This window comes from Nyctereutes procyonoides, unplaced genomic scaffold, assembly GCF_905146905.1.
Source record: "Nyctereutes procyonoides isolate TBG_1078 unplaced genomic scaffold, NYPRO_anot_genome, whole genome shotgun sequence".
Taxonomy (NCBI): Eukaryota; Metazoa; Chordata; class Mammalia; order Carnivora; family Canidae; genus Nyctereutes; species Nyctereutes procyonoides.
In genome coordinates this window covers 13,458,553-13,602,731 of record NW_026575044.1, presented here as the reverse complement: position 1 = coordinate 13,602,731, position 144,179 = coordinate 13,458,553, and the positions used below count along the sequence as shown (strand labels likewise).

Sequence of the window (144,179 nt, the reverse complement as noted above, 5' to 3'; positions counted from 1 at the left end):
ATTCAGTTAGAAGCATACAGATTTGGAGGATTGATTAAAGCTATCTTTATGCTCAGGTGACATGGCTTTGTACTTAGAAAATCCATGAGAAGCTGACAAAAAGAGGGAGGAAGAAGAAGAAGGAGGAGAAGGATCAGGAGGAAAAGAAAGAGGAGGAAGAGGAGTGTGAGAAGGAGTCCTAGATCTGATGAGTGATGATAGCAAGGTTGCAGGACACATGAGGTCACCACACAAAGTCATCTGTTCACACACCAGCAATGAAGAAAAGGAATTTGAATCTTAACACACAGTACTATTTGTACTGACACCCCAAAAATGACCTAAATCGGTAGAAATCTATCAAAATATGCACAGGACTTTATGAGGAAACTATATAACCAGAGGAGAACTAAATATATACAGAGATAATCCTTGTTCATGGAAATGAGACTCAATATTGTCCAGCTATAAGTTCTTCTCAACTTGATCCACAGATTCAGGGCAATTGCCATCTGAATCCCAGCAAATTATTTGGTAGATATGGAGAAATTGATTCTAAAATTTGTATGATGAGAAAAAGGCCCAGCATGGCCCACACCATACTGCAGAAGAAAGAAGGTGGACCACTGACACCACTGAGTGGCAATACCTATTAAAAACCTACAGTAATCCAGACAGTATGGTCTCAGTGAAAGAAGAGCCAATAGAGGGATGGACAGAATGGGAGTCCAGACATAGACCCACATGGAGACAGTCAACTGATCTTTGACAAAGGAGCAAAGGCAACACCATGGAAGAAAGACCGTCTCTCCAACAAATGGTGATGGAACAACCTGACATCTATGTGGGAAAAAAAAAAGAAAAAGAACCTAGACAGAGACCTTATACCCTTCACAAAAATTAAGTCAGTGAATCAATACCCTCCATATAAAATGAAGAATTATGAAACCCCACAAGACAACAGAGGAGAAATCCAGGTTTCCTTGGGTTCGGTGATGATATTTCAGAAAAGGCACCAAAGGCACAATTCATGAGAGAAAGATGAGATGATCTGGACTTCAGTAAAATGAAACACATGCTGTACAAAGGACAACATCACAAGAAGAAAAGACATGCCACATTCTGAGAGAAAATATCTGCAAAAGAAATATCTGCTGAAGAACTGTTATTTATCATACATAAAGAACTCTGAAGACTCAAGAAGAAGAAAAGAAAAACCCAATTAAAAAATAGGCCAAAGGCATTCACGGACACCTCACCAAAGAGGAAACTCAGATGGGACCTAAGTATCTGCAGAGATGCTCTCAAACATGTCTTCAGGGAAAAGTGAATTAAAGCAATGAGAAAGCATCGCACAATGGTTCGACTGACCAAAATCTGGACCACTGACAACACCCGACACTGGCAAGGAAATGCTACAACAGAAGTTCTCTGTCCCAGCTGCTGGGAATGCAAAATAGAGTGCTCACTTAGGAAGAGTTTCATGATTTCTTGCAAAATTAAACATATTGCTGCCATTCAATCCAGCAACCTCACTCCTTGGTAATAAAGCAAAGGACTGACACCTCGTTCGTACTAAAACCTACATGCAGATGTTTTTAGCAAGTTCATCCAAAATGGCCAAAATCTGGAAGTAACCAAGATGTCCTGCACGAGATGAATAAGTCAATAAACGGGTCCATCCAGACGGTGGACTATCACTCAGCACTAAAAGGAAACCAGCTATCAAGCCACGAAAAGACAGGCAGGAAACCGAAATGCATATTACTACATGAAAGAAGCTGATCTGAAAAGAATACATACAGTATGATGCGAACTAACACGACCTTCTGGAAAAGGTAACATTATGGAGATAGTAAAATCCTCTGTGTTTGCCAGGGCTTGGGGGAGGGATCATGAACAGGTGGACCGCAGGATGTGAGGGCCGAGAAAATATTCTGTATGGTTCTAGCATGGTAGATGCATGTCCTTGTATGTTTGTCCAAGCTCATAGATGAAACACCCCATGAGTGATGCTCACGGTAAACTATGGGCTCTGAGTGTGGTGACGTGGATGGAGGGTCATTAGCTGGGACAAATGCCCCCCTCCGCTGGCGGATGTTCAGAAGGGGGAAGGCTGCGCATGTGTGCGGGCACAGGGCGTGTGGGAGATCCTGTGCCTTCTGCTGGTGCTGCTGAGAAGCCACAACTGCTCTTAGAAAGTAAAGTCTGCTTCTTAAAGGGAGGCGCTGAGCACTGGGACAGATGTATGCAGCAGAGAAGGGGACATTGTGGACAGTGACGAAAGCACACCCTGATCAGCTCTGCACACAGCAAACCCTGGTTCCTCCGTAGTAGAGTCTGGATTGTTCCTGTGAACACGCCTGTCCATCTAATGGTTTTGCAAAACTGAGCTCAGAGAGCACATAGGTTTGCAGGTTCTCCCCGGGATCAGCGGATGTCGCACGTGCTCATCTGGGGACACATCCAGGTTTCCTCATCGCTCTTAACACTGATCTCCCTTCCTTCTTTAACCAGTTCCTGCCAATGGTCACTTGGACTGTTTCTCACCTCAAAACATGCTGCACCGAACTTAGGTGTGTGTGTATGACTGTTTGCTTGTAGTTTTCCAGAAGGATGAATTGCAGGGGCACAGGGTATGTCCATGACGAATTTTCAGGGGTACTGTCCCGTTTTCCCCAACTTGAATGACCTGAAGCTCCTCAGCAGTGTGAGAGAGCGCCCGCCCCTGACCCTTCACAACCCTCCCTGTGATTGACTATTTAACCTTGACCAGTCTATGTGACACTCATTAGTGGTCCTCATTTCCCTGCCTTCCTTATTAGCAAATTGAAAAATTCTCTGACGGGTGATGTGGCCACAGGTGTCTCTTCTCTGCTGCTTCCTGGTCTCCCCAGACGTATCCATTGGGTTGTTGGTCTTTTGCTCATGTTTGTCGGAGCTCCCGCTGCTCGGCGGCCGTGAGCTCTCGGCCTCCTCTATGTGCACGAATCCGGTGCTGCAACACGTCCCTTTCCTGTGTCCTCTCCCCAGTCCCCCATCCCGGCCTCGCAGGGCTCACAAGCCTGGGAGTTCAGGGCAGGATCCGGGGTAAGGATTGCGGGAAGGACGTCCGTCCGGGAGGAGGGCGTCTCGGGCTGAAGCCTCCCTGGCCCAGGTCACCGGTGGTGCTCAGCTGTGCAGGAGGAAGAGCGAGAGGGAAGCCGTGACTGTGCGGAACGCCCCGCTGAGGGAAGGTGGTGAGGCCGTGTGTGCAGGTGAGGCAGGGGGTTTGCAGGTCCACAGGGAGAGGGGTGCGTGGCAGCTTCCAGAAGAGGTGCTCTGTAGCCTGGAATATGAGGCTCTGACCACACAGCTCCTGGGGGCCTCAGAGGCTGCGCAGCGGACGCTAGAGTCGGGCCTGCCCCGCACGCAGGCGCCCCTGAGTGCAGTCGCCACCCAGGCCAGGCCCAGACATCCCAGCCTGCCGCCCGAAGGGTGCGATGGCTTGGACGGGGGGTCGCGCTCTCGGGAGGAAGCCGGAACTTTATGGAGAACTGGGAGTTGTCCCGAACACTGGACTGGGGGAACACGGGGACACCGCAGGCAGGAGGAGGCCGGGCCCCAGTGACCCCACAGTCTAAAGAAACTGTGGCGAGTCCTTCTGAACCCCGGACACCAGATTGGAGGATGGGAACCTCTCCCAGGCAGAGAGGTGGCTCTGCCTGTGTGGCTTCTTCCCCTCAAATAAAGATGCCTCGGCCTATGAGCTGTGCTCCCCAAGAAGCACCCCTAGCTGCAGTTCAGCTCCTGCCTTGGCACCCTGGGGACCCTGGGATTCCAGCTCCAACTGTGGCTCTGGTGTGCTTAGTTTCTAGAAGGCAGTCCCTCCAGGTGACCCTTAGGGAGTTGGAAGAGTTGTGTGCAGGGGCTTCCAGGGACGTTCTGCAGTCCTGGCATCTCCCCCAGCAGCTGTCTGCTGGCCTCAGGCCTAAGGAGGGGGCTTGACTCTCATGACTTGGAACATGTCACCAGCCTATGGAGACTGGGTAAATCTGGAAAACTTTGGGAATTCCATCTCCACGGTCTTGGAGGCCCCACTGACATCAGAAGAGTGTGGGAGCATCCCGGGAGGGCTGTTTCAAGGGTAACTTCCCCAGGTCTGGAGAAGATGCTGAATGGTATCCTGCACTGCACCCAACCCAGATTCCAGAAAAAGGTCAAGGAACTCTGACATGAAGCAGCGTATGGCAGCCAATGTCAGGAGCCTCTTCAAAGTAACCCAACTCTTACCTGGGGAAGAACCACCTGTCACCATGGACCTTACCCTTGACCATCTGCCCCCGGCGCTGCCTGTTGCCCATCAGTGTGTCATTACTGCTTTGAGTCCTTAACCCCATTTCTAAGGGAAAGGTCTCGTTCTCATGGGTCTCTTTCCTGCATTGTTTGGCAAATGAGCGCGTTTCTCTAGGAAGGTGTTCTTGAGCTCTCCTTAGATCCTCTGGAGGGTCCAAGGCCCCATGTAAGGTGTCAAGACCCTAAGCAGGCAGCAGGAGCCACCGAGGTCACTTGTTGCTCAGGCCGTGCAACCTGAAACACTTGCCCCCACTTTCAATCATGTGTAACACGAGCTTCATTGTCGGGAGCTCCTGCGAGAGGGAACACAGGGCACGTTATTTTCTCAGTGACAATAATTTTTAAAATTTAGGTTAGCCAACCTCAGACTCCTTTTTTTGAGGTAGACCCTACATCCAGTGTGGGGCTCACACACACCACCCCAGAGCAAGAATCGCATGAAACACTGACGGAGTCACCCAGGCCCCTGGACTCTCTCTATAAATTAGGTATGACTTGTGAGGACATAAAGCAGGCACCGATTCCTGTGGATTTGCATTTAACCCTGTGAGCAGCTTGATGAGGTCAGTCTCGTCAGTGACCACACTGGACTCAGCAGAAGGAGGCACAGGGAAGCTGGGTGACTTGCCCAGGGTCACAGAGCCCTCAGGGGAGGTCAGGAGGGGTCACGGCTCTGAGTGCTCAGGTGGGGACCAGGCAGGGGGGGATTCTTCAGGGTCCCCAGATCTTGGTCCCTCCTACCTGGTTGTCTCCTTCCAGTCCAGAGTGTCGCCTTCCAAGTGGGCTCCTCATCCCGGGCTCCTGGCTGCACCTTTATGTCTGTCCTGCCGCCCCCTGTCCACCTGTGACCCCTCCCAGTTACCCTGTCACTCCCCACCCGATCGGTCCCCTGGTAGTGTGGGAGGAAAGGGAGAGTCTCCGTGGCTCCGCTCCCCTGGCAGCACCTGCACCCCAGGCCTCCCTGAGCACCTCCCTGCCACCCCACCCCACCTCATGGCTGCCTTGAGCATGGGGCACCATTGCCACCTGGTGGCCGCCGACCCAACCGCCATGGAGAGGTCCTGCCAAGTAGGCCTGTGGCCCTGTCTTTGCTCCTGACTGAGGCCCAGGCAGCTGTGACCAGAGGAGGCTGCTCCAGGGGCGGGGGGATTCCTGCTCCGGAGTCTGCATGAGCGCCTCCAGGGGTGTCAGCAGCTGCCCTGCAAGGGCCCTGGGTTCACTGCAAATGAGAAAACAGGCTCCTTATGCATGAATGTTCCCCAGGAGTGACAGCCTGGTAGGAGGGATGGCGGAGGGAGGGAGCCCGAGGACTCCTTGCTGGGTCCAGGCCTCCCCTCACAGGCCTCCAGGGGGTCAGGGAGGTGGGACCCTCACATGGGGGAGGGGAGCCAGCAGGACAGAGGAGAGACAGCCCAGTCCCTCAAGGTCCCCATCCAGCTCCCTGATCCAGGGCCACAGTGTGGCCCCCCTGAATGTGGGGATGGTGGGTCACAGGGCTCTGAGGACAGGTGTCTGAACACCCGGGTGACAGCATGACTCAGCAGCTGCCAGGTCCTGGTCTGTCATCCTGAGAACAAGTCCAGAGGGTAGAGGGGAGCCCCAGGAAAGCCCACAGGAGGGAGACAGAGCCAGGCCATGCTGACCCAGGTTCAGGCCAGGAGAGTCTGGCCCCTGAGTGCCTGGAATGTGGGCAGATCCGGGTCAGAGGCCCCGTGAGCATCATGAAAACACACACCAGAAGCAGGACTATGATCTCCCTCTTCCCAGACTGTGGGTCTCTGACTGCCTGGAGGTGACGTCAGGGCCCTCCCCAGGAAATCCAGGCTCCTGAGCCCAAGGACAGACTTTCCATCCTGTGTCCTCAGGCTCCACACGGGCCTCCAGGCAGTGGGTGCTGATGCACATGTGCTGATGTGAGGCCGATTCTGCTTCCACAAGCTTTGAGGTGGAATTGGGACAATCCTCCTCTGGACACTCAGCTAGATGTGGGAACCTCACCGCACCCGGAACACCCTGGGATTCCTCCACAGGCATCACCAGAGATGAAGGGCCTCAGTCTCTGCCCAGACTTACGCTGTCAGGTGTTCTAGACTCCAGGCCCGGCTCAGGGGCCCTGCCTGCTGGGCTCTGCTCCTCGCATTCCCACCGCCCAGCTCCCAGATGTCCTGCCAGAGAAGGCCTCCTGCTCTTGCTACCCCTGGTTGACTCAGTGAGCACCAGTTTCCCTCCTGCCCAATTGGCCCAGACCCAGGACCTACTGCAGGCTGGAAGGGACCTCCAATCCTGGGTACCGGGCTCAGAGTTCAGCTTCATCTACTAAGTGGGCATTTCCCAGATTGGGGGGTGATTCAGATGCTAAGTTATCAGGAGCTCCATAGGGCCTTTGGCTGAAAAGCAAAAGAAGGAATGTGAATCCTATTGTCATACATGTGGTGAACACAGATTATCGCATGAACTACTGATTCCCATGGAGCCGGGACTGAGACTATTTCAGAAGGGATCTGGTCTGTAGCATTTCCATATTTATCTGAACTTTGCAGCCACCCCCTATATTGAGGAGGATCTCTCACATATGATGCTCCATGGATGCCATTGAGGGTCACTGAGGGTGTGTGGTTTCGGTGAGGTACAGCAGTTGAGCTGTGCTGGGTTCTCCCAATACGCTCTTGACCCCTTCTCCCTCTCCCCACAGGGCAGCTCATGGGCCATGGGCTCCTTTCCTAAAACCCTACCTGGTCACAGTAGCACAACCACACCCATTCACTGAGTGTGAGCTGTGAACCCATCAGCCCCCAACCTAGACCCTTCCCTATGGTAGAGTCAACCAACCCACAAACAATTCTTAAGCTCCTACTGTGTGTCAGCCCTACTTTGAGCTCCTACTGTGTACTAGCCCCTGTTCCTGGTGCTTACATACATGCCCTAATGCACCCAGCAAACTCTCTGCCTTCCCCACGGTATTAGGAGGGGAAAGGCAGTGCTCGGTAACCGCAGGAAGTGAGGTGAGTAGGGCTCTGGATGAGAGAGCAGGTTGGGGGGTTCAGGACCTGGGAGTGTGGTTCCCCGGTTACAACGGGAAGTCAGGACAGGCTTCATCAGGAAGCTGACTCCTGAAAAATTACTCGAAGGAGATGAGGAGTAGCCCCGGGCATTTGGGGTAATGGCTTAGCTGGCACAGGTGACAGCTCCTGTCATGGCCCTCAGGTGGGACCCTGCCTGGCCTGTCCAGGAGCAAGAGGTCCTGTGGCTGATGCACATGTGAGCCCAGGAGATACAGGTAGGAGACTGAGGTCAGAGAGGTAACAGGGAGCCAGTTCAGGTCCATCCTGACCTAGATCCCAGGTTGCCAGAGCCAGAAGGGCCTCAGCCTCTGTCCCATAACTTGCTGGACAGGTGAGAAAAATCAGGGGACAGGTGAGAAAAATCAGGGGACAGGTGTGAGATACGCCCTGGGGCCCCGGGATGGAACCTGGCCCCTGAACAGCCTCTCTCAGCCCTGACTGTGGCCGCAGCAGAGCTGTCCCGGGCCCGGGGCCGGGCCGTGCTGTCCTCCCTCCAAGTGTCCAGGAAACACCTGCTCCCTGAGGTGCAGGAAGGCGGGGCTGGGACCCCTGGCTGCGGGCGGCTGCCGCTGCTGCTCCGTCCACCAGGAGGCGCTGTCCACACAGTTTTGCACAAGGCCACTTACAGAGCTCAGGGATAGGGTCCAGTCTTCCTTCCAGCTGCCCGGGTGCTAACCCTTGAGCTTGGCGACCTGTGCTGGGCGAGAGGAAGTGTCCTCAGGCCTGGAACGACAGAGTGTCGAGACAAGAGTTTGCTGTTCAGCATTCTCTCTTTGGTGATGGTTTTAGCCACCCGGTGTCTGCAGCCGCTGCCGACTTGGACCATGAGGAACAAGCAACAGGACAAGCCCCTGTGCCCAGGATGGTGGAGTAGAAACGTGGAGAGCCTGGGAGCCCCGGGACCATGCTGAGCCCTCCGTGCAGCCCAGCCACCGCCATTGCCTGACTTCCTTTTAGAGGAGAAACTCACCTGCTTCGGCCTGCAGAGCCAAGCTGTAGCCTTGCTGCCCTCACACCTCCTCCTAACTTCTCAGACAACAAGGAAGAAGATTTATTCATAAAATCAAATGCTGGTTTAAAGAAGACACCGATCCAATGCAAAATTCTAATATCTGACCAAAGTTGACCTTCTCCATAATTGTTATTAGGAATGAGGAGCAAGGGGTGCCTCCATGGCTCAGCGGTTGAGCATCTGTCTTTGGCCCAGGGCGTGAACCTGGAGTCCTGGGATCGAGTCCCACATCAGGCTCCCTGAATGGAGCCTGCTTCTCTCTTTGCCTGGCTCTGATCTCTCTCTTTGTGTTGCTCATGACTAAATAAATAATATCTTAAAAAAAAAAGGAATGTGGAGCCCGGCATAATACAGATAAGAAAGAACATGAAAAATTATGGGGAAGTCTGAGACATTGGAGAAGTAGGAGACCTTAGTTTCCTCTGGTCCCAGGAATCCAGCGAGATCGCCATGAAATCATTCTGTACACTTGCAAAGTCAAATGGAGATCCAAGAAGAGAATAGCTGAAACTCTACAAATAGAAAAGTGACCACATTCTGCAAGGTAGGAGGCTCAGGGAAGGGAATCCGAGGTGCTACATGGGAAGCTAGACGTGAGGGGAGGGAGCCTCCTGCAGGGGCCCCAGGAGTGATGGAGCAGCAGAGGGAACATTGGAACATTTAGAATTCTGCTCAGGTGAGGGACATCCCTGCCTGAAAGGTGCTCAGGTGGCAAAGGGGGATGTGGGTGGGTGAATCCTGGGTGGGACATGTGGTCTCAGGATCCCCAGGGTCACAGGAAGACAGAGGTGCCTGAGTGCAGCAGAGTTCCCAGGCATTGGAGCCAGGAAGCTGGCTGCAATCAGCGAGTCCAAGACTGGGCTCTCAGCTTGGGGTGGTCATGAACCCTGAACTGGGGCACAGTCAGCATGACCTTGCTCTGAGCAGGGGCCCAGCATGCAGCAAACCTGCGAGAGCCTCCTTCCCCCCTCTGGAAGAACAGCACAGGCACCCACCTCAGGGTTCTGCAGGGTTTGGGGCTCCAAATGGGGTCACATTCATGACATAGAAATGCTGGGGGAGCATGTGGTGCAGAGGGGGACCAGGTAGACAGGAGTGATGGACTGCTTTTCCCTGAGGATGCACTGAGGAGCGTGGATCTGAGCTTTAGGCTCTGGGCCTGAGGACAGGGAGGCCACCATTTTCACTCTCATCCTCAAAGGGACCTGGAAAAGCTTTCAGAGAACAAAAGCCACCTGATGTATTCTGGGTGCTAAACCAGAAAAGCATGCAGCCAAGAATCCTTTATGAAGCTAGCATGTGATCCAAAATTGAAGGAGAGACAAAGAGTTTCCAGGACAAACAAACTATAAGAATTTATGATCACCAAACCAGCCCTACAAGGAATATGCAAATGAATCCTTTAAGCAAAAAGAGAGTCCAGAAGTAACATAGACCAGAAAGGAATAGAGATGATGTACAGAAACAGTGACTTTACAGGTGATACAATGGCACTAAATTCCTGTCTTTCCATAGTTCTTCTGAATATAAATGTATTAAATGCCTCCCCAAAAGACACTGGGTATCAGACTGCATTAACAAAAAGCAAGACCCATCCATATGCTGTCTGCAAGAGACTCATTTTAGACCCAAGGACACCTCCAGATTGATAGTGAGGGGTGGAAAACCATTTATCATGCTAATGGATGTCAGAAGAAAGCAGGGGTGGAGATCCTCATACCAGATAAATTAGATTTTAAACTGAAGACTGTAATAAGAGATGAGGAAGGACTATATCATAATTAAAGGATGCCCTACAAGAGGATCTAAACTTTATAAATATTTTTACCCCTCACATGGGAGCAACCAATTAAAACCAAAATTAAAGAAATAAATCCATAATAATACAATAAGTGAGCCCCACTCACTGCAACGGATAGAGTATCTAAGCAGAAGATCAACAAGGAGATAAGGGCTCTGATGACACACTGGGCCACATGGACTTCAAAGACATATTCAGAACATTTCACCCTAAAGCAACAGAGTACACATTCTTCTCTGATGCACATGGAACATTCTCCAGAATAGATGACAAATTAGGTCTCAATCAGTACCAAAAGTTTGGGATCTTTCCCAGCATATTTTCAGACCACAATGCTTTGAAACTGGAACTCAACCACAAGAGGACATTTGGAAGAATTCAAATATATGGAGACTAAAGAGCAACCTTCTAAAGAATGAATGGGTCACCACAGAATTAGGGAAGAATTACAAAATTCGTACCTACAAATGAAGACGAAAACACAACTGTTAAAAAAACCTGTGAGATGCAGCAAAGGCAGTCCTAAGAGGGCAGTGGGTAGTACTACAAACCATTCTCAAAAACAAGAAAGTCTCAAATACACAACCTAACCTTGCATCTAAAGGTGCTGCAGAAAGAACCCTAAATGAAGCCTAAACCAGCAGGAGAAGAGAAATGGTATATATTAGAGCAGAAATCAATGAAATAGAAACAAACAAACAGCAAAACAAATCAATGTACAAGGAGCTGGTTCTTTGAAAGTATTAGCAAGATTGGTAAACCCCTAGGCAGGCTTCTCTAAAAGAATAAGGAAAAGACTCACATAAATACAATCATGAATGAAAGAGGAGAGATCACCACCAAAACCAAAGCAATAGAAACAAGTTTAAGAATATATTATGAGCAACTATGTGCCAACACATTAGGCAACCTGGAAGAAATGGATGCACTCCTAGAGATGTATAAAATACCAAAACTGTAACAGGAAGAAAGAGAGAACCTGAACAGACCCATTGCTGGCAAGGAAATTGAAGCAGTCATCAAAAATCTCCCAACAAACAAGAGTCCAGGGACGGATGGCTTCCCAGGGGAATTCTACCAAATGTTGGAAGAAGAATTAATACCTATTCTTCTGAAGCTGTTTCAAAGAACAGAAATGGCAGGAAAATTTCCAAAACCTTTCATGAGGCCAGCTTCACTTTGATCCCAAAATCAGACAATGACCCCACCAAAAACGAGAAATACAGACCAATATTCATGATGAAAACGGATGCCAAAATTCTCCCCAAAATATTACTCAATAGGATCCCACAATACATTAAAAGATTTATTCACCACAGCTAAGCGGGATTTATTCCTGGGCTGCAAGGGTGGTTCATCAGCTGTGAAGCAATCAATAGGATACACTACATTAATAAAAGAAAGGACAAGAACCATATGATGCTCTCCATAGATGCGGAAAAAGCATTTGACAAAGTACAGCATCCTTTTTTGATTAAACCTTTTCACAATGCAGGGGGGGGAAGGAACATACCTCATTTTCATAAAAGCCATACATGAAAAGGACATAGTGAACATCATTCTCCACTGAAAGAAACAGAAATCTTTCCTCCTATGGCCCTGAGCACTGTGGTATGTTCACTGTCATCACTGCTGTTCGACCAGTACTAGAAGTCCTAACCTCAGCAATCAAACAACACAAAGAAATAAAAGGCATTTGAATTGGCAAAGAAGTCATATTCTCCAGCTTTGTAGATGACATGATACTCTATATGGAAAACCCAAAAGACTCCACCTCACATTGCTAGAACTCATACAAGAACTCAGCAAATTTGCAGGATATATAATCAACGCAAGAAATGCATTGCATTTCTGTACATTAACAATGAGACAGGAGAAAAAGAAATGAAAGAGTCTTTCCCATTTACAGTTGTGCTCCAAACCATAAGATACCTAGGAATAAACGAACCAAAGAGGCAAACTTTTCTGTACTCAAGAAAACTACAGAACACTCATGAAAAGAATTGAGGAAGCCACAAAGAAATGGAAAAGCATTCCATGCTCATGGATCGGAAGAACAAACATTGTTGAAATGTCCATGCTACCCAAAGCAATCTACACATTTAATGCAATCTCGATCAAAATACCATCAACTTATTTCACAGACTTGGAACAAATAATCCTAAAATTTGTGTGGAACCAAAAAAGGTCCAGAATAGCCAAAGGAGTGTTGAAAAAGTAAGCCAAATCTGGTGGCATCTCAATTCCAGACTTCAAGCTCTATGACAAAGTTGTAATTACCAAGAGAGTATGGCGCTGGCACAAAAACAGACGTGCACATCAATGGAACAGAATAGAGAACCCAGAAATGGACTCCCAACTCTATGATCGACTAAATCCTCAACAAAGCAAGAAGGACCACACAATGGATAAAAGACAGTCTCTTCAACAACAGTGCTGAAAATTGGACGGCCACATGCAGAAGAATGACACTGGACCATTTCTTCACACCATACACAAAAATAGATCAGATGGATGAAAGACCTAAATGTCAGAACAGAATCCATCAAAATCCTAGAGAACAGGCAGCACCTCTGCAAACTGGCCGCAGCAACTTCTTGCTAGACACGTCTCGAATGAGAAGGAAACAAAGGCAAAAATGAACTATTGCGACTTCATCAAGATAAACTGCTTTTGAACAGCAGAGGAAAGAGTCTGCAGAACCAAAAGACAACTGACAGAAAGTAGAAGATATATGCAAATGATATATGATATAAAGGCTGGTATCAAACATCTATAAAGAACTTATCAAGCTCAACACACAAAGCATAAAAAATCTAATCAAGAAAAGGGCAGAACATGTGAACAGCCATTTCTCCAAAGAAGATATACAAATTGGCAACAGACACATCAACCTCTCCCTATGACCCAGAAATTGCACTACTAGGTATTTACTCCAAGGAAACAAAGATATTGACCTGAAAGGGCATCTACACCCCAATGTGTATAGCAGCAATGTCCACAGTAGTCAAATGATGGAAAGAGCCCAGATGTCCATGGGAGGATGAATGGATAAAGAAGAGGTGGAGATACATATATATATATATATATATATATGAATATTACTCTGGCATAAAAATTAATACTTGTCATTTGCAATTATGAGGATGGAACTAGAGGGTATTACTCAGTGAAATAAGTCCATCAGAGAACGACAATTGTCATGTGATCTCACTCTTATGTGGAAGTTAAGAAACAAAACAGAAAATCACAGAGGAAGAGAGAAAAAAAGAAGTAGAAATCAAAGAAGGAGACATAGCATAAGAGACCTTTAATTAAAGGAACAAACTGTAGGTTTCCAGAGGGGAGGGTAGTGGGGGGATGGGGTCACTGGGTGATGGACCTTAAAGAGAGCACGTGAATGATGAGCACTGGGTGTTCTATAAGACGGATCACTGACCTCTACCTCTGAAACCAATAGTATATTAGGTGTTTTTAAATCAAATTTAAATTTAAAAAATTAATGTGAGGACAAATTATAAGAAAATAGTACATATGAATACACATTAATACATTTACAAAATGCCGGCAAAACAATGCCCTTCTGGAAAGTGATCAAGCTTCTCATAAAAGAGGTAGGAAACATGGATATACTTAGAAGAAATCAGGGAGGTGGCCAAAGATCTGTCGTCATTAAGGGCGCGAGGGGCACACGGTTGTGGGGTGAGCACTGCCAACTGGCCAAGGAAAATAACATCCCTGTGTTACAGACAGTGTTCCAGCGTAGAAAAAGGCAGAAGGACTCTCAGGTCATGAGTGTATATTTCAGCTTTAACACGCACATCAGACAAGGAGGGAGGAGGCCTGGAGTGTGAGATCCCCCGACCCCAGTGGTTATGGGTTTATCAGTGTGTTCGTGTAATGAGGACTCTAAAACCCCAGAAGGACAGGGTTAGGAGGTCTTCGGGGTGGGAGCACCCACAGGTGTTGGGGAGGGCTCACCTAGAGGGATGGCAACTCCGCACCCCTCCCCACATGCCTTGTCCCCGGCCCCTCTGCCCCCGGCTGCCCCTGACTTATACCCTGTATAACCGACCCGTAAGCTAGGAAGGACTCGGGGTCCCCATTGCCAGGTGAGCTTCCCCAGGAAATCAGCAGCCTGACAGGCCGCTCATAGGAACCTGTGAGGCACAGCCAGGTGCTCAGAGGCACAGACCAGAGCTGCCTGGCATCCGAGTGGAGGCACAGGTGGGGTGGCCTGAACCCTCCCCTGTGGGGTCTGACCAGAGCTGCAGGTAGACAGTGTCAGGACTGCCTCAGATCCTAGGACGCCCAGCTGGGGACCCGAAAATCACCAAGGGGCTCAGTGTGGGGGAACACCCCATCCAGGGTCAGCTGGGGTGTGGTGGGGGGTCTGTGGGCGATGGGGAAATGCGACAGTGCTTGTTCACCCAGCAGGCACCGTACCTGCCCTGACCCTCTTTCTCCTCTGCAGTCCTATCGCTAAATCACACTTCCTCGACATTTACCCATTTTATCTGAATTTTCAATATATTGTAAAAAGTATAGCAAAATCATTTTGTTTCTGTTCTTTTGTATTTGTGGTTATTTCCTCAGTTTTAATTTCATTTTTTGGGCACTTAGGATTTCGGGGCTGAGGGATGAAAGATTGCAGAGACCAGAACCTGCACTTGCCCAGGGGCCACCGAGGCAGGATTTCATCCTCCAGACAAAACCCCCTGATGCAGGAGACAGTAGGGTCCCCACAGCGATGTTGGGTGCTGAGCAGGGAACTGCATGATCAAAGAAGAGGCAGGTGGCCGGGGAGTCAGGACAAGGTGGGACTGAGGGAATTTCCAGAGACCAACAAGGTAGTGAAGGCGCAGGCAGGAGCTCCCCCAGCAGGCAGGTGACAGGTGCACCTGTGGGTCTGTCTCTCTCATATGAAGTAATTTATGAGGCGAGGACACACAGACTACAGAAGAGACTCTACTCTGAACAGGAATGAGTTCTAGCTCTCAGGAAAACTGAGAACAGCCACTAGAGGGAAGGTGGGGCCACAGTCCTTGTAGGATCCAGGCTCCTGGTATTCATGCTCCACGTGCAATTCTGGACACACGAAACATACAGGAGGAGGACCCAGTCCAATCCCATGAAAGGCTGGGGGAGAGCTTGCATTCTGGAGGTTTCTGCCAGCAATCCTGGGTCCTGCCTGGAGGACAGGGGCACACAGGGCTGCTTCCTCACAGACCCTTAAGGACCTACACTTTAATACAATGATGTGATGTAATAAACTTCGATTGTTTTGAAAAGCATCTTTTCATATTTTTAAAAATATTTATTTATTTATTTCAGGGAGTAGGAGAGAGAGCACAATAGGGGGAGGGGTGGAGGGAAGGGACAAGCAGACTCTCCTTGAGTGGGGAGCCCAGTGCGGGGCTCAATTCCAGATTCCTGAGATGATGACAGGAGACGATGTCAGTTGCTTAACCTAATGAACCACTGGGCACCTAATCCTTTTATTGATTAATTAATTATGATAGCCTCCAGACCAAACATGGACTTGAACCCCAACCCTGAGATCAAGGGTGAGGTGCTCTACAACTGAGCCAACTGAAAGTCCTAGAATTTATCCTTTGAAATAAACCACAGTACCTCAATTCAGTCAACTTTGATTTTTAATAAAAGTGAGTTCATCGTGGGGGCGCTTGGGTGGCTCAGTCGGTTAAGCAACTGCTTACAGCTCAGGTCATGATCCCAGGGTCCGGGGATGCAGCCCCCTGTGTTGGGCTCTCCCCTCAGGGGAAGTCTGCTTCTCCCTCTTCCTCACCCCCACATGCTTGTTCTCTCTCTCCCTCAAATAAATAAAATCTTTAAAATAATGAGTTAATCATGAAGCCAGCACTGTCATATTCTGCTTGACACCAAGTCGTGTTCCGGAAAGAGTCTCGCGTGTCAGTGTTGAAGGACAGAAAGGCCATCGAGCCCAGAGCCCGCGGGCCCAGCCACGCCTCTGTCCGCCCCCAGCTCGGGGCTCCGGGCTCCTGAGGGAGAAACACCACTGAGACTAAGGCCGCCCTGAGCGCGAGCAGCATTGGTGAGCAGCACCGGCGGCAGCTGAGAAGGGGAAGCAAGCAGAGGACAGATGCATCCTCACACACGCTCCATCTGTTCACTTTTGCAAACCAAGTCAGGAAGCAGGAACTTTACAGGCTCAGAGAGTCTCTGCAGGAGGAGAGTCGACCAGGACCCAGCGTCGGTCCATCCCACTGATGCCCTCGCACGTGGAGGTTCAGAAGGGAGCGACATGGCAGAGGGAGTGGAGGTGCCCGAGGCTCCTGGGTCCCCCCACTGCACCTGGATGGGGGCGCAGTGGAAGGACTGATCCGATCCACTGAGAGATTTATGGAGCCTCAGGTCTCATCCCCTGGGTTTGTCTGCATCGTGGAGCCATTGAGGTTCCCTTCCTGCAGCCCTCTAAGGTGGACGGTCAGGGCCGCAGCTCTTGGGGACCACGGGCTTTGGCCTTCCCGGGGACTCGGCTCCTCTCGTGTCCTCAAGCCTCTTTCCCCTCCCCCCGGGTGTGGGGCAAGTGAAGAGCCAGGCTGTGGCTGGGCCCCAGCTCCAGGGCACACGTGTGTCCCTGTCTGTCATCCGTTTTCCTCTTTCGCCACTGGCTGTTTTACTATTGTAAATGGCATTAAAAAAAAAAAAAAAAAACTTCTAAAAAGTTACTCTGCTCTGAGGAAGAGTGCACGGGTGGCTCGTCCCCAGGGAAGGTCTCTAGAGTAGGGGAGCAGGGGAAAGTCCTACTGAGACCCCAGGACATCCTTCCCGGAGGCAGGAGAAGGAGGGAGGCAGGTGTCAATCAACACAGCCTGTTAAAAGCTAACCGGTAGGACCCAGAAACTTCCACTTTTTCCTGAACAGTAGGAGGCTCTGGCATTTGCAGCAGGACAGGACAGAAGGGAGCTTTACCAGGACTCGGGACAGACAGCCGAGGGCTGGGGAGCCGCGCCCTGGAGCCCCAATCCCCAGGCTGGGTCCCGGCCCAGCGCTGCCAGCTGCGCGGCCTCCAGAGTCAGCCTCCAAGGCCTCCTTCTACTGACCCGACCCTGCGCACAAGACCCCCACGAAACGGCGTGTGCACGAGGCCCGGGAGGTCCCAGCCTGCACGAGGTCAGAGCAGTGCGGGCCACAGAGCAGCACTCAGCCCGCGCTGACCGCCGCGGAGGCATCGCGTCTCTGAATAGCTCTCGGCCCAGCCTGACCGCCGGCTGCTGTTCAGACTGTCCGGGTGGGAGGCTGTGAGTCACAGTGGTGCGTCTAGGGGGCGAGGGTCTGAAGGTAGTTTGCTGTCCTATAGATGAGGAGGAGAGCAGAGTCCATCCAGGGATGTCCGGGCTGAGGCTGAGCCGACCTGGAACATGTTGGTACCAATACATTGACTCAGTTTCCCTCTTGCTCTACCACTGTGTGTGTCTCATGGTGAACGTGTGCAGAACCACTTAGCATAGACACTAACTGATGCTTGGACCATCCAGTCCCTCACCAGAGCAGTCAGAGGAGGAAGAGGTGAGACCCGAGCCGCAGGCATCATGCTCCCAAGACAGGTGTCCCCAGAGGGCCGGATTCTCCTGCTCCTTCCAATTAAATCCTCATCATGGCCACGCCTGGCCTGCGGACCTCACTGTAGACAGTAGTGAGGGGTGTCTCCACTTCTAGACGTGCTGCACCCGTACCCTGGATTACAGACAGAGGTTCCCAGAGCAGCAGATGGACAGAGAGGCTCAGAGGGACCCCCACAGACCCAGTGCTGCTGACATGACCTCCCCTATCACCCAGCACAGCATGGGCCCTGAGGTGAATTTCGTAGCTAATACTGTGTTGTCCGGAAAGAGTTCCAGGGGTACAGTGGTTAGACCCTATGGATGACGGGGATTGACAAGAACACACGGGCACGGAGGGAAAGGGGGAAGACCCAGTTGCCCCCTCTTCCAGCCTCACCTGGTCCTTGCTGTATCCAGACTCCTGCTGGCTGAGCTCTGCATAGTGGATGCCACCATCAGGGTCCCTGTGCTCCTCCAGTGACCCTACACCTGTGTCATACACAGAAGGAGCTGGAGTCTGAGCCCTGGAAACATGTACCCTCCCCTCCATGACCCCAAGGCCATTGCTGTCCCCACCCCCATCTTGCAGGGACATCCCCTGAGCAGTAAAGGCAGGAGGAAGGGAGCCCAGGGTCCAGGGGAGGGAGGTGTGTGGGCCTGGGGAGGAGAAGTGCAACCTGCCTCTCCCAGGCTCCAGGCTCTTCTTCACTCGTGTCCTCCAGAGGAACAGTCCAGCTCCCAGGATCAGCAGCAGGACCACAACAGTCCCCAGGATGCTGGATAGTTGGGTGGCATCAGCCTGTCCCTGTGGATCTGCTTCCCTCCACAGAGAGATGGAGAAGGTTAAGGACCGAGAGAAGAACAGATGCCCATTGCCCAGCACGTGACCACATCTGGAGACACCTGCTCAGAAGCTGAGGAGGGAGCAGCATGGCAGGTGCTTTCACTCAACACTTCCTGAGCTCCTGCTTGGGGCCCGGGTGCTGAGAGGAAAAGGACATGGTGCCCACTACTGAGGATACCTCCACTACTGAGGAGGAGGGTGAGAACGTGCCCGAAGGAGCCAGCCAGAGCCATCCCAGGGCACAGGAGCTCCCAGCCTGTACACACGTGGTCAGGGAGGGCCTCCTGGAGGAGGTGATGGGAAACCTCATCCTGAGGGAGGAGTGCAGGGAGCAGCCAGGCAGGGTGGGTGCCACCTTCCAGGAAGGAGGACCATGAACAGGGAGGGGGGCACCTCGCCAGCCCTGGAGCTCCAGCACCCACTGGGACAGGTGGGAGGGGGACCAAGCAGGGAGGAGCCAGGTAGGAGGATGAGAGGGAGGCAGGGGCATCGTTCCAGAAGGTCCACTGGGTCCCTGAGCGATGAGCTCCCCTGGGATCGGGGATACTGAGGCAGCAGGGCCCCAGCTGCTCGTGGAGGAAGGGGGAGGGCCGAGGGGGCACACGGGTCACCAGGTAACTCATTCACTCAGGTAAACATGGACTGTGAGCAAGCAGCCCAGGGCTGAGCAGGGACAGGAATTCACAGGAGAAGCAGACGTGGCCGCTGCCGTCCAGGGCTTGGGGCTGCAGAGGAGGCTCATCCTGGCCCAGAGCCTCACTCTCAGTGTGGGGGTTCCTGGCGGCTCCTGAGAGGAGGCAGGTGTGAGGGCAGGACGGCAGCAGCTCCTGCGGGGCCTGAGCCCCTGAGGCCCAGACCCCGGGATCAAGCACTCTTCATGTTGGACCTGCCCCCAATGGCGGCCCCGGGGACTGCTCGGGTGTCAGGGCCCAGAGTCAGCTGGAGCCAAGGGGTCCCTGGACGGGAGTAGGGGGAGTGAGGATCCTGACCTGGAAGGGCTGAGGGCAGAGGGAGGAGCCTGACCAGAGGCTGGAGGCTGAGGACAGCAGGGCACATCTGGGACCCAGGCCAGCAGGTAGGGTGACCTGTGTCCGTGGGCCCACAATCGGGCAGAGGGGCCCTCGGCCCTCAATCCTGAAGGAGTCGCTGGCTCATATCCCGTCTGGTGGCACAGACCCCTGACAGCCCCCAACTCCCCTTCTGAAAACTACCCTGGACACAGGGAATGATGGATGAGGGTGGGCAGAGGTCCCTGCTGGGTGGTGCTGCCTGGACCAGCAGGGGTGAGGGGGGGGGGAGAGGAGCTCGGGAGGGACACCCAAGGACAGACCAGGTGGAAGTGCCTGCCAGACTCTGGATGGGGTGACCAGGTGGCAGGTGGTGCCATAAACAAGGGGACAGACCCACGAACCCTCACCCAGGGCTGTCTGAGCATCAGGAGGCCCTCCCCTCTGCAGGATGCACTCACCGTGGCCACAGATGTCCCCAAGGTCCAAGGTTGCAGTTTTCTGTTCCACCTGGTTTCTGAGCACACAGGTGAGGCTGGCGTTGGGCTGGCTCAGGGGCAGGCTCAGAGCCAGGGTCCAGGGGTTGGGGGCTGGTCGTGCGGCCTCTCGTTGTTCCAGCTCCCTGGGGAGTCCCCTGCTCACCCAGGACATGGTCAGGTCCTCCCTGGTTCCTGGGGTGTCACACTGCACGGTGACATTGCACCAGCCTGGGGTGATGGACAGATTCGTGGTCCTGATCTGGAGAAGGGGCAGGGGCTCTGCGGCAGGAAGGACAAGAGGACAGAGGGTCATGTGAGTGGAAAATGTCACACCTCAGGCTTTGTCCTGTGGAATCTCCCTGAAGCTCTCGCCTCCTCCCCCTCAGGATGGTGAAAGCATTTTATAGATGACACAGAAGTGACCAATTATACATCAGGTGCATAAGGATGGAGCCAGTGAGTTCAGCTCTATGTGACTTCTGTAGATTGAGAAAGACTAAAACTATCACGTGAAAAAATAAATGCTGGAGCCCACTGACCCACAGCTAATTAGTTAAAGAAAGCGAGGTGTCCCCTAGAAGAAAGAGAAGTCTAGGGCCTGATTATCAGGATCTAGAGCCTGCCTGTGCTTATGTTCAGATGACGCCCAAGCCCTGAAATTGGCCCTATGTTCCCACCATGAAAGACTGTTATGGGGGACTCCTTGGTGCCCCCTAGGAAAGACCACCCTCTGTGTGGTTGGAATACGCACTGAACTTTGGTTCCACCCATGAAGACAGGGGACAGGCTAACAGGCTAACACAGATCCTTAGAATCTGTCGGACCTGAGGCTGCCAAGGCCACTCTCTCTGGAGCAGACAGCTCCCTGGGCAGAGCGGGGTGCAGGGAGAGAGCAGGATGCTCCCTGAGATCCTGAGAAAGGACTGCCATGTGAACTCCTATATCCGTGGAGGTTTAGAGCTGGACCAGTGGAGTCTGTGAGTGAGCTGCTCGGGCTGAGGCTGAAAGGGGATCGGGGGAAAGGGTGGAGAACCACACGTGGGAGTCTGGATCCCACTTCATGACGAGTGACCCCAGCTATGCTGAAGTGCTGACCCTCAGAACCTGAAGGTGTCTTAGATTCCAAGTCAATGGTGGTCTGAGGCTGCTAACCAGCTGAGCCTACACCAGAGATGGTCTGGGTGTCTTGATGGGCCCCATGTGATCACAGGGTCCTCCCAAGTAGAAGGAGGCAGGAGAGGAGGTCCGAGGGACCCAGTGCCAGAGGCACTCATCCCAGCAGTGCTGGCTGTGAAGGTGGAGGAAAGGGCCAGGACCCAGGGAATGCAGGTGCCACCAGGAGGGGGGACAGGAAAAGAAATGGATTCTCCCCAGAGCCTCCAGAGACCAGCACAGCCCTGCCCACACCCGGACCTCAGGGCACAGGCTCTGGGGTCTGACTCCTGCCCAACAGCACAGTAGGACCCTCAGGTGGGGTTGTGTGAGCCCCTGAGGGGTCCTCTCCTGTCCCAGCAGCACAGACAGCTAAGGGACAGCCTGAGAACCCTGAGTCCTGTAGCAATAGTAGTGTTAAGGCAAAATCCCCACTCCCACCCCCACAGGGGTTCCCCTCCCGAAGCACCAAAGTGATTCCATCCCTGGGGTGACTCTCAGCTCTGCCTGCATTTGTGGTGAACACCCTGCATCTGATTCCAGGGGAGAAGAGAGAATCTGAAGGCTGGTGTCTGGGGGGAACCCTGTGAGCGGGCGCGGGGACCCTCCAGGGACAGAGGAAGGAGGTGAGCTCTGGGGCTGGGGGAGGGGCCTCCACGCACCATACACAGTCAGGTGGAAATCCTGGTCGTATTCTCTTCCTCTCGCGTAGAAGCCCCGAGCCCGGTACAGCCCAGTGTCCTCCACGGTCAGGTTGTTCATCGTCAGGGTCGTCATGTTGAGCACACGGACCCTCTTCTGGAACTTGTCCTGGAAGTTGACCCATTCTGGATCGCGTGCCCCAGGGGAGACCTGCAGCACGGCTGTGTACTTTGCCCGGAGAACATCCCCCAGGTCATCTTCTCCAGCTCGACTCCTGCAGGCAAGTCTGGGTTTCTGAGCACTTGAAACAACACAGAAGCTCCTTGCATCCCCTTGAGAGAAATGGGGTTTCCAGAATCCTCAACTCCAGAACCATGGGCTGCAGAACCCTGGGTGCCAGTGCTGCAGATGCCTAGGGCAGAGGGCACAGGAAATGAAGGTGGTTTTCCAGGAGGAATGAAGGAGAAAAGCCCAGAACCCATCTTGCCATGAAATCCCTCCCATGTGCTCCGTGACTCCTGGAAGGCAGGAGAGTGCATGAGTGTGAAGCGATGCTGGAATCACTCCAGTCCCAGGGCAGCGTCCCCTTCACCAGGTCACATGAACTTGCTCACCTGCAGGGTCCCGACCCCTCACAGGGAGAGGGTGAAATGCTTGGGACTCGGACCAACAGCTCTGACACATTTTCAGTCCCTACCGAGAGCATTTCTGCAGGAGGCAGCTCCTCACGGGGCTGCAGAGACCCCCTTCTGCCCACAGGCCCTGGAGCCCTCCCCTGGGGTGGGAGCCATAGCCAGTGAGCCCCCTCTGGGGAGCTGGGAGCAGCTAAGGGGGTGGACAGCCCTTAGGCATATTGGATCACACAGAGGTGGACTCCATCTCGCTGTCACCCTGTGTCCTGCTCGCTGGGACAAAGGCCTCTGCCATGTTAGAGGCTGCCCTAGGGAGAGGCCCACATGGGCAGGGGTGAGGGCCGCCTCTGGTAACAGGAGGCAGGAGTGAGGCCTCTCTCCAGAGACCATAGGAAGTGCACCCAGTCAGCTCATGCTCATGGGAGCCTGGAAACACCCCTCCCGGTGACCCTGACCCCTGAAGCTCCAGCCTGGACTTGAACTTCTGTCCCTGAACCTGATGACCAGCCGAGCCCCCCTAGATTATGACCTGCACCAGATGGAACCTGCATCTGCCCTGTGTCAAGGGGCCAAGGGAGGGCTGGTCCCACCCTAGCAGATGACAGCCACCAGAAGGGGAGACAGGAAAAGAAATGGAACAGAGACTCTGACGAAGCTGGTCCCTGTCCCACCCCCCCACCACTGGGCACGCCCACAGTCAGGCTGTGCTGGGCTGCCTTGCTGTCACACACACTCCAGGAGCTCAGGGTCTAAGGACCAGGGGTTTCACCCCACAGAGGGAGGAATCTGTCCCCCTGGGGGAGGCTCCATTCCCTGGGAGCTGCACCCTTGGGGCTCCAGCAGGAAAGGCAGACAGTGGATTCACCCCTGGGGTGTCTGCATCTGTCCAGGAGTAGCGGGGTCTCTGCTCCTGCTTGTTGGCCAGCACTCGTCCCCTGACCCAGCTAACTGCCAGGACCAGAGAAAGTGGGGTTGCTGGTGATCTTTGCGTGAGCTCTGCTGTGCCTGCCACCAGGACAGGGTGTCCCCAGCCAGACCCCAGGAGGCCTAGAATGTCCTTCCTCAGTCACACTCCTGCAGAGCCCTGAGCAGTGGGCTCCTGAGGGGCAGCAGGTCAGTCTCCAGGTTGGCACCTGCCCCAGGGCAGTTCCCAGGGACTCCTGAGCACAGAATGTCCCTCTCTGAGCCCCCAGTGTTGGTCAGAGGGGTAGTCCAGGGGCGCATGGAGAAAGAAGCTGGTGTTTACTAGGGAATCTGGGCAAGTCCTGACCTGCTCTGGCCAGGATCTTCATTGGGGGCCTATCGTGGCTCCCCTGTGACTCCGTCTTGAGCATGCCCTGTACCTCTGGGTCCCCATTATGGGGAGCAGTCAGACTCCTTCAGCAGGTGTTGGCACAGCCCACTGAGGAGCAGAGGCAGGGACAGCAGAGGGCCAGGGGATCGTCAGGGGGCCTGGGAGACATCACCCCTCCCTCCTTGGAGGGCTGAGGATGTGACCACAGAAAGTCCTGGGTCATGGTTCTGAAGGGCCCCAAACAGCGTCCCCGGGTATCAGCCCCTGTCAGGAGCAGGACTAGGACAGGACAGGAGGACGACACAGAGCAGAGGCCTCTGAGAAGCTCCAGGACAGTCCCAACCAGGAGGAGACACCCAGTCCCGGGACATCAGACCTGGAGGGGCTTCCAGGGGGCCTTTCCCCGGGGAGGGGCTCCCTCGGGGTGAACCTGTGCAGGTCACACAGGGTAGAGCAGACCTGGAGCTGGATTCCCCATCCCCAGCCCTGTTCTTCCCCACAGGGAGCTGCCTTGCACCCGTCCCCTCCCCTGCACCCTCCCCTGCCCTGCCCAGGGGCTTTTCTCTCCCACCTCTGCTGTCTGGTCAGCAGGAGCTGAGCAATTCTGGGGTCTCCCGGGAGAGAGGAGGTCAGCCCTCAGGCTCAGGGGAGGGGCTGCCCAGAACCTGGATGGGGAGCCTCAGCTTGAGGAAGCTGGAAGCCCACTCAGGACGGGAGGAGGCTCCAGAGCTCTCAGACCTGCAACATGTGCTGATCCCAGAGAGGACAGAGGCCGGGGGGCGGGGGGGGGCGGGTGGCTGTGCGCTCGAGGGTCAGAGGTCATTTCAGTAAGATGGAATTTAACTTTGAACAATCAGCATAAAATTTAGTCCATTTCTCCTTCTCTCCTTCCATTCTGCCTTCCTTTCTTCCATCTTCCTTCCTTCTTCTCTTTCTCTTTCTTTCTTTTAAACTTTCTTTATTCTCCAAACCAGACCTTTATGGAGGAAACTATGTAATTCCCTTATGTTTCCAGTTCAATAAAATGGAAAAGAAGAGAAACTCCACATATTGTTGACAGGAAGTTGACTCATTAAAAGGGTCTAAATGTGCTGCAAAACTCATTTTCTAAAGAGTCATCGCCCTGTGACAGAGGCCCAGTGATTTCAGAAATCCTCCATAACTTAGCGTTTTCTCCTTTGCTCTTACTTACTTTGTAACATAGAAGCAGATGATCAGATGAGGTAAGAACTGGAAAATCGCACTCTGGTTAGCACAGACCTTCTTTCAGTCCCCTTTTGGGGGCCCCCTCTGCTTCCCTCCTGACGCCCCAGGACACCCCCACCAGGAGCCCCTGTCCTCAGTCTCCTGTTCCAGGCACAGTCTCACATGCAGCAGGGGCACAGACCCCTTGAATTCTGGAGGCCGCCTTTCCTTCCTTTTCCAACAGAATGTCACCATAGTCAGGGGTCATGTTGCCCTAGGAGCCAGAGGACACCTGCTTTCTTCTCCAGCTCAGCCCTGGGCTCTGGGTCGGCCCTGCCCGGGCACAGCAGCTGCAGGGGCTGCCCGGCCCCCTGAGCATTGCAGGCCAGGGGGTGCCCGTCCCCACCCTGGGTCCCCCCAGCCCCCTCTTGGTCTCCTCCATCCCTCTCCCCAGGGGGCTGCGGGCTCCCCTGGCCTCACCCCTGCTGGGGGTTCTGTCCTGCAGCCAGGCAGCCAGGGTCAGGGATCCCAGCCTGGCCTCTGCCAGAAGCTCCTGTGTTCATTCCGCTCCCCCCGGGGCTGGAAACCAGACACACCGCGTGTGCTCCATATCACAGGGCTGCTTCCTCTGCTCCTCCCCAAGGACACCAGACAGCCCTGCAGCTCCTGCCTCCCTGCCCGCCCGGTGGTCCTCCCTCCCCGGGAGCCCCTGCCACTCACGGAGGAGGAGGCTGGTGAGTCCCAGGAGCCAGGAGGCCCCGCCCAGGTTGGGGTCCCCTGAGCAGGGGCCCATGGCAGGCTGCCTCCCTGCTGGATCCATTTGGGCCTACAGTGAGGCAGGGGAAGCATCTAGAACACAGAGGAAGAGAGGATGAAAACTTCACTCAAAGAAACTTAAGCTCTTCCGCACCCCTAGGGCGGAGCTAACTGTTAGCCCTGGGACCTCTCTGTCCAGTCGAGATTAGCCCATTCAGGTCTCTCCTGTTACCTCAGCTCCTGCAGTGGGATCAGGAGATCATTGCAGAGCAAATGTAGGAACAGCCCCCTCTAGGAGCCCCAGTGCAGGGGAGGCCCCAGCTCTGTGCTCACAAGCAGCCTGGTGGTCTCACCTCCCCAGTCTGTACTCCTAGGGCCCCTGACCTGTGTCCCTGGGCTCCCCAACAGCCTGCTCACCAGCACCAGCCGATGGCCAGGCACAGAGGCACATCCTAGAGCCAAGGACAGGGCGCCTCTCCTGCTTTGGGCCTGTCCTGTCTTTACACCATTTAAACAGTCAGATTTCCTTTCTGAGTTTCTATGAGCATCACTGCCGGGTGTCTAAGGAAGAAGCTGTGAGCACGAGAACCAAGCTCTCCTGAGAAGTGTCCACCACCCTCCACCCGCAGCCACTATGGGCGTGTCCCTCCTGTCTGCACCCTAGGGCCTGCTCTGTCCCTACGCACAGGGCACAGCCCCCCCAGGAGCAGCACCCCAGCCAGCACTTCCCTGGGAGGCTCTGCTCACCATGGGCCCACCTCCGACACAGGCAGGGGTGCAGAGGGATGGGCTCCTCTGGCCACAGGCTCAGCAGCCTCAGACCCCAGCCGCCTACTGGAGGATCAGGCACAGCCTCTTATTCCCAGATGGGTTCCCTGCAACCTCTGAGGACCCTGGTCTTCTGTGGACCTCAGGGGAGCAGCTCCATCACTAACCCACCCCGAGGCTCCCCTTAGCTGCTCAGACCCTCACATCCTAAGGGAGAATCCCAGGACTGTTTGGGGGACCATGCACTTTTGGTGTCAGCGTGTTGACTAACACCCATTTTACGGATGTGAGCCCTGAGCCCTGAGGGTTTGTCCCACCTGCCAGAGGTCACACAGTAGATACAGAGTCAGGGTCTGGACTCCTAACAAGGAAGTCTGAAAAATCCAGCCTTACAGCCCCTGTCCTGTCCCACCGAGTGGCTTCCTGCAAGTCCCCACATCCAGTCTGGGCTCCCCCGACCCGCTCTGATCCCCGTCAGACCAGAGAGCCCTCAGCCCTGTCCCCACTCCCACCCACTAATGGGAGATCCCTTCCCAGGGTGTCCCTGAGCCTTGTGGGTACAAACCCCTGGGATGGAGTCCAGACCTGGGCAGTTCAGTCCCTGGTCACTTCAGGCAGAGGGGCAGCAAGTGGCTCTGCCCCCGTCCCCGTCCCCACAGCCCTGGCCAAGCCCTCCTGGGTGAGGACTGTTTGCTTGTGGAAACCACAGCTTGGGGTGGGGAGGGGGCCCTGAGGGAGCCCCGAGGACCTACTGGCCAGGGACCCTGAGAATCAGCCAGCTACCATCCATGCTGGCCTAGCACAGGGACACTTACAACTCCAGATACTAATCCTGTGCAGCATGAGGGTTAATGTCACCAGGCCTCCATGTGTCTAGATCTCTCTGGGTCACAAGCACGTTTCCTGTGAGGGGCAGCGGGGCTCCTTTCACAGATGAGGGATGTCAGGGCCATTGAGGTGATCTGACGAGCCCACGTTCTGGGATGCTGGACACCTGAGCCAGGTCCAGGTCAGGCCTCTTAGGCCACTAGTCTTTCCTGACCAACGTCCCTGCAGACCTTGAGAAGCCACACTGAGGGGAAGGAGGCCAGGCCAGACCCAGGACAGCCTCTCATTCTCACACCCACAGGATAGCTTCTCATTCTCACACCCACAGGCAGAGGAAACAAGCCTGTGGTGAATCTCGCAGTCTCTGAGGTCCAGGGCGTCACTTTGCTGACCATAGGGGTCCCCTGCACTGGCTGAATCACACATGGGTCACACCTTCCCCCAACTCAGGGTGGGGGTTGCTCCTCCTACACTTAGGCTCTTCCAGAGGCTTCCTAACCTGCCTGGATACAGCTCCCTGGTGTCAGAGAGCTGAGGGACATGATCCAGAAGACATACACTGGGCAGCTTGGCTTTTGTGCTGACACTGGTTTACGACCAGAAATTCTCTGGAGGAGCAGGTGCCACAGTCCGCCCCCAGGGGAGCCCGGGCTCTAGGACCAGACACAGTGAGGCTGCGTCTCACCCTCCCACCCCTTCCCTGCGTGTCCCCTGGACACATGGCTGCACGCCCTGAGCCCCCGAGCTCTCCGCACAGTGGGGACATGGAGCTGCTTCAGGACTCGCTAGGGGAGTCACGGGGCCTGTGCGGGGCCAGCGCATCCCAGGGCCCAGGAGACTCCTATTTGACCCACAGTGCCCTTGGACGAGAGCCCTCCCGCCTCAGGAATCTGCTGGCTTCGCTACTAGACCAGGTTCCCAGGAGCCCCCTCCTGCCTCTCCATTTCCTACTGTTCCCTCAGAAACAGGCCTGACCTGGGGACAGGCAGCCCTGAGGGTAGAAACTCCCTCCCTCAGCCAGCTCCCCTCTGCCTTTCCCCACAGGAGCCTGAAGCTCTCGTCCAGGGAGGAGACATCAGGGTGAATCAGAACATCCTCCCCCACAGGGGTCTGACCTTCACCCACCAGAGAGAAAGGACATGAAACCCTGGAGTGAATGATCCCTGTGAGGCCATCGGATGGGTGGGGGTGGGGGAGAAATCAGAATGCACCTGCTGCCCAAGAGCATTAGAAGAAATAGGGGGCAATGGAGGGACGTGGGCATAATGAACACACACACCAGCAGCAGGACCACGACCTCCCTCCTCCCAGACTGTGGGTCTCTGACTGCCTGGGGGTGACATCAGGGGCCTCCCCAGGAAATCCAGGCCCCTGATCCCAAGGACAGACTTTCCATCCTGTGTCCTCAGGCTCCATACGGGCCTCCAGGCAGTGGGTGCAGATACACATGTGCTGATGTGAGGCCAATTCTGCTTCCACAAGCTTTGGGGTGGAATTGGGACAATCCTCCTCTGGACACTCAGCTAGATGTGGGAACCTCACCACACCCGGAACACCCTGGGATTCCTCCACAGGCATCACCAGAGATGAAGGGCCTTTGCCCAGTTGTTTCTTTGTCAGGTGTTCTAGACTCCAGGCCCGGCTCAGGGGCCCTGCCTGCTGGGCTGTGCTCCTCGGCCTCCCCCTGCCCAGCTCCCAGATGTCCTGCCAGAGAAGGCCTCCTGCTCCTGCCTCCCCTGCCCTAACCCAGTGAGCACCAGCTTCCCTCCTGCCCAACATGCCCAGTTCTGGGACCCACTGCAGGCTGGAAGGGACCTCCAATCCTGGGTACCGGGCTCAGAGTTCAGCTTCATCTTCTAAGTGGGCATTTCCCAGATTGGGGGGTGATTCAGATGCTAAGTTAGCAGGAGCTCCATAGGGCCTTTCGCTGAAAAACAAAAGAAGGAAAATGAATCGCCTGGTCATACAAGCTGTGAAAAGCAGAGTATAGCATTAAAGTGATGGTCCCCCTAGAGTATGGACTGTGAATATCTCAGAAGGGATCTTTTCTGTAGCATTTCCATGTTTATCTGATCTTTGCCCCCACCCCCTATATTGAGGAGATTCTCTCACAGCTGATGCTCCATGGATCCCACTGAGAATCACTGATGCAGGGAAATCAGGTGCCAGTGTGTGGACCAGCTGAGTGACAGCAGCCGATCTGGGCTAGGTTCTCCCCAGGAGCCCTCCACCCCTTCTTCCTCTCCCCACAGCTCATGGGCCACAGGTTCCTTTCCTAAAACCCTATGTGGTCACAGCAGCACAACTATATCCATGCAGTAAGAGTGAGCTGTTTAGGTGGACCCTTCAAGCCTCCAACCCAGACCCTTCCTGATGGTAGATGCATTCCTCCCACAAACAGGCCACGAGCTCCTCCTATGTGCCAGCCCTACTGTGTGCAGGCCTACTGTGAACTCCTACTATGTACCAGACCCTGCTCCCAGTGCTTACATACATGCACCAATGCACCCAGCAAACTCCCCTTGTATTAGGACGGGAAAGGCAGTGCACGGTAACCACAGTAAGTGAGGTGAGCAGGGCTCTGGAAGAGAGGGTGGGGGGTCAGGACCTGGGAGTGTGTTTCCAGGTTACATCAGGAGGTCAGGACAGGCTTTATCATGAAGTAGTGTGAGATATGCCCTGGGGCCCCGGGATGGAACCTGGCCCCTGAACAGCCTCTCTCAGCCCTGACTGTGGCTGCAGCAGAGCTGTCCCGGGCCCGGGGCCGGGCCGTGCTGTCCTCCCTCCAAGTGTCCAGGAAACACCTGCTCCCTGAGGTGCAGGAAGGCGGGGCTGGGACCCCTGGCTGCGGGCGGCTGCCGCTGCTGCTCCGTCCACCAGGGGGCGCTGCCGGCACAGCCTCCCCCGCAGGCCCGGCCCCTGCCCGGGGCTGTGGCTCCTGGGAGCCCCGGACCCGGCGCCCTGCCTGCAGCCCCGCCCATGGGCGCGGCCCCTCCCAGCCTCGCTGCCGGCTCCCGGGGTGTCTCTGTGGCCTGGGCCCCGGCAAGAGCCCTGAGGGCGGCCAGCCTGGTTTGCAGGGTCTGCAGGGAGGCGGGAGGAAGGCCCCCGAGGGCGGCCTGGGCAGGTGCAGTGTGCAGTCACCGTGTCTGCCTCCCTCCCTGGGGCTGGCCCCTGCCTGTCCCTCTTGTGTTTGCTGCTCTGGGTCCCCGGGGGCTCATTTGGAAGCGCGAACTGGGCAGGGAGGTGGGGTGAGGGCAGAGCACAAGCAGGGAGGAGAGGGGGTGACTGGCCGCCCTCCCCCCACCAGAGCCACTGGGAAAGGAGACCGTGCCCCACCCCCACCCCCACCCCAGGGTTTGTCCCTCTCCAACAGCAACGGCCCAGGGAGGGGAAACTGAGGCAGCAGAGCTCAGGCCGGCTACCAGTCACCCTCCTTTCCTGCCCCTCATTCCGGGGTGTCTCAGGATGGCACCCGATGCAGAACGCCCACCTACCCGCTCTGCTCTAGGGACACATGGGGGTTCTCAGGAGGCTGGAGGGTGGGGCTGCCACACACCCCTTATCAGCTCCCTGGGCCCTGGCCACACCCGCCTGGCACCCAGAGCCTGATGGGAGGGCAGAGGCAGCCCACAGAGCCCCCACACCCTACTGGTCAGCAGAGGGCAGGGTCAGGGGGGTGGGGTCAGCATGAGGTCTCTCCCGCCAGAGCCCCTGCACCTCATGTTAGCTCCTGCCCCACAGCAGACCTTGCTTCCTGGCCTCTGAGGCCTCACCCCCAGACCTGAGAGTAGAGGTCCGTGGGAGTCCCCTGCTGACCAGGGAAACAGGTCCTGGCCTGAACTTTGGTCTGGCTGAGTCCCCGGCCTGAGGCCAAGAATCAGGTTTCCCTGTCCATGCAGACTTCCTGCTGGTGTGGGCTGGGGAAATCCCAGAAGCAGAACTGCCCCGGCCCCCCAGGACTCACAGGCCACCTGGTCAGGGGAAAGGGAGCTGCTGTCTGCCCCTGAGGGCAGAGCAGAGGGGTTTGGGGCAGAGGATGGGGCTGAGGTGCACCAGGGAGGTGGAGGTGCAAGGCTGGAGAGGACCCTGGGAGATACCCGGGGACAGGCGAGGGCCAGCAGCCCAGGAGGGAGAGAGGTGGCCTCCTCCAGGCCTTCACTTCATGGACACCAGGTGGACATGGCTCTCGGTCGGCTCAGGGGAGAGGGTCAGAGCTTGGGTGGGTGGGAGCCCAGAGATGATGCTGCTTGCCCCAGAGGAAGAGATGGGAGGAAGGGATCTTGATGGGCTAAGGGGAAGGCGCAGACAGCTGGCAAGCTGGCATCACCCCGCCCCCCCCCTCCACTGGGAGGTGACCAACCCTCCTCCCCAACAGTCTGCCTGGTGGAGAGTCCGGGAAGGGAGGATGGAGGCAGTGGGAGCGCAGGGTGTCCTCCAGGCAGAAAGCAAAGCCCCCGCAGGGAGACAAGGCAGCTGAGCTGGAAGGGTGCATTACAATGGTTATTCTTGTCCTGTTTCCCTGGAGATCTTGTTCTGGGCCCCCTCAAGACAGCTGTGATGGTCCCTTCCCCCCAACTCCTGCAGTTGGGCTAGGGGATCATGCCCAGCACCCCAGCCACAGGCAGGAAGCCTCATCTTTCCTCAAAGATGATCACCCCCTGATTCCCTCCTCCTCCTTTGCAGCCCACTGTCCCCTCCTGGCCAAAGCTGAGCATCCTCCTCCCCTTCCTCCTCCTCCTCCTCCTGCCCCTCTTTCTCCAGGAAGGACTCCTAGACTGACCCTCCCCACCTCCTGGCCAGAGCTCCTCATCCTCACAGTGACCAGACTCCCTTTCCTTTTCTGGGCGTTGACAGGTGACTGTACACGTGTTCTAAGCACTGTGGTTTCCTGGGTGTGTCTCAGGCCTCTCCTGTAGGGGCAGTTCCAGGGCAGGGTCCTTGAGGCCAAGTCACCAGCCAGTCCTCAGGCTTGGGGTAGGGAGCCATCAGCGGGTTTTCACAGCCCAGAATCCTAAGTGAATGGCCCTTGTCTCTCCATCACCACCTGCCTCAACCTGACCTTTGTGTCTCCCCGCCCCCCACTTTCCTCTCCACCCAACCGGTCAGCTTCTCCCACCTTACTGTTCTGTGCCAACAGCCCTGCCCTCCTCCCCCCCCCCCCGCCCCCCTGCCCAGACCCAGGTCCCAGGAGTGGAGTCGTCTCTGACTCTCCTCTGACACTGGGATACAGGTTCACACGAAGCCCTGTCCTGCTCCGGGGCTGCAACCCCAGGCACCTTCATTTCAGGTAAACAGCACCTTCTGGAACCTGGCTGAAGTCGGGCACTGCTTCCCCCACGATAAGTAAGACACAGGCAGTTGCCCTGGAGGGAGTCACCGCAGGGCAGGTCCCACCGCACCAAGTAAGATCCTGGAAGCACAGAGCTGTGCAATCAGACTGCTGCGTGTTCACCTGGGGCCCCAGGAAGGCAGTCTGGACTGACTGTATTTTCTCTTCATGGAAGAGATGAAGCTCTGACTCAAGGTGGTGACTGCCCGGGGGGCCAGGGACTGGTCACTCAACCTCTGAGACTTCCATCCATGACAGTGTGGGAATGACAATTGTCTTGCAGAGTTTTGGGAGGGCCAATCATAACAATAGGTAACAATAGGTAACATTTATTAGGTCTCTTTAAGTACCAAGCCCCGTTTTAAGTGTTTTATATGTATTATGTAATTTTATCCTTGCACCTTCTATGAGGTACATGACATTCTTATTTTCAAGTGGAAAAACTGAAGTTGTGGCAGTTATGAAGATTGCCCAAGCTAGTCTCGCCAACCAGTTTGGATCCTGGCTTTGATGTAAGACAGTGCTTCATAATCCAATCCATTCAACTTTATCTTCAAAATAATTGTAGGAATAGATGATATTTTTTGAGCATTTCTGTGTGCCAGACTCTATGCTGATTGCTTTTCTTCCATTTAACCTTTAACACTGTTCTAAGTAGGAAGATTCTATTCTAAGATATTATGAGAAAATTGGAAGCCAGAAGGTTAAGTAATGCCAAGATCCTACAGCTAGTTTTCTACAGATCTAAACTTAAACCCGAGTCTATCCAAAAAGGATCCCACCTAGCCCATTGCTTAGGTTTATAGAAGGCTCAAGTTTGGGAGAAAAGACAGATTTCACAGGTACCAGAAGCTCCTTTCCTGTCCCCATCTCAGCTCAGCTTTGAGAACAGGGCACACAAAGGGCTCCAAACTGGGGTAAGAAGAGGAAGTCACCACTTCACAAGGTCACTCACCAGAGGATAGGGGCATCAGGCACAGCAGCAGGAAGAACACTGGAGTTTCCTCTTGTGTGTTGGCAGCAGATTTACCTTGGATTCTCCGTGTTTCTGCCTCTTCAGAGCCCCACACCAGGATCTTGGTTTGGGTTGGTGGGTGGAGAAGTTGTGAATGATTGGAAGGGAAGACTGTCACCAATGGCACTACCAGGCTCTCCCCCTTGCCACCTTTTCCCTAGCTGTGGCTGTGGAGCACAACATTGGGAGAAACCATGGTCTTGCCAGCTAATGATACCAGAGACCAGAGTTCAGGGCTTCCAAGTTTAAAGGGAAAATCTGGAACCATAAGAATCTGGAGAGATTGAGATCTGAATTCAGAAAGGAAAGTCTCTAACATCTCTGGCTGGCAGCTAGAGTATATACATGAGAGGGAGACCCTAGCGACCTGATGAAAAGACAGGTACATGATAGAGAGAGACCTATTATGGACAGATAGGGCCATGCAGAACCAGAGCTGGGTGTCTTTTGTTCCTTTCTGAATTTAATTCCCTAATGGTGTGCAGCTTGATGGCAAAATGCTGAAGCCAGACAGGCTTGAAATGTTAAAGAAGAGTCCAAATCTGGCAGAGCCACTGGCAAAGATAGGGGAATGCCTAGAAACAAGGAAACAGTTGAGAGGATGAGGCCACCTCTGTTCAAATCCTGACTAGCTGCCAATTTTGCAGACTCAGGTAAGTCCTATAGGCTAGAAAAGTAGCAGTGATAAGTCATAAGAGCAGATATTGGGCAGCTACATACTGCAGCTACATACTGCAGGGATCATATTTCCAGTTTCAATTTAAGCATATCTATTGCCTACTAGAAGAGCAATCATCTTCAGAAGAATATGACAACATCCAGAAATGCTATGACATATTATTTACAATGATTAGGTTTTTTCCCCCCAAAATACAACACATGTAAAGAAACAGTAAAGTGTGATACATATTCAGGGAAAAAAGGCAATCTATAAAAACTGCTCTCAAAGGGGCTCAGATGTTGGATTAGGCAGAGAAAAAATTTAAATGAGGTAATATAAATATATTTGAAGAATAGAAGGCAAATATGCTATCAATGAATGAACACACGTAGTATCTCAATAGATAAATAGAAATTGTAAAAATAAAAGAATTAAGGTGGCATTCTGGAATTCAGAAGTACAATAACTGAAATTAAAAATATTTGTTTGATTTGTTCATAACTATATTAGGTACCACAAGAGAGAGAATTCATTAACTCTAAGATATATCAATAAAGATTGCTCATGTTGAATGAAAGTGAGAATGAACATTGAATAGCTGAATAGAGCCTCAAAGACCTATGGCACAAATGAATAAATTTAACATATGTGTAATTGGAATACCAGAAAAAGAAGGACAAAAAGGCAGTAAATATATTTGAAAAAATAAAAAGAAAGACTCAAGCTTGTCTGAAATTTGATGGAAAACATTAATTTTCAAACCCAGGAAGCTCCAAGAAGATAGCCCCTAGTTATATTAGAGTTGAACTGCTGAGAACTCGGGTAAAGAAAGGTGTGGCTAGCAGCCATGAGAAAATAGCATTTACCTACAAGGGATCAATGATGATGGCTAACTTTTCATCAGAAATTATACACACATTAAGACATTGGAATGATTATTTGAGGTACTGTAGGGAAAAAATGTCAATTGAAATCTGATAAATTTGTTATCTAATAAAGAACTCCTTCAAAAACAAAGAGCTAAAGACATTTTCAGATAAACAAGAACAGAGAAATTTTATGCTAGCATATCTTCACAAGTAATTACAGAGACTCCTTCAGTCTGAGGGGAAATGACTCAGGAGGATGCCTCAGATCAGCAGGAAGAACCAAAGACATTGGAAATGCTAAAAATATAAATAAATACAGAAGACTATAGATAATTTTGGTTTTCTTCTCTTAGATTTTTAAAAAAATACATGATTATTTAAAGCAAAAATCATAACACTGTCTTGGAGACTCTGATACATCGTTCCCAGAAATAAATAGAACAATTAGACACTAAAAAATCAGTAAGAATATAGGTGATCTAATTGGCAAAGCCAATTTCTTTCTTTCTTTCTTTCTTTTTTTTTTTTTAAAGCCAACTTCTTTAACCTAACTGACATTTATGGAACATGACATCCAACTGCAACAGAGCACATAGCCTCCAAGGCACATATAAAATGCTCATCAAGATAGACTATATTCTCAGCCATAAAACAAACTGCAATAGTTTTTGAAGTATTGAAATATTACAGAAATGTTTTTTGACTACAACAAAATTAAGTTAGAAGTAAAAGAATGCAAAACATCTTTTTAATATCTGGAAATTAAACAACACACTTTAAAATGATATATGGGTCAAAGAAGAAATCACCAAGAGAGTTAGAAAATATTTTTGAAGTAAGTAACAATAAAAACACAATATATTAAATTTTAAAATGAAAAATTTTGGAATGTAGCTAAAACAATAGAACATTACATGCTGATTTAAGAAAGTAAGAAAGTGCTCAATGATCTAAGCTATCATCTTAACAAGTTAGAAAAACAAGACCAAACTGGATCCATCCAAAGTAAGCAAAATACAGAAATCCATACATAAAAGACCAGAAGTCAATGAAAGAGAATGCAGAGAAAAAAATCCATGAAATCAAACACTGATTCTTTAAAAATGTACTAAAAACTGTTCAACATCCAGCTAAATAATAAAGCAAAAATGGAGAGAGGACACAAATACTTACATCAAAAGAGAGAGCATTACTACAGATACAACACACATCAAAGTAACAATAAGAAAATATCACAACCAATTTTATCAATAAATTTGATGATGGGTGATATAGACAAGTTCCTTGAAAGATACGAATTAATAAAGCTCACTGAGGAAAAAATCGATAATTTGAGTAGCCCTATATCTGTTAAAGAAACTGAATATATGGTTAAAAATCTTCAACAAAGAAAATTCTAGGCTCTTATGGTCCTTGGGGGAAGTCCACCCAACATGAACAGCAGAAGTAACCACCAATTCTGCAAAAGTGCCTTCAGAAAATAGAAGAGGAAACATTTTCTAACTAATTTTATAAGGCTTGCATTAATCAGATACCAAACAACGACAATACAAGAAAATAAAGTAACTGACTAGTATTCCCCGTGAACAAAGACACAAACTTCCTTATTAAAATATTAGCAAATTGGGTCCTTCAAGATATGAAAAGGATACTGCAACCTGACCAAGTGGGGGTCATGCCAGGAATTCAGAGCTGGCTGAACACTCTAAACTGTACAGCGTAGCTCACCATGTTACCCTTGACCATCTCAGTAAACCCAGAAAAAGCATTTGACAAAATTCAACACTATGATATAAACTCCCAGGAAGCTATGAATAAAACATAACTTACTCAAACTGATAAAGGACATTATAATAAGGGAAGACACAGAGCCAGATAAAATATTTGCAAAACATATATCTGATGCATGATTTCTACTGAGAACCTACATAGAACTTTCAGAATAAGATGTCATAGGATGAATAGCCTCTCAAAAATGAGCAAATGATGTGAATAAACACTTCATCAGAGGAGGTAGACAAATTACATGAAATGTGGAAGAGTGTTTAACATCATTAATCGTTAAGGAAATGTGAATTAAAGTCACAGTGAGATACCACTGCACAAACCTATAAGATCCAGAATGGGGAAGATAGGAAGCCCCAGGTGTGGGAGAGCTTGGCAGCAATGGAACTTCCATTGTGGAAGGTCCTGGAAGTGGCACGTCCACTTTGGGGACTGGTCTGGAAATTTCTTATAATTTTAAATGTACATTGTCATGTACATTGACTGTATGACCCAGCATCCCACTTTTGGTTGTTGACATCACAGTCCCATTCCCAAAGAAGTGAAAACCAAGGGTGAGACTATGTGAGATGAGACAGGTGCCCAGGGAGGGAAATTCACTCCCAGGACTGCTCTTGCAGCCTCCTTAAATTTTGTAGCTGGTGTTCTCCTTGCCTCACCCTAGTCCCAGCCCTGAGCAAACAAGCCCACACAAAGACATGTGTATTCCTAGTGTCTGTACTTGTAATAGCCCAGATCTGGAAACGACCAAAATGTCTATCCATTGGTGAATGGATGATCACGTTGCAGTGCCTCCACACGGTGCAATGCTACCCAGCAACAACAAGGGAGCTGCAATCACACCCAGGAGTATGAAGAGCTCTCTGAGGCACTGTGCTCAGTGAAAGGAGTCAGATACAAAGGACTATAGACCAAATGACTTCATCTACATAAATATCTAGAAAAGACACAATTATAGTGTCAAAAAGCAGATCAGTGTTGCTCGAATCCAAGGGAATCCAAGGGAATCCAAAGGGAAGGGGATTGGTTGAAAAAGACACTCTTTCTGAAGTGATGGAAATGTTCTCTATCTTGATTGTGATGGTGGCCGCCTCACTGTGTACATTTGGATAAATGTGTGAATGTACCTATCCTTCAGGGCAAACAGAACTTGTGTGTCCCTGAGACAGGCTTCGAGGCCCCAAAGCTCAAAGACCATCCAGGCCACAGTGGGGACCCATCCAGATGCCAGCCAAGGATTTGTTCAGTCCCCTGCTTCTCACCCTCTGGAGATGGGGTAAGTGGTAGCACCAGGCCTCACCCAGTGATGCGCTGACAGCCCTTCATGGAGCATGTGTCTAAAGAGAGAGCCACACATTAAAGAAACAGATGCACCCATCCTCCATTACAAAGAGCAAATGCTCCTGAAACAAAGCAGAGGACTCCAGAGGCTAATTGAACTGTGAAGAGCTGGGCGGAGGGAATTGGCATGGAAAGGTCACTGAGGCAGGGGAGAGCAGGGCTCAGTTTTCCTCAGTGATTTTTTATTGAGATATAAAATATATGCAGTAGAAGTCACCAATTTCAAGTATAGAATAAGATTTTCTCGTGTTTCTCAGAAGAAAAGAATCTAACTTTCCTACAACTCTCCATTAGACTCATTTAGGTCTTCTACTTCTTGAGTTGGAGTAGGGGCAGTATGGTCTGCAGTTTGCCTCAGGATATTATAAGTGAAACTATGCTTCCCCTTTCTGTTTGGATCTTCCTTTTAGAATCATGCGATAGGGCCAGATGTGGTATATGTGGCCACTCAGTCGTTGCAACAGGTGGGTTTAGATGGGAAACAATGCAAGCTTAGTCTCTACTTACTTGCTCCAAATTTGCTAGGAACACCTGAACCTCAGGTCAGTGGCCTGAGCTTATGAGCTGGTTCTGTCCCATGGTGACAGCAGTGCCCCTTTGACTTGTATGTGTGTTTTCATTTTTTCATGGCACTTGGGTACCAGCACCATCAATATGGTTTCTCCAGGTTCTGGAAAAAACAGCATGTTGGCAAACATAGCTTTTTGAAAACGCTTCTCGGAGAAATTGTTGGGTGAGGATGAAGAACTTTGCAGAAGTTACAGAGTTTACTTATTTATTTTTTACTGAAACAAAATCATGGCAGGGCATCTAAGCTGCCATTGGGCTGAGTTCTATTCATTTAGAATCAACAATTCCCCGCACTTGAGACTCTCATTGGTGTCTGGGTTGAGCAGCAACCACTGCAGAATAGCGGCAGGAATGTTGAAAACACAATGGGATATTTGGGAATTGCTTTCAGTAGATGCTTAGCCACACCCTCACATGTCTTGTCATATACAGTAGAACTGTGGGAAGGAATTGATTGGTCAAGTGAGCCAAAGGGGTTCCTTTCTTTCTATTTTTAATTTCAGAGGCTGGGGGGTGGGTGGCACTGGCATGAATTTCCAGCTTCCCAGTTGTCATCCAGCATTTGATAGTCTCCTGCTAAGGACCCTTTCAGACCCTGCATCATGAAGTCCAGAGCTGAGGCTGCTTTGCTGAGCTGAGCTGAGCCCAGCTGGGAGGGGAACCCAGAAACTTCCCTCACAGGTGACACCAGCTGCAGTGGCTCATGGCTCTGGGTTCAGTGGTCTCTGGTGCAAAGCTGGTGGAGGTGGCTGTGGTGGGGCTCTGAGGCCACAAAGCAGCTGCACATCTGAGCCCAGGCCTACCTCAAGAGAGTGTAGGAAGAATGGAGAGGACCTGGTAGTTCCTGCTCACAAGATCTGACCAGATCTCATTGGCTGCAGTATGAGGAAGGTATTAATAGTATTTATATAACTCTTTTTGGAGACCATCTCAAAGCTAATCAGCATTATAATGAATCTGTACTGCAAGGGTATGTAAAATGGGATAGGAATGAATGGGATTAGCGAGTTTACATTCTTCAATTTATTGGGTCATCAAAGAACGGGTTGCTGGTTTAAAATAAATCAACTTTTTAAAATTTAAATTCAATTTGCCAACATGTATTATAACATCCAGTGTTCATCTCATCTCATGCCCTCCTTAATGTCCGTCACCCAGTTACACCATAAAATGAGTCAACTTTTAAATTAAAAAATGACTTAATTTATATTTGAACACGTTTATAGTAAATGGACTCAAGATCATAACCAGTGGACCAAAAAACGTGGATGCACGTTAGTCCCATTAAATTCCAAGTCACCAATTTACTTCCAGCAGGATAACATCACTCACCACATTAAATGAACATTAACTTGAATTGTATTGCTGTTTCCAATTTTATTCTTTAGATTTTTGTTGTTATTCGAGTATAAGGTGTACAGATTTTGTATTTGCACACCTTTGAGTAATGTGATAATTAAGTTATTATAAATCAAAACTGAGTTCACGGTGGGCACGGGGAGTTTTGAGAGGATCCAAGAGCCTGGCTGGTGTCTGTGCTTGTACCGTCAGCGACACTCAGTGGCGACAGGTTGAACTGCAGCCCCTCGGAGTGGTCCCTTTAAACCTTCTCTTCCTGGAAGCAGCCAGCCTTTTTGGGATGGAGTCAGCAGCCCTTCTTCTCCCCTATTCTCTGTTCAGAATGTATCGCGCTGTGGCTCTGTTGCTACTGTCAGCAACTATAAGGAAACAAGTAGGCATCATGTGCCTCTTCGGGGAAGTTTCCAAGAAGGCATTTCTAAGGATTATAGTGGTCCTGCAATGCATACAGCCTGGCTAGACACTCTGTTGTCTGATGCTTTGGGTAATACGTGTCCTGCCCCCGGAAGTGTTTAAGGGAGCATCCAAGCAGACTCTCAGGGTGCCCATGACCTGGGGGTATGGATGGGCCCAGGCTCCCAGCCACCATCAGAAGCTGGCCCTGTGGTGAACTGCAGGGCTTGAGGTCTACCACGGAGTGGCGATTCCCATTGATGTCAGAATGTGAGAGCACTGTGGTAACATGTCTGGAACTTGTACTCACACTCTGGTGACCTTTCTTATAATGAGATCTTCAGCCTGAGCACCAGCACGTTGACCAAAATGAGGTAAAGAAATTGAGGTGTGCCTCTGCTTTAAGGGAACTCTAACCTGTTACAACCACGTTCCCTTTCCACCATCATGGCTGATGAAACAGGTGTCTTCATGAAGGGACATCATTTCCTTCTCTTTCCTTCTGCTTATCTCTTGCCCCTAGCTGGAAGAAAACCACACATGTCTTGGGCCTAGCTTCTTCATGCAAGGCACAAGGGCAAGCTTGTCATTATGTGCATGACTGTTGTCCTGAAGACCAAGAAGAGGCCAAGGTGAGGAATGCAGAGCCATCCTGCCTCTATCCTTCCCAGTAGCTCTCTTTCTGGATGCTTCTGGGCTTTGACAGTGAGTCCTTGCTGCTCAGTCCCATTACACCCCTCCTTTTCTGCTAACATGGGTGTGTTCCCTTGTTGAGTGCTCACAGAAGGAAGGGAAAGAGTCCCATGGGTAGAGTGTCCACCTGACGGGGCTACAGCTTCCTCCCTGTGTGCTGAGGTGAGCTAACATTCCTGCAGGTGCTGATACATGGTAATATGTCCCAGTCCAGCATCTTCTCACTTTTTCCTAGTGTTCCCAAGGGCTCTTCTGTGATCACAGGTAGCTGGTCAGACTGGAGCAGCAGTCTGGTTGTGGGGCACAGAAGATGTCCATTCTCCATGGATGGAGGCTCCCCTGAATTCATTTGTCAGGCTGAGGGCACTTCCTATCATTTGTCTGGAGGATTTTTGTTTGTTTGATTGAAAGAACTCATTCATTACTTAGATTGGCAGTCCTGTGAAAATAGCTTTTCACGAAGAATAGAATGGAGAGTTCCTCTAGAAGTACGTTGTGAAAGTCTTCTGCCTCCAAGTGGGGAGTTTGTGAGGCTTCAGACACTAGGTCATAAACTATTCAAAGGTTGACAGTCTCTCCAGGAAAGTGATTGTTGCCTCCACATGAGAGAAACAGGCTTGCCCAGGACAGGCCCTGGGGGATCTGAGTGGCGTCCAGCTCAGATCCCCCGGGGGCCAAGGGCTGTGGCGCTGGCCATCTCCAAGTCTGCATGGTGGGATTTGGTGGTCAGGTCTTACTGCTTTGGTTTTGATTTTTGGTTTGTCTTTTGCAAGTAGCCTGTTGCCAGAATGGGCAGAGGCGGGTGGGGTGATGAGGGCCCCGGGCCACAGGTGTCTCTGGGAGGGGCACTGTCTGGCATGAGGGGCTCAGTTATCTGGAGCCAGGCTTTGAAATGGGCAGCTTCAACTCCTATGTATTCACTTGGTGTGCATTTTTCTTGAGCTTTCCCTCTTTAACTTAGCACTTGTTGTGCAGAAATTCTTGCTCTGGTGCTCCATCATATGCTTATTATTGCTGACCCTTCTAGAAAAGCTTGTTGTCAATGAAGCCCGCTTCCTCTGGGGTCCTGATGCCCTGCTTCCCTCATGGGACACCCAGTTGCCATGTGTCCTGCTCTTGGTCACTTGGGCCTTGCACCTGTTGTATTTCTGTGTCCCGGTGTTGGTGGCCGGTGCAATTGGTCCTCACTACATGGGGTTATTGACTCTCAAGGGCTTTACATGAAGGACAGAGGCCAGAGACCTCTTTCCTTTTGAAGCTGGTGACCTTGTGAGTGTGGCTGCCAGTCCTAGTGTGGACCGAGAGTCTGCAGAGAGTCTGCTGGTTCCACCAGCCTTGCTCATGAGCATCCCTGGCCTCCGCACTCCCGCTTCCTCCTACAGGGTCCAGCTTACTTTCCTTTCCCTCACAGAAGCTTTCACTAGCCACTTAAATGTCCTCCTCCCTTAACCCTGACTTTAGATCTGGCTTCCCTGTGTTTGCCTATTCCTGGTATTCTTTGAGGATTTTACTGGTTTTCGATCTGGGGATACAGACTGGAGGCACAAAATAAGCAAGTTACAAAATTTAAGAACCCTTGTAGATGTAATCTGAGGTTATAAGCAGCCAAGTTTCTTTGTGAAAACCTCACAGGCAGTTGGCCGTGGGGGAGCTGCCTACGTGACAGCGGGACGATGGGGTGGGGAGGTTGTGGCCAGAAGCCTCAGGTGTACTTTCCAGTGCAGATGAGAGCTGTGGAGGGGGCAGCGCTTGTTCAGATGCTGGAGATAGGAATTACCACAACAAAAGCACTATGTTGGGCTTAGGTTTTAATAAAAAAAATTCAGAAATTTCTTAAAATGTCTATCTTGTTGGGAGAGAACAGTGGTGTCATTCCCTTGACACAATGATCTTTCCAGCATTGAAAAGAGTCCTGGAGCACCACACCCTGGAAAGGAGGAGCGTGCTTCTCAATTGTTTGTGTCGACCAGAGTAACTTTCCAAATCAGCTCTAACACTAGTTGTCTTCCTATGAAATAAAGAAGGTATTACACTTTTCAACCTTTAAACTATTGAAACATCAAGGTTTTAATGTGTCTTCCATGAAAACCAACTAGCCAGCCTCAGGGGATGGGGAGGGTCTTCTCTTCCCTCAGAGGGTAAGGAGGTTGAGGACAGTGAGTTTGGTGGGAGCAAGACCAAATCCAAACCCAAACATCAACAACAGATTTTGCCCTGAGACTTTAAATCTCAATGGCAAGAGCTTCCCTGGTGACAAGTGTTCTTGGTCACTTGGGGCTACGGTGTCAGTTGGCGTTCTTGAGAGGAGCAGAACCAATGAGTGAGAGAGATACATTGGCAGAGAGGAAGAGATGTGTTGTGAGGCCTGGCTTGCTGGGTCATGGCGGCCAAGGAGCCCCTGGGGCGGATCCCAGGCCAGGGAAGCCAGTAGGTGAGTCCAGGTCGCAGTCTGAGGACCCAAGAAGCTGGCTGCTGCTGGTTGCCTGGGAGAAGGTGGATGCCCCACTCTGGCAGGAGGTGGATTTGCCCTCTCTCTACCATTTTGTTCTATTGGGGCCTCTACAGGTTGGCTGATACCCCGTGGTTGTGAGGGTGATTTTTATAGTTTCCCCATCCAAGCGCTAATTTCTTCTGGAAACGCCCTCATGGTCACAGCTGGGAATAATGTTTTTTCCAGCCACCCAGGCTTCTCTTAGCTTGGTCACATTGACATGTGAAGGTAACCATCATGGCTGCCAGCAGGCCGGAGGCACGCACTACACACACACTGTGGGGACAGGGGCTCTGACTTCATCCCGAAAAGCCTGGCCAAGGTGGCGGGCCTTCCCCTGGATGTCCAGAGTCACAACCATTCGGCCCCTCTGCTTTTCTCATCATTTCTCAACATACACTTTATTTAACTAGTATAATTTGTTTTTGGCCTAAAGTTTTGGTGTGCCCACATAGAACAGAGCATCCCAGTGGTGAGTTCGAGTGCTGGGGTCCCACTGTCTGTCTTCCATCACAGACTCCACCAGCTTGGGACCAAAGCTGCCTACAGTGCAATCTGTCTTGGACTAGAGCTCTTATTTGTCATCAAAGGTTGTCCTGACCCATGCGGGGGTGGGGCGAGATGTGCGAGGAGGCCCCCAGGACCCCCCTTGGCCGGGCTGAGCTCCTGGTGGCCAGGGGTGGGAGGGTTTGGCCTCAGAAGCATGCTGGTCTGCCCTGCACCCTACACTGTCCACCCCCCCACCCCCGGCCCTCTCTAGGTTTTGTAGCAACATTCTGTGCCTGGACATCAGGACAACACGGCCTGGCTTTGGCTGAGCCTTTGGGACCATGTGTGGCCTACATATGCTACTGCTGGGGCCGTGTGTCATTTTAACAAAGGTGACGCATGGACTGGCATCATGACTAGCAGCCCTAGTGACAGATATAATTACACGCAGTGGTGGTAGAGCTACGGCTTCAGGAGTTCTGTCCATGTGCCCAGGGACTGCTCTAGGCATTATTTCTTCATTATTCACAAAACACTTAATGAGACTTAATGAGACTCCCCTGAGGCCTGTCTACACATTACCCAAGGGGGCTGGGGGCCCCATGGCCAGCGCCTAGCCAGGCAGAGAGGATAAGGAAAGAAGCTGACGTGCCAAGAGGTGGCACAGTGATCAGACCATGGCGAGCTGGAAGCCGGCAAAGGGGCAGTGTGCGGTGGTGTAAGGACCAGCGTGCCGGGGCAGGGGTGCTGGGGGCACGGAGTTTGGTAGCCTGGCCGGAGCTAACCTCTCTGCAGAAGTGCCTTCTGGACAGAAACTTGAACGCGGTGCAGGCAAGAGCCTTGCAAAGCTCTGGGGGAGGGAGGACCTGGCAGGGGCAGAGCAGGAGAAAAGGCTCCCGAGCCTTAAACCTCCTCCCGCTTACACACGGACGTTCTTCTTAGCGTGTAGTCTGAGTCTTGGCAAATGTGCGCGTTCATATGACCACCAGCAGCACAGTCGAGACAGAACATCCCATCACTGCCGAGAGCTCCCCTGTGCCCCTCTGTGGCGACCCCTGCACCTCTGCCCCAGACGCTCATGACCACTGACGCGTCTGCCGTCCCCAGGGCTCCTCCCTGTAAGAGTATCCTAGAAATGGAACTGTGCCATCTATAGTTTTAGAAGATGCTTCGTTCACGCAGTGGCACACACACGAGCTTCAGCCCCGCGGCCGCAGAGACCAGTAGCTCGGTCTTTCTGTTTAGCGCCGGAGGGGGCGGGGGGATTTGTCCATTTGATTGATCGGTTTACCAGTTTGGGAATATTTGTGTTGTTTCCAGCTTTTGGAGGTTGTCCTCAAACCGCTAAAAGCATTCATGCTCAGGTTTGGGTATAAATGGGGGTTTTCACTTCCTTGGGGTCAGAGACGGGCGGAGGGTTTGCGGGCTGGTACAGTTACGTGTGGGTGTAGCTTTATGGACAGTGCCAGACTGGGAAAACATTTTCTAAGTGTTTAAATCTTAGTCTCCAAAACAACTGCTTGGGGTAGGTGCTGTCTGTACCCCGCTCTCCAGGTAAAGGCACTAGCTGCCTGTGGTTGGGCAGCAGGTCAGAGGGCACAAGCCAGGGCAGGGCACATTTCAGGGGTCTGGGCTCTTGCCAGATGCGATTGCTTCTGTGCCTGCTGGCCTCTCTCCAATCCCATGGTGGCCTCTGCTGCTTTTTCTGTCTCTGCCCCTCAGGCTCAGCCTTGCCTTCCTGCGGAACCTTATCCATCAGCACATTTTCTCCCAAAGTGATGCCCTGTAGGCTGCCCAGGCAGTATGGTCACTACTGGACGACCTGAGGCTGTTGTGTCCGGACTCTGCTGTCTGGATGCAGGATGCTTCTGCTGCTGCTGGCAGTGGGCAATCTCCAGCCGCTGCCTGCCTCTGCTCCCTGCCTGGCCCATGTCCCCAGGGGACCAGAGGCAGCTCCCCAATGTTGTTCCCAGGTGCTCTTCTTCCAGGCCTGGCACCAGCCTGGGGGTCCAGTGGCACCCAGTGGTCACTAGCGGTCAGCTCTACTTTGAGTTTTCAATGAGTAGTAACAACCCCTCAGATGCCCCTCCATGTGACAGAGACACATTCCTGAGCAAAGGACACATGCTCATGCTTAAAAATTCAAACAGGAGATCAAAGTAGACAACGAAAGGAAGGGGTGTGTCTCCATCCTTTTTGCTCCAGGTTTGCCCCTGCAGTTAACAATTTCTGTTTTTAGTCATCTGGTTATTAGCACACAAATACATGTGTCATGATAACACACGTAAATTCTTGGATTTATTGACTTGAGAGAGTGCCCATTAGCTCCACTGTAGGGAACTCAAAGAAATGCTTTGTGGCCTTCCTTTCTTCTGCCGCTCCACTTCCTGTTTTTGACTTGTAAAATTACCAGGTTTTTCCACTGGTTCGATTTATGCTCAAAAAGACTGACTCTAATCTATTTCTCAATGTATCACCTCAAAACAAAATCTGCTGGTTCTCAACTGCAGGAAATGAGGAGAGAGTGCACGTAGACGGGCCTCCGATTGCTGCCAGCAGCGCTGTCACTGTCACGCTAGCGTTTATCATATATAAAGACGGAAGCAACCATCGTGAAGTGCCTCGGGGTCTGGGTTGATTCTGAAAATGCATTTGCACAGTGAGTAAGGCATGATGATGCTGTGAATGTTGCTCGTGCAGAAGCCAGTGCTGGGATGAGACCTCAGGGAAAGGAAATGAAAGGCTGTGTAGGTAAACCTTGGGCACTCAAAGGGCAAGGGTCCATGGGTGACGGTCTCTCCCTTCCACTCTGTCATCTGCCCATGGCGACCCCCACTGAGCCTGCGGCACGATGGAACCACCACTCCCCTGTCTCTCTCATTTCTCCCTTCCTCGCTGCTGTTGTATTTATTGCCACTGCTACCAGGGGATCAGATGTCTCCACCGCATCATGTGGGATAGACTAGGACCAGCTTAGAGTCTTTGAGTTCTAATTTGTGTATTGTCCAAGTAATTTGTTCTCTGCACACAATCTTCGCAGAGACCCCTCCTGTCTTCAGAAGGCCTTCTAATCAGCTTTGTGGCTGGCAGCATGGGCTTTTCCTGGTGTGTACCCAACCCCTACACTTTCTTGGATCTTGGGTCATTTTCTTTCCTGGATTTGTTTTTATTGCTAAAGTTTAGACTTGCTGGAGCATATCCTCCACCTGCATAGCCTAGCAGGAAGACTTGGCCCACTGAGTTTGAAAGCTGGCATCACCATTTTGTAATCCTCTGGTCTTGAACAAGTCTGTGTACAGGGTATTGGCTTCTTCCTCTGTGAAAGGGGGATGACATTGGTTATGGGTAACTCCAGGGTTGCGGTAATACATGCACAACTGTTAGGAGAGTGACCAAGAAACCGTAACAATTACTATTTTGGTGGGTTTGAGAGGAAGAGGAGACAGTTGGTGTGCTCCTACGACCACCTGGCCATCCCGGGTGTGGCAGCCAAAATGCATTTCTGAAGGAGTCACAAGGACCACTCTGCCATTTTGTAGTCCCTTGGGATCTCCTGCGCTCTTGGATGCCAATACTCCGTCATGTGGGTCTCTGGAACTCCCTCCCCAGCTCAGACTTCCATTCCAGACTGTCCCATTGACATCCACCCTTCTGTGTCCATCCACATGTCAGATGTAACGTGTTCAAGATGACACTCCTCACTCCCTGCGCTTGCCTCCCACCACCTCACACTGCTCTCTCCTACTCAGGATGGGCTTGCCGTCCTTCTAGCTGCTCAAGGAAGATATTTCAGAGTCTTTTTTTTTTAAGATTTTATTTATTTATTCATGACACGGAGAGAGAAAGATAGAGAGAGAGAGAGAGAGAGAGAGAGAGGCAAAGACACAGGCAGAGGGAGAAGCAGGCTCCATGCAGGGACCCCAACGCGGGACTCGATCCCAGGTTTCCAGGATCACGCCCTGGGCCGAAGAGAGGCACTAAACCGCTGAGCCACCGGGGCTGCCCTATTTCAGAGTCTTATTAATTGTTTTTTCTCTCCTTCTCCACACCTAATCCATCAGGATACATCAGGACCTGTGTGCCCTAGGTCCCAAATGTACCCAGCATCCCACCACTTCTGACCTTGCCCCTGTCTCCTCACTGGTCTGAGCCTGTCATGTCCTCCGCTGGACCGACCGTGGCCTCACGACTGGTCTCCCTGCCTCCACTGCTGCTCCTGTTCAAAGTGTTTGGTATGCCCTCTTCCTGGGATTCTCCCCTCAGTGCCCTCGGCTGGCCAGAGGACCAGAGAGTGCTTCATGCCTTTGCTCAGATGCCGCCTCCCCAGGGAGGACCTCCATGACTGCCTATTGATAACTGTAGCCTGCCCCCCTCATGCTGCTTTACTTCTGTGACATGTACCACCCTCTCGATTACTACCCGAATGACCTATCACGTTTGCTGCTAAGTGGTTGCTTCCCCTGCTATAATGCCCACTCCCTGAAGACAGAATTTTCATCAGTTTTGTCCACCAATACATTCTAAGTGCCTTGCACAATGCCTGGTTCGGTCATTGGCATTGAGTAAATATCTGGTGAATGAAGAGAGAATGGCAATGAGGAAAGCCATGGTCTCCCACCCAAGCTTGCTCCCCTCGTCCAGCTTTCTGAAGGTAATGCCTGGAAGAGTCAACTGGGCTAGGAAGTCTAGTGAGCAAAGTCTTGGCATGGGAGAGTTACAGGGAGGTGGCTCCCAGAGTGCAGGCGGGGTAACAGGAAGCATGAGGATTTGTCACCCCCGGCCTTCACTGGGCCAGCTGGTCCCAAGGATCTCTCCAGCTGCCACCTTCTGTGATGTGGGGGCACTGAGCTCCCTGGCCTAGGAGGTATTCCAGCACTGGCTGGAGGATGTCTGAGCAAGGATCATGTGGAGAGCCTCAAGCATGAGAAAAGTCTCAACTGTGATACCTTCCAGTTGTCCTTTGATAAGATTTGATGATTAGATGACTGGAACTCATCTGCTCTCTCCCTCCCCTCAGAGCCTGCATCCCAACCCCAGAATCCAGGGCCTGGTTGGGCACAGCCAAGACATTCCCTGAACCTCCCTACACCCCCAGTACTGCACAGTTACAGCCACAGAGCCTTTCCATCCCCAACAGAACTTGTCTCCCTGGCCAGGTGCCCTGTATATCCTAGACCAAGAGAGGACGACCTGGGCAGGAGAAAGGGAGGCGAGTGAGGGGCGCCTGTCCCCCATACTCTTTCAGCTCTTCTTCCATTTCTCCCATTGTCCTCTCTGTTCTCACTGACCCAGCCATTGGGCTGGTGCTGTGGCCTCCCCTGGGAGGCACGCGTGGACATGTGGGTTCAGAGGTGACCAAGTGCAGGAGTGATCCCAGAGAATGGGGACAGTGGCGGGACAGGGGGCAGGAGTGCACTAGGCTCACCAGCCCCAGCCCTGGCACCTCCTCCCTTTTCTGCTGCCTGGTGCCATGAATCCCCAGCTGGCAGGTGTGCCAGGCCCCTGGCCAAGGACTGGGCACGTACTCGAGGACTTTCTGTGCATGGACAGCATGTCCTTTTGTCTACAAGAGACTCAGGAGAATGCATCTGGGGAAAGCACTCCTTTGCTTTTATTTCTCTGGGAAATGACTAAATAGCACCCAAGTCACCAAAGTAGGTCCCTGAAATGGTGAGCATGGGTATTTCCACACCTCCTACCTAGTTACCCTGCTCTCCTCACCTTGAGAAGGATACCAAATTATTGTCCATCATTCCCTTCTGGAATCTCTTTTTGGCAATCCGCAGCTGCTTCACTGTAGTGATGGGATTGGGACAAGAAAGACAAACAGAAGCCTACACAAGCGTCGTAGAGAACATGGGCATCTCACTACCTGCTTCTGAGAACACCTGCCCAGTGTTTACACAAACACGATCTTGACATGTGATTCAGTCAAGCAGCTGTTACTACCCTGTCCTACAGCCACACCGACCAGAGCTTGGAGAGGCCAGATGGGGAATAGTAGAAGCCCATCAGGAGCCAGGCCTTCCCACTGCAGGTGTCTTGTGCTTCACTACTAACGCCTCTGTCCACACAGGACTAGTGACCCGTGACGCCCACCAGGGACACTTGGTCAGGTAGCCCAGAGCATGGCCTCTGGTGCTGGGCACTTGTAGCTTCCACTCCCTGATGTATGGCCTTGGCTAAATGATGTCATCTCTCTCGGCCTCAGTTTCCTCATCTGTAAGAAGGACACTCATGGACACACAGTGCACAAGCTTACTGGGAGAATGGAATGATTTATGTAGAATGCCTCCCATGACACCTGACACTCATCACTTCTTCAGTACATAGTAGCTGCTGTCAGGAGTCAGATCTCTGTTGAGTGGGCAGTGTTAGCCAGAGGGGAGAGGAGCAGGGACGACACCAAGGCTGGCTGGTTGAAATAGGAGTTAAATCAGGAGACATGGTGCAGGTCAGCCCTCTGCCAAAGAGAAAGATGGACCGTTAAGGGACCAAAGGCATAATGGAGAAAGAAAGCAAGTGTGTGTGACCTTGGAACGGTTGACATGCTCTTAACCACAAACATGAGGGAGGCCAGACAGGTACCTCTCCTGTTGGAGGGGAGCCCCAGAATAACACCCCTCTTCCCTGTCAGAGTTCTGAACAGAACAGGGAAAATCCCCAAAATTTAATGGAGCCAGGAGACCACCTTTATGACTGTGATGGTGGGTTTTATGTGTCTGTTTTACTGGGCCACGGGGTGCCCAGACATGTGGACATTGTTCTGGGTGTGTCTGTGAGGGTGGTTCCAGGAGTGATCCCAGAGAATCGGGATAGGGAAAGAGATTAACATTGGAATTGGATGGAGTGAAGCAGATTGCTCTCCCCAGTGTGGGTGGGCCTCATACAATCAGTTGAAGGCTTCAATAGAACAGAAAAGGCTGATCCTCCTCCAAGTAAGAAAGAATTTGTCCTGCCTGACCAGCTTCAAGCTGGGACATCTGTCTCCTTCCTGCCTTGGACTCAGACTGAAATGTTGGCTCTTCCTGAGGCTCGAACCTGCTGGCATTTGGGCTGAAACTACATTGGCTCTTCTCGGTCCTTAGTTTGCCAAATGCAAATCTTGGGGCTTTTCAGTCCCCATTATCACACGAGCCAATTCTTTGGAATAAATCAGCTTCTCTTCTGTCACTCTCTCCATGCATGTCTTTACTTGTCTCCCCTTGGTTCTATTTCTCTGGAAAACCCTAGTGCACAATTAATAGGGTAGAGGTGTGAAAGCCAGGTGGGCCAACCAGCTGGGAGTTGTCCAGGCTGGAACTTGCTACGGCCCACCCCAGGGAAAGCTTCCGTCTTCAGAGAAGACACACATGTCTGATTACAGGCCTGCATGGGACCAGGGAGAGGGGAAGAGAGGGAGATCAAATCCCCATAGCAAATCTTCCCCGGTGAAGATGGTGCATCGATGGCCATCACCTCAACTAGGGAAGAGTCAGGGAGTGTTTATTGAAAACTCTAATGTTCCTGTAACCTTGTGTGGGGCCCACATGCCCTCAGCCACTAAGCCTGCCGCTGGCCAGGGGTGTGGTCAGCGGAAAGAACATCCCTGCTGATCCCACACTGCAGGGTGCTCCCCCAGACCAGTATTCGCCCTCTGCGCAGCCCCCTGGAGCACTCCCGGGCAGTGATCAGAAGGGTGATCGTGTCAGAGGCCACTCCAGGTGACGTGGCACCCAAGCCGAGAGCCCCTGTGCACCCCGTTACCCTCCCCAGATTACATCATCCGGGCTCACAGGCAGTCTTTTAGGGTTGGCAGCATGAACCCAAGGCACCGCTAGCATGCCAACTCCAGTGTGCCGCAGACGCTCCGATGCTGTGGACACCCTGGGAAATCCTCGGGGAAGAACAATGGGGCCAAGATGAAGCCCCCAAGGAAAGGAAAGGAGATATTTTCAGCTGCAAACCCCAGCCGTGGTCCTCCAGGTCTTGTCTGGCTCTCCTCTTGGCCTGGGCTCCTCAGACCCTGAGCCAGTGGTGGTGGGAGGGACCACAGGACTGCGTGACGCCCTGCCAGCACCCATGGCACCTGTCAACTCAACACCAGGATCTGAGGTGCTCTGTGCTCTTGCACTCAATATTGTATTAAAAAAATGAAATCTGGGAAAAGTTGAAGGAGAGAATAATACAGAAAATGCTGAGTGCCCTTCTCTGCATTCACCAGATGTGGGGTTTTGCCACATTTGTGATTTTTCCCTGCAAAGACACACACACTAACACACACACAACCCCCCCCCAATTACACACCAAAACACACACTAACACACACACATATTTAAAAGTTTTTACTGAGTCACTTCAAAGTATTTCAAATATTTTCAAAAATATTCTAAAAGTAGTATCAGATTATCGATTCAATAGTATCAATAATATATAGTTCATATTCCCTTTTCCCTAACTGTCTCCAAAATTTCTCCTGTGGCTTCTTCTTGATCCAAATCTGATCACAGTTCCTACTAGGTCATCAGGCCTCCTCTATCCCCTGGCTCTCACTGCTTGTCTCTGGCTTATGACATTCAGAAGTGTCTGTGTCAGAACTGCCCACATTTGGGATGTGTGTCTCCTCATGGTGACAGGTGGGAGGGAGACCCTGTGCCTGCATTGGAGGGCACACAGGACGGGGTGTTGGCCCATCAGCAAGGGAGAAGCTAGCCTGGTGTCAGGGACTGCCTTAGCGTCTGAGGCAGATGGGGCACGAAATGCAGCCCCATGATGAGGAGGTCTGTGGTCCATCTGCGCTTGTCCCCTGGGCCCCATGCTGTCCCAATTGGCAGAGTGCTGTGGTAGCCCTGCCAGGATGACAACCATTGAGGAAGCAGCTGTGGGGGCACTGGTGTTGGCAGGGGGGCAAATGTCTGTGGGGAGGGCAGGTGTCATGAGGGGACAGGTGTCCATGGGGGACAGGTGTCTGCGGGGGAGCAGGTGTCCATATGGGGACACGTGTTCACAGAGGGGTAGGTATCTATGGGGGGGGGCAGATGTGATGGCAGCTCAGATGTCTGTGGGAAGGACTGGTGTCTGTAGACGGGGCAGGTGTCCACAGGGGGCAGATGTCCATGGCAAGGTCCAGGAGCAGGTCCCATGGGGAGAGGTTGGGGTGTATGTGGAAGTGGGACAGAACATGGACGGTGACTGAAGCCTGTGGAGAAACCAGGGGACAAGATGGCCCTGGGTGGGAGAAACACATCCCTGGACAACAAACCCACGAGCTCCAAGCTGTCACTTGGGAAACAGCGGCGTCCTGCAGGGCCTGTGCTCTATCTCATAGGAGGAGGCCTGGAGCCATTCAGATCGTCCCACTTCAATGTCTCTGGCCCCCAGGATTGCTTGGGGTGCAGGGGGTGTGTGCGGACTCAGCCGTGGAGGTCAGGAAGGATTGCACTTTCACCTGGGAGTAGATGACAGAGGAGCCCTGGGCGCTGTAAGGCTGGGGGCTGGCGATCGGGCCGTGAGAGGGCAGGTAGGTCCAGAGGAGTCTTAATGCGGAGTCTGAGGCCACTGTGGGAAGAAGAGCAGCACTCAGCTGGCAAAGGCGGCCAACGCTCTTGCCTGGCCCCATATCCTCACTGTTCCTCTCCGGTCTCAGATCCTCTCTCCACCAAACGGCACCTTCCCTGTACCGCCAGGGCCCTATCCTGAGACCTGGACCTCCAACAGGGCCCAACCCCTCCACAGCATCAGTCCAAGCTCCCCAGACTCCCCAAGACCAGGAATCCACCTCTTCTCTTGCTATTACTTTGAGCACAAACTCCCAGCATGTACTGTGGACAGCCCGGCCATGCCCCTCTGTGGCCTCAGGCAGGTCACTGCCACTTCTTTTGCCCCAATGGTGTCATCTGTATAGTGGGCATAATAACATCATCCACCTCTAGGGTTATTGTAAATTTATAAGCGTTTGTGTGTGTGCATGTGTGTGTATGTATTTTCTGGCGTCTGTCACACCTACATAGTTACCAGGTACAGTCTTGACTACTATAAATAAAATAAACAAGTGCTAAATATATAAGTACACATAGTATATTTACTTATAGCACTTGGAACTGTACTTGGCACAACAACACATGTGGATGTGATGCTAGATGTTAATACTGTCCTAAATCTGGAACGGAATGTGACATCCTTCAGGAGGGCTCTCTCCTTTTGGCTTGGAGTAACCATCTCGGCTTCCTGGAATGGTCAGTGATTCATGGCTTTGTGACTTCAGGCTGGTCACTTAAGTTTCTCTGCCTTAGTTTCCTCATTTGTAAAATTGGGATAATAACAATACTCACTCAAAGGAGGTTGTAAGTGTGAGAGTGTTCATGTGTGTCGCAGGTGAGCCACTGAACCAAGAATAGGCACGAACACAGTTCATTCGACTTTATGCAAGAGGCTCAGAACACCAGACAGAGAAGCAGAATGGCTAAAATCACACAGCACTCTACAGAGCGCAGGTGAGAGAGAGTCTGCCCCAAAGGCAGGTTTCCCTTGTGCAGGAGGGAGCTGGGCTGGGGCTGTTCGTGGCCGAGCACCCACCTGGGACGATTGGCACAATCAGACCCCCAGCACCAAGCCACTCTCAAAGCTGCTGGGATAGCATTCCCATGTCTGCCTCCTCAACCCTATGGGTTAGAGTGGGAAGCAGAGGCATGTCCCCCAAGATGTTCATGTCCCAATCCCTGGGATCTGTGAAAAACAAGTGACCTTGACCCTGTGACCCTGTCCCTGTGACCTTGAAAAACAAGACTTTGCAGGCATGATTAAGATTAAGGACCTTGAAATTGGAGATTACCCTGGATTATGCAGGTGAGATTTTAAGAGCTTTAAATCAGAGAACTTTTCCCAGCTGTGCTCAGAGGAAGACCCATCGCTGGACGAATGATCAGAGAGCTGTGGCACTGCCAGCTTTGAAGATGGAGGAAGGGGCCATGAACTGTGGGGAGGGGTGTCCTTGAGAAGCTGGCAAGGGCAAAGATGTACTTTCTCCCCTGAGAGAGAAAGGAGCGCAGCCAGGGCAATACCTCCACGACATTAGCCCAGGGAGACCTGTGTCCGACCTCTGACCCCCAGCATGGCAAGACAATGTGTAATTGACATTTGTCATGGCAGCAATAGGACAGGAATGGTAGCCCTGTGTCCTGTGACAGCTGGGAATGTGGAAGCCCTGACAGGGGCCTCAGACTCTCCTGAGGCCATCAGTGGGGAATGGAAGATGCACCCCTGCTCGGTGGGGCTGAGGACCCCAGCAGCGTAGAGAGGTGCAAGCGAAGAAAACCAGCAACCCCTGCACACGGGCAGCTCTGTGTCTGGTCGGCCCAGATCTGCAGAAGGGATGGAGGCCAACCTTGCACAGTTAGGCACCTTCAAAGCCAATGGTCCACAGGTCTTACCTGCTTGTTTGTTCCCCTCCTGAATCCTCCGGACTTCTGAGTACACCACGTCTCCTCCTTTAGGATTTACTTGGGAAGAAGTTGCAGTTTGAGAGAACTATAAGGTCCTTGCCTCTTGTCTGAGTGGCTTCCTCCTCCCCCAGCTAGAGCTTATTCTCTGCAGGGACACGTGTGCTCCCAGCCTCTGCACAGCCCCGTGGTCATCTCCTGCCTCACCCCTGCCCGGACCAACCCTGAGGTCCCTGCCCAAATGGGAGGGGTCCCTGGTCCTCACCATTGCTGTATACTGGTTGCAGCTCTATCCAGCCAGGTACATTGTAGTAGGTGGGGTCTTGGGGGTCCGAGTTTGAAGGGTTCCTATGAGAAAAAAACAGCCATGTCTCCCAGTAGCCCTGACAAAGAGCTGTACCTATCACTCCCTGTTGGCAGGTGTTTAAAGCACAGGATGGCTACTAAGTCTGGACACAGAGATGAGCACATACCAGATAGTGTGCTGTTATGAACTATCACATTACAAATTATGTATGTTTCTGGGCTTCATGGGCACCTGACACAACCAGGCACAGTGCTACTGCTTACAGTAATATGGAGGTGATTCTACTATTATCCCTCTTTTATAGATGGACAAGGTGGTGATTCCCAAAAGGCAAAGTGACTTGCTCAAGACCATGTGACTACACAGGGCAAGAGTCAGGACTGGAAGTCCTAGAGAGATCAGGATCTCAGAGGATCTCAGAGAAATTAGTCACTATGAGGCTCAGAGGAACTCTGCATGTTTTGGATTCTGCCGCCACAGGCTTGTCCAGAGACAGTTTGCAAGCTGTGCTGAGGCTCCCAAGGTTAACCTCTGGGATCCACGATGGCAGTCCCTTGTTCCCAGGTACCATCTCTGGTTGGCAGAGCGGTCTCTTTGGGTGGTGAGTCATGTGACTCCATCTGTTCGGTTGTCCCCACAGCAGGTATTAGGTTGGTCATTCCAGAGCTTTGTAGCCTGGCTGAGCTGAGACTAGTTTAGGACATGGATGGATTCAGTCTTATAGCCGTCACTCAGACAACCAAGGTGATGGTGGTAAAGGATATAAGTTAAGTTAATAAATAAGTTATAAGTTAATAAATAAAAAGCACTTTACACTCCATGCAAAAAGGTCTATGTAGCTAAGGTGGCAGAGAGAAGGTCCTGGCAATTGCCTTGACATACACCAAAGGAGACAGCAACACGAAGTTGGCACAACCTATCTGTGTCCCCAGCAGTGACCAGACCTGGTTCACTTTTATCCCCCGTGGTTCATCTCATGAACCACACAGAACACACAGCCCGGGTCTTACCTGGAGGGGTCAGAGGTCCTTCCTCCTGCAAAGAAAGCAGAGGTCACTGGAGCAGGAGAAGGAGGCCTTAAGAGGGGCAGACCTGCTGGGAGGCTCACCCGGACCCGCCAGGGGTCGCAGACATTGAGCGGACCCTGCTCTGCTATGCCCAAGGGAGGCGGCAGAGGAGGCAAATCTCCTGACCCCCGCTTCCACTGGGGCATAGCTATACCAGGAAGAGCGATGCTCCGAAGCTGCAGGGGGAGAACAGACCTGATCAGCTGGGGAAATACTGCACATCAGGAAGTCGTCACACTGGGTTTCTGTTCCCACTTCTATTTCTCAGTCTCTCTTGTCTTCCTCCCCTTTCCTTGGGGGCCTCGTAAGGGCAGAGAGGGAGACACCCTGAGGTTTATGATGTTGGATAAACTGTCTCATTGAGGCATCTTCCCTGCACTCGGGCTGTTTTGAGAACTCTGTAAAGACGAATTCTGGGGGACTGGGCAGGAAAGGTGGGGACCAGGAACTGTGGCAGGAGGAGGGGCTGTTGAGAGCTCAGGGGAGCTTACAGAGGCAGTGTGAGCCTGAGGGCTAGGGCAGGGAGGGCAGGGACTGAAGCAGAGGTTACCCACCTGCTTTCCTGGGAAGCCGGCAATACAACAGCAGTGCCACAACTGCGAGGCCCCCCATGCCGAGCAGCCCCCCAGCAACGCCTGTGGCAACAGGGCCGAGTCTGCTCCCTGTCAGCCCTGGAGAGGAGACCCCATGCATGAGCCACAGGGAGAGGCTCATGGTCTTGAACTACTTTGCCCCTGAAGCTGATGCTGGGGCCTAGAGAGAGGAGGAATTCGGGGGACCAGGACTCCTGAGGCAGCCCAGGAAGAGGCTCTTATCTCTGGGAGACATGTGTGCAGCTGAGGCAAGGCCACAGGGTCGGGATGGACGGTGCCCACCAGTGAGCTCCAGAGTCAGGGATCCTCCTTGGTCCCCTGCTCCCACTCAAGTACCATCACTTCAGAAACACTTGAGAAGAGAACCAGGTAGAGAACTCTCAGCTTTGTGCCCCCATCCATAAGGTGCATGGCCCTGGTCAAATGTCACTGGGATCATCAGAATACCCTTGGAGGAGATATTTGTCCACATCTGTGGCCTGGGCACAGGAAACTTACCTGAGATGGAGAGTGTCACCGCCTCGCTGCACTGGGCCCCCAGGCCATTATCAGCCTCACAGGAGTAGTTTCCAGTATGTTCCGCGGTCAGAGAGAGGTTGAAGGATGCTCCTCCTCCAGAGGGGACTGAGCTACTCCCCAAGATGACATTGTCATGATAAAACCGGTACAGGATCGGGGGAGAGCCCCTGTGGGCCTCACAGTGAAGCTCCATCACATCCCCAGGGAAGGCCTGGGCCCCAGGAGCCCTGAGGGTGAGGATGGGGCGTGATGCAGGAACTAAGGGAGATAAAAAGTTAATAGAAGGTCCTACTTCTAACATATTCGTAAAGGAGCAGAAATTATAAACAAATGGCAGAGGTCAGGTCTCAGTCTTGGAAAATAGATTGAAACTCATATGACAAAGCTAAAGACCTAATCTACAAATGCAAAAGGAAAAATACCCAACAGAAAAGTGTGGAAAGGGTATGAATCACCATAAACTTCAAGTAGCCAATAAGTAGATAAAGAGATTATTAATTAGTATCTATTTACTAATGAAATACATAGAAATAGAAATAGAATATAAATACATAAAAACACCCATCAGATGGGTAAACCTTAAAAAAACAGATAATACTCATGGACTCGTGGACAGTCAATGATCTCTGGGAAGGAAGGCAGATCTGAGACCCTTTCTTGTATGGCAATAACTGCCAAATTTAAAATGCACATCAAACTTGACCCCACAATTCTACCTCTAAGACTGCTTCCTTTGGAGATACTGACATGAGCTATGCAAAGGCATTTGTGCAAGGATTTCTGTGCTAGAATTTTTACAATAGCTAAAAACTACAGGCAACCTATTTAATTAACTAATGAAAAAGAAGATATCCAAGACGATTCTTTTAAGTGAAAATGCAAGTTGTATGATTATGTATAACCTGATTCTACCTCTGGGAAAAATTATACCCTTATGTTTATAATATATTTGAATGTTTCTGGAAAAATACCCATGATTTCTAGCAAATTTTGTGTGGAGTCTTTTGGGTTTTCTACATTGAGTATTATGTTGTCTGCAAAGAGTGAGAGTTTGACTTCCTTGCTGATTTGTATGCCTTTTATTTCTTCTTCTTGTCTGACTGCTGAGGCTAGGACTTCTAGAGGGAATTATGCTAAGTCAAATAAGTCTGTCAGAGGAAGACAAATACCATACGATCTCACTTATATGTGGAATTTAAGAAAAAAAAACAGATGAACATAGGGGAAGGGATGAAAAAATAAGATTAAAACAGAGAAGGAGACAAACCATAAGAGAATCAACTCTAAAAAACAAATTGCTCAGGCAGCAAGGGATGGTGGTAACTGGGTGATGGGCATTAAAGAGGGGCCTTGAGGTGATGAACACTGGGTGTTGAATGCAACTGATGAACCACTAAATTATACCCCTGAAATTAATACTATATATTTTAACTAAATTAAACTTAAATAAAATCTTTAAAAGAGGGAAAAATGTCCATGAAATTCTCTCCTTTCTTTTCTCTTCTCCATGAAACTATTAACAGTGGTTGTATCTTGGAAGTATGTAGACATGAAAGTATGTGGCTGCAGGTAGAATGAGGCCTTCACCTTTCATAGTGTCCTTTTTGTACCATTCATTTTTCTTGTTATGAAGATTTATGTATTCCTTCAGAGTAATGAATTACTAAAAACTCAAAATCTGCGTTAAAACATGGCCACAAAGGATGAAAGAATGTGACAATGTAGATGTAGATGGAGAACTGGGTAGGCCTATGCCTCAACATGGTACCCATGGTAGCTCCCATTGCCAGATGTGTGTAAACTGGCTACTTTCCACCTCTGAGCCTCACCTTCCTCTCCTGCAAATTTTGGCTAAAAGTACTTTCATTGGTTTACCTTAAAGATGAAATGAGATATTACATGCCAAGTACTAAGCACATGACTTAACACATGCAAGGGCTCAGTGACAATGATAATGGTGATGCTGGTGTGTGATGATGGTGATGACCGTGGTGGTGATGATGATGGTGGTAGTGATGATGGTGGTGGAGATGTTGATGGTGGTGTGATGATGATGGTGATGGTGATGATGGTGGTGGTGGAGATGGTGGTGGTGGTGGAGATGATGATGGTGGTGATGATGATGGTGGTGGTGATAATGGTGTTGACGGTGATGGTGACGATACTGATGATGATGATAATGGTTGTGGTGATGATGATGATCTGGTGGTGATGATGATAATGGTGATGGTGGTGATGGTGGTAATGATGGTGGTGGTGGTGCTGATGGTGATGGTGATGGTGATGGTAATGGTGATGACCAGAAAATTCATCTCAATTGCCCTTAGCATACTTTTCCTATACCCCAGTGCTCCCTAGACAGGAATTTGGTAGTTGGGCCAGCCAGTATGGGCTACTACAACAGGTTCAGAGCTCACAAGAAGAGCAGCTTTCCTTGGATGTAATACTTAATGGCAAAAGGTCAGAGGGCAGCATAGAGAATGAAGGAATTTGATGGAGAGGTGGCTGATGTCATCCATGCCACCCTGCTCTCGCCTCTCTGTGCTGTTCTCCTGTGTCCCAATGGCTTTAAGAATCACTTTGTAAATGGGCTTGGATTGGTTGTGTCTCCTAAAATACTATGCACAGAGCTAATGTTAATATAGAGTTTTTAATATGGAAGTTTGAGGAATATTTATATTCCTGGTAATAAAAGAAGCACAGTATTAGAGGCTTGCAGGGCTCAAAGACAGAAAAACTCAGACAAGGAATGGCCAAATCTTTTTTTGGAACAGAAAAACTTCTACTCAAAATCCATCACTTTCCCTTTTTAATCATAATTACAGATCAGAATATAGTCTATGTTGTAAAAGGGCTTTGCATTTTTAGTGAGGAGTTTTAATCCCATTCAGGAAGGCGGTCCTGCCAGGAAGTCCAGGTTCCTGCAGCTGTAACCACAGGAAGGGTCCCTGATTTGCAGATGGGGTTTCTGCTGGCAGGAAGTCCTTGGAGCTGGACTATCAAACTAGCAGTGGGGATGCTGAAGCTCCACTTTGCCTGTTGGGGAGAGAAGGCCTGCAATGTTTGGTTGTGCTGCTTGTGGGCAGGACCAACTCACCTGTGACATTGAGTGGTACCACCTCACTGCGCTGGGCCCCCAGGCCATTGTCAGCCTCACAGGCATAGCTTCCGGAATGTTCTGGGGTCAAAGAGAGGTTGAAGGATGCTCTACCTCCAGAGGGGGCTGAGCTGCTTCCCAGGAACACATCGTCGTAATAAAACCGGTACAGGATCGGGGGAGAGCCCCTGTGGGCCTCACAGTGAAGCTCCATCACGTCCCCTACCACGGCCTGAGTCCCGGGCACCCTGAGGGTGAGGACGGGGCGGGATGCTGGGACTAAGGGAGGAAAAATAGTTAACCATCAGTTCCCACTGTTTAAATATGTTACACCATAGCAAAGACTTTTCAAACCAGAATCTGTTTTCCTTAGTTTTTGGTGTCCTTCTGACATTACTCTGAACCCAGCTGTAATGTCTTCTAATCTGAAGAAGCAATGACATTGGTGTGGTGCTATGTGTCCTTTTCAATGCGTGGGTGTGCAGTCTCAAGTGTGTGGGGAATCTGAAAGCAAGGATTAAACTGTCTTTTGATTTCTCAAAAGACAATCGGGGAGAAGGAGAAATCAGTGCAATGGAAACTAGGAACGAGAGAGACTGGTTATTCATGCAGCTGGGGGTGTCACCGAGTATCTGGGAGAGAGCAGAGGTATTGGTGAGCTGGGGCTCTGCTGGGGTCTGAGAACAGGGGGATGGGAAGAATTGAAGGAGCAAGTAGGACAGCGGGCTATGGTCAGGTTATCGGAGCAGCGGGCGTACATGGCAGTGGTGGCTGATGTGGTTGATGACAAGCCACAGTGTTGAGGGGATCAGCCTTGTGGACCGTACAGTCGTGGACTGATAGCAGGATGCAGAGTGGAGAGGAGACGGTGGGCGAGGCGCCAAGGCTGCACTGAGAGGGGCATGAGGGGGAGGTCAGCCCGTGACAGGGTCAGCTGGGAGACCCTGCTGGAGCTGAACACAACAGGGACAGGTGAAAAGTGAGGAGAAGGGCGGCAGGAAATCTAGCCAGAGCTCCTGGTGGGAGGCTGGGCTGCTCCGATGGGCCAGGAGAAGCCAGAGAGAAACCGAAGGGCCAGTGAGAGAGTGAGCTGGCCTTCTTACGGGTTATCAGACAGAGGAACGCCCACCGAAATTCTTCTGAGGTGACAAGGGCTGCTCGGATCATTTCTTTCCTTGCTGATCGTTGTCGGTTGATCATGTAGTTTGTGTACTGAGAGCCTTGACTTCTATGTTAGGGACCCTTTGGTCAGAGTGGCTACAGTGTTGCTTCCAGGGAATGCATAGCAGGCAAAGGGAAGGTGCAAGTTCCTGGAAATGCAGATCCAGGGCTGCCAGATGGAGGCTGCTGGGAGCAGGCCTGCTGTGATGTCACCGTGCTAAGGGCCCTGAGGGACCTCTGATCTCGGCTACTGGGGAAGGTGGGTCTCCAGGTGGGCCGCAGTTGGAGCCTTCCACTCACCTGTGACCCTGAGTGAGGCGGTGTCGCTGCGTTGGGCACCCAGGCCATTGTCAGCCTCACAGGCATAGCTTCCGGAATGTTCTGGGGTCAAAGAGAGGTTGAAGGACGCTCTTCCTCCAGAGGCGGCAGAGCTGCTCCCCAGGAACACATCGTCATGATAAAACCGGTACAGGATCGGGGGAGAGCCCTTGTAGGCCTCACAGTGAAGCTCCATCACGTCCCCCACCACGGCCTGAGTCCCGGGCACCCTGAGGGTGAGGACGGGGCGGGATGCTGGGACTAAGGGAGGAAAAATAGTTAACCATCAGTTCCCACTGTTTAAATATGTTACACCATAGCAAAGACTTTTCAAACCAGAATCTGTTTTCCTTAGTTTTTGGTGTCCTTCTGACATTACTCTGAACCCAGCTGTAATGTCTTCTAATCTGAAGAAGCAATGACATTGGTGTGGTGCTATGTGTCCTTTTCAATGCGTGGGTGTGCAGTCTCAAGTGTGTGGGGAATCTGAAAGCAAGGATTAAACTGTCTTTTGATTTCTCAAAAGACAATCGGGGAGAAGGAGAAATCAGTGCAATGGAAACTAGGAACGAGAGAGACTGGTTATTCATGCAGCTGGGGGTGTCACCGAGTATCTGGGAGAGAGCAGAGGTATTGGTGAGCTGGGGCTCTGCTGGGGTCTGAGAACAGGGGGATGGGAAGAATTGAAGGAGCAAGTAGGACAGCGGGCTATGGTCAGGTTATCGGAGCAGCGGGCGTACATGGCAGTGGTGGCTGATGTGGTTGATGACAAGCCACAGTGTTGAGGGGATCAGCTTTGTGGACCGTACAGTCGTGGACTGATAGCAGGATGCAGAGTGGAGAGGAGACGGTGGGCGAGGCGCCAAGGCTGCACTGAGAGGGGCATGAGGGGGAGGTCAGCCCGTGACAGGGTCAGCTGGGAGACCCTGCTGGAGCTGAACACAACAGGGACAGGTGAAAAGTGAGGAGAAGGGCGGCAGGAAATCTAGCCAGAGCTCCTGGTGGGAGGCTGGGCTGCTCCGATGGGCCAGGAGAAGCCAGAGAGAAACCGAAGGGCCAGTGAGAGAGTGAGCTGGCCTTCTTACGGGTTATCAGACAGAGGAACGCCCACCGAAATTCTTCTGAGGTGACAAGGGCTGCTCGGATCATTTCTTTCCTTGCTGATCGTTGTCGGTTGATCATGTAGTTTGTGTACTGAGAGCCTTGACTTCTATGTTAGGGACCCTTTGGTCAGAGTGGCTACAGTGTTGCTTCCAGGGAATGCATAGCAGGCAAAGGGAAGGTGCAAGTTCCTGGAAATGCAGATCCAGGGCTGCCAGATGGAGGCTGCTGGGAGCAGGCCTGCTGTGATGTCACCGTGCTAAGGGCCCTGAGGGACCTCTGATCTCGGCTACTGGGGAAGGTGGGTCTCCAGGTGGGCCGCAGTTGGAGCCTTCCACTCACCTGTGACCCTGAGTGAGGCGGTGTCGCTGCGTTGGGCACCCAGGCCATTGTCAGCCTCACAGGCATAGCTTCCGGAATGTTCTGGGGTCAAAGAGAGGTTGAAGGACGCTCTTCCTCCAGAGGCGGCAGAGCTGCTCCCCAGGAACACATCGTCATGATAAAACCGGTACAGGATCGGGGGAGAGCCCTTGTAGGCCTCACAGTGAAGCTCCATCACGTCCCCCACCACGGCCTGAGTCCCGGGCACCCTGAGGGTGAGGACGGGGCGGGATGCTGGGACTAAGGGAGGAAAAATAGTTAACCATCAGTTCCCACTGTTTAAATATGTTACACCATAGCAAAGACTTTTCAAATCAGAATCTGTTTTCCTCAGTTTTTGGTGTCCTTCTGACATTACTCTGAACCCAGCTGTAATGTCTTCTAATCTGAAGAAACTATGACATTGGTGTGGTGCTGTGTCCTTCTCAGTGCGTGGGTGTGCAGTCTCACGTGTGTGTGGGGAATCTGAAAGCAAGGATTAAACTGTCTTTTGATTTCTCAAAAGACAATCGGGGAGAAGGAGAAATCAGTGCAATGGAAACTAGGAACGAGAGAGACTGGTTATTCATGCAGCCAGGGTGTCACTGTGAGCCTGGGCTACATCAGGAATGAAGACCACAAGAGAATGAGTACTGATCAACTTATTTGCTCTTTTGCATTTTCATTCACTTATCAAAGATAATGATGCAATGAATAAGTCCCGGGAGGTATACTGTGAGCTAGAAAGACCCAGTCCCCACTGTCCAGAGGCCTCAGTCCAGAGGAGAGGACAGGCCATAATTACAATAATCCTGGATGTAGAAGGACACAGTGACAACTGGTATAAAGTAGAGACCAGGGTACTGTGAAATGCAGTACTGGGACCTGATCCATTAAAGGCTGATCAATAAATGCTTCTTCACAGAGACATTTGAAACCAACCAGGAAGAGATGGAGATGAAGGGACGCCTGGGTGGCTCAGTGGTTAAGCATCTGCCTTTGGCTCAGGACATGATCCTGGGGTCTGGAATCGAGTCCCACATCGGGCTCCCTGCAAGGAACCTGCTTCTTCCTCTGCCTATGTCTGCCTCTCTCTCTGTCTTTCATGAATAAATACATAAAATCTTTAAAAGAGAGAGAGAGAGAGAGAGAGAGAGAGAGAGAGATGGAGATGAAGAGCATGCCAGGCAGGCAGGCAGCATGTGCAAAGGCCCTGAATCAGGAAGAAGGCTGGAGTCCTGAAATTACTGAGAAAAAGTGGCAGCAGCACTGACAGGTGGGTCTGACAAGTGGTGTGAATAGGAGAGTGAGGCCCGGCTTTAATAGCTGTGGGGGGGGGGGGGAAGAGCTGTGGGGAGGGCTTTGCCCTCCCTCACACAGCCATGGAGTTCTGTAAGTGCATCTGTACAGGGGCACGAGATTATCCAATTTCTCTTCTAAAAAGACTGCATGCTGATCCCAGCATGCAAAACGGATTGAACTGGGACAGAAGTGCAGTGGAGAGGCGGGCCGTAATGGAGATGCTCATAGGTTTCACAAGGAGAGTGGCAGTGCAGATCAAGAGAAAAGATCCATGAAATATTTAGCAAGTAAAACCAACAGGACCTAATAACCAACTGGCTCTGAAGAACAAGGGAGAGAAAGGTCAAGGGAGGCTCCTGGGTTTCACCTTGTGTGTCTCGATGAAGGACTGTCTCTTACAGAAGTAGCGACACTTGGAGGAGTCTGGGGGGATGCCATGAGATTGCTTTTAGAGATGCTTGGGCTTATGGGCTTTGGCGGCATTTGAGTGAAGGTGTGGCATCTGCAGGTGTGCTCAGGTGAGAGGTGTCCAGAAGTTTAGGAATCATTTACAGATGACACCCTCAGGACCATGCAGAGCAAGGAGATTGAGGACAGAGGAGGACAGAGCTTGCAGGACAGAGCTCTGGAGTACAACATGGAGCTTGTCTGCAAGAGGAGTTGGTGCCAGATGGAGGCTGTCAGGAGCAGGCCTGCTGTGATGTCACCATGCTAACAGCCCTGCGTGACCTCCGATCTCAGCTACTGGGGAAGGTGGATCCCCAGGTGGGGTGCAGTTGGAGCCCTCCACTCACCTGTGACCCTGAGTGAGGCAGTGTCACTGCGCTGGGCACCCTGGCCATTGTCAGCCTCGCAGGCATAGCTTCCGGAATGTTCTGGGGTCAGAGGGAGGTTGAAGGATGTTCCTCTTCCAGAGGGGGGCCACCTGCTCCCCAGGAACACATCGTCGTGATAAAACCGGTACAGGATCGGGGGAGAGCCCCTGTGGGCCTCACAGTGAAGTTCCATCACGTCCCCCACCACGGCCCGAGTCCCGGGCACCCTGAGGGTGAGGATGGGACGGGATGCTGGGACTGAGGGAAGTAAAATGAGTTATTTGACATCAGTATCTTTCACATTTCCTTTATTTTCATTTTCAGAGATTACCTCTGTAGAGTATTTGTGACACATTCTAGATCTTTTCTATGTATAAGAACATCCATTCCCACAACACACAAACATGTAAAAACATACATGCACACACATGCAGGGGATCACAGTACACCTCCTGCTCTACTGCTTGGTTCTTTTCTTCAGCTACACATCATGAGCATCTTTCTAAATCATTCTTAATGGTCCATCTCATACACTTTAGAGACCTACTTCATTGATCTGTAATTTATACACAACAAAATGCAACTCTTTTAAATCACGGTTTGATAATTTGGGGGTGATTACTGCACGATTTTTTAACAAGTGCAAAGCATTCCAGTGTATGGATTCATTATTGCCAGTGACTGGGAATGTCCTTTTTCTCTTGCTCCAAATAATGCCACATCCAGTGGCATATCCATCATGGCACATTTTGTACGTACTTCTTAGGATCAAGTCTTAGAAGTGGAATTTCTGGGATGAGGAATATGAACATTTTAAGGAACCATATGTCATGCTAGATTGTTCTTCAACAACTTTGGACCCATTTGCACTTGCACTAAGGGAATACAAGATAGTTGTAGAAGTGCAGAGGCTTACTTATTATCTCTTCTCTGCTCTTAATCCAAAATTCTATAGTTACTTCATCTGAGCAATTCGCCCATCATATCTGGGAGACCCTGTGGTCTACCAGTGGATTTTTCAGGAGCTGCTGGTGAACCACAATCCATTAATGAGAAGTTACTGCCTGGAAAGGATTCACCCATTATTGACAAAATGAGAATTTTAATTTTTTTTTACAATTAATTGTCAATTTTTCAAAACGTATCTGGTCATTCTTTTTGTTCTCCACTATGAAATAAGAATAATAATCATGAGAGAATTGTTCTTTTATTTCTTCTTCTCCCTCAGACCAACTGACTTTTCTTTGTTACATATATTTTTTACACTTTTGACACTTTCTGTAACCATAACTCTCACAGCTGATTAGCCTTTGTTCATATCCAAACCAGTGGTTTTCAGCCCTATTTGTACAATATTTTCACCTAAGGATGTGTTTTAAAAATATTGATTCTGAAAAAAAAAATTTTGATTCTGAGTTCACATCTTAGAGATTCTAAATTCAATTGGTCAGGAGAGAGGCTTAGTAAGGAGCTTGCTTTCAGAGTTCCTAAGTGAGTCTCACAGCAGCCAGCACCACTGGTTGAGAGAATTCAGTGTATACTTTTTATATTAAGTGAACTCATTTTGAGTTATTTTTATTGATTCCTGTTTTGGCTCACTGGATTTTATTAAGTAATTTTCCAAGCAGGTTTAATGGATACTAAGTTCTCCGAGTCCCTGCATGTCTGAGCATGACTTTTGGATTTGTTCTCAGTTCTCTTTCCTCACTTGAAAGTACAAATCTGGATGTGACTCCTCTCTATTAACAATGATTCCTGTGGAAAGTCTAAGACCAGTCCAATATTTTTTTCTTTCTGAGATGACTGTATTTATGTATTTATTAACTATTGATTGATTGCCGTGTTCACATGCACACACTCACACACACATGCGCACAGACACAGATGTTTAACCTCAACATTCAGTAGCCTCATTAGGGTAATCCTTTCATCTATATATTCAGGTTTTCTTCACTTCAGAAAGAAAGTTTTTTCTCCTCAATTTGGTTTCCTAAGACATGCCACAGGCCTCTTCATGGTCTGATCTCCATATTTTACATCTTTTTCTTGTTGCCTTCATTTCTGGGTATCTCTTTCTACTTCACATTCCATATCATTTTCTCAAACCAATTCTTCATTTGATTAACAGTTTCAGAAGTATACATTCTAACCTTACTGTTTCAAATTTTGATTTCATTTCTAAAATAGCTTTGTAGGGTTTTTTGGTTTTTCTTCTGAGCTCTGCTAGACAATTTTTAAAATCTCTTGTGTTGTCTTATTGTCTCTTCTTTAACCTGTTATTTCCTTTTTGTAGTTTTTTCCCATTAGAGTCCATATTTTCTTTAATTGTTTTGAGAATATTTAGAAGAATTAGTAGGGTTTGTTTTGTTTGTTTCCTATAGCAATTCTTCTTTTTAAAAATATTATGTATTAGGTGTTCTTTCTTTCCCTTGTATGAATTTTAAATGCATAAATACAAAGTCTCCCATATTGTGCTTCTTTTTGCTTATAACTCATCCTTTAATGGATAAAGTTATATTTACTGTCTTGTATTTGCCTGAAAATGCTGTGTGTGTCTGGGCGTGGGCATGTGTGTGTGTGTGTGTGTGTGTGTGTGTGTGTTTCAGTGATCCAGGCTAGTGATAGATCAGAGCACATTCCCATGAAATCTTTTTGCCTTTTCTTTGGGGTATATTCCCTCAAAAAGTAGATTGCTTTGTCAGAATATCTGCCTGGCTCCCAGTGAAGCTTCTTACTCAGCTCCCTGACAACTTGTTTGCTAATCTAGAGCTTACTAATTTCTGCTTACTTATATAAGCAGAAGTATAGATCAATGTTCTCTTCCTTATCTTAGTTCAAAGACTTTTTGTTCATTGAATTGTAAATGCTGATGGAGGGCCTACACTGTGCCAGACACTAAACAGGCATGGAGATGTCATGGAAACCCAAAGTGATCTGGCTCCACTCTCCTGATCCTTATATTGTGGTATGGAGGGAGGCAGGCAAGAAACAGGAGATAAAGAGGTTTCAGTATTGATAAATTTGAGAAGAAAATGAAATTTGATAATGGGATGGAGGATGCTTTAGGGCTGGGGGTGTTCCTAGATAGATCAGGCTGGCTTTGGAGTTGGGATCTCAAAGCACTTAAACTTCTTGAATAATCTCTTTACTCCACAATTAACATTGGGGGAATGTCTTTCTTTTGGTCATTCTTGATTTTCATGATCTAAAGCAAGGGTTATCAATGATCCAGAGATCCTTCAGATCCATATGCTTAAAGATAAGACCATCTGTACCCAGATTCATGTGTCCCTAAGACTGGCACATCACCAATTTGCACCCTCACCAGCCACTGCCTCCAGCTGTACTCACGTTCTGACTACCAGCCAATCCCCCAGCCCTCTAGGTGCCTCCCCCAGCTTCCCCGTGAGCCAAGATGAAGCTCTGTCAGGGTGGCACTCTTGCTTGCTGGGCCAGGTAAACGAACCCAGTTTGGCAGCATGCAGTTTTCCCTGGCTGTCTTCTCTGGGGCGTTGACTGGTGCCTCTCACACTCATTCTTCCTCACTTCACTTCTTCCAGAGCTTCATGAATTCCTGGCCTTTGGGTTTCTGTTCCAACTCAAATCACAGAACTCTGGGGTTGGATGCCTTATCTAACTTCCAATATAATGTGAAAACAGTAAGACAAAGAGAGTTTGAATGTTTTATCCAAATTACGAACTAGTTGTTTTCATAGCCAGAGTTAGAACTCAGATTTTCTGACTCATAGTTAGATCCGATGGCCCAAGTGTTTTTCAGGTACGCTGGAGCTTTCTAGGAAACCTCAGATCTGTACTGTGCATATAGTTCCCTAAAACAAGCATTTTCTGAAATATGCTTCATTATGTGCATGTCATCTCCATATTTGTTGGGCTAGAAGTGGGCAGTGCACTAGCCGTGGCCTAGGTGGTGGCTTGGAGGCCAAGATGCCCATCCAGTTTGACTCGTTAGTCACTGCTTTGGCAGTGAGCCACTCAGCATTGGCAGACGGGGCAGAAGGTGGAATATAGACCAAGGGGTCACACTCAAAAGTTGAGCAGTCGCTGCTGGTGTTGCAGAAGCTCTGAGTCAAGAAAAGTCGTGACAGACAGGGAATGGAGTGGAGGATGCTTGGAAGCAGCAGGGATGATGAGCAGGGACAGAAGGAAAATAGCTGGTGGCCTGTGAGTAGAGCGATGAGAGCTTCTAGCCCATCACCTTTCAATATAATCTGCGTTTGAGAAATTCTATTCTGAGACATCTCTCACTTCTTTCATGGGTCTGCAAGCGTCATCCTTCTTGTTTTTCTCACTCCCTGGATGTCCATACAACAAACCCTTTCGCTCTGGGGACACCTGAAGTCTCCGTTTCCTTGAGTTGTGGAATGGTCTAATGAACCCAACTCAAGATTTTTCAGTCATACTTCTGCTTCTCTTAAAAACAAACAAACCAACGAACTGCTGGACTTTCACTCTCTAATAAGTGAAGATCCAAGTGCAAATAGAAGCAACATGACTCCAAACATGACACCATTTTTGTGGTTACATGAGTCACCATGAGTTGTCCAACCCTGGCTTGTATACTTTTCTGAATGTATGTCATACTTCAAGAAAAACTTTAAAAACATAATACGGTAAAATGAAACTTATTTTAATGGATTAAGACGAAGGATCATGGGAACTCCAGAAAGCCATTCCTCCTTCCCTCATCCTATTAGCATTTGAAGTGCTTGGGAACTCCCAAGAAATTGAGGGCTTGCCTGCTACTTATCCTTGTGACTGTCCTTATAGCTATGTGAGTACACGTGTTAGTGGGAGAGGAGGAAATGCTTCTGTGCACTGAGTTAAGAAAAATTGCCTTGGGGACTGAACTTATGAGAAAATATTTTGAGGGAATACATTCATCAGACAAATGCTGGAGAGTATGCTGAGCTATCTAGGGGTCCGGTGAGCCAGGGCTGGGGGAGGGCTGAAGCTCACAGGTAGTTGGTTCTACAGAAAGGGAGCTGCCAGGCACACCAGGTGGGTGGGGGGTAGGGAGTGGAAGAGACATAGATACTTCTGAAGGGCTCAGTGTGAGAGGTGAGAACTGAGTCACCTCCCCTGAGCTCAGCCACAAAGCACTGAATGCAAAAGCAGAAGCTCAGCCACAATGCAAAATGCAAAAAACGAGAGTGGAGTCCCCTGGTGTACCTATTGCCTCGCCACTTACCCCATGAGGCCTTGGTTTTCTCATCTGTAAAACAGGGACAAAATAGTCAGAGAGGAGTGACTGGCATGATTCCAGGGTTTACCTGTGACAGAGAGGCTCCTGGTGTCACTGCGCTGGGGGCCGAAGCCATTGTTGGCAGTGCAGGAGTACTTCCCAGAGCTCTCTGCAGTCAGAGTGATGCTGAAGGACGCTCCTCCTGCAGTATGGGCTGAGCTGCTCCTCAGGAGGACATCTCCGTGATAAAACTGGTACAGGATGGGGGGTGAACCCCTCCGGGCTTCACAGTGAAGTGTCACCCTATGCCCCTCAAGAGCCTGGGCCCTAGGAGGGCTGAGGGTGAGGACAGGACGAGACACGGGGACTGTGGGAGAGAAAGGTTGGTCAGCAGGTGCCCCTGTGCATTTCCATCCATGGCCAGTCTCCACCCTGACCTGGATACTGGCTCTTCCCTTTCCTGTCACCCTCTGCCCCTACTCCCCCTGCCCTCCTTGTGAGGCAACCCCATTTCCATTTCCCAGTGTAAATGATGCTCTTGGGGAGGAAGTCCTTTATTTTGGTGCCGCCAGGTTGTGCCCTTACCTGTTCCTTCCTCCTGCCTCTGACCCTGGCAGTGCTGTCCCTCCACCTGCCCAAGCCCCAGGGTCTCCCTCTCTGTCCCTGTTCTCTGCTTCTCTGCTTGCTGGGGCTGGCCTCAGGGATCCACCCTTCATCCTTCTTTTCAGATTCAAACACACTCTTCCAGGACCCCCTCCTCCATCCCTATGCTCTCACTGAGACCAGCCCGAGCCCCTCTGTTTCCAGATGAGCTAACCGAGTCTGGAAGAAGCTCAGAGGCCTGTCTGTGGCCACTCAGCAGGCTGTTTCCAGAGCCAGCCAGGACCTGGACGTGTCTCTTGAGTCCTGGTCCCTGCACTGAATCCCATGTCTTCTTGGGGGTGTGCTTGGCCCTGAGTGCAGGGACACCTCTGTAGAAGCTGTGACCTCTCACAGCCATGACGGCCCCAGTGGCTTTGAGTGCACTGGTGACAGAGAGGTGGTCTCTGTGATTCTCCTCACCCTGGCCACATTTTTGGAGTAACCATGATTTTACTACCCATCTCTGTATCCCACCAGGGGGGACATGTTGGGTATTGTCAACAACTAACTGATATCTGGGAAATAGATACTTCCTTATCCCTGGGGAAGACAGAAGGAGACAGGCAGAGAGAGAGGGAAAGGGAAAGAAAGAAAAGAGAGGGAGGGAGGGAGAGATCCTGCAGACACAATGAGGGGTGTCATGGTCCTGAGCTGGACAAAGCATGAGACCCACAAGATTGACAGACATATGTTCAAAGATCTGGGAGCCCGTGGAGACATCAGGTTGTGTTATCAGCTGAACGCTATCCCTTGAAAATGCATGTGTTGAAGCCCTAACTCCTAGTGTGGCTGTATTTGGTGATGAGGCCTTTGAGGTGATAATTCAGGCTGAAGGAGGCCCTAGGGTGGGGCCCTAATCAGATAAGGCTGGAATCTTCAGAGAGGAGGAAGTGAGAGAGGAACAAGACCAGGTAAGGACCCAGCGAGAAGATGGCAAACTGCAGGACAGAATGAGCTCCCTTTAGACACCAGTCTACTGGCACTTGGTCTTGGACTTGTTGCCCCCAGAACTGTCAGAGAACACAGTTCTGTTTCTCAAGCCATGCAGCCTGTGGTGTTTAGGGTGAGGCAACGGAGCAGATGAGCAGGTGACTTGGGGAAGAGGCAGGCAGCAGGTAAGGGGAGGGATGGGTTGGGTAGCAGGAAGAGGACTGGAACCAGGAGTGGTGGGGCTTTTTTTGATTGACAGGAAAATCAAGGTTGCCATGTGACTCTGCCCTACTCTTCCTAGTAAATCTCAGCCCCCACAGGCACCCACCTTCCACTTGTATCTGGGATTTCTGGCTCTTTTTGCAGACATTGGAAGTCACTGTGTGCGCCTCACACCAGTAATATGATGGGCCTTTGCTCATCCCACTGGAGGGGTTCTGGATTTTCAGAAAGTTCTTTGAGCCCGCCTCCACAATCTGGCCATCTCTGAAGAAGCGGAACTGGAGCTGGACATCTGACTTCTGAGGTGGGAGCTGGGTCTCACAGATCAGGGTCAGTTGGTTCCCAGAGGTGGTCCAGGAGGGTCTGGACCTCAGCACAGGATGTGGAAACAGCTCTAGAGAGAAGGATCACAACATTCCCCAGAGAAGTGAGGCCTGGAACTGCTTCAGAGAGAGACACAGCTCGTCTGCCACAGCCATGAGCAGAGCAGGCAAAGATGGAGTGCCACTTAGGATCCCAACATTCTTCAGCTTGAAGCACTCTTGGGCTTTCTCTGATTCTTGCAGGCATGAGGTCTGAGGTTTGGTGGTGTCCCAGCCCCCACTTCTCACCCTCTACCACCTCAGGGACCTTCCTTCCATGAACCCTTCTCACAAGTAATGTGGTATTTACCTTGGACTTGGATTTTTATTCTGTTTGAAGAAAAAGAACAATTGACCTCGGATCCAGCACAGTGATATTCTCCATTGTCCTTCAGACCTGCTTGTTGAATATGGAAGCTGGAGCTTTCATCAAGGATCTTTAGCATCTTGCCATTCTTGTACAGGATCTTGTTCTTCAGGGCTAGGTCTACATTTGCTTGACATTTCAGAGTCACAGAGTCACCTTCAAACACGGAAGGGGGAGCCTGCAGGATCAGTTTAGCTGCAAGAAACACAAAGCCAGTCACTTGGTCCCCTCCACTGATTCTCCCTTCTCGTCATTAATATTTCAAACAGATTTTGTAGGATTGGAGATGGGGGGAAATGCATAAAATAATTATAATTCCTTTTTTTTCTGATTTAAAAATGAACACATATGCCCTGAGAAAACTTGAAAAGCAGAAATGTAAGTAAAAACTTCTTCTCCGTTGGGCATACTCTTTTCCATGTGTACATCCATGAGTGTCTGTGTGTACTCAGTTCTCTTTATGAAATTAGAATAGTATTTACATATTTGACAACTTGCTCTTTCACTTACTGTGCTATGAACACTTTTCTTTGCCATTGATATTGTCACTGAACCTGGCTTCTAATGGCCTCTGAGTTTTCTCTCAATGTGATGTGATGTAGTTTACTTAATACTTTTCTGTTTCTTGACTATTCACATTTATTCAATTTGGGGGGAGCATATCTATGATTTCAGTAGGTAAATTCTTAAAAGAGGGGTATGACCAGTTCAAAGAGGGTAAGTATCTTATTTGTTCTTTGTTACTATATTGCTTCCTTGTTCATGAAATCAAACAGCAGTATAACTGCTTCACATTCAAAACAGGTGGCTTTAGGACACAGGAAAAAATAAAAATCTTTCTTCCTTCTCTCTTGCTTTCTGTATACAGTTGATCTTTGCACAATGCAGCAGAAAGTCAGAGTATAACTTTTGACTGCCCCAAAACCTAACTACTAATAGCCAGCTGTACTAGAAGCCTTACTGATAACATGAATGGTCAATTAACACATATTTTGTATGTTTTCTGTATTATAGACTATATTCTTTAAAAAAAAGATCTTATTTATTTATGAGAGACACATAGGCAGAGGGAGAAGCAGTCTCCCTGTAGGGACCCCAATGTGGAACTCCATCACAGGACCCCAGGATCACGACCTGAGCTGAGGGCAGATGCTCAACCACTGAGCCAGTAAGGTGTCCATACTCTATATTCTTCAAAGTACACCAGAAGGAATTATTACTAAGAAAATCATAAGGAAGGGAAAATACATTTATAGATCTGTCCTATAAAAAAACGCATGTAAGTGGATCTGTGTAGTTCACATCCATGTTGTTCATGGGTCAGCTGTACCTCAGTCTATCTATATGAAAAATCCTCATGTTGCTTATTATTCCAAGAAAATTTTATAAGCTTAAAACTATATATAGATTCAGAAACCATTCAAATAAATTACTTCTCAAATTTTCTCTTTTGCCTGAATCACATACACACCAATGTTTATAGTAGCAATGCCCACAACAGCCAAACTATGGAAAGAGCCCAGATATCCATTGACAGAAGATATGGTGTATATACTCAATGGAATATTACCCAGCCATGTAAAAGAATGAAATCTTGCCATTTGCCATGACATGTATGGAACTAGAGGGTATTATGCTAAGTGAAATAAGTCAGCCAGGGAAAGACAAATACCATATGATTTCACTCCTATGTGGAAGTTAAGAAACAAGACAAATGAACATAGGGTAAGGGATGAAAAAATAAAATAAGATAAAAACATAGAAGGAGGTAAACCATAAGAGATTGTTAACTGTAGGAAACAAGCTAAGGGCTGTTGGAGGAGTGGTAGGTGGGAGACAAGGTAACTGGGTGATGGGCATTAAGGAGGGCATTTGATATAATGAGCACCGGGTGTTATATGCATTGATCAATCACTAAATTCTACTGAAACCAATAATATTATATATGCTAACTAAATTTAATTTAAATACAAAATTTAAAAAATTTCCTTTTACCTGGGTCCTATCTGTATAGATTTTAATTCAGTAACTATAAGACAGATCCTGCATAATTGTATGGTTTCTAAAATTTTTATTTCTTTCACTTTTTTCTCACCTGTAGAAAAAATCAATGTCACACCGTCACTTAGAAGCGAGTTCTGGGTCTGGCATTTGTACTCTCCAGAATCCTGGACCTTGAGGGTGTTTCCTGGGATTTCACGTAGTATTTCTGTCCCAAGGTACCACTGGTACAATTCTCTGTTCTTTGCTGTGTAGATGTGAGATACATGGCAAGTCAGAGTCACTGCCTCTCCTTTGAAGAACACCGTCCATGGAGGATGGAGGGAAATCACTGCTTTGGGTACAGCTTCTGAGGAAGAAAGAGACAGCATCTAAGATGGAGACCCGTATGGTTCCCACTGCAGTTGTCTGTGGGTCAGACCTAAGAACCAGGCTTTGGAGAATCCCCAAGGAAGCTGCCTGGGAAAGTCAGGGATTAATCAAAGCTATTGACCAGAGCCCCCAGGGAAGGATGGTTGCTCAGGGATGGCAATGAACAAAATTATTTCAAGAAGGCTACACCAGCAGGATTCACTGCCAAATGTCAGTGGGAGAAATGGCTAATTTCTGGCAAGCATCCTTCAGAAAGCCACCCCTGCCCCAACACGGCATCATGGTCACAAATTCATAAGAACCTCCCAAAGAATTGTGTAAATCACAGGTTTACACTTTCCCTAAAAGAATAAGTCATATTTTCTGAGGATTTTGGCACTGAGTAAAGCTTGAGAGATTGATTTGATTTGTTTAACACCTTCATTTTACAGATAACGATTCAGATGCCCAGAAACTCTCATCATAGCTAATTGTAGCAGAGCAAGGAATGTACACATCAACCACTGGAATCCAGAGGTGACCCAGACAAGAATGAAATCCCAAGCCAGCTGATTTTGGACAAGAGCAGAGGTTGTAGGTCATCCTTGCTATTAATGGGTCCTCAAACATTCAAGACACTCTCTGACCAAAGAGTGGCAGTAAGAATCAGAACTAAGAACATGTGTAATACAGATAATATTTCTTCTCTCCCAATCCCTTTTTCTTTTGTGCATTTCTTCCTTTTAAGGGACCAGTTTTTTGGATGTCCTTCTGTTTTCCACACACTACTAAAACTATAGAGGATGTAATATTCTTGCCACTATCTTCACAGTGTGATGTTTTCAGAGTTTTTCTAGCTTGCTGATTGGAGAAAACTCTATTTCAAATCCTACACGTTTACCACGGAGTTGAACATGTTCTGTCTGGTCGGGTGGGGTCCATCAGCAACTAGGGTAAGCACAGGGCCTTCCCAAGACCAGGAGCTGCTTGTGCATTTGTCAGTTCTTCCAGGGAGAGTGAAGGTAGCTACATGGCTATCCTGACTATTGAGTGATGCCAATAGAGCACATAACACTTTCACATCCTTTCAGCAAGAATAGGATATATTAGAGATCTTCAGACAGCTATTGCAAATTCCTCATATTTATTAAGGAGTCACTCTTATCCAAGGACACTGAAGAGCAAAAGGAAGGAGAACTCACCAAATTGTCCACTGACAGGAGCTGCAAAAACAGAAAGAGCCAGAGATGAACACAGCGTAAGGATTCCTTGGGTTTTCAAAAGTTATGCCTACTTTTTTCTATCCATTATCATTTCTTTAATTGGAAATTCATTTTAAAAAAATTTAATACACATTTGTCAAGTATCTCTCTATATACTAGTCATTGTACTTGGACTTCTAAAACGAACAAAAAATGGCACCTGCCGGTAGAAGTTGACAGGAAGTGGAAGCAGAAACATGAAGCAAAATAATATAATTATAATACAGAATGTACGTGCAATAGAAGTACACATAGGGCATCTTGCAGGCAGAAGAACCACTCCTGCCAGTGTGTGGGGTGAGTGTGAGTGTGTGGTGAGGGGGGTGGGCTATGACAGGTCCTGAAAGAGTGATGTTTGAGAAAACGGAATGAACAGATAAGAGTCAACCAGGCAAAGACTTCTGTACAGGGCAAGAGATGATGGGGGGGTGGTGGTGGGGATAATAAAGGCAGAAAGGACACAGAGTGAAGAAAGAATATTGGTGTTCAGGGGTTAAGCTGGAGTTCTGGAAGGTAGGAAATGTGGGGGAATCTGGTGACAGAGGCATGCAGGGCTCACATCATAGTTGGTAAGTAGCAATGATTTTATTATAAAAGCTACAGTTTTATTATAGCTGGGAGGCATGAAAAATCTTCAAGAAGAGAGTGACAAGGTTAGAATTTGAAACTTAGATGGGGGGTTTATGACAGTGGGTAGACATCAGTGAGACCAGATGCGAAGCAGGGAGACTGATTAGAAGGAAGGGAAATAGAATATGATGTTTAATTTTCTTCAGAGTGTTTAACAAAAATTATTTGCTTCTTTACTTTGTTTACTCTCCCTTCTCTAGAATACAAGCTCTATGAGAGCAAAAACTTCTTATATTCATCATATGTCCCCTCTCCCCCCCCCCAGATCTGTAACAGTGCCTGGAATATAAGATATATTCCATAAATATTTATTGGGTAACAAATTAAGTAACTAGGTCAGTAAATAGGGATAGGAGGACACAGGCTTGAGAAATGGGTAATGGGAAGACAGAGGAGGCAAAATTGGCATGTTTATAAATTGCTTAGATATTTCAGATGAGGGACAGATTTGGTTTATTCAACAGAAATTTTTGAAATGTCAACTATATGTCAGGGACTGGATAGGGCAAAGGAAATCCATCAGTAAGCAAGAGAGATATTGTCTCTCTCCACATGAGGCTGATGGAGAAGTAATCTAAACCTAAATGTTCTAGAGAACAGTGGATCATTTGCCATTATCAAAATATCTTGGTTACCATGGAATTTGTGCTGTTTTAATGTAGCTAAATTGTTTCTGTTTCCTATGTGGTAGATTTTCACATATATTATTTTATGTAATCTTGTCAATATCCATATGAAGTAAGTTCTATGACTATACCCATTTTACAGGCCATAAGCTGGTTTAAGTAGCTGGTAGGCAGCAGAATGGAATTTTGAACCATTTGTTTGAACACGTCCTGTTTGACCCCAAAGCATGTGCTCCTCACCATTACCCTATCCTGCCCTTTTATGTTGGCACCACATTGGGATGTATTTCCTATTTATGGAGTATTTCATGCAGCTTCTAACTATGGGGTCTTTTTTCATATATTATGCCCCACTCCTGCACCCTCCACTTCCTAGTCTACCTCTGTTTCATGAAGTCATTACCAGCTACTTGTCATATAGTATTATTTGCTTGCACCATCATTGGTAACTTGGACAATTATTTAACTGAGATCCTGTTAGGTGGATGTTTCTTGTACACTACTGGACTGGCTGGAGGCCCTTTTATACCATGAGCTTCCTAAGCACAGAAATGCTGCCTCCCATGCTCTCCCATCATTCTCAGCACCCAGTACAGTGCTGGGTATAAATGTTACCAAAATTTTTGTTAAATGAATGAATGAATGAATACATTTTATTCTAATAATTTCAGCTTTGGTAAAAACAAATGATTTTTGTATATGATTTGATAGTGACTGAAACACACCCAGAGTTGCATGTTAAGTAGAATGTTAAGTACCATAAATGACATGAGAAGGTGATGGAATAGGAGTTCCCCAGCCTGTATCTCCCACAAAAATACATATTTGGCAGACACCCACAGGATAAAAGTGGGACACTCTGAGACCCAGGTAGGATATTGCAAAATCCCACTGCAGCCCAAGACCAAGGAGGATCACTTTGAGAAGGCAAGTACATGCCCTGGTAGAAGACTCACTGACTATAAGTCCACCTGCAGACCCATACCTGCCTCATCTTTCTGTGGACTCAACTCTAGTCCTATTTGTCCATGGTCTTGCCTCTAGATCCTATTGCCAAGGGGCCCAAGAGGAACAACTTCTGTCCATGTCCCAGTAGCTGGCCCACTATCTCAGACCTGACTGCTGTTGATGAAGCAGTCCTGCGACCCAGTTCCAGTCCCACTTTACTGCAGTCTAGAGGTAGACTTGGCCATCCAGGAATCAGCCTAAAAACACAGTGGGAGAAAACTCAGGGACTCAGCAAAAATCACACACATTAATGCCCCTGATAACAGGCTTGCTAATTGTGGACTCAACTGCAGATCCAACAACAGCCATGCTCAGCTATGATCCTGGAGGTAGTCTTATAAGTCCAGGGAATCAGTAGATGGTATTTACCTACCAAAAGCAATCTGTGAAGGTATCTTATCTTTTAAATATACAGACATCAGGGATCCCTGGGTGGCGCAGTGGTTTAGCGCCTGCCTTTGGCCCAGGGCACGATCCTGGAGACCCGGGATCGAATCCCACGTCGGGCTCTCGGTGCATGGAGCCTGCTTCTCCCTCTGCCTATATCTCTGCCTCTCTCTCTCTCTGTGTGTGTGACTATCATAAATAAATAAAAATTAAAAACAAAAAAAATTAAAAAAAAACTAAAAAAAAAATTAAAAAAAAATAAATATACAGACATCAATGCAAAGTTACACAGATCATGAAGAGTCAGGCAATTATGAGAACATCAATGGAAATTAATAAAGCTCCAGCAACTGACCTTAAAGAAAAGGAATCCATTAACTGCTTGACAAAGAATTCAAAATAATAGTCCTAAAGAAGCTCAGTGAGCTATAAATGGACACAACTAAGTGAAATCAGGAAAATAACACATAAACAAAATGAGAACTTTAACAAAGAAATAGAAAACATAAAGAAGAAACAGAAATCTTGGGACTAAAGAATAAAATGATTGAAATGAAAAATTCTATAAAGACCTTCAACAGCATAATTGATCATTCAGGAGAAAGAATAAGCAAACTTAAAGACAGGGCATATGAAATTATCCAGTTAGAAGAACAAAAAGAAGAAAGAACTACAAAAAGTAAGAAACACTCGAATGACTGATGGAACAAGTGAATCAATACACATATTATTGAAGTCCCAGAAGAAGCAGAGACTAAAGGCAGAAAGATTATTTTAAAAAATAATGACTGAAAACTTCCCAAATCTGGGGAGGGAAATGTATATCCAGATTCATGATGCCCAAAGACCCTCCAAGAGGCTGAACATCAAAAGTCTAAACCAAGACACATCATATTTAAATTCTCAGAAGTCAAAGATAAGGAGAATTTTGAAATCAGTAAGAGAAAAATGACTCATTAAGGAATCTCATACAAAGAAACCCCCATAAAACTTACAGTGGATTTCTTTAGCAATACTGTAGACCAGGGTAGAATGGGATGATATATTCAAAAAAGTGAAAGGAAAAAAAAAACCCTGCCAATCAAAATACTATACTTACCAAAGCTGTCCTTCAAAAATAAAGAAGAGATAAAGACTTTCCAAGACAAACAAAAGCTGGGGCAGTTAACCACCACTAGACCTGCCTTACAAGAAAAGCAAAAAGGAGTTCTTCAAGGACACCAATGAAAGGACACTAATTAGGAACGTAAAAACACACAGAAGTATAAAACTCTCTGGTAAAGGTAAATGTATTGTCAAATTCAGAATACTCTAAACACAGTATCTTAGTCCTTCAATCTTCTATGACAAAAATACCATAGTGAGTGGCTTATAAACAACAGAAAATTATTTCTCACAGTTTTGGTGATCAGCAAGTACAATATTAAGGCATCAGTAGATTCATTTCTGGTGAGGGCCTGCTTCATCATAGACATCCATCTTCTCATGTAACAAGGCAGAAGGGTGTGAGAACTTTCTCTGGCCTCTTTTATAAGTGTACTAATCTCATTTATGATGGCTCTGCTCTGAAGACTTAATCACTTCCCAAGACCCCACCATCTCCTAATACTGACCACCTGATGGGTCAGAATTTTAGCATATAAATTTGGGGGGACTCAGACCATAGCATACTTTATGGTGATATAGAATCACTTTTAACTATTGAAGAAGTTTTAAAAAACAAAAGTATAAAATAACTATAGCTACAATAATTTGTTAATGTATAAACATTAAAATATACAGATTGTGACATTAATAACAAAATGTGGGGAGGGAGAAGTAAAAGTATAGAGTTTTTATATGTGATTGAAATAAATTTCTTAGCTCAAATCGACTGTTATATAAGATGTTTTATATAAGCCTCATGGTAACCACAAAGAGAAAAAAAAACTATAGCAAGTACACAAAAGATAAAAAGAGAGTAATCAAAGCACACCACTACAAAAAAAAGAAATCAAATCACAAAGGAAGACAATAAGAGAGGAAGAACAAAAAAAGGAACTGCAAAGTCACCAGAAAACAATGAAAAAAATGGCAATAGTAGTCCTTACCACTCAATAACTACTTTTAATGTAAAAGTATTAAATTTTCCAATAAAAAACACAGAATAGCTGAATGAATAAAAATAATAAAACTGTATGCTGTCTATAAATGATTCATTTTAGGCACAAGTATACTCAATGTAAAATGATGGAAAATATATTCCATGCAAATGGTAGCCAAAAGAGAGCAAGAGTGACTACACTTTTGTCAGACAAAACCGATTTTAAGTCAAAAATTGTAACAAGAGACAAAGAAAGTTATTATAGAATGATAAAGTGGGAAATTCATCAAGAGGATATGCAATGATAAATATATATATATATACCCCATAAAAAGTGCCTAAATATATAAAACAAATAACAGAACTGAAATAAGAAATAGGTAATAATCCAAAATAGTAGGGAACTTTAATAACCCACTTTCAACAGAGGGTAGATCATTCAGACAGAAAATCAATAAAGAAATGGCAGACTTGTACAACGCTATAGAACAAAAAGTCTATGTATCTAATATGTAAACCTAATGGACATATACAGAACATTCTATCCTACAGTAGCAGAATACACATTCTTCTCAAGTGAACATGAAACATTCTCCAGCATAAATTATGTATGGGTCACAAAACAAGTCTCAAATTTAAGAAGATTGAGTTTTCTGACCATAATTGTATAAAATTAGAAATCATTAACAGGATGAAACTGGACAGTTCACAAATAATGGAAATGAAGCAACACACTCCAGAACAATCAATGAATGAAAGAAGAAACTGAAAGAAAAATCAGAAAATATCTTGAGAGGGCTGCCTGTGTTGGCCCAGTGGTTGAACATTTGTCTTTGGCTCAGGGTATGATCCCAGAGGTTCAGGATTGAATCCCACTTTGGACCCCTTGTGGGGAGCCTGCTTCTCCCTCTGCCTGTTTCTCTGCCTCTCTCTCTGTGTCTCTCATGAATAAATAAATAAAATCTTTCAAGAAAATATCTTGAGAGAAACAAAAATAGAAACACAACATAGTAAAAATTATGGGATATAGTAAAGCAATTCTAAAAGTTAGTAGTGATTAATGCCTACTTTAATAAAAAGAAAGCTCTCAAGTAAAAAACCTAAATTTACACCTCAAGAAGCCCAAAGTTGGCAGAGGAAAGAAAATAATAAAAATTAGGGGAGAAATAAATCAAATAAAAAATAAAAAATAATAGAAAAGAGCAACAAAACTAAGAGCTATTTTTAAAAAGTGATAAACTAAATTGACAAGCTTTTAGATAGACCAAAAAAAAGAGAGAAGACTCAAATAAAATCAGAAATCAAAGAGGAGGCATTAAAACCAAAATCACAGAAATATAAACAAATATTACCATGAACAATAGACTCAAATAAAATCAGAAATCAAAGAGGAGGCATTAAAACCAAAATCACAGAAATATAAACAAATATTACCATGAACAATATACACTAACAAACTGAATAATTTAGAAGAAATCAATACATTTCTAGAAACATACAGCCTACCAAGACTGGATTATGAATAACTAGAAAATCTGAACAGACTGGTAACAAGTAAGGAGATTTAATTGTTAATCAAACTCTCCCCTGCCAACAAAGGGGTGCCTGCGTGGTTCAGTCAGTTAAGCATCTGACTCTTGATTTCTGCTCAGGTCAGGAGCTTAGGGTCATGAGACTTAGCCTCAAGCCAGTCTCCTTGCTTAACGGGGAGTCTGCTTGAGATTCTCTCCCTCTCCCGCTGCCTCTCCCCTCACTCATACTCTATCTATCTATCATCTATCTATCTATCTATCTATCTATCTATCTATCTATCTATCTATCTCAAATGAATTTTAAACAACAACAAAGAAAAGCCCAGAACCAGATGACTTCATTGGTGAATACTACCAAGCACTTAAAGAATTAACTCCAACCCTCTCAAACTCTTCCAAAGAAACAAAGAGGAGAGAACACTTCTAAACATACTTTGTGAGGTCAGCCAAACAAGTACACTACAAGAAAACAAAATTACAGGCCAATATCTCTGATAAGCATAGATTTTAAAAACCCTAAAATGAAATGAAATGTTAGCCAACTCAATTCAACAGAGTATTAAAAGGATCATGTGTAATTTACCTCTGGGATGACCCAACTTGTGCAAGGCAATAAATGTGATACACTACAGTAACAAAATGAAGGATAAAAATCTAAGGATCATCTCAATAGATGCATAAAAAGCATTTCACAAAATTAAACATACTTTCATGATAAAAAAAGTCTCAACAAATTATGTATAGAAGGGAATTATCTCTCATATATGACAAACCCACAAATAGCATCATAGGCAACAGTGAAAAGCTAAAAGTTTTTCCTTTCAGATCAGGAACAAGGCAAGAATGCTTACTCTCGTCACTTCTATTCAATACAGTGCTGGAAGTCTTAGCCAGAGTAACTAGGCAAGAAGGAAATAAAAGACATCCAAATCAGAAAGGAAGAAGTAAAATTGTCTCTGTTTGCACATGGTAGTGTATAATAGATAGAAAACCCCAAAGATTCGCCAAAAAGGAATGCCGGTGGCTCAGCAGTTAAGCGTCTGCCTTTGGCTCGGGGCATGATCCTGGAATCCTGGGATGGAGTCTCACATCGAGTTCCCTGCATGGAGCCTGGTTCTCCCTCTGCCAATGTCTCTGCCTCTCTCTCTCTCTGTGTGTCTCATGAATAAATAAATAAAATCTTTAAAAAAAAAGAGTCTGCCAAAAAAACTGTTGGAACTAATAAACATATTCAGTAGAGTCGAAAGACACACAATGTGTGCAAAAATGAGTTACATTTCCATACACTCACAAGAAACTATTTGAAAAAGAAAACAGGAAAACAATCCTACTTATCATAGCATCAACAAGAATAAAATATTTAGTAATAAATGTAACCAAGGAAGTGAACAATCTGGATACTGAAAACTACAAAACATTGAAAGAAATTAAAGAAAACACAAATAAAAATAAAGACATTCGGTGTTTATGGCTTGGAACATTAATATGTTAAAATGTCCATATTATACAAAGAAATCTACAGATTCATTGTAATCCCTATCAAAATTCCAATGACATTTTTCACAGAAACAGAAAAAAGAATCATAAAATTCATATGGAGTAGCAAAAAACAAAAAACAAAAAACAAACAAACAAAAACCCGAGAGTCAAAGCAATACTGAACAAAAACAAAACTGGTGAAATCATACTGCTTGATTTCACACTATATTACAAAGCTATAGTAATCCAAAACTGGCATAAAAGTACATATAGGGCAATGAAACAGAATCAAGGACCCAGAAATAAATCCACACATTTACAATTGACTAGTGTTTAACAAGAGTGTTAAGGACACACAGTGGGGAAAGAATAGTCTTCTGTATAATGTGCTGGTAAAACTGAATACCCACATGAAAAAGAATTGGGCCCTTATATCTCACCATGTACAAAAATAAATTTAAAGTATATTAATGAGTTACATATAAGACCCAAAACTATAAAATTTCCAGAAGAAAATATAAGGAGAAAGCTTGTCATTGGTCTGGGACATGATTTTTTGGATGAAGCACAAGGAACAAAAGAAAAATAGACCAATAGAATTGCATCAAAATAAAAAGCTTTTGCACAGCAAAGGAAATAAGCATGAAGAGGTAACTTACAGAATGGGAGAAAATATTTGTAAGCCACATATCTGATAAGGAAGGTTAATATCTAATATATATAAGGAACTCTAACAAATCAACAATAAGAAAACAAATAGCCTCATTAAAAAATAGGTAAGGACCAGAATTGATATTGATATTCTTAATAGAAGAAGGCCAATAGTACATGAAAAGATGCTTAACATCACTCATCATCAAGGAAATGCAAATCAAAAACCACAATGAGACACGATCTCACATCTGCCAGATTGACTATTATCATAAAGATAAAAGATAACAAGCATTGGCTAGGAAGCAGAGAAAAGAAACCCTGTGCACTGCTGGTGAGAATGCACTTGGAGTAGCCATTATGCAAAACAGTATGAAGTTTCCTTAAACAATTAAAAATTAAACTACCATATGATCCACCAATCCCACTTCTGGATATCTATCCAAGGGAAATGATACTTATTTCTTGAAGAGACACCTGCCGCATCCTTTACAATAGTGAGGATATGGAAACAATCTAAATTTCTACTGATCAATGAATGGATAAAGACAACATGGCATAGATACACAATGGAGTATCAATCAGCCTCGAAAAAGAAGGAAATCCTGCTGTTGTGACAACATGGATGAACCCCGAGGACACTACACTCAATGAAATGCGCCAGACCCAGGTGAATACTGCATGACCTCAATTTTATGTGGAATCTAAAAAAGCTGAACTTGCAGAAGCAGAGAATAAATAAATGCATAACATGGTCACTAGAGTTAATGGTAATATATACTTGAAATTTGCTAGGAGAGTAGATCCTGAGAGGTCTTACAAACACTCGCACAAAAGGTAAAGTGAAAAGATAGAAATGTTAATTAGCTCAATCATAGTACTTATTGTAATAATACATGTATATGAAAATATCATCTTTTGCATCTTAAATATGTACAATTTTTGTCACTTATGCTTCAAAAGACCTGGGGAAAAAGAATGTTGTTTGCTTTAGGTTTTCCCCATGCCTTACTCACCTCCCCTCTGGGTCTCACTCTCTCCCTTCCTGTGTTCTTTATCTGCGCATCACTGCTATGGTTTGTATTCAAGTGTCGGGAAAGGGAGACATCCTTTGTGCTAGAGACCATGCCTCCCCTGCTCAGGACCAGGACCTGGGCTTCTCATACAAGCAATAAATAAATGTCCTTTGCAGAGAGAAAAGGAAGGTCTTCTGTGAGGAAGGCAATACTGAACAAGCAAGCATCGTACACCTTCTGGACTTCATGAAGTAATATTTATTGTAGAAAAACAATGAAGAGATTCTTAACTGTTGTGGTCATTGAGTTTCCTTCTCATAAGACTGAGGGTTTATCTCAGCTCTGACCACTCCTTCAACTTCAAGGGCAAAGCCCCTGAGATGTAGGGTGAATCCTGAGAATATCATCTCCCCACACAGGAAAGAATATCTGAGCCCCAAGAAGGGCTGGGGCTAGGGTGGAAAGAGAGGCTGTCCCTGCCCTCCTGGGGCCCCTGTCGGGCAGTTCTACTCACCCAGGATCAGCACTGACACCCACAGCAGCATGAAGACCTGGCTGAGACCAAAAGAGAGGTTTTCTCAAGAGTAACAGCGTTGGTTTTGATCTTAGAGTAGTACGCTGTCACAGCGGCCCCAAGGAGCACATCTGAGAAATTTCTTTTTCAAAGAGCAGAATGCATTAGTGAATTAGAAAAAAGGAAGTGGAAGTACCCATTTTAACTACTAATCAAAATTTCCTGCCTTATGATCGAAGTGAGAAAATAATGCTAGGGTTTTAAAAAAGCACATATCCTTGTCCCCACAAGTTCTAATGCCAGGAAATTACCTTAAGGAAAGTATGTGTAGATAGTCTAAAAGAATGTTTATGGTAGCATCATTCATAATTGCCAAAATGCTAAGAACACATGAAAGATCATGAATAGGGGACTGTTTACAAATATTCTGATACAGCTCTACGACAACACGCAATACAGCCATTAAGAATGAGGTAAACCCACATGGATAAGCAGGCAACACCACTCTAGTTAGTGAGGAGAGGAAAACATGAATAGATCGGTACATGTAGTATTGTCCCAATGGGGAACATGTGAAAAATGGAATTCATGTGTGCATAAACCGATAAAAATATACTTTTTTCCTGGAAAGTATACCTAAAATAGTAGTTACAGTGAATTTGTGGATGGGAAGGAAACATTTGTTTTATGTCTTTCTATGTCTGATTTTTTTTAAAATTAATGTTAGTGTATTGCTTTTATAACTTTTTAAGTCAAGTTTCCATCCTGGTCAACAAAGATCCTTAAGATATTAGTACCATGAGGAACATCAGTTTCTTCCTTTCAAATAATGCTTCTTCCCCTTCTTTTTTAGATCCATACCTTGGTCCTCCTAAGGGGACATCTCATGTCTACAAATGCACATCACTTTACATATATTATGCTACCTCCCACTTGCAGTACTCAGAGACAAGAAAAGCATATATGGGTAAATAGAAACGAATCCATCTTAGTCCAGCAGAAGATGCGAGTGAAGAGCCTTTACATGTTATTGGATACAAACAGCGCTGCTATGAATATTCTTGGATGGTTCTTCTGCTGCGTGTGTAGACACATTTCTACTGGGTACTTACCTGAGAGTGGAATCAGTGGCTCATAAAGCTTGCATATATTTTTAGAAGATAAAAAATTATTTTTTAATAATTTAAAATTAAATTATTTTCCACTAAATTATTTTCCAAAGCGGTTGTGCTAATGCACAGCACACCCCATCAACCAGTGTGTGTGCGATTTCTCATTGCTCTAAAATCCTTGCTGACATTGATAAAACATGTAGTCTTGTAAATTCTGGCCCTTCTGATGGGATAATCCCAGTGTGGTTTCAAATGTGTGCCTGGTGAACTTTGGAACTGAGCATCTTTCGTATTTTAATTGGCAATGTAGATATTCTCTTTGTGTGTGTGAAATGCGTTTAAATCCTTTCCCATTTTTCTCTTGTTTTTCAGTCTTTCTCATTTCGTATTGTGGGGCTTTTAAAGCTGGATATGGATCCTTTTTCGGATACATATTGCGATATCTTTCCTGGTCTGTGGCCTGCCTGTTCACTCTGTGATAAGAGCCTATGACAAACCACCACTATAAGTATAAGTCTGATGTGCCCTTTATCAATCCTTTCCTTTATGGTTAGAGCTTTTTCTGTCCCTTTCAGGAAATTTTAACTACTCCAAACTCTTGAATCTATTCTTCTGTTATTTCCTATAAACTTTATACTTTATTTTACTTTTATTTTATACCTATAGTATCACTGGAATTGACTTTTGTGTATAAGTAAAGGTTTATATTTACTTACAGATGTCCACTTTGCCCAGTTCTCATAATTTATGGAAAATCTAGGCTTTCCACAGCACTGTGCAATTTCACCTTTGTCATAAAACCAACAACCTTGTGTGTCTGCTTGTGGAAATTCTGTTCTCTTCCAGTCAGCTATCCGTTCTCATGTCAACACTGTACTGTCCTAATTAATGTTGCCTTTTATTAAGTCTTGTTATCTAATAGTTTATCATGTAATATTGTTCATCCTCAAAAAAATCTGTGGCTGTTTTTGGCTCTTTATATTTTTCTGTGCATTTGTAAATCAACTTATGAATTCCTACTCCTATCTTCTCAAAAAACAGAACAAAACCAAAAACCTGCTGGATTTCTAATACTTGGAATTGTGCTGACTTGGCAAGTCAATTTATATAAATTAACATGGAGTGAATTTTCCAATCCATAAGCATGGACTATCACTCCATTTATATAGGACAGCTTGAACTTCTCTCAATAATTTTCTATAACTTTCTTGTAGAAGTTATGTCTTTTGTTAGGCTTATTCCTAAATATTTGATATATATTTTGATGCCATTGTAAGTGACATCATTACAAGTTTTTTTCTAAATATTTATTGTTGGTATGTAGCTGCATTTTTTTCTGATTTTATGTCAATTACTGAAAGAATTATGTTAAAACTTCCCACTATAGTTGTGAATTTGTCTACTTCTTTCATTTCTGTCTGCATTTTCATTTCATATTTTGAAGCCGTTTTATGGGGTGCATATACACTTAGAATTATTATTTCTTCCTGGTGGTTTGACATATGTACCAGTATTAAATGTCTGTCTTAATCTCTATATATTTATTTTAAAATTTTTAAAAAATTTAAATCCAATTTAATTAACATATACTATATTATTAGTTTCAGAGGTAGAGTTTAGCCATTCATCAGTTACACACAACATCCAGCGCTCATCACTTCAAGTTCCCACCTTAATGCCCATCACCCAATTATCCCATCTCCTTACCCTCCTCCCCTCCAGTGACCCTCAGTTTCTCTATTACCTGAGAACCACATTAGAGGGGGCTCATCTACCTTTGGACCTGATTTAGAAGATTGATCTGAATCTGATACTATGATTGGATAAGTCTTGGGAGTCTCTGGAGGTGGTGAGCTTATTTTTCATATATGAAGGATGTGAATATTTGTGGCTAGAGGGTGGACCGTCTCCTAAGAGACAATTCTTACAACTGTATGTGCATTCTGCTCTTCCCATCAAAAAGTTCATTATATATTCTTTACGCTTGAATCTAGCTGACCTGTGACTTGCCAATAGAACATGGCAGAAGAAAAGCTGAGCACATTTTGAGCCTGGCCCTTCAGAGTCTGGGCAGTGTTTGTTTTTATTATCTTGGAGCCGTGAACTATGTATGAAGTCTGATTGCCCTACTGGAGAGTCTTACCAACTGCAGCTGCTCCAACCTCCCCAGACAAGGCGCCAGACATGTAAATTAAGCCATCTTGCGTGTTCCCACTTGGCTGCATTCCCAAGTGAATGCAGCTACCTGAGGGACCCTTGCTGATCCATGTGCATGGACAGCCCACAGAATCATTGCGGTTTTAAGCTAGAAGGTTTTGGGATGGTTTTCTATGCAACAATAGGTAACTGAGATTGGCTTACTATAGCCTCTTTAGGAATGTTATTTTTATCATTAAGTAATAATCCATTTACCCCTAATAATGCCTTTGTCTTCAGGTTTATTTTTCTAATTAGATCAAGCAGTTATTAATCATGTCATTAAAATCTGCACCCTTACTAATTTTAGTCTGGTCACTGAATAGCCATATGCTCCACATTTCCCAGCTCCCAAATAGTAGAGGACCATGTGAGTAGATATGTCTGATGGGCTGTGAGTGAAGGCAGTCCCAGGTACTCCCAGGCTGAAACAGACCAGAGCAAGTGTGCTGTATCCATGTCCCAACGGCCCATGTGTTCCAGAGAGTGCAGGTACAAAGTGGTGAAGCCCAAGTCATCTTCCCTTCCCATCAGGGGAGCTCCTGACTGATACTAGATGTGTAGCTTGAAAAAAATTAAATTTTGTACAGTAGGGAATATAGTCAATGGTGTTACAAGAGTCTAACTGTGAAACTATCTTGAACTGATGCTTTTTTATAAGGCTGTTGCTTAGCAACGGTCTCAGCTTCTACCAGGATAATTTATCTGTTCAAACTTTTTTCCTTATCTCAGGACAATTTTTATTTTTATTTTTATTTATTTTTCCTGGGTTTTATTTCCTGGTATTTATTTCTTTATTTCCAAATAACCAGCTCTTGAATTTTATTACAGTTCTTTTTCCTATTTTTGTGATGAACACATTTCTGCTTTTCTTAGATGTATTTTGGTTTTCCTCAAATTAGTCAATAAAATGTTTATCTATTTTAACTTTTTTCCTTTTTAGCGATATTCAAGGCTATGAACTTTCTTTCTGTGCTTTAGTCATATTTTGTGAGTTCTGATACGGTCTTTTTATTACAGCATGTTCTAGGCAGTTTACAATTTCAGTTTTGATTTTCTCTTTGAAACAGGAATTTTTAGAGTTTTCAAATATCTAGATGGTAGATTTTTCTTTTTCTTTTCTTTTTTTTTTAAAGATTTCATTTATTTATTCATGAGAATACACAGAGAGGAGAGAGAGAGAGAGAGGTAGAGACACAGGCAGAGGGAGAAGTAGGCTCCATGCAGGGAGCCCGACCTGGAACTCGATCCCGGGTCTCCAGGATCATGTCCCCGGCTGTAGGCAGCGCTAAACCGCTGAGCCACGGGGGCTGCCCGATTTTTCTTTTTCTATTCTTGTTATTAATAATGACATTTTGTTAATCATTCCATTTTAATCCAAGAACATGCTGTATACATGTCCTCTGGAATTTATTGAGGGTTTCTGTGCCCTTATTTGGTCTTTATTGTTGTTGTTGATAAGCACTGCATTAAAAAGAATGTGTACTCTTTATCTTCAGGACAGAAAGTTCTACATGTGTTTAATATGGCCAGCTGATTAAATGTGTTAAGTAGATCTTTAGTATCCTCATGTGATACTTACTTTTGGTTGATTTATAAATTGTAAAATTATGTGATCTGATAGATGGAAATTCGTAATCAATCTTATATTCTCTTTATTATTACATAGTACCTTTCTTTTGGTACAATTTAATACTTTTTATTTATTTATTTTTTTGCTTGAATTAGATTTGTTTGTTATTAACGTCAGGATTCTTGTTCCTGTTTGTGTGTCTGCTGGGTATGCTTTTAGTATCAATTTACTCTATGTTTTAAGTCACTTTTAGAATTATTTCTTGCATACAGTATATGCAAAAACCCATTGGGTTTTATTTTTAGACCCCAAATGTGACTATTGCTTTTGTAACATTTATTTATCACATATATATTCATATGACATCTATGTTGGTCTTCATTCTGTCATTAATTTTGTGTTATCAAACTTTCTCTTCTACTTGTTTTATTTTCTTTCAGTCACTGGTCTGTATTTTCCTTTAAGGTTGTATTACATTGCTCATACTTCAAAGAGGCTATAGCTTCTTTTCAGTTTCGTTAGTGGTTTAACTCTAGTCTTAAAGTTCTTTTCCTTAATTTGACTCTATTTCCTGATTTAAAAAAAAATCAGCCCACTTTACTTCTCCCCATGTTTTCCTCTCTTTCACTTCCTGGTTAGTAATAATATAATTTCCATATTTTCCAAAGTTATACCTTTTATGCCAAGTGCTACAACCATAATTCTCATAATTGCATAGTGTTGGTGCCATGTTTACATGAGTTGAAGACTCACCTCCAATTCTAGGTCATATTTTGCCCTGAGGGCTCAGATGCCACATTCACTGAGCTCTTGCATGTTAGAAAGAGTTGGTCTAAAAAAAAAAAAAAAAAGTTGGTCTTTGTCTTTATTCTTAAGATATCTGGGTTTAAAATTCTTGGGTTAAACATGCTTCTCTTGCAGCATTGGCCTGTCATCTTGTGGGTAGAATGCGGTGGTGAGAGTGGGTTTGAACACTGCCTCTCCCAGCTTTCCCACCACTTGACTCTTTCCTGTTCACCCAGCTGGAATCTTTTTCTTCAGAATGTCTCGTTGGCAATTCTGTCTCAGTGTTCCAGATGTTCTCTTCTATCACATATTTAGATATTTTCCATTTTCATTTATTCTGTTGGTTTTGCTCAGTGTGCCATGAATGGGTATATTGGCTCTTTCTGTCACTCATTTACTTTCCTTTAATAATTTTAACCTTCTGATTTTTTCCTATTTTAGTTTGCTTACTTTTCTCAAATCTATCTTTCATCACTGGGTACACTGTAGCAGCTTTTATTCTTTTTCTGCTTTCCGAATTAAATATGGCTGATTTTCTGCTTCCATTTATTCTTTCACCTCCAAACTTGTTTTTTTTTCTTTTGTTTTTCACTATGTCTATTACATATATCTATGACATAAAAAAGAGAACTTTTAAAAGAACTCCTTTGATATTGTGGAGAGGATAATATCTGATTTCACCCCTCTGACTTAGTGGTATGGCTCTACCTCTGGCCATGCTCTTTGTTGAAATTACTCATCCATACAGTGAACCTCATGCTAGTAAGACTCCAGTACAGTTTATCTCTGAATGAAGCTCAAGCTCTCCTAGCTGTGTGTCAGCTGAAGAACAGCGTGGGGGAAATATCAGGGGTGTGAGCTGGCAGCAGACACCTCCTACCTAGCCAAGTTGCTTCAGAACATTTCCTTACTATTTCTGCCATGGTCTCTGTCTTGGGGACAAAGAGGAGGTCTTCTTGGCTTGAAGTGGAGCCCTTTCTTTCAAGGCATTTTTGCATGACAGGGTTAGCATATACTCTCTCCAGCTGACAGCATTTACATCTATAGAGCCAGCACTGCCCACCATATCCTCCCGTGTCTGTGTGGTGCTTTGTTCAGCCCTAACAACCCGGCCCCAGAGGGGCTCAGGAGGACTCTGGTGTTTCTGCAGCCTCCAAACTCCCCAAATCTTGCCTTTTGAGTAAGTGGTCACTTACTGAAGTTTTGGACCTTGAGAGTTTTGTCAACCAACTTTTGGAGAAGTTGGAGTTCTTTCTAGAGGTTTGTGTAAGGTTCCGTGTTCACGGTCACCTTTCTTCCCTTAATTTGATTTTAAATTTGAATTTCACTGTGGTTAAAAGCCGTTCTTCCTAGTATGTGAGTAGGGAATGTGACTTTTCAAAAGTTTCATTAAATATGGAAGTTTACATCCTTTTTGTCATTTGTGGTTGGTCTTAGAAAGTAAAACGTGGTAAATATGCTTTTATTGTGAACTGAACAAGATCCTTATTCTAAGAGTTACTATATGCTGGGCACTTACTGTAATATGCATCACACCAGGTACTTTGTCTATATCCCCCTATTTAATCTATGCAGCAACACTGAAGCACATTGGACAGTGAATAAGACAGGCAGTGTTCTATCAGGCAGGTATTATTATCTTAATTTTAGGATTAAAGGACTCAAAGACATAAAGAACCATAATTTCAGATACCTTGTGAACCCAGAGACTCACAGCTCATAGGTTGGGGAGCCAGGGCTGGAAACTACATCTATCTGGGAAGGAGCCTAGCAAAGTGAAGAGATTCAATGGTCATTGACATTTGAACAGAGATCTAGATACAACACTGCTAAAGCAACAGTTTCTATGGTTAAATGATTCTCAAAAGCAATTAAGGGCCTATTCTGAGTCCCTGGTGGCAGGAAATGGAAACCCGGAAACCCCAGGTTCTGAAAGTTATAAATAAATGCTGGACGATTTATATATATATATACTTACCACTGCACTATGTATGTGCAGAACAAAGCCAAAGGCTTGTGCCAAAGCTTTATGGAAGACACGAAAACACAATTAGTGGGAAGGGTGCTTAACTATAGTCATCTGATCCTTTCAGAGCTCTCAGTCCATCTGGGAAAAGCACTGCACCCCCAGATGCTCCTGGTCAAGGAAACCACAGGGCAAGTTCTCATGGAACATAGTGGGGAGAGAGGGCACATACAGGGGAGGAGGACAGAGGAGAATTTAATTTCTTAAATGGCACTATTAAGTCATTTTGCTGAGAGAAAATCTAACGAGCAGTGTTCTGTCGAGACAGATGACAGGGCACAGGCTCTGTCATCAGAGAGACTCAGGGCTCTGCCACTTACCAGCTGCATGACCTTAAACATATTATTGAACTTGATCCCAAGTTGCTTTGTCTTTAAAAACAGAGGCAATGACATCCATGTCATTGGATTGGTGTGAAAACCTTATACTCAGCAAGTTCAAAACCCAACCTGCTTGCGACAAAGCCTGCTACTCTTTCAAGCTTCCTACACTTCCATGATTCTACCAAACTGCCTTCACTTGTGGTCATCAATGCTTATTTAAAAACACCGAGTGAATGCACATATATTGAATAACTCCATTGAAGTATAATTTTCAATGATAAAATTCACTTGTTTTATCACCACAATGTAAACTTTAAAAATTTCCACTGCCCCAAATAGAAACTGGGCACCCATCTGCACTTTCCATTCCCACCCACAAACCCCAGGCAACAGATTACTAATTTACTTTCTTTCTCTGTAGGTTTGCCCATTCCGACCATACACATGGATTTTTATGATAGGTGCTCTTCTGGGTTTGGCTTCTCTCAGGTAGTATAAATTTCTGAGGCTCATTCTTGTGTCAGCCTCTGTATTCTGAGAATGGATATTTTGTGGTGTGAATCTTCTTGGCTAGAATAACAAGATTTATTATGAATCTCCTGGAGTTTTTCACAATTTCCTTTAGAGTGGTCACCTACAGCAACTTAAGTTTGATAAAGAAGAGTGAGAGCCAGAAATAATGAAGAAAGAACATGTTTGCCATCTGCTGTCAGAACTTCTGGGCTCTGGAGGCAAACCACCCATGCCTTTAGGTCACTTTACATACTTGCTGTTCCTCACCATGTCCAGAGGGGATATTAGGTCGGGTTAGACTGGCCCTCAACCTCATCCTTAAATGCTGCCCATTTCTTTTGTGTGTGATGGCTTCCACACCTTGCACAGCGCTCCAGGGACAGACACTCCCCAGACTTCCAGCTTGTTGCTGGTCCTCTAGTCATGCCCTCATTTCCCACCTAATTCAACCTCTGAATGCCCTCTATTAATCTGTTTACATGGATTTTTATTTCTCATGAATTTCTTAATTTGCCTGGTGATATTTAGAAAAAAATAATTGAGGCAGGCACTCACCCCTGGCCTTGGAGACGTGCCAAGGTGAACTTCACCCAAAACCTCTGTACAGAGACCCTTCTTCTCTGTATGCTTCTTTTACAGCTTAGCCATCTCAACACTCCATCTGTCTTGTCTGTTCAGACTCTGGTCACTGCCCAGGGGGGAAGCCTGCTGTGTAGGAGGCCTGTGGATGCTCGAGTTGGGCAGAGACAAAGCTGAATCTTAGCTCTGCCAGTTACCTTCTGGGTCACTTTGGAAAAAATACACAAGAGTTTGATCCCCAATGACCTCATTTATAAAGTAGCTGTTACTTATACTTGAGGCCTAGCCATCAGGACTGAATCAGATGTTTCCACAGTCTGTGCCACCAGCACCAAGAAGATCCTGCACAAAAGACAGTTAGGAGGCTCAAGAGCCTGCCACCCTGACCTCTGACCTCTGACCTTTCCCTTTACACAGTAGCTGTGTCACCAGGCTGCTCTCAGTCCAGGGCTTGCAGGTGCAAGTGCCTTCTAACCCCAGGACTAACACAATTATAAAGCCAACAGTCATTCAAATAGTTGTGAAGAATTTAGAAAAATAGAGCTAGAATTTGTTTGGGGCCTATTTGATCCTAGAATGTTGGTTCCCAGTTGGAAATGGTTGCTGACCAATGCCTCACGATGTGAAGCCTCAAACTGCAGCTGGCCTGGAGGGGTAGGAGCTGTACCACCACCCAGGGTGCTGTGCTCAGGAAGGTCCTAAGCTTGGTTACAATCTTGAAATTCCTGATAATTTTCTCTTTGAACTTGTGTTGTGGGTTTTTTCTTCTTTTTTAGTTTTTTTTTTTTTTTAAGAGAAGGAAAAGGGTGGGGAGGGGCAGAGGGAGAGAGGTAATCTCAAGTAGACCCCATGCTGAGTGTGGAGCCCAATGCGGGGCTCGATCTCAGGACCTTAAGATCATGAACTGAGCTGAGATCAAGAGTTGGACACTTAACCAACCTTCCCACCCAGGCGCCCTGAACCTATATTTTGTAAATGAAGTCTAATGGGTCCATGGAGTCAACACTTGGGCAGAGGAAATACCTGCCACGTGTGTGCCCGCCTTCCCCACGCATGCCCCAGCCCATGAACACAGAACCCCAGGTGGGCCTACAGGGCATGCAAGTCAGCAGTGCTCACAGTGAGTGAAAAGCAAGCGTGTTATTGCATTGATGACTAGCAGCCCTGAGAAGCCACGCTTTCCATTTGAACCAGAACTTGCTTTGAATGTTGTAAGAAGGCAGCTGTGTTCTAAGAACCTGAGCAACAAGGAAACCTGCTTATCCCTCCTTCTGTAGCCTCCCTGCGTTAGCTCATCACTGGGATAGGAACCAGCATGAAGGAGAGAGAAGGCAGGGCAGCCCATGTGTAACCCTTTACCTCGCAGACCTCCTTTCTTACCAGCTGCCTCAGGGCAAAGCATGTGGGCAAGAGGTGCACAGAGGAAGAAATGAATGCAAAATGCTGAGAGATTGATTTTGCCATTTCCATCCTTCTCCTAAGAACAGAATGCATATGCATGCATGAGTTATGAGATGGAAATTGTTTAATCACGGATGTCAAGAAATGTTCTTATATTCATAGTTAAAATATAAAGATGAACAATAAGATTCATGCTAATGATTTAAAATTTTATTTTTTCTATTCTTAGAATGACTAAGAATTAGGTAGCAAAAAGCATCATCACAGGTCATGGTAGAGACCATGGGAAAAAGAAAGCAGCTTTATATTTCTGTGTGGTGAGCAACACTTTTTCCCCTTGCCTTTTGAACAAGGGGTCTTGCATTTCCCTTTTTCACTGGGCCCTGCCCTGCACCCTATTCTCTTCTCTGTGGTCCTGAGCAGCCCCCGGGAGGGGAGTGGTGAGCTCCGCCTTCTGTGCTCTTGGGGAAGGTGGGCCCTGTGCAGGTGAGCTGACTTCCTTTCCTAATGAAAACTCTCTCTCTCTTTTTTTTTTTTAAACAGACAATAACAGAAGCCAAGTGGTTTGAGGCCATCCCCCACCCTCCAGCTTATGTAAATTTTGGGGGTGTTATTTTTCCATACCTCTGGGAAGTCTGAAGACCCAACACACTTTTGCATAAATATAAGTGTTATATTTATCTTGGGGTTCCTCTTTCTGAAACTCTTGAGCTGACATTTGGCTGGCTTTATATTTTATCTCCAGTTCATGCTCAGTCTTAATAGATTTTATTAAGTGTAATAAGCAAGAAGTGGGGATGGAGCTCCTGTGAGCTGAAGGCAGATGGTGGGCATCATAGGTTCATCAGATCATAGCTGGAAGGGGCAGAGACATCCTCTAGGTCAACTTTCTACAGAGACTCAAGTGGAAAGGCAAGGAATTGTCAAAAGCACTTGACATTCTTAAAAAGAAAAAAAGAAAAAAACAAAAACGTTTAGGCCAGGGGGAGAGAAAGCTCATGTGAATCTCAATGTTTCTAGCAGTTTTGGGGGGAGCAAATGTAGACAATTAAATCCTGGCCCATGAAATGCAACATTGTGTGCAGAGCTGGCTGTCCCCAGCCCTGGCACTGTCACCCCTTGGATCCCCTGGTTACAGCAGCTCTCCTGGTAGCCACAGAGGCCCCTTGACCTTGGGTCAGCTGTGGCATCGGCAGAGGGCTATTCTCTTGCCCCCCTGTGTGGAGGGCTATTCTCTTGCCCCCCTGTGGCCAGTTTGCCTCTGGGGGATGCTCCTGGAAGCTCAGCCCTCGAGGCTCACTCTCCAGCCTTCCCCTCAATGCCGATATTGAATTCCTCTCTTCCTGAATCGACTGCAGTGGATTCTCTTGTCTGCCCATGAACTCTGACTGCTGTAGCAATCAGCACAAACAAATGGGGTGGCGATGACTCACTGGGATGATTCAAGCCAGGCTTCCAGTCATTTTCAGGGATACGGGTATGGCCTGCTTAGCTCTTCTGGTCCCATGATCAGAAGTCCTGGTCAGCTGCCGTATTCTGACGACCATTCTGGTCTTGCTATGATAGGAGCCAAGCCTTCCCAGAGCTCTGCCTCCCCAGATCTGTCCATACTCAGGGAGCCCACTTCAGAAGCAGCATCTTCACCTTCCTTCCAGGCCTATTTCTATTATGCTTTTAAGAGAGGCTCGGACTTTTCTCACATGTATTTTTACTTTTCAGTGCTTTGTATGGAAAGCATTATCCTCTGGGTCCTCTCAGGAAATGTAATCAAAGTGTATGTGAGTGGGTCAGACCCGATAAACCCACTTCTACAACCTCATCTGTATAAACCCTGAATCCTCGCATGACATTACACCATGGGATTGCCGTTACCCTAACTTCACCGATCCCAGGCCACCACAGAGTAATAGTGAAAGTTCTACACCACCAGGAGGGCCACTGTGCTGCTGTGTGGAACCCAGACCCTGGCAAGTGCACCAAATCCCATTAACTGAGCCCCAGACTAACTTATCCTCTTTCTTTCTGGTTTCCTATTCTTGGCAAAATACCCAGGTTTAGGTTGTTACAAGTTAGTGAATTCTTTTAATTCTTGTGACATGTAATCACTCCTCTTCTGGGTTTCGCAGTGTAATTGCCCCATCGGGACATGTTGAGACAGTCCTTTCAAACACAGACTAGTTGCTGCTCCCTTCTATTAGAGAGAAGCCCTGCACTTGACAGGCCACTGGATGTTGGAAGCAATGCATATCACATTTGGCTGTCCTGCTCTGGCTCTGTAACCAAATAACTCATAAAGCTTCATCTCTGAGTGGGCCCCTGGGCAAGCAAGACGCCTTTCGCTTGTTCAGGCTATAGCACAACCAATGTGTGGGATTTTAAGACCGAGGGTACCCAAAGGGTGCAGAAGTGCTGTGCTAATCAGGATGCTCTGTGAGGTCTGCAGCAAGCCTTGATGGGAAGAGCAGTCGATGAGCTGAGGATTTTGAAGCAAACCTATGATCTTTGCAAGTAACTACGGTTTATTTTGAGAAAACTTGTGGCCAGCACCAGGTCGGATGGTCACTGACCACCTGAATGTGGCACAATAGAGACCTGAGCTGGGGCAGCCTGGGTGGCTCAGTGGTTTGGTGCCTGCTTTCAGCCCAGGGCGTGATCCTGGAGACCGGGGATCAAGTCCCATGTCGGGCTCCCTGCATGGAGCCTGCTTCTCCCTCTGCCTGTGTCTCTACCTTTCTCTCTGTGTCTCTCATGAATAAATGGATAAAATCTTAAAAAAAAATTATCATGAAAAAAAAAAAAAGAAAGAAACCTGAGCTGGAGGTAGTCTGACCCACTAACCAAGAGCTCCTATATCCAGGACGATTCCAGGACTAGGTAAAAGTGGTTTACAGGAGGTCTGGCACCTGAAGACACTGGAAGGGGGACCAGCTTCCATTCTGCTGCTGTCCCGCTCAGCCCTCAGCCAGCAACTGTGGCCGGCTGGAGTTCCCTGTGACTAGTCAACAAGGGAGAAAAAAGTCTATCATGGTTTAAATACACCACCATCGGCTGAGGGGGCTACTGCGGCCCCACTTTGCGGAGTCCCCGAAGGAGTGTGAAAAAGAGCCCTGCCGACAGTAGAGCAGGTGGTGGCACATCCGTCAGCCCACTCGCCTGCCAGAGGAGTTATCCAGAGCCCAGGCCTGCCCTAACCCATGAGCTGGGGCCATGTGGTCAGACATTTGGAAAGAACAAAACTGGATGATTAGGGACAAGTTATACAGGTAGGCTGTACAACTTGTGGGAATGGGTCCAGAGACACCATTTGTGCCCAGTGCAAGTGTTCCCCAGGCCTTGAGCAGACAAGGGTCTCTAAACTGGGTGACTTGATAACCTGCCATAGGTGAGTGTCAGTCCACCTTTTCCACCCTGACCCCTGTGCTTACTCAAGGGGTGCATGCATAAAGTGGCGTTGATGGGGGATGCAGAGGTTACATTCAGGCTCAGTTATATCAACACCTGCTCTCAGGGCCAGTCTAGCCACTGGCAGACACAGGGGTCAAACCTCAGCTTGTGATAGAGCTGGAGACCCTTTGGGGCCAGGTTGCTACGTGGTAGTAGATTGTTTACATGGATCTCTTCCATCACAGGGAGGGCAGGATTTTCTCCAATGAAATAGATAATCAACTCACTAAAAGTATTTATTAAGCACCTACTATGTGCCAGGTCAGTTGTAGGTGCTTGGGATATGAGCAAAAAGACAGAAGGTATTGTCTCTATGAAACCTCCTATTATAGGAAGGGTAATAAGTAAGTGAATTTTGTATTATGTTTTAAAGTGATGTGCTATGGGGAGAAAAGTAAAGTGGAGGTAATAAGGAGATTAGCAGTGCTGAAGATGGGGGATAATAGTTCACAAAAAACATGTGATTCAGGGTAAGCCTCAAGGCCTTGTTGGGCATCTAGGGGGAAGAGCTCTCCATGCAAGCTTTAGGGGTGGGGAGTGGGGGCATTTGCCTGGTGCGAGCTGTATCTGCAGCTGAGTGATGAGGGGTAAAGAAGCAGGAAACGAGGCCTGGGAGGCTAAGGGAGGGAGGTTGGTGGGGTGTTGTGGGCATGCAAGGACTCTGCGTCTGTTGTCAGGGAGGTAAGAACTCACTGTGAGAATTTGAGCAAGAGACCACAGGACTAGGAATAGGTGGTACCAGGAAAGACATCAGCAAGGGGACAGTGAGCCCACCGCCTGATGGGTGAGGGGGTCTCCACCAGGGTGGAGGTACCAATGGTCATGGAATGAGACAGTGTCTGGGCATGGATATTTGAGTATTTTATTGTGGAAAATTAAAAACATACAAAGGTAGAGACTAGTGTAAGCCCCCTTTCCTCCCACAATGTACTTGTCACCCAGTTTCAGAAACGTTGCACACATGGCCAGCTTCACACCATCCCACTCACCCTGCTCTTACTAGATTATTTCAAACAAGGCTGTATCATTTCATTTACAAATACCTCAGTATGACTTCTTAAAGATACTTTATTTTAAAAATAAAACATGACTCTAGCACTATCACTTTTATCCAAACATAAAATAATTTAATATTATTGTACAAATTTCCTTTAGAATTTCCCAAGTGGTATTTTTCTTAACTCGGTTTGAGTCAGGATCCAAACAAGGCTGGCTGTGCCTTTGGTTGGTGTATGCCAAGTCTCATTTAGTTTGTAGGTCTCATGGCACTATGCTGTAGCTCCATGTAGTTCCTGTAAGCTGATGGTTAGATCTAGAAACTTGGTTGGATTCAATTTTGATATTTTGGGCATGAATACTTTGTAGGTGACATTAAATACTTCCATTGGGAGGCACATAATATTAGCCTGATTGATTTTTCATGTTAACCTAATCAGTAGGCATCCCATGAAATATCCAATCAAAATAATGCTTTTCTGCTTCTTTCATTCCCTCTTCATTATTGGAAGAATTATTTATTCCCACAGCAACTATTTGGTAACTAAGGACATGTCTCTTTCAAGAAAGACAGTCCAATACCCTTTGGGTGGGAAATAGTATTTGTAGAATACAACCCATGGAAGGTGTGCTCACTGCTGTCAGGTTTATAATTATTTCTAGGCATATTCAGTGTACAGACCTAGGAAATAAATATCTTTTTTAAAAAGCAGAGTTTGACATCAGCTTATACTGGTACTTCCAACTCAAATTTAGATCTGTATGGCTATTAGTTAACTTTTTAATTTAATTTAATTTTTAAAAAGATTTTATTTATTTATTCATGAGAGACACAGGCAGAGGGAGAAACAGGCTCCATGCAGGTAACCCGACGTGGGACTCGATCCCAGACTGCGGGATCACGACCTGAACCCAAGGCAGATACTCAACTGCTGAGCCACCCAGGCGCCCCAATTTTATTTTTTTATTTCTCTTCTCTAATGCTAAAAATCTTTGTCTTAAGTAACATTAACATTGTTGCCTTTTGCTTTTGGAAGCTCAGCCTAGAGCCCATTTCTCTAGCTTTTCAGATGTAAAGTACCTAATATCCTACTTAAATTCTCTTCTCTGTAAACCACTGGAGTGGATTCTTTGGTCTGCAACTGAATCCTGACAGTGGAAACAGGGTATGCAGGAGGGGTGGCTCTGGGCATTGTTTAGGAAGCACGTGGGCACCACTCATAGTTAAGCCAGCTGCTGCAGATGATCCCCAATGGGATAGTGGTGGGAGACACGTTGAGCAGATATCTGAGTCACTCAGTTGCGTCTATGTGCAAATTCCTATTCACCAAAATTTGTATTTCTGCTTTTCAGCAGGAGTACTTCTCTCCCCTTCCTCCTTTCCCTTAAATCAGACCCTGGGGAACGCATTGGGTTAGGCTCAGAGCAGGTGCTCAGGGTCTTGTCTATCCATGGACCCTGGTCACTTGAGCAAGTCTTTCTGTGGCTGCCCCATCACCACTTCAGAGCAGGTGAATTAGGAGTCGGATATGAATGCACTTGGGCAGGAAGAACTGGTACATTGGAACTAGTTGGCCACTCCAGAAACCCTGAAGATGGCACTGGGCTGGGAGCTTTGCATCAGGGACAAGTCATGCAAATTGGACATTCTCATAATTTTCTATGGCATCTTCATCCTGAGACCTGACCTCTCCAGCTGAGTCCTGTGGGAGCTGTGTCTTCACCGCAGAGTAGACAACTGAAGTATGCTGTGGTGGAAAGGAGATAGAAGAAGAACTGGAAAGATAGAGGGGGGCGGGGGCTGGAGGTAGCAGTGGGAGAGAAAAAAGTCAGGGACTGGCACTCACCTTGTTCTCTAGAGATGTTCTGGAGGTACTGGCTGTGGAGGGAAAAGGACTCACTGAACTATGGGCATCACAATCCATTCAGAGCACAGGCTTCAAGTTTTTCCCCAGAGGCTGGGAGCCATTGAAATGTTTCCACCTGTGGTTATGTTTCCCCCCGCCCGACCCCCAAAATGTCCTATGACACATATGACTTTCTGTTTTACCATTTCTTAGTCCTGCCCTCTGCAAGTTCTTCACAAGCTCCATTGACCTGTAAGGTCCTTCCTCACTACCACACCAAGAAATCTTGCTCCCTTCTTTTGTCAGATGTTGATAGAGAATGTCTCTCTGCTTTAACTTTTGCCTCTCCTAACCTACAGCTTCTCTGTCTCACTCCAACCTCAGCACACCCCGTGATTGCTCAATAAGCTCCCACGAGAGAGTTTCACATGCGTGCCTATGGGAAAACTCTTTCACATTAATGTGTTCTAGCTCTTAAGTTTATTTCCACAGTTTTCTAGAGATGGAGCTTCAGTGAGAGGGAAGTTTAGCAGGTGGGATTTGCCAGATCCTACATGTGAGAAATTGAGAGTTTCAGAAAAGGATGGAAGCATCAGAGCCACATAGTGATTTATGGAGAAAGAGCCTAAAAGGGAGAAAGAGAGATGTCTCTGGGACAATTGAAGTTCCTCTCTTTGTCACTATATTCTTACCGTTGAACTTTCAGGGTTACAGATCTTTTTAATGATGTGATGAAAGCTATGTAGTCTCTTCCCAGAATAATAGTCATATATGTGGAATGTTGCATACAATTTTAGGAGCTTCATGCAAACTTCAAGAAACTGTGGAAGAAATCTTGCTACAGATCAATTAATACATAAAGTATCTGAAATAGAACTAGTCCACCAACAGAGTGCTCAACTTCAATGGTGTTTTCACAAAATACATCAAAGAAAGAGTGCAAAGAATAGTAAATGATCAAGCTAACTCTATAAGATGCATTCAACTAACCCAAACAACTTGGAGGCAATTCTAATTCTACCATTCAAAGGATCCTAATTAGTGGGGATGGCAGAGAAAGCAAAGTGATAAACAAAGCAGGCGATCCATGTTGGTCAAATATAGTGATAGGTTCTATAAGCAGCAAATACAGCAAGACAGAAGACTTGGTCTTAGCTTTGTCTTTTGCAGGTTTTGTGATCATTGGGGGCAGTGGTGGTTTACATCACTTGTAAAACAAGTTCAAGACCAGGCTGCAATTGAAATTTCTACAATGCACAAAAATATTGGGGATTTTAAATTCCCTAATGAGACACCATATTTGGAAAAGCAACCTATGAAATGAGAGAATATATTTATTTGCAGACTATTCAGGTTAATATTCAAATTATATAAGGAACTCATGCAACTTGATAGCCAAAGTACTACTACTAACTTAATTAAACATGGACAAAGGATCTGAATAGACATTTCTCCAAAGACATAGAGATGGCCAACAGATATTGAAAAGATATTTGACATCACTAATCATTAGGGAAATACAAATAAAAAGTATCATGAGATGTTACCTCACACCTGTTAAGATGGCTACCATTAAAAAGACAAGAGATGACAAGAGTTGGTGAGGATATGGAGAAAAGGGAGCTCTTGTGCACTGCTGGTGAGAGTGTAAGGCAGTCGCTGTGGAAAAGCCATATGGAAGTTCCTCAGAAAATTAAAAATAGAACTACTGCATGCTCCAGCAATCTCACTTCTGGGTATATATCTAAAGGAATGGAAGACAGGATCTTGAAGAGATATCTGCACCCCATATTTGCTGCATTATTTTTCACAGTAGCCAAGACAGGAGCAGCCTAAGTGTCCATTAATAGATGAATTGATAAAGAATATTTGATACACACACACACACACACAGTGAAGTATTATTCAGCCTTAAAAAAGAAGGAAATCCTAACATTTGACCACACAGATGGACCTGGAAGATGCTATGCTAAGTAAAATAAGCCAGACACAGAAGGAAAAATAGTGTATGTCTTCACTTTATATGTTGAATCTAAAATAGTCAAGCTCATAGAAACAGACAACAGAACAGTGGTAACCAGGGGAATGGAAGTAATTGTCAAAGAGTACAAAGTTTGAGTTATGTGGGATGAGTAAGTTCTGTAGATCCACTAGAGAGCATCATGCCTATAGCTAATAATACTGTATTGGATACTTAAAATTTGCTAAGAGGGTAGATCTTAGGTTAGGTGTTCTAACCACGCACACAGATAATAATAGTAATAATGGGGGTGGAGGAAAGCTTTAGGAGATGATACATATGTTGATGGTTTCACTGGCATATACTTATCCTCAAATCATCCAGTTGTGTATATGAAATATATATGCCGTTATTCCATGCCAAAAAAAAGTAGTAAGTTACTTACAATATGCTAGAGCATGGATGAGTTGCAAAACATTACATTAAGGGAAAGAAGCCAAAGAGACTACATTACGTATGACTCCATTTTCATGAAATTGTAGAAAAGCAAAATGCTAGAAACAGAAAGTGGGTCAGTGGTGGCTTGGGCAGAGCTGGAAAAGTCATCTGCAGAGAGGCAGGAAAGGACTTCCCTGGGTGTTGGAAACCTTCCGTGTCTTGAAGGTGGTGGTGAGTCTGGGACTGGTTATATTTGTTAACATTAGTTGAATTGTGCATTTAAAATTAGTGAACTGTGAGATGCCTGCGTGGCTCAGTGGCTGAACGTCTGCCTTTAGCTCAGGGAGTGATCCCAGGGTCCCAGGATTGAGTCCTGCATTGGGGTCCCCACAGGAGCCTGCTTCTCTCCCTGACTGTGTCTCTGCCTCTCTCTGTGTGCCTCTCATGAATAAATAAATAAAATCTTTAAAAAAAGTAAAACTAGTTAATTATACTGTATGTGGGTTATACCTCAATGAATCTGATTAAAACAATAAATTTGAGTAGAATAGAAACTCAAGTGCATCACACTAAGTATTATAAAATACTTGCATTTCAGTTATTCATTACTATTTGTGTATGTGTGCAGATTCACACTGGCTGACAACACAATCTGTATTTCTCATTGTGGATGACAATAAAAAATATTTGAGAGCCTCCAGTCTAGAGGGTTGAGAGTGTTGACTCGCAACTGGTGATGGGATCAGGACATTTTTGAGGTAGCGTGGACCTGAACCCCCAAGTGTCCCCACAGACAGACATGATCCAGCTTGGACCAAGGACAAGGGTGTGGCTGAGGGGACCCTGTCCGGTAGGGCCCACAGGTACCAGGGGACTCCAGTAGCAGAAGCTAGATGTGAGTGATGGGGATGAGGCCATTGAAGGGTCACAAACACCTGTGGGGATTAGAGATGGCCAACTGTGCCAAAAAAGTTGCAGGAAGAAGCATCTGGCAGGAACCGCAGAAGAGAGCATGCATGCACCTCTTGGGAGGGTCCACTTCTATTTTTTTAAGACTATTTATTTGAGAGAGAAAGATTGTGTGTGAGCACAGAGGGAGAGGGAGAAGCAGACTCCCTGCTGAGCAGGAGCCTGACACAAGGCTCCATCTCAATATCCCAGGATCAAGCCCTGAGCCCAAGGCAGATGCTTAACTGACTGAGCCACTGAGGCACCCCGGGTAGGGCCCACATCTGCATGTGCCAGCCAGACAGGTGGATACCAGCTTCCGGGCAGCAGCTGATGGAACCCTTCCCCCTCAGGTCCCCTGCACCATCCAGGCTTGTGAGGGGAGGCCAGCCACAGAAATAGAAAAGCCAATTCCATGCTGTTCTCTTGCCCCCACCAGCTCGCATTTTCAAATCTGCATGAACTAGTGGAGGGCTAATTTTGATTAACATCTTGAACTGGGTATTCTAGTTGCTGAATTGAGACTATGACAAATGGTGATCACCTGCTGTTCATTACCTAAGAAATTAGAGAACGTGTTGAAAAGCCTAAAGCCTTGGCTGCCAAATTTTCATCCTAAGTGCCTGGGAAGATCTCCCACAAAGTTTCAAGAAACAGTGGGAAACACAATTTTTGTAATGAAGTCACAAGTCTTGCTTGTTCAGTATATTGGTTACACAGGGCTGTTTATATGGACTAACTGAACATATGTCTATGTATATATACACTTTATGTGAACATGTATCTATAAATGTTCTTACCACATAGTAGGTGGCTTGTAAACCTCATCACTTGATTACTTAATTCATTACTTAAAAGAAATGCTCATACATAAACATTCACAATCACAATACTGATCAGAAGGTTGCTTAACTTTTGTTTTAATCATCAGCAAAGATAAATGATGCATTTTTTAGTGTCTTTTTTCTTTCTTTAGAATCTAAGCACCACTGTAGTTTCTATCTGCCTTGTTCGGTGATTGACCCCATGTACGTTCCACAGTACCTGGCACATAGGAGGTACTCAGTAAAAACATGCACTTAATGAAGGAATATATTTTGAAGCCAAGGTCTTTTCCAGGGACTTACCTGCCTCTTCTTGTCCCAGCTGAATAATACGGATCTCAGAATATGCCAAGTTTTCCTCTTCGAGGTACCCTGAAGGGAGAAACAGCACTTTCTAGGTCACCCCCATTAGAGGTATGCGTTACAGAGGCCTCTTCTTAAATCTCCTCCCCACGCTTCTGAGACAAAGGATACGGCAGTGGTTTCCTGTAGGTCTGGGTTTGAGATACCGTAAGGAGACCGGTCAGGCTTTCACCAGGCCCGAAGCACATTATTTCTCCCTGGTTCCAGAAGGAATGGCTTCCCTAGGGGAGTTCTCACCATTGCCATACAATTGCTGCAGCTCTACCAGGGCAGGGCACCCAGAATGGGGAGCCTCTCCAGGTCCTATGGTAGGAGTGCTCCTGTAAGACACAGAAATGCATGATCATCCCTGAAATGGCATACGATGCAGGGCAGTGGCATGGCCAGAGAAGAAGAGGCACGGGAGGAGAAGTCAGTAGAGAGTAGGAGACCAGGGACCCAAAGAAGGGGCATGGTGTGGTAGGCAGAGTGAAAAGGGGGTGGTCAGCTGATGGCAGAGGATGAAGAACCCAGAGAGGAAGGGGCATGGTGGGGTGGGGAAGCAGAGGAGGGTGGCAGTTGATGGCAGGGGACTGGGGACTGGGAATGATTTAACTGGACCTACAGTGGGCCCATGTAGAGCCAGATTTTTCTTCTGAGAGCAACCCTAGGACCACAGAATGGGCTGGCTGCCAGAGAACAAGGCCAGCCAGTCTCTGACATCTTAGTAACAACCATCTCAGAGACAGAGGGCAGCTCTCAACTGGTTAAAAACCCTGGCCTCATCACCAGGAGGTGGTGATTACGTGTCTTCACAGTGTCCTGCCTGGACAATTCAAGAAGGAATTGGACACAATCTGTGCTCCAAGTCACTGGCTATATAAGGACCTAGGCATGTAGATGGTACAGGACCATGTCTTCTGAAGTCTGATAAGTATATGTGCATGTGTGGGGCAAAAGAAAATGATTAGAAACCAAGATTTTCCTGGAAAATCTGGCACAGTCATCATGTACATAATCACAGCAACACATTGTCTGACTAGAGCCCCATTAGAACCAGAAATATTCTTTGACCACCTAGAAAACCTATAATCCTTGGTACCACCCATTTGGATGAATGGATAAATTTCAAATAAGAAATGGGTCTAAATACCTGTAAAATCCATGATATGGACTATTAGAAGGCCCTAGAAATTGTGATTTTGGTCATATCAGGGGGTGTGAAAATGTGGGCACCTAGCCACAGGGACACAGAGACACGACTTGACCTAATTTTGTAAACCCACAGTTCTGCATATTCTATTTTTGGAAGACCGAGAATGCTGAGACCTCACCTGGCTGTGTTTCCCAGAAAACGACCTCCTGCAAAACAAAGCAAAGGCATGTTTGTGTCAGCAGAGGGAGCTCGTTCTCAAAAAGTTCATGCACGGGAACTGCCTTAGGTCAACAGAAAAAGTCAACTCAAACATGCCCTCTGTCCTGGGTTTTTAGGAAAATGATCTGGAAAAGAATGGAACAAAGTGTATAACTCGCTGGGGACAGGGCCACCCATTCCTGGGTTAAACATGCAATTATTTGAGACTTGATTAAAGTTCGAGGCTGTGATGATACACCTCAAGAAATACTAAACAGGACCAAATAGTCTGTTTTGCAGAGCAGTATGGGGCTGCCAGCGGAGTTTGAGGAGTCCATGGTCATGCCCAGATGACTCGTTGTCTGAGGTCCAAAGCAGCCCATGCAGGGCACATGGCACTGAGAACAGTGTGTGGATTGAACTGAGCTGATTTAAACCAAGTGACAAGAGTTGGAGGGTATGGGTAGTTGCTCTAGAACCGGAACAGCTTCTGTGCCTGTCTTCTACACTAGGTCTTGCACCTGCAACTAGCCTGAGCGAGGCCAAGGCAAGAAGCCTCTGGAAGCAAGGCTTTCCCCCAGGTAGGGGAGGAGCTGGCAGGCTGGCTTGTGGGGAGCCCTCCCTTGGAGCATAGGATGGCGGGTTCAGGCTTTGATATGGGGAAGTCTCAGGGGAGGAAGGATTGAGATTAACCAGCTCCTATTCTCAGAGCCTTTGATTTACAGTGACTGCCCTTTTATGGGGGATTTAGGATGGGCTGCAGGGAGTAGTTGACCAGTCTATGAGCCAAAAAACTGCCCAGGGAAACCACTGGATTAAGTTTTTGAAATTTTATTTGAAAAATTTTACTTACTTTCTTAGTGAACCCAGCTAGTACAAGCAACCCTCAACCACAGCATCTATTCGGCACACCTCTGATGGTATACGTCTGTGGGTGTTGGAGGCGGTGAGGGGGAGGGTGGTGGGGAGCTCATGGCCAAGGTGCTTGCCAGGGACAGGGCATGACCTCTAGCAGAGGGTGAGAGAACACAAACCTGACTTCCGCTGGTGCTGGTGGTACATCCACAGGGCCACAGCCAGGAGAAGAATGCTGAGCAGCCCCCCAGTGGCTCCTGCAGCAATGAGGCCACTTCTGTTCCCCGGAGTGCCTGACAGGGAAGAGCTTGAGTGAGCCCCAGGAGAGGGCCATGGGGCCCTGGTTCCTTTCCTCAATGCTGCTGGGGTCATGAGCCCTGGGGAGGGAGAAATCTAATGGACGATGCTGATGCACACAGGAGGCAGCCTTCTGCTCTGGGCCACCCAGCCCTGAGCTTACATGGCAGGATGGGACTCTGTGCTCTGGTAAGAGGTGCAGGATGAGGGTCTGGGGGCCGTGGCAGAGGGGAAGAACACAGCCAGCAACCTCCACCAACCCACTGACATTGGTTTAAAAATTAGCATTTGAGGGGCATCTCTTTTTCTGTATGTCCCATATTCTAGTAATCTGACCTCTTGGGGATTTCCCCAGGCCACCTGGGGAAATGTGACATGATGCTAATTTGTCAGCCCATAATGTAGGGCCGACACTACCCACTGGGCATGAGAAGTGACATTGCTCGCCATGACAAAAACATACTGGGAGACCACGAGAAAAAAGCACCACCTCCTTCCTCATAGAAGCTCTGTAGGGGAGAAGAGAAAGTGGTGGGAGCAACAAACTCAGCTGTCAGGGGTTCTGATTTTTCTACTGGGTCTGTTCTCCTATCTTATCATTCAAGAGACTTCATTTGGCAGATCCATTCATTCATTCAGCAGACATTTACTGAGTCCTGCCATATGTCAGGCCTTGAGGACAGAGCAATGAACAAGACAGTGACGTCCGTGCCTCTAAGAGTTCACAGTGGAGGGAGAGGAGGCAGCTAAACAAATAAATACATTTGTGAAAAAGCAAATGCAGAAGGGAGGGGCAAAGAGCAGGGTCGGGGTGGAGGTGCTTCACATGCAGGTCCTTGGTCCCGAATTCAGACTTCAGATGCCAGGGCCACAGATTACAAGGAAAACACTCATGTTTCCCAACAATAGCACCACTGATAATAATTCCCGTTTATTGCATGGTGTTCTGCATCCATGATTCCTGGCACAAAGCAGGTACTCAGTACACATAGCCACTGGCCATTGGTGACATTGCTGTCTCTATGCTTTCTCTTCCTGACAAAATCAACAAAGCTAATGTCTGACCAATGAGTGGTTCCACTTGCAGAGTGGAGGTCACCAGCCCAGCCTCCCCACCATGAAAGCTAAACCAGAGGATTGGAGTGTGGAAGGAAATCCAGGGACAGAGCAGCTCAGCTGTGTCCTGTAGTGAATCTTTACCCATTGCATGCCAGGGCATCTGCCTATGCAGAATCAGAGTGAGCCACAGCCAGGGAACCCAGGGTTCCAGATTCAGTGAGCAGAGGGCAAATCTCTCCCCTTCCTGGTAACCCTGTACTCCTAGAAGACATGGCTACTCTAGAGGAAGGAGTTGAAATTTCTCTGAGTCTGAAAGGCTCAGTACAATTATGTACCAATAAGTAAGGGAGTCAAGACGAAATGGGTAAATCCCTAAAAACATACAACCTATCAGGACTGAATCATGAAGATCAGTGATGAGTAGGAGATTGACTCAGTAATACACTCTCCCATCAAAGAAAGTCCAGGGCCAGATGGTACCACCAGTGGGTTCTACGAAACATGTAAAGAAGAATTAACTCCAAACCCTTCAAAGTCTTCCACAGACTTGAAGAGGAGTGAATATTTCCAAATTCATTTTATGAGGCTGGCATCACCCTACCCTGGCACCAAAGCAAATAAGAACACCATGAGAAATATACAGATCAATGTTGCTGATGAACATAGATGCAAAAATTTCCAAAGAAGATATATGAGTGGTCAATAAGCACATGATCAGGGGCTCAACATCACCAGTCACCTGGGAAATACAAAGCAAAACCACAACGAGATATCAGCTCACACCTGTTAGAATGACCATTATCAAAATGACAAGAAGTAACAAGTGTTAATAAAGAGGTGGAGGAAAGATAACCCTCATGCCCTGTTTGGTGGCAATGTCGGCTGGTGCAGTCACTGTGGGAAACAGGCTGGGGGTTAGATTCCTCAAGGGGTTGAAAACAGAACTTCTATATGATCTAGCAATCTCACTTCTGAGGATGCATTTGAAGAAAATGAAATTACTGTCTGGACGAGACATTCGCCTCCTCATGTTCACTGCTGCCAAGACACGGGAACAAACCTAAGCATCCATTAACAGACAGATGGATCAAGAAAATACATACACTTCATCATGCACATATACGGTGGAATATTACTTGGCCACGAAAAGGATAGCCCGCCATTTGCAATACCATGGGTGAAACTTGAGAACATCGTGCTCAGTGAAGTCAGTCAAACAGAAAGACAAATGCTTTATGAGCCCCCTTAAGATGTAGAATCTGAAAACACCAAAGTCATAGAAATGGAACGACTGGTGGTGGCTCTGGGGAGTGAGGGAAGTGGAAGGATGTTGGTCAAAAGTTACAAACTTTCGGTTATAAGAGGAGTACATTCTGGGGATGTGGTACGCAGCATGGTGGCTATAGCTAACAACACGGTACCATACACCTGAAAGATACCGAGAGTCCTCCCCACACAAGCACATGCACATACGAAATGGGTAAATCCCTAAAAACATACAACCTATCAGGACTGAATCATGAAGATCAGTGATGAGTAGGAGATTGACTCAGTAATACACTCTCCCATCAAAGAAAGTCCAGGGCCAGATGGTACCACCCACACATGATAATTATCTGAGGTGACAGAGATGTTAACTAACACTATTGTGGTAATCATGCCTCACAATATATAAAGAGCAAATCATTAAGTTGTATACCTTGAATTTATACAAGGTTCTATGTCAATTATATCCCAACGAAAGTAGGAGACAAAAAAGAGAATAGTGTGGACTCTATAATTAGATTGTTGGGTTCAAGTTCCAGCTCCTCCATATCCTCACTGTGTGGCCAGGGAAAAGAATGTAATACCTTTGTGCCTCAGTTTCTTCATCTGTAACACAGGGATGGTGCTAACCAAAGTACCACTGTTGTTGGTGAAGTAAATGAGTTAATATGTGTGAAGTGCTTTGAACCATTCCCGACTCATGGTGCCTGCTGTCTCTACGTCAGCACTAGTTCTCCCCTGGGGCCCTCACTCTGCATCCTATTCCCCCAGGAACTTCATGCTACCCTCTGATCAGTTCAGGGGGCACCTCCATACAGGGGATAGGCCTGTTCCCACACACCACCCCACCACCCCAGCCAACTTTGGTCCATTCCATGGATCGAATTGTGTCTATCCTCAAACTCACGTGCTGAAGCAGCCCTAACCCCTACTGTGCCAGTTTTGGGAATGGTGCCTTTGGGAGGTGATCAGGTTTAGGTGAGGCCTGGGGGGTAGGCCCTCATGATGGGATTAGTGTCCTTATAAGAAAAGACACCAGAGTCATCTCTCTCTCTCCCTGCTTTTTGCCATGTGAGGACACATCTGCTCCAGGAAGGTGGCTGTCTGCAAGCCAGGAAGAGGGCTCTGCTCAGACCCTGACCACACTGGTACCCTGATCTCAGACTTCCGGCCTCCAGGGCTATGAGAAATGAATTTCTGTTAAAACCACATGAGCATTTTCTCATGTGCTTGCTGGCCATGTATATGTCTTTTTTTGGTGAAATTTCTGTTCATGTCTTTTGCCCATTTCATGATTGTATCGTTTGTTTCTTTGCTGTTGAGTTTAATAAGTTCTTTATAGATCTTGGAAACTAGCCCTTTATCTGATACGTCATTTGCAAATATCTTCTCCCATTCTGTAGGTTGTCTTTTAATTTTGTTGACTGTTTCTATGCTGTGCAGAGGCTTTTTACCTTGATGAAGTCCCAATAATTCATTTTTGCTTTTGTTTTCCTTGCCTTCATGGATGTATCTTGCATGAAGTTGCTGTGGCCAAGTTCAAAAAGGGTGTTGCCTGTGTTCTTTTCTAGAATTTTGATGGATTCTTGTCTCATATTTAGATCTTTCATCCATTTTGAGTTTATCTTTGTGTATGGTGTAAGAGAATGGCCTGGTTTCATTCTTCTGCACGTGGCTGTCCAGTTTTCCCAGCACCATTTATTGAAGAGACTGTGCTTTTCCCAGTGGATAGTCTTTCCTTCTTTGTCAAATATTAGTTGACCATAGAGCTGAGGACCCATTTCTGGATCACTTGCCATCAGGGAAATACAAATCAAAATCACAATGAGATACCGCCTCACACCAGTGAGGATGGGGAAAATTAACAAGACAGGAAACAACAAATGTTGGAGAGAATGTGGAGAAAGGGGAGCCCTCTTGCCTGTTGGTGGGAATGTGAACTGGTGCAGCCACTCTGGAAAACTGTGTGGAGGTTCCTCAAAGAGTTAAAAATAGACCTGCCCTACGTCCCAGCAATTGCACTGCTGGGGATTTACCCCAAAGATACAGATGCAGTGAAACGCCGGGACACCTGCACCCCAATGTTCATAGCAGCAATGTCTACCATAGCCAAACTGTGGAAGGAGCCTCGGTGTCCATCGAAAGATGAATGGATAAAGAAGATGTGGTTTATGCATACAATGGAATATTACTCAGCCATTAGAAATGACAAATACCCACCATTTGCTTCAACGTGGATGGAACTGGAAGGTATTATGCTGAGTGAAGTAAGTCAATCGGAGAAGGTCAAACATTATATGGTCTCATTCATTTGGGGAATATAAATAATAGTGAAAGGGAATAAAGGGGAAAGGAGAGAAAATGAGTGGGAATTATCAGTGAGGGTGACAAGATATGAGAGACACCTAACTCTGGGAAACAAACAAGGGGTGGTGGAAGGGGAGGTGGGCGGGGGGATGGGGTGACTGGGTGAAAGGCACTGAGAGGGGCACTTGATGGGATGAGCACTGGGTGTTTGTTATACTATATGTTGGCAAATAGAACTCCAATAAAAAAAAAAAAAAACACATGAGCTACGACAGCCTGGTACTCCAGGCTACTCCAGAGTTTCTCTGCTGCTAGAAATTCTCCTATTTCTGAGCACAGAGATTTTCCATAAGGTCCAAGAATAAAAAAGATTTAATAAGAAATTCCTGCTCTGCCATATGTCATCTGAATCCTGACATCTGCTCAATCTCTGAGAGCATTTGTTTCCTTAACGGAGGACGACATCTGCCTTGTGAAGTCGTGCAAGCCAGCCCGATGACATGCAAGAGGCAGCCAGCTGGCCACAGAGGTGCGTTGATTCTACTGACCTTGACTCCAAAGGGAAGATGAACGCCTTCACACTGAGGTATCATTTCCCACAGATTCCTTACTGCCCTCTTCAGGGAGTGCAGCCTTTGGGCTCCCCAAGGACACCTTTTCAGGACAAGAGCCTTCCTGGAGAAGCAGCTCTCCTGCCTCCAGAACCCCTCTGGGTTTCCAGGCTGGCTGGTCTTCAGAGGGTGCCCCTCAGCAGCTTATAGCTCTGCTAAACTCTTCTCCCTCTTGAAATGCCATCAACATGACACCAGGCTAGGTCTCTGGCCCTCAGTGCTGGGGAATCACACCCACTCTTACAGTTCACTGAGACATTTCCAGACTGAGAGGCAGACAGTCCTGTGGCATCTGCTGGTGGGAAGACCCGCCGGGGAGGGCCCCTTGGTCACAGGACTTGCCTCCAGGGAGCTGAGGGGGAAACAGCATAGCAGCTGGGCCGCCTTGTTGCACCCCTTCCCACAGCTACTGTCCCGACTGTTCCGGTCACGGTCCTGTCAGGGCTCACTGCTCACAAAGATGGCACGGTTCTCTATCTGTGTAGCATGGTGGGCAGCGGGAACTTGACTGTGTGCTATGTCTTCGGAGGACTTTGGCAATGCCCTCGGTCCCTCTGAGTGAATGATTGTGTGCAGGTCTACAATTTCTGACTTTATGCAAATCGCTAAGCCTTTCTGAGCTTCATACTCCTTTTCTGTAGAATGGAGATACCAATGTCTTTATCTTTTGGGATTGTTACTATGGTCAATAAAATGATGTGTGTGAAAATCACTTATTCAGTAGATATTTATTGAAAGCCTAATATGGGCTAAGTCCTAGTCCAGACACCTGGGACACAAATAACAACCTGCCCTCAAGAGGCAAGTATGGGAAAAGTGAGAGGGACAAAAGGACCTTGCATGGTGGCCAGGGGTAAGTGCTTTGAGGGAGAATCCAGGGGGTCTGCAGAAAGTGCCATGGTGAAGGGCTACTGTGTTAAACAGGTGGTTTGGGAAAAGGTCTCCCTAAAAAGGTGAGTAAACTCCTGGGGGAAGTAAGGGGTGAGCATGAGAATATCATGGAAGAGCAGTGCAAAGGCCCTGAGGTGGGTAGAAGCATGACCGGAAGCTTGAGGAAGAGACAGGGGCCATGGTGGTTAGAGTGGAGGAGGTTAGGGGAAGGAGGAGGGCAATCAGGCCAGAGCAGGCCACTGAGGTTGATGGCTGTTACTCTGAAGTTGATGAGAAGCCAAAGGAAGATTTTGTGCAGGAGAGCAACATGATTTAGAGGTTCCTTCTGATGATATGCTGAGAATAGACTGTGGACAGCAGTGGGTGAAGCAGAGGGCCAGTGAGGTTGTCACTGCAGTAATCCAGGGAAGGAACAGAGGTGGCTTGGGTCAGGGGGTGGCAGTGGAAATGGTGGGAATGGGTCCCATCCTGGCTATATCCTGAAGGTAGAGCCAGCAGGACTGGCAGGTGGATTCAATGTGGAAGACAAAATAAAAAGAAGAGTCACAAATGATGTCCCAAGTTTTGGCCTAAGCAACTAGGAGAGTGGGATTTTACATTTAGCCAGGGGATGCTCCAAGCAGGAATGGATTTGGAGTGAAAATCAAGACTTTGGCTTTGGATGAATTAAGTTTGAGATGACAGCTATTTCTGTGGAGCAGTTTATTTAAGCACTTGGATATATGGGTGTTGAGTTCAGACGAGAGGCCTAGGCTGCAGGTCGATGTTGGGGGTTGTCAGTTTATAGATGTCAAAGGTGCATCTAAAATCTCAAGACAGGATGACACGATGCAGACAGTGGGCACAGATGGGGGGATCTGAGGACACACAGCCATGTGCCCCACACTCAGAGCTGGAGATTCGGGTGGAACCCAGTCAGGGAAGCCTAGAAGGAGTGTCTGGTGAATGTGCAGAGGACCAAGAGTGAGCCGTGTCTGAGAAATCAGGGAGGAATGCGGTCCAAGAAGGAAGGGGAGGGCCAGTTGTGCCCAAAGCTTGCAAGGAGTTAAGTGGTGTGGGAAAGAATTACCACTGACTTAAACAACAAGGAGGGCAGTAGATCTTGACAGAGTGACAATGGTGGCAGGAAGCAAGCTAGGTACTGATGGGGTTGAGAGAGACTAGAAGCGGAGGGAGTGAGCAGGGTTAACTCTCCTGAGGAGTCCACTGCAATGGAGAGCCGGCAACCTGCTTCCCAGCAGCCCCCCTCGTAAGAGGATGTCATTATCAGATGACAGGGGTGCAGCTGAGCCTGCCAGAGATGGGACTGAAGCTCGGCAGAGCCAGGAGGGCTGCGTTGGGAGCCAGGCTGTGTGGCTTCCTGAGGACAGAGGGAGGGAAAGACATAGGCCAGAGCCATGGGATCCAGCAGAAGGTGACTGGGCTCTGTGTTGGCTCCCGGTGCCCCCGTAAGCTTCCTGGCCTGTGGGCAGTTTGGGCCCTGAGGTTCTCAGGCCTACAGGGCCTGTGACTGGCCCTGTGAGGGGGGGGTGGGCTGTGACGGCTCCCAGAGAGGCAAGTGCACCTGGTCCCAGGACCCTGCCCGTGGCTAAAGGGCTAACACTGCTCTTTGACATCAACACACAATGGATCAGAGTACAGAGGCGTACAACCATCTCCAGGGTGTGAAAAGCCTCCTGCCCAGCATCACCTCTTTGGAGAACCTCACTGTAGCCTGACTATTAATATTTGTGTGAAGAAACTACATCTTGCAAGGGAAGGCGGCAAAATGGAGCCAGAAACAAGAGAATCACCAGGAGTCCTGGCCATGCTCACCCCTAATCTGAAAAAACTGAGCATGAATAAGGTCAACGGAGACTAAATCTCACCTGTGACAGTGATGTTCAGGGCTCCGCTGCAGGCGAGGCCGTGGCCGTTGTCGGCCGTGCAGTAGTAGCGCCCCATGTGGCTCTCCCCGACAGCAGGGATCTCCAGCTCTGCTCTCTGGGAACGCTGCTGCTTCCTCCCCAGATGCTCCCCCGTGTCCTCTCTGTGCCAGGAGAATGCGATGTCCCCTGTGCCTTCAGCCACGGAACACACGAGGACCAGAGGCTCCCCTGCAAGCGCCTGGCCCCCCTGGGGCTGGGTCTCCAGGAGCACTCCGGATACTGGGACACCTGCATGGACAGGAGAGGGCAGGTGAGGGCATGTGTGGGGAGGGCAGGGCTGGCATGTTGGACCGGCTCACTTTCTATGCGACTAAGGTACACTCCAGCAGGTGCTAACATTGTAGCCCATGGACTGGAACATCACCAGATGTAATAATAGCTCCATCCTGACACATGAGGCCCTGGGAGAGAAAAATTGCCTACCCCTGAAGAAGCCTTTGAGTTTTGTCTGATGTCCTAAGTGGCAGTCTGAATTATCCACAGGGATAGGTGGCAGCGAGAGTGGCCACCGGGATGCTGGGCTGGACCACACCCATTTCCAGGAGTCCTGCTTTGGTACGAGACAAGATGATATTTACATATTTATCTTTATGTATGTGTCCTTCTCTGGTGCTTTGCACATGGCAGGCACTCCCATTATTTGTAGCTATTGATTAGGAAGACGCCGTGCTTATTTCCTTAGTGGTTTATCCCACGATCTGGCCATCTAGAATGTGTCAGCTCAGGGCACCTTGTTTTCTTATTTTTATTTGTTTCCCCTAACTCTCATATCTAACTTCATGAATGATCTCTCTCATTTCAAGGTACTAGAGTTCCAAAGGAATTTTGAGTTTTTAGAAAAATAGTGGTGGAAACAAGCCCTGCATTTCTTTTATTATAGTACCTGACTTCTCAGGGCCAGCCTGCCTCCATCAGGATGACAAAACACTGCACAGAGCCACAGGGAGCCATCGGGGAGGGTGTCACGGCCTCGGCTCTCCGCCAGCTCCCCACCACTCACCCTGCACGTGGACCTGCTGGGGAGGTTGCATTTGCGGATGCTGGGGACCCACTCACCCTGCACGTGAACCTGCAGTGGGGGGCTGTGTTTTTGGATGCTGGGGATCGCTGTAGCAGCCGTGCACCAATACGACCCCGAGTCTTCTCTCCAGATGGTTGTGATCTGCAGTTCTGGGGACCTGCTCCAGTCTGACAGCATGACCCCACGGTCTCTGAAGAAGGTGAAGTACAGCAGAGTGTCCGACCGCTCGAGAGGCAGCTGTGTTTGACAGCTCAGGTTTACAGAGCTGCCTTCCGTAGGCTGGGAGGGCGTGACTCGCAGCTTTGGATATGGAAATAGTTCTGGAGAGAAGAGGTAAACCGAGTTCTCAGAACACATAGGGCCCTGGAACAGGCAGGCTCGGCTTCTCCTTCCTAGAGAGCTTCGGACAGACCCCCAGTAAGACAGAGCCCCATCAGCCCCGCCATCCCATTACCCTCCCCTGGGTCCAAGTGGGACAACCCTGCCGTCTCTGCTGGACGACCCACGCCTCCCACTGTCCAGAGTTGGGACATGAACTTATGGATCCTCTGTCACACCCAGTTCCCTACCCTGACATCACTAAGCAAATCTATATGAAAGGGTTTACCTTGAATTTTAATAATTCTGGTACTTGACTTATATACGTAATGATCTCTCTCCAGAAATCCAATGCATTGGTAGTGGCCACTGTTGTTCAAACTTGCTTGTGGTATCAGAAGATCCTGGCCTTGATTAGAGACAGAGATAACTTTCCCATTCCAGCTGTATTTCGCAGTGATCAGTTTCTGTCTCCCCTTAACCTGGCATCTCAGGACCAGCGTGTCACCTTCAAACACGGTGTGTGGAGCCTGAAGGATGAGCCAGTCTGGAAAACACAGACAACAGAGCCTGTCACTGATGGCACCCTCTTCCTCCGTCAGCTTGGCTCACAACGCTTGACTGGTTTTCTTTTGTCTTCCACAGGATTTAGTCTCCTGCCCCAGGCTCACTCTTTCCTTCCAACTCCTTATGACCTGCTTCAGAGGCAATTCGTAAATCATAAATCCCAAACACACCAACTCGACACCTACGTGACATTCAGGACAGGTACACCGTATGAGGATTCTAACGCGGAGACGAAGAGCGCATGGGATGTAACAACACCCCAACATTGTTGAACATGGTTTAAGATCGCCACCAACCTGCTCCCCCTGTCTCCGAATGGGAGTCACTGCAGAGGGAACAGACTAGGAAGTGTCACCGGGTACCAGGGTTTGCTCTGCAGCAGACTTGTCATTGGATGCACACCCAGGGGCAAGGGACAGGGAATGGGGTCCCATGCAGACATCCTCTGGCTCTTCAAATTTGCATGAGCAGTCAGTTCTGACCCCTCTGAGGTGGCTGACGGACTGCCTCTCCCCCAGCGCAGGGCCATGCAGTGGTCAGAACCATTCTCTGTGAAGCAGGCACAGCAGGACAGGAAGACAGTGGGTGCCCCGAGGCAAGAAAGCAGGAGTAGAGAAAGGACCGGCACCAGGACAGGTGAGGACATGGGCCTGAGGTGGAGACTCCCCTCCTCTGAACTCTGGTCCAAGGCTACTTTTTGCACCTCCTGGCGCTCGGTGCATTCCTGTCTCTGTCGTTTATCCCCTGTGCCCCGGCAGGGGCTAAGACAGCTTCAGTTTTGAATCCCCTAAATGAACTCCTTCCTCCAATGGTAAATGTGCAGGGATGTCTGCTGATTAACATTAGATAATGAAACTCTAACGTCAACAGTAGTTGGAAAATTCCTGTAGACATGAAGGGCCCTAGGACATGAAGGTGGCAGAGGTCAAGGGTTAGAGCAGAAGGAAGAAGGACCTCAGGGGTCACCAGCTCCAGGGGGCTAGGATGCAATGAAACCACTCCTAAAGTTTAACTAATTCACTCTCTTGCTGCTCACCTGAAGAAAAGATCAACATCACAGAGTCACTTGGGGGCGAGTCCTTGGTCTGGCACCTGAACCTTCCAGAGTCACGGACCTTGAGGGTGTTTCCTGGGGTTTTATGTAGTAGATCCTTTCCGAGGTACGACAGGTGCCATGTTATGTACTCTGCTGCACGGAGGTGAGATACATGGCAAGTCAGAGTCACTGTCTCTCCTCTGAAGACGACGGTCCATGGAGGATGGAGGGAAATCACGGGTTTGGGTGCAGCTGCCGAGGAAAGAAGAGACAGAGTCTGAGATGAAGACCCCCATGGTCCCCACTGCAGTCATCTGTGTGGATCATACCCTAGGACCAGGCTTTGGAGAATCCCCCCAGGAAGCCCCTGGGAGGACTGCAGCTTCTCCAACTGTGCTCCTCTTTCCTGGGAGTGCAGTGGCTACCCTGTGATCTGTAAGAGCAGGCTGGCCTCAAGGGGACAACCCCAGCAGGACCTCAATCACTGTGGGAAGACAGTGACGCTGGCCTGGCCCTTGTAAGTCCCTCTGGACTCCCTCCTGCCCAGGGCTTGGTCACTGAAGGGATCCAGAAGACACCACCGTGGCCTAAGAAGTTATTTTGAGCTGAAAGCATTTCAGAATAGGTTTTATGTGTGTTTTTTATTCTGAACACCCTACCTGCCTGACAGCCGAGCCTCCCAAAAGAACCCGATTCTAAATTGCCTCCTCAGGAGCAGCCATGAAAGACTGATCCTTATCACCAGAGCCTCAACAGACATTGTCACAAACTAGCGGAACTACCATAGCCACCACCTGTTCTCCAAAGGGCCGGTTATCTTTCTTGAATATCACACCACCCCCACCCCTCCCCACTCTCCCACCACATCCTGGCTGTTGCTCTGCTCAGGTGACATCCCAGCCCCAAGTCCTAACCCCCTCCCTGGTTCCCAGTCTCTGCACACCCTTGTAAGAAGCCAATACACATCTTGCTCCCGCTAATCTATCTTTTGTCTGTTTAATTGATGGGCCCCAGTGATAAACTTGAGAAGAAGGAGGCGTTTCTCTTCTCTGCGACGTTACTGTTACTCGCTGTTGGAAACACCCTCCCGCACACCTTCCCGGGTGTTGCTGCTGGCAGCCCGCTGGAAGACTGGCATTTTGATGAGCTAACATGGTGCACAGCTGTGCAGGGAAACTGCCCTCTCGGATTTTGGTGGAGAGGCAGGAATTCAGGATGTGGGGAATAGTTAGTAGCCACAGGATCCGGTTCTCTGTAAGATGTCGGGGGACTAAAGCCAGGAGTGAGTGGGGGGGTGGAGGTGCTCAGGGAGGTTTCACCCCTGCAGTAAAAGAACAAGCAGGTGGAGGTGGGGGGTGGGGGTGGAGGCAGAGGGGAGAGTTGAGGGTAGGGTGAAGGGGGGGGTCTCTTAAAGTTTCATTTGCCTCCCTCCTCCCCAGCTTCCTGCTCTGAGCATTTAGGATGCTTGAAGCGTGGCAGCTACCTCATTTTAAAAAATCAGTATTCGATTCAATTTGTTCTGCAAATTGCCTGTGTAATCTAAATTCTGTGAAGCAGGAAAAAAAAAACAGATTATGTCTATTTGCATTATTTTATCTTTCAAAATGAAAATCTCAATTATGAGGGTACGGAATTTACCATAAAATTTTAAGCGGAATCCCTTTTATGGGGGAATACAGGGCTAGCTGAGGACAAGGCATGAGCCTGGGACAGCATATTGACAAGTCCTTGAAATAGGCAAAGGGACATTCCTCGACAGACTCCACTGCCTCGATGTTCATACTTTGCTGAGGACAAAAGGCAATCTTAGCCCGACCCCCAGAAGCCTGTAAGTCTACCTTAACATATAAAAATTCCTTTAGAAATTTCCTTTATCTCTACCCACCAAGATACATGTTGGCAATCATTCCCCAAGCACCTGACCCACCGATATCCATCTGTAGGGTCTCATGATTCAGGGTTTATTAGACGGTAATAAGTGACCTTTCCCAACAACAGCTAGCCCCTCGAGGTCCTGGAAACCTTGCTTCCAAAATTCCTCAGAGAGTAAGCTATCGCCAAACCCCTCCAACTCCCGGGTATATAATCAGCCACCCCTCACAGGCCCGGGGCAGCAGCTCTTCCTGCCCGCGACTTTAATAAAACCACCATTTTGCACCAAAGACGTCTCAAGAATTCTTTCTTGGTCGTTGGCTCCAGGCCTCACCTATATTCTAAAACTTCATCACCTTGAGGTGTGTTTTTTTCTTTGGTAACTTTAGCCTCAGATAAGGAGGACGATCTACCTTTAAGGACATACAAATGGTTCCTTTCTTAAGCCTGAGACTTTAAGTATTCCTACCTTTGTCTCAAGAATGTTGAAATCTTTCAGTTACACCCAAATGTAAAGGAAATATTCTCTCTGTGTTTGGGAGCAAAAATTGTAGAATAACCTGAACACTAGTTTTAGAGGAAGCAGCTCAATGTTCTGTTTGGTAATGCAAACCTTCAGGTGTTTCTGCAGACTTTTTCTTTCTCTTTAGAGGATTCTACAGAATATTGTTTTCCCAGTGAGCAGGGAGTCGTGTTTCTCCTGGAGAGACTAGAAATCTCCGCTGTCTGTGTTCCTGGGAAGCATCTGGGCTAGGACGTGGGGACTGGGCAGCAGGTCTCACCTCCAGGGCAGGAGAAACCTTCTGCTGTTGTGCGCAGCCAGATTCCTCACTGGCCCCCAGAACTGCCCTTGCTGTGTGTTGGGAGAAGGCCCAGATCTTGTCGGGGCCTCATGAGGCTGCTACTGAGCTAGAAAGCTCTCAGCTTAACCACATCTAGCACCTGATCTAAGACACTTTCTGTAATTTATTTCTCCATCCTAGAGCATTTAGCAAAGTCTTGTCAAGTTGTAACCTCTTCCCTGTTCGGCAGGGATTTGTGGGAGATGGACTGTGTCCACAGCCCCAAGCTGCAGGGGACAGTGTGAAGCTCTGCTGGCTGGGGCCTGATGATAGCCAGCAGCCCCAGGATGAACCCAGTGGCCTTGAAGGGATTTTCAGGGATTACCAGAACACCTGGAGACAGCTCCCAGAAAAGACTGGCCTTTTTGCTGACCAGCATGGTGGGGGCTCAGAGGCATCGTGACTTGAGCTATTCACAGAAAAATGTCTACACACGCATGTAGGAGTTTGGGGTGGAGCGGTTCCCCTAGGATGTGACCGTGCTGTGTTGGGCTGGAAAGGTGGAGAAGCAGAGCTATTTGCACTCCAACCCTCCACTCCCTCTGGGGTCTCAGCCTAATTCTAGCCTCCCTCCAGGATCTCCCGCATCAGATGGGGCACACTCCTCTTTGGCCTCCGTGACATGCATCCCAGGCCCCTCAGGTTCACTGGACATGAGACAGGTTTGGCCCAAAAGTGTGACTCCCCAGCTCCTAGGTCAGGGTCATAGGATGGAGTGATGCTGCCCTGCCTGAAGTCCTCAGGACAAGGATGTGGGGACCAGACCTCCTCTGACAAGCATTCCACACAGAGGATGGTCACTAGAATATCTAGAAACATTAAAGAGAAAAGAAAGAGGGGACCTACTTACCAAGTTGTCCACTGACTGGAGCTGTAAGAGAGGTGAGGGCCAAGGTCAGCACGAGGCATGGGGCCGAGCCCTCCCACCCAGAGAGCCCACCACCCTCCCCACTGCATCTGAGGGCAGGAGAGGAGAGCCCAGCTCCACCACCCAGAGAAACCAGGAGCCACAGAGGTCTGAAGCTGAGCAGGGCAACACTGTCTACCTGTGGAAAGCTCTCAAGCTCCCCTTTTCTCATCTGTCACACGGGGACTGTAAAGGTGAGCTCATAGTTCTATTTCAATGAGTTGAATTAGTAAGTCTTCCATCAATGGCCACTGTCACTATTTGTTAGACATGACCATGCTGTGGCTGCTGCTCAGACTTGGCTTTACTGTCTCTTTGGCTAGAACAGTAGTCTCCTTCAGTACCAAGAACAGTCAAATCACACCCAAGCCCTGACACCCAGATGAAAGCTACCTCCTCCATGAAGCCCTAATGGATGCCTCTGGGCTGCAGTGCCCTGACTCTACTCTAGGCTCAGAACATAGCAATGACAGCTCACTGGGACTGGAAGTCAGACATGCAGTATGGGGCAGTGGCTAATAGCACAGTTCCAATGTCAGGGGGATAGCCTTGTACACTGACTCTGCCATTGCACAGAGCTAAAGGCAAGAGACTGTCTCTTGTGCCTTGGCTCCCTTGCCTGGAAAGTGAGACTTGTAGCAGTTCCAGCTCATTGATTGTTAGAAGATTGGATAGATGAATACATGGAGTATTCTTAGAAGTGTCTGGCATAGTCAGGGCTCAACAATTAATTATAATTCCTATTAACAAGAGTTAATAGTAATCACACATTATCTTATGACTCACTGTATAATATTTTTGTGTGTTTTCAAGTCAAATGGTCTTGCATTTGTATCTTGATTTCCTCATCAGATGGTCAGCTCTTGGGGGCAGAGACTGTGTCTTCCATGACCCTGTGCTCTCCTGCTGCCCAGCACTGTGCTATGCCCAGTGTCCCCTTTCATTCACTTTTTACCAAGTTCTCACGATATGCCAGCCACACTAATAACTCTTCCTTTAGTTAGGGTCTGGACATGTAGCTGGGAATAAGACAAACATGCTTAATAAAAATTTAATGTGCAAACGACTGACTACAAGTGACTGGTCTTTATTTCCCTAGCTTGTACTACTAGGAAATCAGTGCCTCACTTGAACAAATATTGAAAACTAGGACAGAAGCAGGGGGAAATAATCCAAGGGAAATCAACTTATTTCTTCTCTCATGCTTTTTGCAATTATCAGAACAAGCATGATCATAGGGTACAGAGAAGGAAATAAACATTCTCAGCAGAAGCTCATTTCTACATCAGTTCACAATTAGGACATGTTCCCTTCCCACGGACTCAGTTCATCTTTTACCCTGGGTCTTGATGATCTGTGATTAGGGAGGTAACTGAATCGAATTATAGTTTTTTTTTTAAGATTTTATTTTTAAGTAATCTCTACAGCCAACGTGGAGCTCATACTCACAGCCCTGAGGCGAAGAGTCAAGTGCTCTACCGACTGAGCCAGCCCGGCGACCCCTAACATGGAAAATTAAGCCCATTTCTAGAAGAGGAGGAATCTTTTGTAGGCAATTAAAAGTAAGTGATGAATGCACTTTTGGAAATCAACCCCCTCCCCATACCATTCATTCAGTCAATATCTTCCCCTTTGTTCATTCTCTGTGGCTCTGAAATAGGAGCATAATCCATTTGTTCCACAGCCCAGAGGGGAAGCTTTGCTCATGGGGAGACTCTGACTCCTTCTTGAGCAGAGGCTTCCCATCCACCACTTACCAAGGACCAGCAAGGATGCCCACAGGAGCATGGGAGCGTGCTCCGGGATCCTGACGAGCAGCAGCTCCCACACGGCCAGTCCCAGTGTGAGTGCAGCAAGGTGCTTCTGAGAACAGCTGGCTGCAGTAATGAAGTGAAAGGGGGAAGTAGAGGAATCTTTCTTAAAATACCAGCATGTTACCCAGTATGAGAGACTCCTAATGACAAAAGTCACTTTTAACAGAATGCCTTAAGTACTGCTCTAACTTCTTGATATGAAAAGCTCCCCAGAGCTTTAGTTGTCATATTTTCAGAAACTTCCAGCCACTGTCTTCCAAGGAAAATGCAACACATTCTCTCTGCTACCAGACACCAGGCAAGATTACAATCCTGTAGATTCATGCAATCCGAGGATGTACCTGAATCACTCCAGAGCTGGACAAGTTCTCCTTGAATGCAGAGATGCACTCCTCTGATATCTGAGGCTTCTGCTGGGCCACTTCCAGTTGACCATCCACATATGATGGAGTATCTGAATCATAAGACAACTCATAGACTATGTAGCACATATGAAAGTATCTTGACTCATTTGTCTTAGAGGAAGCTATACACTTTGACTTGATTAGGAGGTAGACTGAAAAATAAAGTATAGCTCCATCTCACTCTTCCTGGAGAATGGACTATAAAATTTTTAACTTAGAGCTCTAGAATTTAAAATTTGTTACAGGAATGTCTTGACAAATACATATGGATTCTATAATCGTATGTTATGCAGGGGATGAGGTGCTAGGAGAACAGTGGTAAGCAAGACTCAGTAAGCTTTCATTCTAGTGGGGCAGGCAGAAGGACCAACGGGGAGTTGAATATAGAGAGGAAAGTGCTTTGATAGTCCAACAGGAGGGAAATCTAACCCAGGAGAAGTAGGAGAGGTTTTTCAGTGGAAGTGACACCCAAGTTGAGAAGGCATCATTCTGGGCCTGAGTGATGAGCATGGACAAGGGTGGAAGGCGATCACGATCACCATCATTCTCACCCTCAAGATATCCATGAGTGAATGACCCTTGATTTTTCCATGAATGGAAGACATCAGACAGAGGATGAATTATTAGTGGTCTGTATTGCTCTAATATAATGATATGTTTCTATGCACCTAAATAAAACTGCTTCTTTCTCTAATGAGGGCTTGTATTTGAACATTAATTATATTCCAAACAACGTCCAGGACCTTAGAAGCATAAGAAGATGGAAAAATATACATATATATTTCTTTCAAAGACTTATAAAATGTGGTAAGAGCCACATAGACACACAGCACTGTGGGGACATAAAGGATGTCAAAGTGGTGTTCAGTCCTTCGTCACCTAGACCTCTGACCTCTGTGCCCTGTCTCAGCTGCCTTCATTTGTCTCAGGAGGGCTGAGATGAGATGAACCTGGATTCAAATCCTGACTCTGCCTCTTACCAGTCATGTGACCTTGGTCAAATACTTAGCCTCCTCAGGCTTCAGTGTCAGTACTGATACAAAGGAGGTCAAAAATAATATCCACTTATGGGGGGGGTATTGATAGCAACATGTGTATGAATGCAATGATGTGGAAGCTCGTGGCCCAGTGCTCAGAACAATGTGAATATTCAATATCACTACTGCTATTCTAGGTCCATGAACTGGAAAACACTTCATGATTGATAGTTTTCACCGACAAGAGTAGTTTACATAAGTGGAGAAGTCGAATATTACTGAGTGACTAGGGCTTGAGGGGAAGTTGAAGTCCTATTTTCTGTTCTCCTGCTTCTGCCATCAATTTTGTTGAATGAGTGAACTTCAAATAGCAAATAAAATTTTACATTTATGACATAAGATGTCCAAACACACAAGCTATGTTTGCAACCACTGTCTAAAAGCTTAAATATTTTAAACAAATCAGGTGCTATTTTTAATTGCTGTGTTTGAGTCACTGAGATGAATGCCTCAGTTATGAGTACCAAAACTGAGGTTTCATTTCGAAACATCAGCCATGATTGCATATACCACAATTTACTAGGCAATGGCTTGATTCATCGGGGATGACATTTAGATTTTATATTAATGGAGGATAGTAAAAGTTGTATTCAGTGACTGTGAGGAACTGTGAAAATCCTGATCTTTTTCATATGCTAGAAAAAGCATCTAAAGTTCTACATTTTAAGAATAAACTTTAAATTTTGGAATAAGTTTAGACTCACAGAAGAGTTGCAAAAACAGTAGAGAAAGTGGCCACATATCCCTCAGTCCGTTTGAGTTTCCCTGAACATTGTCATCTCACACTATCGTGGTGCATTTGTCAATACTAAGAAACCAGGATTGGTACATTAGTATTAGCTCTACTCTTTATTCAGATTTCACCAATTTCTCCAGTAATATACCTTTCCTCTTTCAATATCCAATCCAAAATATCACATTACCTTTGTTTACATCTCCTTAAGCTCCTCTGGTCTGTGACAGTTTCTCAGTCTTTCTGAGTTTTTTGTGACCGTGATGATATTGAGGAATATTGGTCAAATATCTGGTAATGTCCTCTATCTGGATTTGTCTGGTGTTTTTCTCATGAAAACATGAGGCTAAGATTATGGGCTTTCAGAAAGAATGCCATAGAAGTTGAGTGTACTCCTTGTCACATCCCATCAGGGAATACATGATGGCAACATGAGTATTACAGATGGTGTTCATCTTGATCACTTGGTTTTGATGGTGTTCACAAGGTTTTCAACATGAAGATACTGTCCATCTGCACTGTTGGTTGTTTGGAGATAAGCCAGTAGGTCCAGTCCTTCTGGCAGGTGGGACGAGGAAGCCATTAAGTTCCAGCTCTGTAAAGAAGACTTGTCTCTTCTCCTTCATTTATTTATTAGTTTGTGTGTGTATTCATTCATTCATTCATTCAATAAATCAATCATTTGTTTATACCACCACAGATTCATGTATATTTATTTTGTACTTTGGGTGATAATCCGATGCTACCTTATTTACTTCATTGCTCAAAATGTTTCAGTTTTGGCATTGGAGGATCTTTCAGATTAGCTCCTGTGTCCCTTTGAATTGCCCTCATCCTTTTGCTTTTTCTGAGCACTTCTGGACTTTCTGGCACTACAAGATACTCTAGGTTGTCTTGTCATCTCCTGCTCCAGCTCTAGAATCAGCCACTCCTCCAAGGATCCCTGGTCTTTTTCTGAGGAAAATGGCATTTAGAAACTGAGATCTGGGTGCTGGGTATGTTCCTCATTACTGGGGGAAAACTATGCATTTTTAAGTACAGAACAGGGAATCTGTCATCTTGAGTATACTTTATGAGTGGAAAATTACTGAAAAGATAAATTTGTTATAACTCTTGTTATTGATAACCTCTCCTCCCAAACCAGCAGGTATGGTTTCTGTAATCATTGTCCCGAGGCTGACTTGCTAGTGATGGAGGAGTAAATCCTTAGAATCATCAACTTTGACCCTCAGAGAAAAGGTAGCAAGTCCACTCAGTTACACTTTTGTGGAGGCTAGTGTTATCTGGAAGACTTCTTTCACTTTCCTTACACACAGATAGGGATAGTTCTAATCTCCAAGGCAAAAGATGATCCTCTTTGGTATTAGAAAATTTTCCAAGATGGTTGCTGGTTCTAAGTGTAGACTCCTCCATATTCATGAACATACAGATCTTTTTCTTCAAAAACTGAGCCAAATGAGGGACATCTGGGTGGCTCAGTCAGTTAAGTGTCCAACTCTTGGTTTTGGCTCAGGTCATGATCTCAGGGTTGTGAGATCAAGCCCCATATCAGGATCCATGCTCACCTTAGAGTCTGCTTAAGACTCTCCTTCTCCCTCTGCCCCTCGCCCCAACATGCACATGCATGCACATGCTCTTTCTCTCTCTCAAATAAATAAATAAATCCTAAAAAAAAAATAAACAAACCAAAAACTGGGCCAAGTGAGAACTGAATCATAGCTCTTTAGTGCCCTGCATTCCAGACTCACGACAACCCACATATATGTGTTGGAAGATGTGGAACAAACACTGGATTTGCAGCCTAAGGCCTGGCTGTGGGTTTGCTCTGCCACTTGCAAGTCATACAGGTTAAAGTAAATCCCCTTTGCTACTTTGATATTTATTTATTTTTTAATTAACAAAACAATAATTTTTTCCTACGTTAAATTTTTTTTTAACTTTTAGAAAAATTGCAAGAATAATGCAACAAATACCAGTGTGTTCTTTACCTAGATTCATCAATTGTCAATATTTTGATTTGCTTATTTTTTTTCTGAGGGATGGCCAAGACAACACTGTTTTCAGGATATGTAAGAAGCTTGTGTCTGCAGGTGGGCTTGTCCACATGTACTATGCTGTGGGATGGAGCCGGCCATGAGGAGAGAAGGAGGACCCTGCAGGCTTGGGGCCAGTGACCAGAAGCTTACCTTCCTTACACTGCTATGTTCTGTAGGGAATCCTAAGGATGCAAGAATTTTCCATTTGAACCTAGACTACCAGGTCAAAATAAAGCTTTATTTGTCAAGGCAGAAGGATAAAGTTTATTTTATTAGTTTACTAGATTGAGCTGTAACTTTTAAACCTCCAGAAGTATACTGTGAAGGGTTCCATTTGTACCATAGTCCTGGGCGAGATGTGGGCAGGGGGTGGGGAGGCAACACTTAACACTTATTCGAAGGGGAAGAGGCATAATGCTTTCCACTGATTTCACTTATATGTAGTGTGAGGATTAGAATGAGTCACCCCAAGATGTGCCAATTTGATGTGCAGATTATTTCGAGCTGAAAACAGTTAAGGCCCAACAGACTCAAAGATATTTTGACCTCCCACCTTTTACTGCCTAAAAGAATTTGGACAGAGGATCTGCTCCAGGAAGGGAGCTCTCACCATAGATAACTACAGTATAATATGAACTAGGGGTGGCCAACAGAAAGAACTTATCAATGTCTGTTGTGAGAATTCCTCACTGTGTTCCATTGTTGCTGTATGGCCCAGCAGACATTTGTTTACTGAACATTTACTTTTTTCCATCTTCCTATGCATTGCTTTCCTTCCCTCTGGTCCCAGACTCTTAGTTCTTAGTTCAGAATGACATAAATACCTCATTTCCCCAACATCTTTGGAGTCTCATGTTTATGTGGATTCCCGAATACAGATGTAATTAAATTTTAAATTTTATTTTCTCCTGTCAATCTGTATCATGTCAGTTTAATTCTTAGACCAGTCAAAAGAGTTTTGAACGGTAGGTAAGAATTTTCCTCTCCAACAGTAGAAAAAAAACTTTTTTTTTTTTAAATTACTACTTCACCTCCATTGGCTAAAACATTTTGAAAAAATATCAGCAAAATAAAAATTGTTTTAAACTAATTTTTAGTTCAGTTTTTTTCAAACCTGACAATTCATTGGAAGTCTGTATATTAAAAAATTTTAAATGTAGATACCTATGTTGTACACCTAAAACTAGTATAACATTATGTATCAACTATACTCAAATTAAATGAATGAATAAATAAACAAATAAAATAAAAAATAAAATTTAGATACTTGTAGGGGCTGAAGACCGGCTACCCCAAGGTGAGCAACTCTAGCATGAAGGCAGTTGAGGCCCTGTGGGCTCAAGAGAAACTTTTGCCCCTCCCTTAACCACACAGAAGAATCTAATTTGGGGATCTTTCCCAGAATAAAGGTTATTAGCAGAGATGAATTTTATCTGAGTGGCCCATCTCTATGGCAGGGCAAGCATCTAATTACCAAACACCTGCTCTTCTCTGCCCTGTGAACTACATTCCTTCCCTCTGAAGTCCCAGGCCTCTGACCCCTTCTCCTTAGTTTTCGATGACATATAGACCTCATTTTGCCCAACAGTCTTGGAATTTCCAGGTCTCTGTGGGTTCCCATACATACAAACTTAAATTTGATCTCCTCCTGTTAATCTGTCTCATGTCAACTGGACTTTTGGTCCAGCAAGAAGGACCATGAAGGGGAGAGGAATTATTGCTCTCTTACAGTACCAAAATAAGATCACCCATCCACTGGTAAACAATATTAAACTATGCCTTTGGCTTCCAAATTTCATCTTGACTACCCATTTTTAGCTGGAACTGCACATCACAGAAACCTCAACAGAGAGAAAGGTTTAGAGAAGTGTAAATTTAAACTCTGGCTTAATGCTTTTCATCAATTGGTACCCCAGGCATCTGTTTTAATCTGATTCAGCCTATTTTAAGGGGTGTGGATTCAAAGCCTTGGGATGCTGGCAGGCAGTGTGGAGTAAAGAAAGTGAACTGTGAGAAAAATCAACTGCCAGAATGCAACAAAAGTTTAATTATTTTTACTGAACTTTTGGATATGTGTGCCACATAATATAAATGCAGGAAGTTGGAGATTATATTCTAAATTCAAATTTGCAAAAAACAAGTCGGAATGTAGATGTAATTAAACTATTAATTTTTCTTTCATTGTTCATTATGTTTAAATTGGAAGCTGGAAACCTGATGTCTTCTCTTCTGCATCAAGAAATCTGTACCAGAAAAAAAAAAAAAAGAAAAGAAAAGAAATCTGTACCAGAATTGACATTTCATAGTGTATATGCAATGTGGAATTCAATTTTATCACAATCTTTAGTGTTATTATTTTATTGCTTTATGAGTTTACAGGCACTCCTGATCAGAGGTAGAAAGTTTGCACAGGGGTTCTTGTATTTAGGAGAGCTGCTGCTGGGGTACATACAGTTCTGGCATTCCTCCCACTGCCATATTTGTTGTTTGGTGTGATATCGACAATGATTATAGTCGCTGAGAAAGGCCAACTTAACCATGCTGGTTTATTTTCAGATATTCATTTTCCATGTTCACTTTTCAGTTCCACGACTTGGGATTATGCAGTTCAATCCACACTTTTATTTCTTGAAACTGATTTCAATGACTAGAATCCCTAATTCGGGCCAATTCCTAATGAGCACTTCTCGGAGAAATGGTTAGTGCTTCAATGGATTTTATCATCCAGTGAAAGGGCCATGTATTCAATCTAATCTCTGGTTGGGAGCCGAGGCCAGACTGCTCCTCGGATGACAGGAGCAAGTTATTTTCTTTCTATTCCCTTTGATGCCATGTGACAAGCAAGACTCTTAAGCTTCATGACTCTTATCACTTCATGGTGCTCAGGGCATGGGCACCATGCTTTGCCTCTTACTCTCCGGTAATGAGCTGATCTCTTTGATCTTAGGTACATGTGTAGTTCATGGTTTTAATTACTGAGTTTAAGATGTGTTCTATAACTTTTTAGTGCAGACTGATTTCTAGTAAATGATGTAATGAGGGATTTAAGTTCCCTATTATTGCAAAACATTGCCAACTTGAGCTTAAATTTCTCTTCTTTCTTTCTTTCTTTCTTTCTTTCTTTCTTTCTTTCTTTCTTTCTTCTTCTTCTTCTTCTTCTTCTTCTTTTCTTTCTTTCTTTCTTTTCTTCTTCCTTCTTTCTTCTTTCCTTCTTTTTGAGGGAGAGAGAGAGACAGAGAGAGTAAGCATGAGGGGTAGGGGGCAGAGGGAGAGGAGAATCCTAAGCAGGGACCACATCCAGTGGGAACATGAAATGAGGCTCAATCTCATGATCCTGAGATCATGATCTGAGCTGAAATCAAGACTGAGCCACCCAGGTTCTCCTGAGCTTAAATTTCTAGTGAGTCAGTGTTAGTGGTGAACACTACAGGGACATATCTACATTCTGTTTACTAAATTTGTCTAGACTATATTCAACTTTTCATGACTTAGGGAAGACCACAAATTCTTCCCTTCTCTGCATGAATAACTTTATAATGTGACTTTGTAGCTCTTCTCATAAAGAGGAAATCTCTTTCTGTATGTCATGAATATGGTCTGGCCTTGTGACTTGTTTTGGCCAATAGAAGGGGCAGGAGCACTGCTGTGCAAGTTCTGGGTGTTTTTCTCAAGAGGCTTTGCATGCATCTGCCTTCAATGTTTGGCAGACAATAACTGCCATGTGACCAAGCCTGGACTAGCTTGCAGAGGATAAAAGACTATGGGAGAGGACTCCATTATCCCAGCCATGCAAGCGAGGCCATCACAAAGCAGACAGCCCAAAGCCATTCTTCTGCTAACAACAGAAACACATAAAAGAGTCCTGACAAATCAGGCCAGCACTGCCTAGGTCGTAAGAACCGTGTAGCTGAATCCAACTCATGCTGCCAAACTGCAGAACAGTAAGATAAATGACTGGCTGTTGACTTAAGCCATTAAGTTTTAGGGTGGTTTGTTACATAGAATTAGTATCTGATATGATTTATTTCAGTACACTGTTGACACCATGACCAAAGTCTCATCTTAATTCTTAATGATACTGAAATGAATATAGTTACTCCAAGTGGTATTGTTTATACTTATAATCTTATAAGTTGCCATAGAAAAATGTCATGGATTAATTAACATTTTCATGGACTTAGCCTTTCAGTTCTAAGCAATATTTTCTACTTCCTGAAGATCAGCCAATGCTTGATTCTCTTCAGGAAACAATATATTTTTTGCCCTTAATAAGACATTCTTTTATAGAGTTGCCCTCTATGAAAGTGTTTGTGCTTGGAAAACCTTCTATTAAACATATAGCTGAATTTTCTAGTGGTAACATTTAATTTAGGAACATGAAAAAGAAACTCCATTTAAAGTTCAGTTCTGGGGATCCCTGAGTGGCTCAGGAGTTTAGCGCCCACCTTCAGCGCAGGGTGTGATCCTGGAGTCCCAGGATTGAGTCCTGCATTGGGCTCCCTGTAGGGAGCCTGCTTCTCCTTCTGCCTGTGTCTCTGCCTCTCTCTCTCTCTCTCTCTCTGTCTCTGTCTCTCATGAATAAATAAATAAAATCTTAAAAAAAGTTCTGTTCTGTTTTTTAATTCATTAAATTCTTTAGCATGCATCTTTCTTGAGCCTGCTATAATTCTTACTATAATTAATTTCATAATAGTATCTTTATTTGTATTTAATTGACAAAGGCACACCTTATTTGCATACTTATTTAGAACTATTTTTTACTTTTCACAAAGAAAGTATCTCTTTTTTCTTGAAACTACAAGTTTTCTTTCTATCTTGTTTTCCCACTTTTGGTAGAGATGTGGGTAAAAGTCATTCTTTTCTTAAATCTACTATAAATAAAATAATTGGGTATTTGAGAGAACACATGGCAGCTTGTCATCTGGCTTCATATTCAAGGAGATGACAAGGGGGGCAGCCCCGGTGGCGCAGTGGTTTAGCGCTGCCTGCAGCCCGGGCCGTGATCCTGGGGACCCGAGATCAAGTCCCATGTTGGGCTCTCTGTGTGGAGCCTGCTTTTCCCTCTGCTTCTCTCTGTATATGTCTCTCATGCATAAATAAATAAAATCTTAAAAAAAAAAAGGAGATGACAGGGGCTGGTGGAGACTATAGTCAGTTGGAGAATATACACATTACATTTGAAAGGAGCCAGATATTCAACCACAGTATCATTACCAAGTCTGAAGATCTGACATAATCTGATTTTCTAAATTTTTAAGAGAAGCTCCAAATACAGATTTCTATGTGAAATATCCTGATTTCCTAACTTCAACTAATTTAAGCTATCCTTTAAACACCATGTGAGTCAACAATGTGTACCAAATGAACATGTGTGCAGCAGGCTTTTTATACTTCCCCTAGGGTCAACACATAGTACTGAGAAAAGTGCTCTAAACACAGACCAGATAACTGAATGCACGAGTAGATGACGGAAGAGTATTCTTCAAAGGGGCACAAAATAGAGAAGGACAATGCTTTCACTACCCTGCCCTTGCTTCTGCTTCAGGATGTGGTGGAGTAAGTTGGGGAAGAAAAGAGGAGACAGGAGAGGCAGGAGGCCAATGATGGAGGCTTTCTGAAGGAGACTTGGTCTCAAGAAGAAAGAAAAGAAGCTCCCTGTCCTGTAGCTCCTTGTGCTAAGTATGGTAAGCCACTCTTCTCTTTCACAGAGAAGCTCTTTCTTATGGAGCTTGATAGTTAGGAACTTGCGTGGTAAGCCCTCTTGCATCCTTTTTTGGTTATGGAACAGCTTATGGTTGGGAAAAAAAGTCAGTTACACCAAAGAGATGAAGAATAATAAACTAAAAGCAGATCTCTTTTTAGTGGTCCAAGGGCTCTTCTCCCTTTCCATCCATCCAGTGACTTCTGCATACAAGGCTCTTGTGAGCCCATGAAGATACTTCTTAGGTTCAGGGAGTTGGGGGATTTCTTAAACTGGTCTCCTCATCTAATTCTTGGCAATCAGATGGAGTTCCTACCTTGAAGAACTCCAGAATTTAAAAAGAAGGGGGGGGGGATATCACCATATGTGTTGAGCAAGAGCTATAATGGGGTCATTGTTGGCTTGTAGAAGTTAATGATTTCTTAAGAAGAAATAAGAGGAAATTGATTCTCCTGTATTGGGGTGAGTCATACCACCAAGTATATTGATTTTATAAAGATCACAAAACATATCTAGTCAAAAAATCTCCCATTTCAGAGTAGAAAGTAGAGTCAAGAAAATATTTGAACTGGTTAATGAGATAAATCTGTAATTGGAACATACAGAATCTAGAAATTCTCAGACTCAAGTTCTTTAATTTCCAAGTTTTCCTGGAAGGAAAAGGACTGAGTGTGTGGAGGCTGTGTGCTTGTCGAGGCTTAGGGGTAGCGTGCTAGGGCAGGCAGGCTGTGGACAGATCATCACAGTTACCTGTAGGGCTGGGACTAGCTCGATCTTTGTGCTTTCATGCAGATGTCCAAGGATAGAGATGGGAATACACATGGTACCATTGACTTGGAAAATCTTGATGCTCTGAAACTGGTGTCAGAGTTGTGGTAATGGAGAGTCCCGTGAGGTCAGGATGAAGAAATTTTAAAAGTGGAAGTTCAAAGAATCTTATCCCCAAGAGCATTCTCTGAAATTTAAGAAGGGAAGTAAGGTTGTGTGAGTCAGTCAGATCCTCAGATGATCAAGCTACTGTCTTCAGCAGATTCTTGTTATTTATTTATCTGATGTCTTGAGTAACACACACGCTTTCCATTAGTTCTTTGATTTCCCTTTAGATGAACTCACCTGAAGCACGAGCTCAGTGGGGAGAGGGTAGCCTCTCATTTTAAAAGCCCAAGGAAGAAGACTCTTCATCCCCCATTGTCTGAGCTACCTTCGGGTGGCCTTGCAACCTGGGTTCAGCCAGTCAGACATCTTCCTTGAAACTTGAAACTTTGCTGGTGGCATGGAGCTGTGGAGCCAAGACCATGGATGGGGCAGTGTGTGGGTCATGTTTCTATAGCAGGACACTTGCTGTGGCTCCTAACACTCGGGCTTCCAGCTCCCATTTGTTCCCACTCATTTCTAAGTCTTGTTTTCCCATTTTCTGAGTCCTTGGTATACTTTCAGTAAAGCATCCCCCTTTTGAAAAGAGAGCCAGAGTTGTTCTGTTGCTAAACCAAGAGTCCTGACTGAAATACTGTCTGAAAAAAAAAAAATGAAATACTGTCTGAAGACTGGATGAGCATGGATGAATGCACCCAGGATCCTATGTGTGTGCCTGGATTTGGACACCCAGGATGGAGAATATAGTGGTAGCAACACAAATAAGATTCACTGGAGACCTCCTGTGAGTTGCTTTTTTAAAATGTCTAAAAGAGACATTACTCCCCATCATAAAAATGGTAGCAATGATCCAACATTAAATCTGCCATTGATGATATGCCTTCTTTGCAACAGGCATTTCTTAGAAGATCTTGTTCAGGCTTCCAATAACCCTACTAGACAGGGTGTTTGCTCCCACTTGCAGGTAAGATGCCGGAGCCTAGGAGAGGATGACAAGTTCCCAAGGTCAGACAACATGCATGATGATCAGCACTCCTGCCCAGCCCAAATCTTGTTTTTTTGTTCTGTTGTGTCACCTGTCTTCCAAAAAACAGAATGGGGTAAAGACTATTCCTAAATATGCCCTGAGAACCAATGTTGTTATTCTGGAGTCTGCACTGATCTTTCCTATCCATGTATCAAGCAGATATTCTCACACCTTCATCTCATTTTTAGATCTTACAGGTTTGTAACTTACTCATGGGTGCCAAGCAGGATCACCAGCTCCGAAGCACAGAGGACATGCTGCTCTTGTTCCAAACATATCCTCTTTTTTTTTTGTTGTACTAGATAGTTCTTTGTGCTTTGTATCAGTCAGGGTTCTCCAGAGTAAAGAGGTTTATTATGAGGGATATTTTCATTCAAATATGGGAGCATAACCCATACTACATACTTCTTTGTATGGAGAAGTGCCGCAGTCTACCATCTGCAAGCTGGGGACCCAGGGAAGCCCCTGGTGGAGTTCTAGTCCAAATTCACAGGTCTGAGAACCACAGGAGCCAATGTGTGAGTCCAGGTCCAAGTCCGAGGCCCAAGAACCCAGAGTGAGGGTGTGCCTCCTCAAGCCCTTTCTTCACTCTCTTGTTTTGTTCTGTCCTCAGCAAAGTGGACGGTGCCTGCCCACATTGGTGAGGGCTACCTTCTCTACGCAGCCTACAGGTTCCAATGCTGATGTCTTCAGAGATACCATCTAAACACGCTTGGAGTTAATGTTGTCCCAGCTATCTGGGCACCCCTGAGTCCAGTCATGTTGACATGTAAAATTCACCATCACATGTCTCGATTTCACCCCAGGTACTTTCATCAGATTTTCCTTCCTTCAATTTTTTTTTTCCATCTTGCCTGCCAATGATATGGATCACATTGTTCCTCTTTTTTAGGATTTATTTTCCCCTGCTTTTAATTCAGAATTGCATGTCTTGTCTCTTTGCCTAAACATGTTTCTGAAAACATTTCAAGGATTTTAATTTTTCCTGCAATCCAGGAAGCTAATGATGGTATATGGTGGGAAGTGGGCTGAAGGGGAGGGAAGGAGAGAGTCTGTGCTGTTTGGGGAAACAAGGACTCTGAGAAATCTGGCATAAAAGAAAAAAGAGGCAAGTCTGCTTTAGGAATAGTTGCAGTGAACCATCCTGTAAAGACAGATTCATATTTGACTCAATTATTGGTATTTCTTGATATGAAAGCCTTATTTCATACCTATTTGAAATTTCTAGGACTGAGGATTGAATTGATATGATTTTAAGGCTGATTGAGTATAAAAAATTCACATTTGGGGGGAGAATATTCACATTCGATTTGCCTAGGAAAGTCAAGTTGTTGTTATTTTTTTTTCCTTTTAAATTGATGTGAAGTTAATTTAAAAACTGTATTGGGATGCCTGGGTGGCTCAGTGGATGAGCATCTGCTTTTGGCCCAGGTTGTGATCCTGGGGTCCCAGGATCAAGTCCCACATCGGGCTCCCTGCATGGAGCCTACTTTTCCCTCTGCCTGTGTCTCTGCCTCTCTCTCTCTCTCTCTCTGTGTGTGTCTCTCATGAATAAATAAGTAAAATCTTTAAAAAAAACTGTATTAAGAATTATTATTATTTTTTTTTAGGAGTGGGAAGTAAAGGGTGCAGAGTGAGGAAGGTAATCCATTAGCCAAGAACTCACTGGCTTGAGGGTGGTTTTCCACATAATTAAATTAATGTGGTATGATGTAGTCTGCATGCCCCACTGTCGCGATAGGAACAGAAGTCTGCCATGGGTGCAGGGGGTGGTTGTAGGAGCTTACTCTCACAGCTAGCTTTCTTACTGCAATCAGAAGTATCTACACTGCATGATTATGTTTAATTTATTCTTTTACACAGGCCTCCTGAGGTGGGTGATAGAAATATGCATGACAGTCAAGATTCAAATATCAAGATTTAAAACATACTGGAAGGTCCTGCCCCCCAGGTGTTCAAGTGGCTGAAAGCTCAGTTTTTGGTCTTCCTGTGACCAAAGCAAAGAGCTGTTGCTGAGTCTTGTTTTGGCATGGTGACTCATAATTACTGACAGGGACATTGGGTTTGCCCTTAGTGGCAGCATCCATGGCTCCTCCCACGACTTGCCCAGTTGAGGTCCTCTGTTACCACCAAACCCAAGGACCGTGGCAACATGTCCCCCAGGGGCTCTGCTCCGCTAATTGTGTCCTGGCCTGGGCTCCTGCTCACTGTGTGCAGCAGCTGACTCGGCACTACTGGCCCTTGGGGACTCGTGGGCAGCTCCTACTCACCAAGGTTCATGTAGCCTGTGTCCCCTCAGTGGCCTGGCTGTCCTAGCTGATGACCCCTGGGGCTGTGCTGGTTTCACCTCAGGCTGCAAGAAGCATAGTCGTGGGTGAGGGGACGGAGAGAACTGGAAGGGTAGCTCAGCCAGGCCAGCCCTGCTCCCTGACAGTCTGGATCTGGGTCATGAGCAGAGCATGGACGGGATAGCCTCAGAACCTAGCTAGCATCCTCATGGGGCACTTCTGAGTCACTGGTCATCTCACTGACTCCCTGGTAAATATTTCTCTTTTTTCTTGCAGCAGTGGCTGAGGACTCCAGGGAGGAGGTACACAGGTGTCCTGATTGGCACCTGGAGACCCTGACGACTGAGTCAAGATCAAGACACAAGTGCAGGACATTGCTCACTTACTGTAGCTCCCTCTGGGGTTCTCTCCATGCTTGGGCTGCTCGGCTGAGGGTACTCTTTCTTCACTATGAAGCAGGCAATGGAGGGATCCTGAGGAGAAAAAGGTTCTCAAAGGCGAAGGAAGATAAGGTATGTTGAGGGCCCACCATGCCTAATGCACTGAACTACATTACTCTTTGGAGAGGAAGTCTCTAGAAGAGAAGAGCCAGGAACTTGGACTCTCCTTGCCTTCCTAGGTCTTCCTAGAGGCTCTGCCGGAGGAAATGAGAGAATCAGGAGTAATAAGAAACAATGAGGCTCTTACAGCCCAGTTCTGAAACTTCAATTCCCAGGGCTTCAGCCTCTTGGCCCAGACAGAGAAGAGGCACAGTAGCAGCAGGCTCTGAAAGAAACCAGCACCCTTCCCGCATGCCGAGGCGTGGTCGCTGTCTGTGCCACTGCTGGGCAGGGCTCTGCTGGGCCCTGAACCCCCACCTCGCTCAGCTCCAGCAAAGACAGATGCACTGCCCCAAAAGTCACCTGCTACTTCCTGTCCCTGATAACCACTTCAGACCTGAGCATAAGCCACATCCAGAAACACTGGATCCTCTGGAAGAAGGACAAGGTTAGACAGAAGGCTGCAACCAACAGCACTTTCCCCAGCCACTTGCTGCGTGCCTCCCTTGCTGGCCCAAGAGAGTCTCAGCAGGACCTGGGCTGTAAAGGACATCCCTACAAGCCTCACCTCACAGGTGAGCCCCTCCCTTGAAGCCTCTACCTGACAGCTGTACTTACCCTAGCTCTCTATGAGCTCCTGGTCCTTGGCTAGGAAGAATGAGTTAGATACCTGGGCTGCAGAGTTCCTGAAAGTACAGAGACATGGGTCAGTCCCTGAGATAGTGAACTGGGGAGAAATGCTGGCCAGGTGGCTAAAAGGTAGACAGTGTCAGGGGATCCAGCACTGGGAGAGGCACAGGGTCTGGCAAGGTTGGTTCGCTTGGTGCCTGATACACCTGGAAATGGGCAGTGCAGGTGAGGTCAGCCAGGAGCAATGCTTGTGGTCTGGCATGACCAAGATGGATCTAAGCTGGGAAACTTTCTCTGTCTCAAGTTCAGAGAAAACTAATCACATGATTGGAAATTTTCACCAACGGCATTGCTCATTATCATTTCCTTCAAAGATCTAGACCATGCATGTATCTTTCTATCATATTGGGCTCATGTCCCAGAAAAGATACTTCACTCCCAGTAACTCACGATGCAACCCAGATAAGAAATGAAACTTTGACTTCAAACAAAGCTTTGTGTTCTCTGATATGCCTTGAAACTATATCATTACATCTAAAGGCAGCAATGCATCCTGCTGGCCAAAGTGGTTTAGATGAAGATTCACAGTCTGAACAAGAAGGAGTCTTGGACACAAGAGTCAAATGCAACATCAAGGAAGAAAACGGGATAAAATTATGTGAATATATATCAATTGTCATCAAGGGCAGGGTTTTAGTGTACATTTAATGCAGTGTTTCTTTTTTGTGTTCTGAAATGTGTCATAAAACATTGTCTTAAATCTATGGCATGTGTATTGATTCTGGAGCCAGACTTCTGGGTTCAAAATTAGACTTCATCACTCGCTAGCTGTGTGACCTTGACTAGTTTGCTTATCCTGCGTCTAATTCCCTCGTATGCAAACAATACTGCATACAATCAATCAACATACATCCAGCTCTTAGAACAGTACAGGGCACAAGGTAAGAGCTATGTTAAGGATTAGCTATTATTATC

The 144,179-nt window shown here is 46.9% G+C and overlaps 1 protein-coding gene across 1 annotated transcript; it reads right to left on the bottom strand.

Moving 5' to 3' along the window:
- Positions 1-53,694: 53,694 nt before the first annotated feature.
- On the bottom strand, positions 53,695-127,931 carry LOC129508874 (Fc receptor-like protein 5). Its single transcript, XM_055324106.1, has 13 exons — positions 127,880-127,931; positions 126,066-126,086; positions 122,502-122,753; positions 121,188-121,445; positions 120,616-120,900; positions 119,500-119,787; positions 64,283-64,561; positions 61,361-61,639; positions 58,243-58,521; positions 57,095-57,119; positions 56,043-56,125; positions 55,769-55,837; positions 53,695-53,897 (listed from the first exon to the last, which is right to left on the bottom strand). The coding sequence occupies exons 1-13, from the start codon at positions 127,908-127,910 to the stop codon at positions 53,701-53,703; spliced, it is 2,346 nt and encodes a 781-aa protein (XP_055180081.1). The 5' UTR covers positions 127,911-127,931; the 3' UTR covers positions 53,695-53,700.
- Between the last annotated feature and the right edge of the window lie 16,248 nt (positions 127,932-144,179).

Coding starts and splice junctions, on each gene's coding strand:
- LOC129508874 (XM_055324106.1), bottom strand. CDS start 127,910: ATGCTCCTGTGGGCATCCTTGCTGGTCCTTG. Junction 122,754..126,065: donor TCCAGTCAGTGGACAACTTG/GTAAGTAGGTCC, acceptor TTTCCTCGGCAG/CTGCACCCAAACCCGTGATT. Junction 57,120..58,242: donor GGTGACACTCTCCATCTCAG/GTAAGTTTCCTG, acceptor CTTTCTTTGCAG/GAGGAAGGACCTCTGACCCC.